Source organism: Lineus longissimus, chromosome 2, assembly GCF_910592395.1.
Source record: "Lineus longissimus chromosome 2, tnLinLong1.2, whole genome shotgun sequence".
Classification (NCBI taxonomy): Eukaryota; Metazoa; Nemertea; class Pilidiophora; order Heteronemertea; family Lineidae; genus Lineus; species Lineus longissimus.
This window is the reverse complement of record NC_088309.1, coordinates 9074027-9186496: the sequence shown is the minus strand read 5'-3', so window position 1 is coordinate 9186496 and position 112470 is coordinate 9074027. Positions and strand designations below refer to the sequence as shown.

The 112470-nt window shown below is 40.7% G+C and overlaps 3 protein-coding genes across 13 annotated transcripts; 1 reads left to right on the top strand and 2 right to left on the bottom strand.

Moving 5' to 3' along the window:
• The first annotated feature begins 5828 nt into the window (after positions 1-5828).
• On the top strand, positions 5829-31554 carry LOC135482538 (uncharacterized). Of its 6 annotated transcripts, none has more exons than XM_064762647.1 (8): positions 5829-5929; positions 10558-14571; positions 17416-18163; positions 18601-18728; positions 20953-21057; positions 24051-27040; positions 27211-27447; positions 28052-31554. In XM_064762647.1, the coding sequence occupies exons 2-8, from the start codon at positions 10608-10610 to the stop codon at positions 28103-28105; spliced, it is 8226 nt and encodes a 2741-aa protein (XP_064618717.1). In that variant the 5' UTR covers positions 5829-5929; positions 10558-10607; the 3' UTR covers positions 28106-31554. The 6 variants fall into 6 exon arrangements, with proteins under 6 accessions (XP_064618717.1, XP_064618718.1, XP_064618719.1 ...); XM_064762648.1 differs by lacking the exon at positions 5829-5929 and adding an exon at positions 6509-6558; XM_064762649.1 differs by lacking the exon at positions 5829-5929 and adding an exon at positions 7889-8123 and having other exon boundaries at positions 17419-18163.
• A 3894-nt stretch (positions 31555-35448) lies between these two features.
• LOC135482537 (LIM domain kinase 1-like) lies at positions 35449-54320 on the bottom strand. 2 transcript variants are annotated; one of them, XM_064762645.1, is made up of 14 exons: positions 54309-54320; positions 54121-54214; positions 48552-48687; positions 46736-46845; positions 46161-46352; positions 45736-45829; positions 45324-45511; positions 44784-44967; positions 44439-44613; positions 41408-41511; positions 41158-41223; positions 40637-40873; positions 40022-40176; positions 35449-39626 (listed from the first exon to the last, which is right to left on the bottom strand). In XM_064762645.1, the coding sequence occupies exons 3-14, from the start codon at positions 48672-48674 to the stop codon at positions 39392-39394; spliced, it is 1863 nt and encodes a 620-aa protein (XP_064618715.1). In that variant the 5' UTR covers positions 48675-48687; positions 54121-54214; positions 54309-54320; the 3' UTR covers positions 35449-39391. The 2 variants fall into 2 exon arrangements, with proteins under 2 accessions (XP_064618715.1, XP_064618714.1); XM_064762644.1 differs by lacking the exons at positions 54121-54214; positions 54309-54320 and adding an exon at positions 48805-48869.
• A 976-nt stretch (positions 54321-55296) lies between these two features.
• Positions 55297-112181, bottom strand: LOC135482533 (unconventional myosin-XVIIIa-like). Of its 5 annotated transcripts, XM_064762632.1 has the most exons (38): positions 112046-112181; positions 105528-106710; positions 96699-96896; positions 96279-96455; positions 93648-93858; positions 93231-93373; positions 92908-93008; positions 92463-92520; positions 91066-91210; positions 89409-89541; positions 87714-88035; positions 87476-87565; positions 87204-87218; positions 86585-86620; positions 85038-85173; positions 84137-84296; positions 83768-83954; positions 83243-83453; positions 80900-81066; positions 69922-70050; positions 68898-69041; positions 67881-67970; positions 67238-67357; positions 65287-65398; positions 64012-64139; positions 63422-63576; positions 62885-63209; positions 62565-62675; positions 62311-62434; positions 61913-62040; positions 61576-61689; positions 60470-60586; positions 59991-60074; positions 59625-59762; positions 59271-59456; positions 58966-59120; positions 58504-58658; positions 55297-58080 (listed from the first exon to the last, which is right to left on the bottom strand). In XM_064762632.1, the coding sequence occupies exons 2-38, from the start codon at positions 106689-106691 to the stop codon at positions 58073-58075; spliced, it is 6177 nt and encodes a 2058-aa protein (XP_064618702.1). In that variant the 5' UTR covers positions 106692-106710; positions 112046-112181; the 3' UTR covers positions 55297-58072. The 5 variants fall into 5 exon arrangements, with proteins under 5 accessions (XP_064618702.1, XP_064618704.1, XP_064618705.1 ...); XM_064762634.1 differs by lacking the exon at positions 86585-86620; XM_064762635.1 differs by lacking the exon at positions 86585-86620 and having other exon boundaries at positions 87204-87215.
• Between the last annotated feature and the right edge of the window lie 289 nt (positions 112182-112470).

Here is a 112470-nt window from a genome sequence, read left to right as displayed (position 1 = left end):
GTTGTGAACGACTGTTCACAAACGCCAAGGAACCAAGTTGTGAAAGACAGGGGCTATTCCTCCTGCTACACCAGCCCATGTTGTGAAAGACAGTGAACTCCCAGTAGTTCTCATGATACACCAGTCCGCGGGCCGTAGATGACATGGGACTAAACCTCCTGCTACACCATACCTGTTACACCAGTTGTGAACGACAGGGGACCAAATTGTGAAAGACAGTTGCTATTCCTCCTACTACACTAGCCCATGTTGTGAAAGACAAGGGACAATACCACAGGTTGTGAACGACAGGCCTCTATGTAACACCAGATCCACCAGCCAAAGGTTGTGAGGGAAAGAACTAAACTAGCCACAGGTTGTGAGAGACGAAGGAGTACAACATTACTATTGCTACAGGTTGTGAGAGACAATCGATTAATTAAGTTGTCAATGGTGCGGCAGTGAGAAATGAACCGGTAGTGAACTGGAATAGGGTCTCAGCTACCGATATTCAAGCGTATAAGACATGTCTAGATAATAAGTTGGGCGAAATACACCGATTGTGAACGACAGGGGACCAAGTTGTGAAAGACAGAGGCTATTCCCCCTGCTACACCAGCCCATGTTGTGAAAGACAGTGAACTCCCGGTAGTCCTCATGATACACCAGTCCGCGGGCCGTAGATGACATGGGACTTAACCTCCTGCTACACCATACCTGTTACACCAGTTGTGAACGACAGGGGACCAATTTGTGAAAGACAGGGGCTATTCCTCCTGCTACACCAGCCCAAGTTGTGAAAGACAGTGAACACCCGGTAGTCCTCGTGATACACCAGTCCGCGGGCCGTAGATGACATGTGACTAAACCTCCTGCTTCACCATACCTGTTACACCAGTTGTGAACGACAGGGGACCAAGTTGTGAAAGACAGAGGCTATTCCTCCTGCTACACCAGCCCATGTTGTGAAAGACAGTGAACTCCCGGTAGTCCTCATGATACACCAGTGCGCGGGCCGTGGATGACTTAAACAACTTAATCGGTCCCCTGTTTCTAAAAACCCGTAGTAAGAGACGCTGGAGTTATACTCCCTGCTCTTTCACCATCTGTGACAGGTGTAGCAGGAGGTATAGTCCCCTATCTCTCACAGCCTGTTGCTGATGAAGCTGATGGTATAAACCCCGGATTTTCAAAACCAGTGGTCTAGTCCCTTGTTCCACGACGAGCGGCTGTTGCTGCAGGAGGAGTATTGCCCATGTCTTTCACAATTTGGTCCCCGTCTCCCACGTTGGTGGAGAAGGAGGTATCCATCTTTACATCTGGGTGGAGTTAGGCAAATTACAAAGAGACCTGCCTAATGTCTCAGGCCGACTACTGCGTGTTCAAACCAGGGACCTTTTGACCGCTGGCCGCCAGCCCACAGCGGTTCCTTATGTCTCAGCTGGATGTGCCACCTCTCTGCAGGTCTACTGTGTGCCTACTGGGTTAGACCAATACTTCGTCCCCAATTCGTCTCCAAAAGGGACGAAATGCGAGGTGTGCCATGTCTCTACTGGATGTGTCATCTCTCTACAGGTTGTGCCATGTCTCTACTGGATATGCCATCCTTCTACAGGGTGTACCGTGTTTCCACAGGGTGTGCCATGTCTCTACTCGATGTGTCATCTCTCTACAGGGTGTGCCATGTCTCCACTAGATGAGCCATCTCTTAACAGGGTGTACCATGTCTCTTCTGGATGTGCCATCCTTCCACATGGAGTACCGTGTTTCCACAGGGTGTGCCATGTCGCTACTGGATGTGCCATCTCTCTACAGGGTGTGCCATGTCTCTACTGGATGTGCCATCTTTTAACAGCGTGTGCCATGTCTCTACTGGAAGTGCAATCCTTCTACAGGGTGTACCGTATTTCCACAGGGTGTGCCATGTCTCTACTCGATGTGTCATCTCTCTACAGGGTGTGTCATGTCTCCACTAGATGAGCCATCTCTTAACAGGGTGTGCCATGTCTCTACTGGATGTGCCATCCTTCTACAGGGTGTACCGTGTTTCAACAGGGTGTGCCATGTCGCTACTGTATGTACCATCTCTCTACAGGGTGTGCCATGTCTCTGCTAGCTGTGCCATCTCTTAACAGCGTGTACCATGTCTCTACCGGATGTGCCATCTCTCTACAGGGTGTGCCATGTCTCTACTGGATGTGCCATCTCTCTACAGGGTGTGTCATGTCTCCACTAGATGAGCCATCTCTTAACAGGGTGTGCCATGTCTCTACTGGATGTGCCATCCTTCTACAGGGTGTACCGTGTTTCCACAGGGTGTGCCATGTCGCTACTGGATGTACCATCTCTCTACAGGGTGTGCCATGTCTCTGCTAGATGTGCCATCTCTTAACAGGGTGTGCCATGTCTCTACTGGATGTGCCATCCTTCTACAGGGTGTACCGTGTTTCCACAGGGTGTGCCATCTCGCTACTGGATGTGCCATCTCTCTATAGGGTGTACCGTGGTTCTACAGGGTGTGCCATGTTTCTACCAGGATGTGCCATCTCTCTACAGGGTGTTACCTTTGAAACTGCATACCAGATTTCTATTTAACTCAACTCTGAATCTAGTGGCTAACCTTGCCTAAAGTGGTGACGTCGTTACATTTTTCCTGTCGTGGTTGGCCATTTGTGGTCTCCTGACTGAAGTTGTGACATTGTCCCGTCCTGGAAAAGACAACACAATGTTTTGCGAATGTCATTTGGTGTCCAACCCGGGGACCATTAGACGCGCGGTTAAAAGCATTTAAAGAACACTTAGTACGTAGCGCATCCAGTCGCTCCAACAGGTCATATAGTGGCTGACGTGTACACGGCTGACTTCGGAGATTTTTGCATGACTTATTTGATGAAATAGGACCAGACTTGCTACAAGTAGATAAACATAGACATTTGTACTGCTGACAGATATATCAACAAAAAAAAGAACGATTTCCGGCCATAATGTCAATATCCACCTATCGATCGCCCGACATGTCAGTCTTTAACGCTAGCATGTTTCAAACGTGCGAAGCGACACCCGACACTTCCGGTTCTCTCCATCATGCCCGCAGCATCCGAACACATTGATACACTGTTGCGGGTCTGAATTATGGACAAGGTGGTCTTTCCGATCACCAGTCGTTTAATTTTTAACAAATTTCGACAACATGTAATTACAATCAATAAATTATGGTAGCCAAACGTGTTGAGATAGAGCAGGACCTTTTGGAGTGAAAGTCGAACACGAGCGCAAGTATAAGTGCTCGAATGAAAAAAGCGCATCAGATACGTGATGGTCACAACGGTGTTTTGGAAGCATTGGATCCATCAGAGTGGAAAATGTTGACGCGCAGCCTTGCTTTTCCGATTCGTTGTTGGGCGTTTTCGATCACTACCTAGGTACTATGCGGTATAGAGTTGAATCTAGCACTGATGCTTATTTGTATGTAACTTCGTAGAAATTCTGAAACAAACACGTGGCATTCGAATCTGTGAAGAATTATACATCGCGATGTACCTATGGATGCAATTTTGTGTAGGCCTACCAGCATCTAGGACCTGTGGATAATTGGACCGACGTCGCGAAACACCTATGGATGCAATTTGGTGTACCTATTTCATCTAATTACTACACCCAGAATATTTGAGAGGATGTGCCTGTCATGAAATCTACAAAATGGAACAATCTGGTTTCATTATGCCTTTGGAATATCCACCAAAGTAAGTGAGTGAGTGTTGTTGTGTGTGTTGCTGCAAGCTAGTTTGTTTGATTGTACAGTGTGTTAATAAAAACATTGGGACAGTTGCAAGGTCGAATATCTTTTGTTTAAAATGAGTTGGGTCTACTAAATCAGTGCTGCTGTAAACTAATAGCTCTGAGAATTGTTATATCAACTATCGTAAAATCCATTCTGCGGGGGGGGGGGGGAAGGGAAGCACCCCAGACGGAGTGACATGCACACGATACTTCTGTCTACACTCGATACCTTCCTTTGAGTTGGGAGGAAATCAAATGTTTGGATTGTATTTAATTATCATAGTAGTTAGTGAGAGTAATTTCTAACATTATTGATATCCAGTTGTCGCTGCGGATCGCTATTCAGCGGTTCAAATAATGTTGTCGCTTTGTTTTATGTACATGTAACGCTGATATCGCAGCGACTACCGATTGTCATTGCAGGCACCTGCAACCGGGCGCAACGATCACTGCAAACGAAAAACCTTTCCAACATACAAAATTTATCGAAATCCCCAGCGCCAAAGCTGTCGCTTGACTACAAATATCCCGTTGTAAAATCAATTTTATTGCGGTTGACATACCGTTATCCTTCTTTTTGTTTGACAAAGGTAAAGTTTATTCAGTGTGACATCAGCCACTCATCCAAACTGACATGGCTTGATTGTGATTTAATAAAAAAATTACTGTACCATATGACATTTTCCCACGATATAATTCACCCGCTATAAAGGGAATCCAAAAAATGCCGTTCACCTCATGAAATGTTTCACTCGGCTGATTTGGGATGTTGATTTATCATTCAACCATTCCGGCAAATAATATTGACTGAGGTGATTGGCTAATTTTCATGGCTGCAGAATTCAGCACTGCTGATTGGTCGATGCCGCCGGAAGTCCCGCTAATTCTGCTTTGATGATCATGATTACAGTTATCGTAACTATATACAGTGTACATGTAGTGGCTCTAGAAAGTTCCTGTCGTCTCTGACGGACGTGTCGTAACTAATTCAGGTTACGAATCTGACATCAGGATGATTTCCACTGGCATACAGTGTACATGACATGCAAATGCGCTGCCTTTTGCAACAAGATACACACCGTTCACTTCACTTCAATTTTAAATTTAACTTCATATTTTGAAAACACATGGCTCTTTCAAAAAAACATAGTCAAATTTCAAAAGTTTAAACGCAGTTGAACATAATCCCATTGCTTTAAATAAAAGAAACTTTGTGTTTGAAATCGAACGCTTATTGTTCACACTTATTTCCGCAAAATTACGCGTGATTTGTTAGATATCTGCTTCGAAATAGAAGTCAGGAATATATCAGGGTTGACTTCAAGGCCGCTTGCTAATTTCTCTAACTGAATATATCGACCAATAACAATTTCTGGTGACTGAAACATGGAAAACACCCAAAGCCCCGAAGATATTGCCGTTACGATCTCATGGGGTGGGTGGGTAGGAGGGTTGGGTGGAGGGGGGAACTATCTTACGTTCGTTTCCCTGCAGCGTGAGGAAAGTGGTGAATGTACAGAAGCTTGGGTGTAGCTTGAGGAAAGTGGTGAATATGTAGAAGCTTGCGTGTGACTATCTTACGTTCCTTTCTCTGCTGCTTGAGGAAAGCGGTGAATGAATAGAAGCCTGCATGTATACCCTTCTTGACGTTTGCATCCCTTAAAAATGTTGCTTTATGATACCGGTGACAGTATCTTAAAGGACTGTGCGTACTTTCTGAAGTTTATTTTCCGTTGTGGCAGTATATTTGGCTAACCCCTATACCTCTCGACCAAAGACTTGTTAATTTACCAGCCAAAAACGTCCTCAGTGTTGGTTAAAACTCGATGATGATGATGGGTTACTTATTACAAACTGTCGATTTTCAAACAATTTGGTTAAATTATTATCATGGTACAGACGGTATATTATGTAAAATGTACTACGTAGCAGCCTTCTTTTATACGAGATACACCTTTTCTGCCTTCTGGCGTTTTTGGTGATGTGCCATAATTGTACTTGTTCCATCCAATGAACGCTGTGCGAAAGTGTTTCAGAGCATAAACATGAATGGGCGAAGCCAATAAAAGCCTGTGTACGCCTTCAGGTGCAGATGGGGGAGCGATATTTATATATAGGCCTTTAGAATGCAAGGCCTCCACCCAGGGGCAATGCTTGTGTAGGCTATACCGTGAGTATCAAATCATATTTTGTCGGAATTGAGTTTTGCATGTGCTTCTCTGGTTTAGGTAGACATATTATTTCTCATGAAGCACTGAAGAGGACTAAAACTTTCCTTAGCCACTTTGCGATCATGATCCTTATTCACGTCAACGAATTAAGAATTGACAATTTCGAAACCGAATTTCCGCTTGGCCGGCTGCTTATGTATGCTGTTATAATGAACCGCATTGTACATTATAAAAAAATATCTGTTATGCATGAATAAAATAATGACGTATCTGTTTGGACAACCAGTTTTAGAAAAAACGATGTGACATGTGGTGAGTTTTGTTTTTTATATTTTCTTTCAACCGTTTTCATGACTATTCACGCAGCAGGCAAAGCTGAATAAATCATGATCATGATATGTACGCTTGGATTGCCCACTAAACCTTGTGTCTATAATAGACAATTTCGTTGTGCCCAACTTGTTTTGGTTTACAAAATGTTTTGGAATTTGCTTGAATCTTGAGCTGATCGGGTCACCTGGGCGATCCGTCCAGCGGATGCTTAAAAGGGATACGATGTCGTTGTATCGATTAATCAAACAAACGTAGTCAATAAAATCTAAAGTTCACTGCTGCTCTATTTATCAACGTGAGTACCTCTTGGTACATTATAGAATTTTTTCTTTCGGCGATTTTTTTACATTTCCAACTATCACCAAATGCATGCAATTATTGTTTAATAACGAAACGAGCCAAATGAAACAAGCCAAACTAAACGAACACATTCTATACATCAAATTGAAGATCACGTTTAGATGTACATGTACATGTAATATGATTGCAAAGCGTTAGGTTGATAGTTGCATGAAATGAAAAAGCACTTTTATTCACTCGGGCGCACTTAATTTGGCACGTTTAAGTTTTAAACAAGCCAAAATAAACGAGTGAATGAAATGTGTAGTGTATTCAACAGGTATATTAACAGTAATGTACACAGTTTATTCATCAAGTTGATTAACTGCAACCGTGCAGTGTATTCAACAGGTAAATTAACTGTAGTGTAAATAGAGTGACTCAACCACTCTCGTAATTACATTAGAGCGGCCGCCTCAGCGCCACCACGCGGGACCTACTGGTATTAGGCTATAGCGTAAACATTTTAATAATACAATATATTCAACTACAAGACTTGCAGTGTATTCAACAGGTAAATTAACTGTAATGTAAACATTCTATTCATCCAGTTCTTTAACTGCTATATGCGCAGTGTATTCAACAGGTAACTTAACTGTATAATGTACCAGCTTATTAATCCAGTTATTTAACTGCAAAATGCGCATTGTATTCAATAGGTAACAGTATATAACGTAAACAGTTTATTCATCCAGTTAATTAACTGCAAGATGTGCAGTGTATGTATTCAACTGGTAAATTAACTTTGATGTAAACACCAACTGCAAGATATGCAGTGTATTTAACAGGTAACTTAACTGTATAAGGTACCAGCTTATTAATCCAGTTATTTAACTGCAAAATGCGCATTGTATTCAATAGGTAGCAGTATATAACGTAAACAGTTTATTCATCCAGTTAATTAACTGCAAGATGTGCAGTGTATTTATTCAACTGGTAAATTAACTTTAATGTAAACAGTAACTGCAAGATATGCAGTGTATTCAACAGGTAACTTAACTGTATAATGTACCAGCTTTATATTAATCCAGTTATTTAACTGCAAAATGCGCACGTCAGTTGACTCAACAGTTAAATCAACTGCATGATGATACGGCATGAAGTTCACATCAATATCATGTGCTACACTTAATGGTTCGCATTCGTGCATCATGTTGAGGTATACGCTTCAAATGAACAGGTGTTCACATAATGCGTCTCATCTCGTCTGCTCCTCTTGTGTATGTTGGCCTCCATTAGAGCCCATTCCTTCCAACACAACTGTTCGATCCATGTTGATGCATTGTATGGTATAGGCCATGTGGATTCAATAGCTTTTATTCACAATTGCATGCAGCAATGATATAGTCAATATACGTGTTTACGCGCATAGACACATCAGGGCAGAAGCGACATAATAGTATCTTGTCTATATCAACAAGTCCTGGACTTGGACTCGGTGTGTGATATCCAGAGGATTTGTGGAAAGTTATCCTATACGCTTTGTTAATAAATGGAATAAATAATGCAGCTACGCAAAAGGTAGGCTGTAGTTTTTAACGCTTTTTCTCATTCTTACTTGGATATATTCAGTATCCTGATATACAATGATAATATCAAATTTCTGTGACACTATCACATATTAATGTTCCCATCTCATATGTTGCATGTAGTGACGGACACTTACATGTACAATAATAAACGCGCGTGGTTAGGGTTGTATTATTTTACTGTTATGTATTAATGTACATGATATTATGATGATATTGGTCATTTCTCATGGTTTGGTGACATTTCTTTTTAGAACAGGTCCGGACGCTCCTATAAAAGACTATTTATTGTAGCTTGTTTGTACTAACATGTTCAAAGGCTACGTATATGACTGACGCAGTTTGTTAAATTCGGGTCTATCATACACTGGTCTTACCACCGGGGTTAAACTTTATCTTTGGAAAGTGTCTAATTCTTTGGTTGTCCCTTCATGTCTCTAGAGAAACGTGATATTACTTCAGTGGAGGTAGAGCTTTTTGAAATCTCATCATTGTTGAAATATTGATTCTGGGTGTGAGGAATGGAGCATAATCGGGGAAACATGGTGATATCTCACTTTTTCACCTTGTTTTTGAAATGGCCTGTCCTGAATCATGCCGATATCTCGGCGTTGCGCATCAATCCCTTTGAAGTAGGGATCCCGACATGCAGCGCCATTCAAATCTTGTATAAACCTCAAAAGAGATTTGATGCGTACAAAGGCCCGATCACTGACATCGTCGGGCGAACTCAATATCCAAAGTATGGAATATAATAGCAAATTCAAGTTTGGAGCGGAGCTGGGAAACTAGTTCTCGGCGAGTTTACCAGGGTAAGAGTTTGCACTTCACGACTGTATCTGATTGACGAACACCCAAATTCATTTCGAAGATAGGCCCTATATGATGGTAGGAGCATCCGACAAGTCGCTCTCGTATCTAAGGGTATACCTCTCGACACCCTTTGACACCCTTTGTCACGCACTCACCGGCGTTGTTGTGAAAGCACCTGTTCGCACATGCTGATGTGGATGCTTATGTGCTATCATGAATCTTAATCAAAATAAATCAATTTGATTGGCATAAATCTGCATAATTTCGCGATTGCTATGTACCGAAATATGAAAACAGAAATAGGCGTACTATTTGTGACTTTCTGACGTATGCAGGCTGCCATTGTATTATGAACAAGTATCGTGACCCTATACATGTATATGTCTGTGGGGTTTTGTGGACTTCGAATATGAAGAGATTGATATTTCCCAATTGCTAAACGAATCTAAAATGCATGGAAATTTACCTTGGAACGTACGCGAATGGATACAGCCCGCATGCGGTTACGAATTTTCGCTTACATATGGGCTATATGGTTTGTAAGGTGGCTGGGAAAGGACTTCACGTGTTTTTTAAGAGAGTTGTACATGTATAAAAAGATATCTAAAAAAAAACACGCCATTCGACTGTCCTGTCAGTTGATTTTTGGTAACACTCAGGCGTTGGCGATTACATGTAGATTGCATTGCATGAGTTGCAGCAAAAGGCATAAAGTCTTAAATTAGCGTTAAGTCTAAAGGACTTAACTGAAGAAGAGAACGCCAAATTAAGTTAACGCCAGCGTTGGTGACAAACTTGTTTTGAACAAACAGGCCCTGCTCCATTGGCCCTGCTCGTACTCTTATCGCATATTGCTCGTATTGATACGGTACTCCATGTACGGTCATACAGTGCTGATGCAACGCATATTCTGCACCAATTAAATCATAAATTAAGTGGCCCTCCACGTGCATCATTCATGTGCAAGATAATGCAATACCGCCATTCCAAAACTATCCATCAGTGTTATATCATTTTAAAGGATGCTTGACTAATTATTATCAATTTGCTAATTGCGCTCCACCATATGGTATTTTAAGTCACTCTCAATATTGGAAGTAGGTTCCTCTATTACATCTTTGACACTGAATATCATCGACTCGCGAGTTGGCCTCGTCGATTATCGGGGAATCACAGGTGCAGATGGAGACCCAGAATCAGTCGATCGCCCAATTACGTCAATTCAAAGCATGACTGACTGATTTTGGATTTTCATGCGCCTGTGGGAAAATCGGCGAAATACGATATGATGAAAGAAATTATCAACTGTTGCCCTGGTTTCTGTTATAGAATTTAATTGGCGGGGCATATTTTACCCTATTTCCTGTCTGAATTTCTGCACGTGAAGATGTTGACCTTGCACTATACCACTTGCAAGACTGATGTTGCTCATTTTGCCAGACCGCACTTCCATCAGGGTTACCTGTTTTCAGAGACATTCTGGATATTTGAAAGAATCATTCTGTTACAGACAGGTCAACACGTAACTTTCTTTTGACATTGCGCTGTATTTTCTGTTTTTCGTCAAACATCTGGCCAAAATGTTTCTGCATTGTATTATTTTATATTTCCAGATCGGCACCAGTGGTTTTGAAGCGGTGCAGCCAAGTCTGCACCTGTGGACATGGCTATGGTATTGCCTGACGAATCTCAAAATCACCATGAGCTCAGTAGAACAGCCACGAGTTTCACCTACAGATACGGCAAGTTTGGGAAAGACGGCAATGTCAAAAAGACTTGGCATCTGGCTGCAGTTAGTGAGCGCCCTGTTATGACACCAGGGCATCAGACAGCAGTAATACGCCAAGAAACGCCTTCTAAATTTGCCTTCTCAAAAAAGAAAGAAAAATTCGCTAAATCGCTTCGACATGCAAGTTATCCGCTCTTGAAGAATACTTGTGACTGTATTTATGACGTAGGAAAACAACGAGATCGTCCGTCTCTTTCAAGAGTGTCCGTAAAAAGGATTGGCCATAAATTGAAATATACGGCACAACGAAGGGAGTTTGGTAAACCTAAGTCATTCAGTAGCATTTCTGAAAAGATTGCGAAGTTTCCTCTTGCAAGAAAATATCGTGATTACTTGAATCAGAACTCTGAGGGTACATGCAACTCCGATACTTCTGAGAGTGAAGTTGGAACTGTGACATCGGATACTTTGAATTCGTATCGCAGCCCTTCGACTGGTCACAGGGAACGTAATAGAGCCAGGAAAGACGTCGATATTTTCACTGTTAATGCTGATGCAAATCCGTCTCCAAGACAGGTATTGAATAAATCCCCCCGTTGCAAACCGTTGTGCAAAAGGAAATCAGATTCTCGTGTTAGTAGAGTAGACAAAATTCGTGGATTAAAAAAAAATGGATACCGATATCTAGAAACTCTAAGGGTCCGTGACAATAAGACAAGCTTGCTGCATGTAGATAATAAGATTTCAACAGGATTTGCTCAAAATCAAACCACTCATGAAAACAAATATAGCCAGATTTATGGAAGGATAAAGAAGAGAAAACGTGTGAGAAAGATATTTGTTGATGGACTTTGGATCCCCGTGCGGAGTAAAAAGGACATACAACAGCTCTTCTGTACAGATCCCGTTGTGGTTCTTGAAAGGATTCCGGCAGCGGTGCTGCGCCGTTTGACGATACGGGGACGCCAACGCGTAACTATGAGCGTTCTGGATACCACAGAGCCACCAAAAGAAATGGAGGATGATATTGACGAATTGAAACAAAACATTGCGGAAAAGAATTTAGGAGGTTGCGAATATCCAATGGATTTGACAAATTACTCCTTGGGGGCTCCTGATAAACTTTTTGAAGTTGATCCGTCGATATCGTTTAACATCGACAAATTGAGGAAAGCCTGTGACGCTTTTCGGTCGAGAGAAACCAGCACTGGTCCGGACCCTGTCATCTCTGGGTACAGGCCTGAGGAGGAGGAAAGACCGCGTAGCGACGAACCGGAGTATGTCTATTTTGACGAACCGACAGAGGGTGATGAAGTGTTTCGTGATCCGTACGATATGAACGCTTTTGGCGACAGCAGCAAATTCTTCGAACTGCAAGATCCGACTCCAAAAGACGTAGGGTCTAGTGCAAAAGACGACGATAGTAAAAGGGACTTGCGTGTCCCAAACATTAGTGATAATGGCAAGAACGAAAATCCGGTTAAACTCAAAGATGCTGTTAAAACACCCCGAAATATTTTTGAGGCAAACAAATATTCACAAAGTACTTGTGACTCAAAGCTGGATCCGAAAGGCACAGGCTTCAAGGAGTCTGAGTTAGTTGGTAACCTAGACATCGATGAGAGGTTATCAAATATCTTTTACCGGAATAGAGACAGCACTGACCCCGGAGAGCCTTATTCACCGGAGTACATCGACCACACCCTGCATAAGTCCCCCACACCTCCGCTCCTTGATAACTGCGTGGACGAAGGCTCTGAAGAAGAGATCCCGCAATCGCCTCCTGGTATCATTATTATTGAGACTTCCTTTCCGTTCGAGCCGGTGTCCCCTCTCCGAGACGACCCAGGCCCATCTCCTGCTCAGAAAGTAGTTCCAATAGACTCCAAACCCGCATCAACAGGTGCGTCTTTGACGCTAAATGTGTCTTCTCCATCCCATGTCGTCTCATCGACGCCAGTGACTGCGGCTGGCGAGACGGTCATAATTGAAGAAATCAGCTCGCCACAGAACGCTGTGCTAGTGTCCGATAGTGTTCAGATACCAGAAATTGAGTCCGACACTCCAATCCCATTAAGACTTGATGGCAAGAAAATAGAGTCAAATTCCACTAACGCTCCTTTAGAAAAAGGGGCCTGTGACCTCGAAACCGTTATTGAATTATCGATTCCAAGATCTGATCAAGAAGCCGTCAGGCATGAAGCAACTAGAGACCAAAATGTAGCATCTCACGATAATCGAAAGGACGATGCCAAAAATAAGGGTTCAGGATTATGTGACGATTTCGAAATGGATATAGAAAGGGACGAGCCCTACCCGATAAGTATGGTGGTAGTGAACATGCAAGACGGTGCTGACCGAATTACACAATCTGTAGTCAGCATGGTTAACAATAGTTCTGACGGTCTTCAGGAGCAGGAAGCAGCGCATGATGATGCTCAGCAATACGACAAGGTCTATGATCTGTCCACGACGACTGTTCCTAAGGACGAATTTGAAATAGAGGACCGTGCATCGTCACTGACTGGCACCACTGTTTTTGGAGAATCGTTTCCATATGGTTTTGAGATAACCCCGTCTGGTACGAGTCGGCACGAACGGAACAGCCTCATCTCGTCTGCTGAGCTTGACGCCATTGAGCGGATGACAAATGGAAATCTCTCAGACGATGAAGTATTCCCTACACTCGTGATTAATGAAGATAATTCAAATCTTGGAAGTTCGGCCAATGAGTCGGCACCAGATTTGGTAATAGAGAATGTTGTTTCATTGAAAAATGTCGCCGGGAATTACCTTGATCAGGATTACCAGTTTAAAGATTTCAATATTGATGTCGCGGTAACGAAAAGCAATGAAAATACTGAAGGAGAACAGACATTTGGAGGACAGAACTTCATTTCTGAGCCTGATAATGACATAAGGGCAATGGGGTCCAATAACGACAGTCAAGAAAAGGAAGTTGCGGCGGGTTCGGTTAATGTAAATGTAACTGAGGCCATAGACATGACGTCATCACTTGGAAAAACGACCAGCCATGTCCCACGCGACTCGTCGCCCGAGTCAACCAAGAGCGAAGGCAGTCTCAAATGCATCTTGACTAAAAAGAAGGACAGTGGTGCTCAGGTCCGCTATGTTATAAAATCACTGAGTTCTGTCGACTCGGATGACCCGGCACCTTTCTTCACTCGTTCCAGAGACGAAAGGGGTGATCCGGCGGAACCTATTTCATTCGATGGTTCATACTCGCCCTACAATGCACGAGAAAATCACACGAGTATTAATGACAGCGAAATTAGCTATGTCACGCGGGAGCAAGCGATACGGTCATGCTCTGCTCTTGCTGACATACCTAGGCCTACGCTCTCAAAGACGACAGAAAATGAACATATGTCACCACAACTAAGGGGAGATATGCAGAGCTCGCGAAATGCTGACTGTGTGAAGCCGAAAACCCACAAAAAATCTAAGACGAAAATGGCTCGAGATTTGAAGCGACATATTGGTAAAAATCACCCTAACTTGGGTGTGGGTCAAACTAAATTCATCAAACGACCCCTAATTCGTAGGAGTAGAATCTCATCGACTCTAAAACAATTTTATACCCGCTCAAAATCTCATAAATTGACTGTAAAAATCTCATCACCCGAGCAAAATTTGATAAATTCGCGGCATGTTTCCAAAAAGGCCGAGAAGGGCCATGTCAAACGGACATGGCGTCCCGAAAAGTATGATACATGTATGCAGAGTGATATGAGCTCTGACCTCAGCGACCTTGGAGATTTGGTCGAGCCGGTTATTACTAGGAAGCGGAGGCCGCACAGAAAGAAAAAAAAGGGTCGGAATATACCAGAAGCAAATGATGAGAAGGCGTCAGGACAGAAACAAGACACAAGTACTGGTATGTACCATTTTATCGCAATAACAATTGAACCAATCTTTCACTCCCATGTTGCCATCTAGACCTGATTTTGAGAGCGACTTTTTACAATTTGCGTGGTTTTGTATCGGAGAGAATGAAAGGGAATAAGCACGGTGGATGGCCATGAATTACCCAATGACGTGGTATGTAATTAAATTGACTAAAGTATGTTGATTTACACCTGACACGTATACATATATTGTCCAATCAGGAGCACTCAGTCTTGCTTCCCCGTGGTAGTGATGAGAAACAAACCAATCACAGTCCATCATCTGACAGTCCATAAAGCATTTATTGTCCTATCAGCAGCCTTGGATTCTGCTTCAGCGTGGTAACGATATAAGTAATTGGCCAATCTCTGATTTTCTGTTTGGTCATGGTCGAATCTGTTGCAATAGCTTACGTACTAAGTCGGGAGTTTTCGCAAAGCCTCCGAAACGCTAACGCGAACGCCTAACCCATTGTTCGACACCCTGATCGCAATGCCAAACAGTGATGTCGGCATTGGCGTTGGCGTTTCGGGGGCTTCGCGAAAACTCCCTAATGACCCAATTCACATTCCCTGTCGCGTCGTTCAATCAGAAGCATTCAATTCTGCTTCACCGGCGTATTATTATGAAACGTGTCTTCATGTTACCTTTGATTATTACATTTTCCTTTAAATTTAAACGAAGGATTTGATGCTTGGCCAGAAACGATGCTGATAGGAAGTCACCACCGTTACTGAAATTGGGTTTCTTTTAGACAGTTGTATGAAACTGCTCTTTGCAATGAAAAGAACTTAAGAACTGCTCATAAACTTGTTTGTTTGCAGACGTGGCTTTTCATGAAATGACGCAATACGCTTTTTTGTGTCAGTGACACGTTTCTGTTCAACTAAGTTTTATCACATCGATAACAGATGGTGTACATGTATTAATTTGACATAATTTAAAACAGAAAATAAAGACATTCTCGATGACGTCACATATACCACAACCAATGAGATTGCAGTTTTTTTACTCGTCAAGATTTACGTGTCAGACATCCGTGCATGTTGGTGACAAAAGTCGATCTCATTCATGATTGATTTTTTTCTAGTGTTGGTTACATTTCGTTTGAATTCGTTTCGGGATATACATGTAGTTGGATTTTTTTGTATGATTCACCGATGTATAGCATCTGCTATGCATCCGTGTATGCTTGTATTGCGCGCGCTGCATACCCTAATTCGGTACACGGCGTTCTTTTTCCTTGTGTGACCTTTCCAACATGTCGACTTTTCACTAATTCGTGTTTCAATTAGAATAGACTCAAAAGTCCATAAGTTGAAATGATTAGGCTTAAATTGCAGTCAAAACTACACTTATGGATCCCTTGTCCGAATCAAGTCCGAATAGCCTCTCAATCCGTAGTTCGGAATTGAAGTTCCGATATTTTATTTCGAACTTATTGTCTGTCATCGAAATATCATTCAAAATCAGGACACGTGTTGTGAAGATCTCTTCAAACTCTTGTCCGCCCACTTCTCAAGTTTGAAAATCCACTGCAGCGACTCACCGAAACATGTGGCAGTCGCCACACAATAGTTGAGATGTACAGTGTATGGTATAGTCATAATTTGATATTAGGACCATACTCATTGATTAAATGTATGTACATGTACGCACGTATGTTTCACCATCTGGTTAATATCACTCTGAATCAACTAAGGCCTATTTTAACAGACCTCGCTTTTAGTGCGCTTAACGAGGAGGACCTACGTAGCTCAGAAAATTTTGCAGCGCGAAATCAAATTTTTAAAAGTGAGATCTGTTCCCAACGAATTCCAGTCTTAATTAATACCTCCAGACTGTGGCAAACCGTTTTAACAGTTGAGTACTGATCAAAACATATGTATCGACAATTTGTTTTCATCTTTTAGCCCCATGCGTTCGGGAGATAGACCAAAATAAATACAATGTACAAGTTATCATTTCTTTTAACCCAACCGCGACAACACCCTTCCTGCAGCAGGACTGAGTAAGACCAAAAACACATCACTTTGAAGTAATGCGCTTTTGGTACATGGAAGACCCATAATACGACAAGAATTTTCGAATTGAGTGCGCAGCTGTATGGTATACATGCAATTGCCGGTGTTTCGTTTTCGTCTGTTCCTCATATTGCAGTGTTTCTATACCATAGACAGCTAGGCCAGGACTTTTTGATAGGGGAAGAAGAGAGAAACATTTCAATCTGTCCCAATGCACAATTATGAGCAGAAAAACTCAAAAACGTAACTTTATACGGCCTTAATTGTTGTAATGTAATACGTTCATCCCTCGGCTATATTTTGCTCATATTCTAGTTTGGGCATTTTTTCTTCTTTTTTTGATTGCGACCGACAAAAGACCAATATGCCTCTAAGCATCGCCGCTGGGCATGTTTATCAGACACAAAGCCACATTGCGGCTTTAAAGGCGCGAAATCTTTGATAAAATATCGATTTTACTAATGCCTTTGCAAAACAATGTTCCACCCTACCCGATTATGATAATCTGCCGTAGGCAATTGATGATATTTTAATGTGGCGAAGGTGTAAACCCATTAAATTATATCAAACCCGCCGGCTTTCTTTATGATTTTTTTGTGTCAAGGTCACTTTTTGTGTGAATATAGACCACTGCTCCAAGTTCATCGAGATGTGTACATGTTATGTGAGTTGTGTGATAATACATTGCAAGCATGATAAAGCCCTTTACCTTGGGAATATCTTTATTTCAACCTCGGTCTACATGTACAGCGATTACCTGTTGAGAGTATTTTCCCCATTAATGTATCTCCCGTATTGTTTTCCTTCAGAAGGCGATGACCTCCCGGAGATCTTGCCACCAAAGCGGCGACGGGTGCGTCCTCCTCCGCCCGTCGCCCAGCTGATTGAAGAGAGCGAGGTCATAAGTCGGCTGTCGCGAGAATTCCCTAAGCATAACTGGTTGGAGAATAAAATCAAATTATTCGACCAAAATCAGGAGGACGGGCAAGAATTGGCACCGGACATGCCGGATGCGCAGTATTTTCAGCAACTGGTGGAAGATTTTAACAATGTTGACGAATCGGCACCGGACCTCGGGCTTGCTGTCAGAGACGAAAATAAGGACTCTGACTCTGTGCGACAAATTGCAAATTGCAGCAGTGGCCAAGAACCTGCTCAGCAGGTTGTAGAAACGGGGAGGCGAAGTGAAATTGATACATATAATTCGGCTCAGCAAGCAACGGACTTCAGCAAAACTGCTGACTCAGCAGAACTGCATGTTGACTTGAGCAACGCTACGGAGTCCCACCAACACGCTCCAAATTTGACGCCCGTCAGCGAGCTAGAGCAACGCATAGTTGACACTAATTATGATGTCCAAGATGATCAGATACCTCGCCATAATGCGCTTGAGCAGGAAAAACCACAGGAGCCGTGTTCTGAGCCAGGGAAATGTACCCCCGTCATGGAAGGCTCACATGGATCGAGCGACTTCATGATGTCAGAAAAGCCTGTCGGAGACAACTACAATGTGAATTCACCAAAGGTCGCTACTAGTATCAGTGTACGATTGGCTAGGTAGGTTGAAAGGGCGAAGGCCTGATTTTAAAGGGGCGCTTTAAACACTTCCACGTCGGTCCCAATGGTTATTTCAATGCAAAATTATCAGCTGCCGTGACGGGTGCCAGTGCGGTTGGCGTCTGGGTGATGGCCTTCTTCCGCTTCCCAGGCAGGCGGGTATTTCGCGTACCCAGACACTGGGGTCTAGAGCATGGATACAGGGAAACATTTCGCTTATTCGATTTAATTATTATCTGCCAGATGCCAATAATAAAAAAAAGACTGATAAGACTGATCATATCTAAACAAAACATCGTCTTGCTTTGTCGTGGGCTTGCCCTATTTGAAATGAATTAAAAGATCGAAAGTTCCCAATTTTGCTTTTTAGATTGAACGCTGTTCATGTACATGTAAGTGAGCTTACTTTCAACACATGTATTATATATTTCTTGCAGCTCTGGAGATCCGAAACGTCCCGGAGAACTAAGCATGAAGGACACCCTAGATGGCATGATTGAAGCCAGGTTGCTGGAGGATGTCAGGGAGGGTAGGGTGGTAGACCTTACTGTCCCTCAGACAGCTGGTACGTCTTATCAAGTATACATTTAATAGAATCTTTATCAATGATTTTTTTCATGAAAAACCTTAAGTAGGCATATATTTGTCAGTGTTGGCGGAAAAAGTGTTAAAGAAGTGACGGCAATCTTCCCTCTCTGAATTTCTTTTCGCCTTTCGTTAGTAAACTAAACCTGTATTTTTCGGAAAGTCTTTCAAAAGCTTAAAACCCTCATTAAAAATATTTGCTTTTGTTATCAATACAGGCCGATATGTGCTTTTTGGCTCACCGTTAGGGGAGTCTATACGATAGCCCTGTGTCCGTCGTCGTCGTCGTCCGCCGTCGTCCGTCGTCGTCCGTCGTCGTCCGTATCCTGTGTGGCACGTTTCTTAACCGCTTGTGCTATGAACTTGAAACTTTGTACACATGACCTCCTAGGTCAGAGGTACTCTGACACTGAAGTTCGGTTCGGTTTGATTCATGACTTGGCCACCAGGGGGCCAAAACTGAAAACATAAAAAGTGTGATATGTCTCCTATTAATGATTCGTTTTCAATAAAAATTTTATGGTAGGTACTCCTAGCAAGGATACATCACATATCATACGGGTTTTTGATTTGACCTACTTTTCAAGGTCACAGAGGTCAAATGGCGTAAATTGGCCGTTAGGATGTAACTATGGCACGTTTCTAAACTGCTATGACTATTGATCCCAAATTTGGTACACATGTACCCCTTAGTCAGGTGATCTCAGGGGCCGAAGTTCGGTCCAATATGATTTACCACTTGACCACCAGGGGGCAAAATCCAAAAACCTTAAAAATGTGATTATTCCTTAACTTCTTGCTCGATTGCCACCAATTTGATATCATGGGTACATCTAACCACCATACAGTATATGTCACACAGGTTTTTAATTTGACCTACTTTTCAAGGTCACAGAGGTCAAATGGCGTAAATTGGCCGTCAGGCCGTAACTATGGCACGTTTCTTAACCGCAATGACTATTGATCACAAATTAAGTACATATGTACCCATTGGTCAGGTGATCTCAGGTACCGAAGTTTGGTTCGATCTGATTTGCCGTTTGGCCTCCAGGGAGGGGGCCAAATCCAAAATTCTTCAAAATGCTATTATTCCTTAATTACTTGGCCGATTGGCACCAATTTTATATCATAGGTACATCTAATTCTAACAACCATTCAATGTGTCACCCGGGTCTTTTTTGATTTGACCTACTTTTCAAGGTCACAGAGGTCAAATGTACTGTAAATTGGCCATTTTGGGGAAATTGTAATTGGTTGGACCTACATCAAACCTAACACTACATGACACAATACCATGCTCTTCATCCATCTTTCCTCCACATAAGGTGAGCACAATGGCCGTGGTTTTTCTCGATGCACTGTCTGACGGACATGTTTATTATGACAGGTGCATTGTAGTTTTTCATCCCAGTCATAAAATAGTAAACTACCACTTCGCGACAGAAATCAATGGAATAAATTAAGCGGAAACCCTGGTGACTCTGAGTAACATATCATCTATCAATATCAATATACCACTGTCGCCATTGACGTAAATATAGATAACGCCCGGAGATTTTGAGAGGAGAATACCCTATGACCTAGAAGACAGTTCGTGTAAAAATAATTCTGTTACGGAAGTTAGTCAAAATAAATATTGTCGCCGTAATGTTACCTGACAGTATCAACGTGACAAATACATGTAACAATGTAATATAACTATACATGTAATCTACGTCTGGGTGAACACATCAGCAGATTTATATCCTCTGTGTATTCACTGTGTAAATTAGATATCAGAATGTATTTTTAAAAACGTGCCTGAATCTTTTGTGGACATCCACTTTTTATTAAGTAATTGATACCGAGCTTGAGGTATTGGTCGTCTCGCTGAACACCACGAGAGTGGAGCTAAAGGTAGTTCTAAACTGAGGTTGCAGCCATGGCGAAAAGAAAGCTCCAGCCGATATCAATTTGACTAGGAACTAAATTTTATTACACCTGATGAGAATGAAAGTAAGTTCACTCAACAGGTGCTTCCTCTGATAACATGATGCATAATATGTGTTCATTTGAACCAAGTGAATACAATATATTGGTCCGTATTCAAGAGTTTTTACGTGACTTACTATGTCAAGGGCAACCTTCGTATCCAAAACCCCTCCCATCAAGCAAGGGGAATGGACTCTGGAATTTTCAATGAAGGTGACCATTTTTCACTCCAGCCCAAGGAAAAGAACCTGCCCAGGCTGCGCCACAACAAGGAACAAACGATGCCGATAGAACTGGTAATTATTGGAGCGGAAGCGCCACAAACTTCAATATCAGAGGTGATTAGACTTCATCAGAATCCATAGCAGCACTTCAAGGATAATGACTATTATAGTCCATTTCACGAAAAAATGCCACTCTGACTTTTTGTGATTTCGCTCAGAAAATTCAGCAGTCGAACACACACTGTAGACCAGAAAATATCGGCGTGCAGGTTATTTCGCGAATTTCGCTACACGTTCGCGAAAGTATTCTGCAGCGAAAATCTCTTGCTTTTTGCCACACCCAGACGAATGACTATTTCATCCGTAGCAACAGGTAGAAACAAAATGGCTGTCATGATGATTTGATTTCTAAATAATTTCAATACAATGCCTTGGTATTTTTCCATCCTCGGATATTTCAACGTTTACACCAGTTTTGATAAACACATCCTTTTAGATCGTTCCTAAATAATCTTTTCGTTCATTTGAGGAATGGCTCTGTTGTCCTCGGGATAAGACAAGATGTCATTCCTGTGACCGATATATCAAGTCGGAGGAAAGATGATAATAGTGAGGTTTCGCAACGACCCGTTTAGGCCCTACGACGACGTTTATCTATTGTGTGAGTTTACCTGAACAATAGATAAACGTCGTCGAAGGGCCTAACCGGGTGGTTGCGAAACCTCACTATTATATCCCTTCGTGACTGGATATAATAGGAGGTACATGTATATAACATGTACATGTACATCGACCGGTTTTTTGTGGAGCCATAAACGATGAATACGTTTCGTGGTTAAACTCTTTGAAATACATGACTTGTATAAAGTTTATGATTTGCGAATGTGAACGCGGTGACTATTTATCTAAATGGTTACAATGAAGATGATTTAATGTCGGCACATGACCTGTCACGCATGGGGTGGAGCATTGATGTATGATGTCAAATATGTCAAAGAATGAGATATGATCTTTATAATCTGGAATGTTTATCGGACGACTACAAAAAGACTTAGAAGAGATATTCAGTATTTCAGTATTTGAATTTGTTTTCCTTAAAAACAGCGGGCCAAATTCATAGAGGGCGTTTAGCGCAAAACAGCGTTTAACTACTGAATAGACAGGTTCAGGTCCGTCATGTTAATCTTCACAGAATACAATATGCCCTGAAACTGATTAGAGAGAGGTTACCCACGTCTAACCCTTAAACGCCCTTTATGAATTTGGCCCAGCATGTCAAACGTCTGCATAATAAGTCACATCGAGGTATGAGGATATGTTTGAAACTAAGTTCGGGGTGTTTTCGCAACTTGACGCGAAACACCCGTATACACCCGTATAGCTTTACGCATACACGTAGGTAGTTGCTCTGTGTTGTGTACACGTGTACACCTCGCTCAAAAGTACACTCCACACCTCTTGAATGACTATCGCATAATTACCATTAATACATACCCATCTTTGTGTGCTAGATATTGGCCGAATCACCAGACACAGTGAGACCTGTTGACAGTGAATTTTAATAGCCATCCACACTCAGCGCCTATTCACTAAAGAGCTTTATGTCAAAGTAAACAATTTGAATTTCATTAGAAAAATTATCTTGATTCGTGAAAATATTCTACCGCGAATATATCCATCGTTCGGCATTCGCGACCATTTTATACCCCGAAAATTTTCCGTTCTACAGTATCAGATTACTGACAACTTTTCCCGCCATTTAGGCTTTTTGCGTGTAGTGACATTTTCTCGTGAAATGGGCTGAGTAAAGAAATGAAGCTCAACAACTAAGAATTTCAGAATAAGGAAGTTGAAGTCAAGATATATCCACTTGGAAACAAATTTCAAGATGGGAAATCTTTTCAACGAACCCTAATCAAAAAATTTGGTTTCGGAACAGTAATCATGAAGGGACTTCCTTCTTAATCCTTGAAAAGTTAGCTCCTCGGTATGCATGAGACGTCTTTTTCAATCAGCTAAGGCGATGATAAACAATGATAAAACATTGTTGTGTGCCATCGGTTTTTAACTGCATGGCTATACTGGTATTGTGCAAATTGAGCGAAGAATAAGCCGTTTATATCGACTCGAAAAGAAACGTCCGCGTACTCTGTGGCCGGCCCATTTCTTTCATGAACTTGATACAAAGTTGCGACTTTAGCATCAGTCATAATATGGTTATCAAATCTTTACCAAAAACCCGAGTAGAAAATGAGATTTGAGCGTATTTTTTGTAGATTGTCGGTAAGATGAATGTCGAAAATAAACTTCTTATTCTGCGCTCCTTGTGCAATCCAGTGTATACTGGTATTTTAAAATCGTTTTCTCGAGAGGTGTTTCGGCAACCGCTGTTTATAATTTGGTCTGCTAAACCTAATTTGTTTATTGCAAACTCGGCTATCTCCAACCCATCTCGTCATGTGGATTAATGTGTAAAAGACAGTGTACATCTAATACACCAAACGGTAAAATAGAAGACAATTTTGGTCGAACTTTTTCTGCATTGACCGTGAAAGATGCGACCGGAAGGAGTCGAGTTTGTAGTATTATTATATGTTATTATTGTTGGTCTGCATGATGTAAATCTGAATCAAAAGTCATATCTGGTTTGGGATATCAACTTTCCATCTTGGTTAAGATAACTTCCGGTTTTTATCTTTGGTGTTCACAGAAGAACATAGGATTTTAAACATCTTTCGGTATTTTAGAGAGGGAATTACTTAAGGGAAAAATGAACAGATGTCTGATCATTATCAATATTCGGTTGGGAACTGTGTGTCGATGGCAGAACAAAACGGCTCATTGCATGAGACCTATTTTAAGGAAAGGGAGGAAGGAAGCTGGTTCACCTGCATGCGCCCGGAGTGTATGTTGTACTGATATTTATTAGGTATAAGTGGTGATAAATGTTGAGGAACATCAGCCTTCAATTCAGTGCATAGCTCCAGTGAAGTACAAACTGAGCGATATACAATGTACGAAGAATAGGAAGACGTCTGTCGACCAGTAACAACTTTGATGAATGACGTCGTGGTAATTGCCGTGTTTTTTTCCTTTGTTGCTTTCAGGACCCCAGCAGAGACCGACGAAACATTCTACGCCTGTTCAAAGAGTGCAGCCTCAGATAAAATCAAACCATGAGCAACCAGAAGCTGCGCGAACCCAAGCAGAAGTTGTCACAGCAATCAAGAGGCAAATGTCCAAGATGGAAGAACCGAGCGCCTCTGCGGCTGGGCAGCGATCTTTTCCCGGTCGCGATAGTGACAAGGCAGCAAATACGGGGCCTAGCACCTCGAACGTGGGTGCCACAAGCTCGACAGTGTCAGCAGCTGCGAGCGGGCCGGTATCAGTCGTGCCACCTATCCAGACGATGCAGGCCAGTTCTGTGCCGGATCCGCACGTACATTCAAGGTCTGCTGCAACGATCCCCCAAACGATGAACGTTCATCGGTCAGCGCAAATTATGCTTCAGCAGGCTCAGTCAGCTGTGATAAATCAAGCTCACATTGCTCAGATCTCTCACCCATCGCAGATTAAAAATCCACCGAGAACCTGTCCTCAACACCGACCCACTGTGCCAAGACAACCTATGGCATATCATCAGCAAGGATCAACAGCGCTATCCCAACCACCGGCTCTATACAGTCAAACTCAAATCGTAAATTCTCACCAAAACCAAGTTGTCAGATTGGAAATTCCTATTCCAAAAACTCCAGTCACACCAGTCATGGCTAAAACGCCTGACTTTCCCTTTCCTCCAGTTTCTTCTGCACCAGGTCAAGCACCAGCAGTCACGATGCATACTTCTCCACACACATCAGCCTCTGCTGTGAATCGCCAAGGAAAGGTTGTTCGACCTATGACCGCGGGCACATTTGTCAGAGAATACCAAAAAATGAAACGAGAATTCCAGCGCATCGAGGCCATGCTTACAATTAAGGAGAGGGAACGTAAGCAACTTCTGTTTATGAAAAGTAGAATGAGCTTGCTGATTGACAAAATGGAAAATAAGCTTCGGAGCTTGCCAGGGAACTACTCTTCTCAATTAGTCCGAGTGTTGCCAGGAGTCAATGTTGAGCAGACGACGACCCCAAAGAAAACAGGCACTGAAACAGTTGTTCAACCTGGAAGTGGTTCAGGGCCTCCACCAGCGCATGTGAAAGAACCTTTCACTCCAACTGTTCCCCGGACGGATCTAAGAGCAGCGCATTCGAATAAGACGTCTACAGTCCCACGCCAGTTAATATTCATGGACAAAGAGATGAAATCAAGTGACAAACCTGCTGCAGTTGCTTGCGATTTGGTGCCCCAGCCTGCACATGCTCACCCAATTGTTACAGCTGATTCCCTTCTGACTCAGAGACCTGAATGCAAACAAAAAGAAGACGATTGCCTTCATCTATCTGCCTGGAAAAGATATGCCATCAATACAGGCCAAGAGGGATGTGCTGTACATACGAATCCACCTCGGGAACAAGAGCTGCAGAGGCAAGGACAAGAGTCGTCGGCAAAGAAAAATGTTGAGATTATTGACCTTACAACTGAAACGCCTATAGAGAACGTAGAAAACCAGAGCAGAAGCTGTAACGTACATGTAGGGGCAGATGATCCAACAAAGGTATCGCCAGAGAAGGATAAGGAAAAAAGAGTCCAGGAGCTTTTGCGCGTTGTGCAGGTGAAGCGTTCCACGGGAAATGTCGTGTTGCCTCACCAAGTTCAAAATTGGAATCAATGTAGTGCTCCACCAGCGCCAGTAGCTCCAAGACTCTATTCCCCTAATTCAGGCGGTCCACCAGCTTTGGTGCCTCTGAATGCATCAACTCCGAGCGTTACGGGGGCTGGAGAGCAGCACAGTGACCCTAGGGCAGCTCAAGTACAACGATCATTAGAATCAAGTAGAGGAACAGCGGTACATGACTCTGGTCGACCTGTCTACACCAGTGGTAACATTACTCAACCAGGGACACGACCACAATACACTTCAGGCAATGATATCTGCTCAGGACTACCTCTCTTGAGTGGATACAACCCACCCTATGCCAACCACACTATAGGGGAAACCGTAAAGACTGGGAATCCTGTGGGTCAGAGCCCTGGCCCGCAAATGAGTATTGCCCCAAATACGTATTTCAATTCAAAACCTGCCGCTACACCAAACAGACCACCTGATGGATATAACTGCCCCCCAGGACTGCCCAATACCACTATGTATGGACATACCAATATGGCTGGACCACCGGCTGCAAATGGAGTCTTAAGTAGCCCAAACTTGCCTACAGACCGCCCAAGCTCAATCCTCCAAAGTACTCCTCCGGCAAATGCTTTGGATAGGAGTAGGGGATTCTACTCCACTGGACCTAGTCCCACCACCCCAAATAATACTGCCCCTGTAGCATCCGCTTTTCGACAAATCGCAAACTGCCAATCAGCATCGCCAGTCCGAGATCCAACTCGACGCCCCAGCTTCCCAGGAACTCCAGTTCAGAGTATTGACATGGCACCTTCTAATAATGTACCAGTAGCAAACATCAAAGAGACAGAAATGGAGAGCAACAAAACGAAGTGTAAGAAAAAAGCTCCAAAGCGTGGCATGAGCGTGCTGATGTCACAACCACATCCAATGGCCATGCAACATGGACAGTACTACCGTGGACCGTCACCAATGATGACCATGGATCCAAGGGCTAAACTCTCAATGCAAGATCCACGACTAATGGGTTCAGATCGGAGATCGCCCCATGATATGTATATGGCTCATCAAGCTGAAATGATGCCTGGAATGATCCAAATGTCACCTAGGGGCCAAATGATGCACCAGGTCCGTCACCCTTCGCCAAACAAGCAAGCCATAGGGTTTGGAGAACAACCACCTGGTCACCCGATGATGCAGGACGCGCCTGCTTCCTATCGGCAGCGGGAGTTCGCCGCCCAGCACCAGCGGATGATGCAGACATCGATGGGTATGATGCCACCCCAGCAGACAGCACCGAGGATGCAGGCGGTACCGGGTGTGATGCCTGCACGACAGGCCATGATGATGCCTCCTCAGCCTTTGCAGGTATGCTCGCATAAATGAGGCCAGACAACCTTGCATCGTTCTTTTAGAGTTTGCTCACTTATGCGTGTCAGGACCTCGCCTGTCTCGAAATTTCATATTACAAAGATAAAAGACATTCAGACTCATTACATATTCGTGGTACTTCAACTGATTCCTTTTATAAATTGTAGGTTCCCCAGTATAATCCAATGCAGATGCCCAACATGGTAGCAATGGAGGCACCGAGAGGCGGTCGCGAGTTGCCGCACACTGTTGGCGGCCGAGAGGTGCCACAACCCATGGGCGGACTGCGGGAGATGCCTGCCGGACTCTACCAGGCTGACAGTCTGTGCGTGGTCTGCAACCTAAGAGCCGCCTTCCTTTGTTCTGGGTGTAAGCGGATGTGGTACTGCAGCGAAAGATGCCAGGTTTGTATAGACATAATCAATGAAATATTTTTTTAAATTGTTAATCATTGCTCATCGTCGCTCCATGTTCGGTGCCGCAGATTATGGTTAATAATACATCATGAACTAACCATCCATTTTAATTTTCCTGCACAGTCTGTTTTGTGATCAAACATCAGGAATTATTGATTAGTGATTGGGCTGGACATTGATCTCCAGGCGATTAAAAAAAGATGATAAAAGGATAGTGTTTTTTGTTTGAAAGGTCCCACATGTGTGCATCAAAATAAAGTCTTTTGAGGACCAAGGTGGCAGCTGCGTGGCTTGACTGAACTTTAGGTCACTGTTATCAATTTTTGATTTATAGAGCATACGCATAGAAAGGGTATATTGAATGACAATCAGAGTGACTGGACATTCACTGCCACTTGCCAAAAGGTCCTCAGCCTGGTTTTAATTGACGAAATAAGAGCAATACATCATGAGAACAAAACAGTGGCAATGAATCCTTAAACAGTGTAATTTATTGATGGCTTAATGAAGTGTTTTTGCAGAAAGCAGCATTCAGAATGTCCCTGAAGTGTTTTTTATCAGTTCTTTCATTCATGTGTTGTTTTCTCTTCAGGCAAAGTCGTGGCAAGAGAGGCACAGGATGGAATGTCCATCCGCTGTGCTGTAGGGGACAGCCTGTTGGATCAGTTTAGGTGATCACGATAGAGTATATAGGCCTATATAGCCTTGTGGTGCATGTAGCAGCAGAAAGACTCGCTTTTCATTAGTTGCTCTTAAAACCACTATCCCAGAAGAACCCATTTGATATGTTTGAGACCACAGACCTAGATTGGCCGACAACAATGATTGTTGAATGAAATGCCAGAATCTAAACGCTAGGAGATTAATTTCTCATTCTACGTGGTCGGATCCGTCCTCCAGACTTAATGGGGGCTCTCTCTCTTCCGTCTTCCTGGAGACTTGTTGATTAAGGTGTGATGGATATGGAGGTTTAAATCCGATGATAAGCCAGAATGAGGAACCATAACTCAAGATCTCGCCAATATAGGAGTTAAACATCAGAGTGGATTCCCAAGAATTTTTGCTAAAGAAAAGAGGGCATGAGTGTGTGCAGAAATTGTGATCGATCATATAATGTGTTGTTCTTTCGGACGTTCTTCTTGGTGACTTTAAGTTCCGTACATGGAAACTTTGCCAAATGCAAAAAGGACGCGTGTATGAATCCTAAAAAACATTATTCGACCAGTATTTGGGCTGTAAAACGTAATTGATAGGAACTTCCGATATTACCAAAACTCGAGACAAATGGCATTAAATACATTATGGAAATCTTCCAGAGATACCCAATTCTCCCGAAAAAGTGGCATTATAACATTGTTCGTGGAAATCTCGAGATCTATATCTTGTGGACGTGAAAGAAACCTGCGAAGAGGTGGCTCTATGATTGTTCCCGGAAATCTTCAGGAGAGGGATCTCTTGAAAAAGGCAATAATGTTTAAAATACACAGAATTAAAGTTGAATTAGAAATGTTTGTGGAAATCGTGTTGTGAAAGAGTAGCATTAAATTTTTCGTGGAAATCTTCCAGAGAGCAAAATAACGTTGTGAAAGAGTGGCATTCAAGTGTTTGTGGATATCCTCAAGAGTGGCATTCAAATGTTTGTGTATATCCTCAAGAGTGGCATTCAAATGTTTGTGGATATCCTCAAGAGTGGCATTCAAATGTTTGTGGAAATCTTCCAGAGTGGCATTTAAATGTTTGTGGATATCCTCAAGAGCGGCATTCAAATGTTTGTGGATATCCTCAAGAGTGGCATTCAAATGTTTGTGGAAATCTTCCAGAGTGCCAAACTCTCATGATAATGGCATTGCAAATGTTCGTGGAGTGGATTTATTAATCTGTGGAAATGTAGGCCTACTAAATTTTTGAACAAATGGCATTATAAATGTTCATGTTACGTTTAATTAAAGTTAATGTCGGTACGGAGTAATCCAGTTACGTGCGGTAGTCCATTAGAGAGTTCCATTAGAGTGTATCATTAGAGATAATGTCCAATGGAATTGTGGCATTGTCTGCATGCGCTGATGCACACTTAGCTGTCGTGCTAATCTGATGTCATGTCTGAATAATGTGGGGATGGAAAACTGGAACAGATACAGATGAATATATGAAAATAGTTTTCAAAATGCCAGGATAGTGAATAAATAAAGATTCTAGAACTGGAGAAGTCATGCGTTTTAGTATCATGCTATGTAGTGGTGAATCTTAATCAGCTTGAAAAGTCGTGCGAAATCATATCATAATAAACCATCATTGCATTGACTGATGCCCTGTCGAATGAGGACGAATCGAAGTGTGTCTTTTAGAAATTTAACATTCGTAGAGAATCGTCGGTGGATTTAGTACAACGACATTGCTGCCGTACTCAAAACTTTAAAACATGCTCATGGTTTGTGCATAGTAAGATTTTAGCAATTTTATAATGGTGATGATGATCACGGGGAGGGGCACGTACATGTGCTATATATTATCTGGAGAGTTTTATGCATCCATTCTGTGCTTGGAGTTAATGTGGTACGATGTTTTGTTTTTGTGCGTCTTTGAAATTAATTTGTTCTGGTGTGTGATTTGGTGAGTGGGTTGTGTAAAGTTGATTCACAGTGTTTTCTTTGGCTGTGCTTTAAATACATAGTATCCATGTTGCCACTTGTCACGACTGAAACATGACATGAAGCTGAAAGTGACATCGTCGTGAATCCTATGTAGCCGACTCTTTAGAAATTACTTGTTCGACACGATACAAATGACAACATGAATTCTATGTAAACCCAGCCTTAAGCGAAACACAAAATTGTTATGTGAATTGTAAATGTAGCTAATGTGTATGGAAGTATGTCACTGAGGAGGAGCATTGCTGACCCAGTCTAAATAAATATATGTTCAGGTTAATACTAAAATTAAGTTGCGACACAAACCTGCGATGAGCGATAAAACGATTGCTCGTCTGCGTAAGAAATCAATAATTGGCTTTGATATCAATTGAAGGTCACAGCAATGACAATTCTCACATGCACCTCCAATGAACCCGAAAACGAGGTGTTTTTTCTCATGCGATAATCATCACAGGTGACAGCAAGGAAAATATCTCGTTTGCGGGTCATAAGGCATCACTTAGTAACATGTTATTGCTGTTTACAGCACTTGTGCATTTTGAACCTTTGGAGCACCAGCTTTCGTTTTTATCTCGATATGGGATTTTGAATACTTTCAGATCACGGTATAGCCTAGCATTGGGCCATATTATGCGGAATAGATTTCGGGTAGCAGAAGACCGCCCGATCTTGTGACTCGTGAGATTGAGGGTCGTGAGGAGTTCATTTCACCCCTCTTAAATTCGTTTGAAAGTTAGGACGGGTTTTGCCGATATCTAATCCCAAGGCAATACGGTCGTACGATTGGACACCGTGCTTACCCCTGGGGCTCCCCAGCTTCCGTCTGCATGCAGTATCCAATATCTGACCGGTTTGCAATTACTCACTGTGATAAACTTGCAATAATACCTGTGTATTACAGATATTACAAATGATATTTTTAAGAGGCATAATATATACATTAATTTGTTAGTATTACAGAAGTAAACATATTTTACGAAGTATACGCGTTGGAGATCGTATAGTGTGTACATATTAGTATAAGATTAATTTATTCTCTGTCGAAGACATTATTATCATTGGAAGACATTTTGAATAATTCTCAAGCATGGACCAATTTGATATTCTACGCATCATATCCAGGCAAATAATGCAACAGTTAACAAAAGGATATGCATACAAGGCCTATCTCCACATTGGCATTTGGCGCTGTGTTGCCCACGAAAACAAAGCATTTTGCATGATAATGTATACTTTATTTCTTCTTGATAGCGCTTACTTTGACTATATATTGGAAAAGCACTGCCCCATCGGTAGGTTAGGTCCCGACAATTGCAAAGTTTGACAGAAAACAGTGGTTTTTATGGGGTCAAAGATACTCTGTGGATTTTTTTTAATATAGATATTACGGGCCTGAGGACAGGCTCGTGGGGAAAATAGCTCAATAGCCCCCATGCACACGACTGACACCCCCCCCCCCCCCCCCCCCCCCCCGACAACACACATAAAATACAAGTACACCTTCTGTTATTTTACGTGTTGTCGGGGGGGGGGGGGGGCGGTTCAGTCGAGTGTATGGGGGCTATTGAGCTCTTTTTTTTAGTATTTTAGAAATTGTAGACTTGTAACAATTGAGATACCGATAATCCTACAGAGGCCGACTTTGTCAAAATTTACCGCATGCCGATTTATTCTGGTAAGGTTAGTTACTTTTAACCTGATGGACCAAGCATGTTGGGGTTACAAGTTATATGTCCCTGGTGAACCACATTCCAATTTTACAGCTACATGTACGTTGTTTCGTTTCGTTGTGTAACTCTTTTTATATCGTTATCATAGAAGGACTGGATAAGCCTTGCCAGCAGTAGGCCTAACTGCTTTAATACTATATTTTCATAAGAAATGTTTGATACTCTTACACGTTTGCAAGATAAATTGTAAAATTATTTCCAAAAAATAACTAACTGTGTTTGTTTGGTAAGTTTGAATATCTCAAGTCTTTCATGTAAGATATCACGATACAATGTATGCATATATGATATACATACATGTATGTGTCCATAGAGAAAGATGCACAACCTAAGGCATTTAAAAAAGAACATTTCATCTCTTGTCGCATGCATGACGACTTGGGTTATTCAGATAGTGCCACCTTCAGTGCTCAGTGTGTCCCGTATGTTGCCACCAGCGTCCGGTTGTCTGGAGCATTTCGCTTTTTTTCCTTAATATATTCCGAACACCATTCATAAATAAATTGAGAGCTCATAAAATTATAACATTGGATTTGATAGTCAAAAGGTTTGCCATTTATATCCCGGTGTACGAAAATTGACATTTAAAGGCGAACTGCACCACCTTTTAGTTTTAGCTGGGTTGGATTACACTCCGGACGCAGTGGTCACCCGTACCTTCGAGGAAGGACGATCAGGATGACGAATGGACTGCACAGAAGTCTAGGTTGGGTATGCAGAGTTTTGTGCCTCGGAGGAACGGATGTCACTGAAGAGAATTTTTATTTTTATATGGAACTGTTCATTTGCTGATGCCAATGATATCTGAATTTGCATATTTACATTATTTTAAAACATCATTTCTGGGGCTGATAGTTTTCTCTTTTGTATAGGTAACGGGATTATGTGGTAAGGCTCACAGTACTGACGATTTCCTGTGCAACTGCACACTTCTGACTGCTGTTATGAGAATCAGTAGATTATAGCTGCACAATGTATTTGACTATGCAATAAACGCTGCTTCATTTCAACCTCAATGACTAGTTGTTTGAGATCAATTATTGCCCCTCCTTCCATTGTAGGCTCACATTCAGAACCCCATTCTCCTTTGTTTTACAGCATGATGTTCGGGAGACGAAGGGGTAGGCAAAAATATCAAACTATCTATTGGTCACTGAAAATACTTGTGTAATTTAAAGAAACGCGTCAGAACTTAGTACAAGCGAAAAAACAATACCAACGACAACACCAACAAACAGGGGTTTCATTATCAGTATCAACTAATAGGATGGTATCCAGGATTCAATATAAACTAACCAGAACAATAGGCCTACTATAGGCTATACAAGGTCAAAGAGTTCCATTATGGTGAGGATAATGTGCCTATTCGCCTCTTTCCTGTCCTTTATCAGAATGGCTGGACTAGTTTATCGAATTGATCTATAGCTCACTGTGATTTAGAGGGAGATTAAGGTGACTGCATGAGGAAAATGCCCCTCCTCGATGTAGCAAGAGACTAAATGCTGATCACTAATAACAGGTTCCATCATCAATATCAACAAGGACTATACCATCAACCAGGAGTTCCATTATCAATATCAACAAGGACAATACGATCAACCAGGAGTTCCATTATCAATATCAACAAGGACTATACCATCAACCAGGAGTTCCATTATCAATATCAACAAGGACTATACCATCAACCAGGAGTTCCATTATCAATATCAACAAGGACTATACCATCAACCAGGAGTTCCATTATCAATACCAATGAGTACAAAACTACACCAGAGGTTCCATTATCAATATCAACAAGAACAATACAGATGTTTCATTATCAACACCAACACAAGACAAAACTATATCACTAAACAGGAGTTCCATTTCTTTCTCACAAAGACAATGTGGTATTAAACTCTACCAATGTAGACATTTTCAAGAAATGTGGTTTATGGATGAGATGTTCGAATTATCATAGAGGAATTTTTTTTTTCTGCAATAGTGCTGACGGTGAAATTCGGTCGTCACATCATTACCAAATTCCTAGATTCGCAGTCATGTGTAATTATGGGGAAAGGGATTTTTGGTGCCAGGAATTGGGTCAAAAAGTCCAGTCGCAGGCTAAAAAGACCTCGCAACGGCAACAGTATCGGGACTCGTCATGCAACGCGGCCTCATTGTGCGAGACAGACATCGACCACGTGTTCTGATACAGTTGGATGGTTAGATCGGGCGGCTTAAAAAATTACATGTAGGCCTAGTTACAAAGTAAAGCCACGGGATCCAACCTTACCACAGAACCATTAACCACTTAGGAACATCAAAATCTATCGTAAGAGGTGCAAGGAATTGGGTCAAAAAGTCGAGTCGCAGTGCTAAAAAGACCTCGCAACGGCAACTGTATCGGGACTCGTCATGCAACGCGGCCTCATTGTACGAGACAGACATCGACCACGTGTTCTGATACAGTTGGATATTTAGATCAAGCGACTTAGAAATTACATGTAGGCCTAGTTACAAAATAAAGCCACGTGATCCAACCTTACCACAGAATCATCAACCACTTAGGAACATCAAAATCTATCGTAAGAGGTGCAAGGAATTGGGTCAAAAAGTCGAGTTGCAGTGCTAAAAAGACCTCGCAACGGCAACTGTATCGGGACTCGTCATGCAACGCGGCCTCATTGTACGAGACAGACATCGACCACGTGTTCTGATACAGTTGCATGTTTAGATCAAGCGACTTAGAAAATTACATGTAGGCCTAGTTACAAAATAAAGCCACGTGATCCAACCTTACCACAGAATCATCAAACACTTAGGAACATCAAAATCTATCGTAAGAAGAAATTACCGTTATAGAACCTCCTTGTATGCGTCTTTTATAAATTTTCAAAACGGTTTCACATACTTTTTCTGCAGACATTTCGGGTGTATATGTCAACTCATCCTGCAAAAGGGCCTACAAAACCAGGCACAGGAATGGGCCTAAGGTTCTAAGGAAATTTGAATGCCTGATATAATAGATGTCACAACCAACCTATTAATAATTTTGGATTTGTCATGGACGCTATTCAGCAGGGTTTGGTACGTCTGTTACACATAGGCCTATTGCACGTAATAAAGGCCCCTTCAAGCGGCTAAAAAGTGTCTACACCGTGTAAGCTTATGTATGATTGTGACATTGTCAGAGACATCATGCTGATGATGGCGACTTGTCACAACCCGAGTCAACCTGGTTATAATTGCATCCTCCAATTGCAAGTCGTAGAATAGGTCCCAGAATACACTTACAATACATTGTATATCCTTCCAAAGCCGAAGCTTTTGGAGGAATCCTAAAACACTCACCTGCTATGGGCGGATGTGTGACTGTGGCAGTGTCACAAACACTCCCACTGGGATGATGATAATGTCACAACCACCTTGAGTGTCAATGGCGAAGGTCTCTCACACTTTTGAAGGCTCAAGCCATCATGTTGAACAAAAGAAGAGAGACCCTAAGTGTCATGAGACTGTCACAACCAACCTGAGTGTCAGAAACATCTTCAATGTCGTCAGAACCACCTAATATCAGTGGTTCAGTCTCTGGGACAGTATTCAATAACAAAAAGGCAAGCTTTCTTCGAATGAAGTTTCATTTATTTACACTTTTCACTTATTTTCAGAACAGATGCAATCATTACCTTAAAGAGATCCAGTCGTGGCACAAGTCATTATTTAGACTAGCTAAACATGGTAAAATAACCAAATTGGTAATTACTTCTTCTGCAGCTCATTGGCTACATAAGGGGGAGGGGCACCTGAAACTGCTAACATTTATCAATTGAAGCTTATTCCCACCTTAGGTTTTAACCGGGCCGTTCAAAACTCCTCATTTTTATAAGTGTATCGCTATATGATTCAGATGCGACAAGCGCCTAGTTTTGGTAGAGCGGGTCACATTTAGCTCTAAGGATGTAGATCAGAAATTAAAGGAATAGATTTCACAAAAGGTCTACAATAGGGAAATGAACAATAAGTCCGTATCAACCTGTCAAGTTCAGATGCGACAAGCGCCTAGTTTTGGTAGAGCGGGTCACAAATGTCAAATGAGACAATAAGCTTTTCATCTGAAAATCTCCTGGTCTTGTCCAAGCTGCTGCAATGCCCTCCTTCAGTAACAGCTGGAGTACTACTGCAATGGCCTAGTCGAGTTCAAGCTGTTGCAATGGTCTCATTCAATCAAAAATCTGGTCCCAGCTGGCATATGCTATGAATTGTGGTAACTTTTTTGTCATTCTGTTCATAGACACTGAACGTACTTCCCAATGAAAAGCATCATCATATTTTTTACACCTAGTATATACAAGTCATGTAACATGTGTGAAAACTATACAATATTTATATGCATATACATAGGTCTTGCTCTGAATTGAAGGAGTGTTATTGTTATGCATGAATGCTGCAGACTTATCATTCAGTGCTATTAAAAATAAATTGAATTCGACACAGACAGACGTAATTATTTAGATTTTTAAGAACCCCCCAAATATCACCATAGCAGAAAAGTACAAATCAACGAGTTGGGAGGAAAGGGCTGGCCGCATGTTTGGGATACAAAAAGAAACCCACTATGTAACAAATTAACGGATGTTACGTGGCATATATCTATTTTATATCTAGTATATTTTTTTGGAACACATTTTCTACCTCGGTGTTCACTCTTAGGCAATTATGGATATCAATGCATTTTGTAATTTCTACCATGGTTTGATATAGGTCCCGACTTCCGCTGAAAAATTTCTTGGACACATATTCAGCCTTAATCAGAACAAGACCCGGGTACAATCAGTCATGATCAACAATACCAAATAACAACTCGATGCAAACTGCATCCTGTATGCCCCATCCATTGCTAAAATAGAATTCTCCCAAAAATTCAACGCTTAAAAATGCCAGTTGAAGCAAGACTCAAGTATAGGAAACACACACACAGTTTTATGCACAATGTGTAAAAACGGCTATATTGCATTATCCCAACCATGTACATTACATGTTTCTTTAATAACATATGTACTGGTTTTTTCAAGCACCTCTAAAAGTACATTTAAATTGTTTTTTAAAAAGAGAAAAACCTAAAGAATGTCCACATCATTACTACTGTTGATTACTGATAAATTACAAAACTGTATCTCAAGAACATCAAGGGTACAATAATTATTTATGTATGCTACTCCTGCAGAACCACTGGTCAAACTAACGACATTTTCTTTTATCTTATACCAGAGTGAGTGGTAATCTGAGATTGCCGAGATTATCTTATACCAGAGTGAGTGATAATCTGAGATTGCTGAGATCGTTGAACTAAACTGGCTAATTTTTACAGAAAAAAACACATCATAAGTCAGCTGACAATCTTAATCAATCGGTTTTCTCCTTATGAGTGATGGTGTCTGTTTCATTGTCAATCCCTGCCTCAGTATGGACAATAGCAAGCTCTAGCAACTTTCTGACTCCGACTTGAACTATGAGACTGAATTACACATTTTACAGCCGGGTATGGACATCCTTGATATTACTGGCACTGACAAACTTTACTGCATTACCATATAGAGGAGAATTTGAGATGCGAAAAGTGTCCCCTACATGGGGACTCCGTAACTATTCTGAAGTGGTGGCATGGTGTTATCTCAACAGTCTCTTTTTAACACCTCATCTAATGCAGTAAACTATAAAATATCTGCGCCTATTCCTTATCAAACAACCATTATTATAACATATTTTGGGATATGTGAAAATTTCCAGAAGCATACATGTTGTTTTCCGACTGAGTGAGGCCGTTGACAGAAATATCATAAATTTGTTGAAATTAATGAACACATTCGAAACTATAAGTACATAGATCTATAACACAGTTCAACACGGGTGCAACAATACACAATCTTCAGAATGCATTGTACGCTGCTGTACACTATACAACTAAAGACAAAGTATAATGTTTTCTAACACACATAAGCAAAAGATTTGGAATTTATTCTCATCAAAACCCAAAATAGAAAGAAACTCAAAACAATTCACCTTCAGGGTGTCCCGGTAAAAATGTTGTTAAATTTGGATAAACCATTACAGATGGAAAGCCTTTTTAGGCCTAGAACAATTTAGAAAGTAGATCAGTGTTTTTTAAACTAAACATATTGTACGAATTGTCATATTATTTATGGTAATTAATAATATGCTTTTACCACTCCCTGGAAAATTTGCATCATCATTGAGTTCAAAAAGGTATAGACATTAAAATTATTAAACAGGAAATAGTCAGATACTTAACATGTTTATAGATGTATAAATGTATAGATGTATAGATGAATAGATGTACCTCTGTACATAATATAGGAAATTCACAAACCTTACCCATCGAATGTGGTGTGGCGATAAAGCGTTTTGGCCAACAAGGAGTGCTAATCATGGTTAAAGTAGCGGGTCCATGTAGCCAGTCAAAAGGCCCTGCAAAAGCCCATGGAATTGCTAAACTAACTCACTGCTGCATTAATCTTTATCAAGAACACGTCACAGCATCCACAAAAAGCATTGTGAGCCCCGATCATGAAACAAAACTGACCAACTCGAAATTTCATTCAACATAGCACCCGCAAATACCCTGAAGTCCAATTCCCTGCTGAAAAGGGATGGATTGAAGCTTCTCAATGCAGGCACATGGTTGCCACAAGGGTTTTTAAAAATCTCTATGGACATAACCCTTCTTTGGGTAGTTATTCCACAGTGACATTGCCACAGTAACTATCTATGTCACCAAACATTGATTAAGTACCCAAGTGTCTTTAAGTGTCTTTAAGCCAAGTAAATCAAAATCTACAAAATACCTCAATGGAACCAAGAGAAGAAGACAATATCTTATAACAAATCATACCTATGGCCGAAGCTTGGAAAGTGTTACCTGAATTGGTCCCTATAATAAATCTAAACTAATACTGCTTTCAACAAAGAAGAAATTCATATACATACCAACGGCAAATGGCATTTTAAGGTCATAGCTGGGTCCCAAGACTTCATTGTTCCATATGCAGAGACTGCTCTTGAGCGATATAAATGCTGGGAAAGGCACTCTTGTTCAGCTTTTATTTTCTTTCCAAATACTGCCTGCTCAAATATATGAACTCTATGAGAATATAATTTTGGTCCAAGTGACAAATTAAGGAATGTCTATAGCAACAAAAGTTGTGAATACCAGAAAAAGAAATCACTGAAGAAACATTTAAAGGTGTACAAGAGTTCCTGCCAGTTGTGGCCCAGGATCGGCATCCTGACTTATCCAAGACCCAATACCCCCATGCCAGAGATTGGCCACTGGTCAAGTCCTTGGGGGATCTAAGCCAGTCCATGCCAGATCTAATCCCTACTTATTCAACTTGCCAGGTTTGAGCCAGAGCTAAACCAATCCAAGCCAGAGATGGTCCGGGCTTTCCCAGATCTGAATCTCAGCCACCTAGGGGCAAGTTCCTGCCAAATATGAGCTAGGGAGCTAGGGCAACAAGTTCTTAGTCACTTGATAAAATCAAAGAAGAAAGTCTAATCATTTTGATCATTATTTGAAGCAATTGCATTGAGAGGAGTTCGAGGCACCATCTGCGACGATGAATCTGCATTTTTATTTATCTTCTTCATTCTTAGGGAGGTTGAGAGACGTTCACTCCTCGCTATGCTGTCTATGGGATCTCCCGTGATTTCCTCAGCTAGAGGCGCACTGCTCTCCAAGTTCTCCAGGAGACTGTTCAACCAGATATTTGCTTCACTGCAATCAGGCCTGAAAAGAAATGGAAAGACTGAGACATCATGACAACTCCAAATCCTTTAATGGGATGTCCTGGACAGCCAGAATGAACAGCCCTTCACCTTCGATCTCAAACTCAAATGTGAAGAGAAAGAAGTGGTGAGAAGGGATATGAGCCCACTACACATTCAATGTCCAGCAAGCTTACCACTACCCCAAAGGCACTTCTAATTCCAACGTAGTGTGTGTCAAATAAGGTTCATGACCTTCTGAGTTCTCCAAATCCCAATGATGTACGCAGATTAAATAAAATTGTCAAATAATCCTAAAGGGAAAGCCATCTACATTAAAAAATAAGAGGCGCTGTTACACAAACGATCACAATTGTTAATGATGACAAGATACAAAGGGATATATAGTAACTGTACCTTATTTCTGGGTCTATTCTACAGCACATCACAGCTATTTTGAAGAAAGGAGGTGGGCAGCCGTCACAGAACTTTTGCTGGAAGACTTCCGCGTTCAGCCCGAAGTCTATCGTTCTGGGGAGGTAGTCAGGATCGGCTTGGGTACGTCCGATGATCTATAAACAAGAGGACGTGTTTTTTGACATGATTCTAAAACAATGACCAGAGATACACAAGCATATGTTATCAAGCAAGACCACAATCCCAATCCAAAAGCATATTACATCTGGGCCAATGCCATCCACCAAAATAACGTTGTAAGGTGGATGGATAGAAACAAACTTTCAAGACGTTTGTCGGCAGCGTCATCTCAGATGAACAAGACTGCTTGTGATCAAAACAGAGTTCATCTAGTTCAGCCGGATTCATCTCATCAATTTGAATGACTAAACCACTATTTAGCTAATCACAGAAAAGAATTTAAGGTTGATGACCAGCATCACAGATAAGTGATATGTGCAATTTATTCAAAAGGCACTATCATGAAGTTCAAACAAACCATTACAAAAACTGATAGGTTACCAATTGCAGGCCGAGGACCAGTGGTGCCATCTACATCTAAGATGCTATACTAACCTCACAGCAGACGATACCAAATGAGAAGACATCGACCTTTTCATCATAACTTTGTCCGCGCATCATCTCGGGAGCCATCCAAAATGGATTCCCTACAACGGTGTAACGCTTTCTTCGGGTGGGCTTCTTACTTTTACCGAGGAATAACACATCGTTCTCTGGAGATTTCATCGCCGATAATCGCTTCTCTACAATGAGTCTCGAGCACCCAAAGTCTGCCACAACGGCTGTCATATCCTAAGAGAGAGAAAATTCATACACTGTCACCTGGAAATGTCCGCATGCCCTTTAAACTAGCACTTTATTGTGCTTGTAGATAATCTCCAAGATACATGGCTTCAAGGGTAGACTAACATTGTTGCATTGTTTGCAGTGCCTTTCCTAGTGTCACTGCTTTGACATATTGAGAGGCATCCTGGTTACAGAGGTCAAATTGAATGGATACACCAAGGCAGTATCATCAATAGAGCAGTTGTCCTGCCAATAGAGGTGTCCACTAAGGAAGGTTCCACTGTACTTACATCTCTTAGGAGGCAGTTCTGTGAATTTAAGTCTCGGTGGATTATATTCATGGAATGGAGGTAGCTCTGAAAAGAAAGAAATCTTAACAGTTATTTTTCTTATTCATAAATCTTTTCAACTAAACAAAATTTTGAAAACGAAGTTGAAAATCGATCCTCTTTGAAAGTATTTAGCAAGGAGATATACTTTCTAACAGTTCTTTAAGTGTAACCTCCATTTTCTGAAATGACAGGACAATAATTCACCCACCATTCCCTCAGCGATGTCCCTAGCAAAGCCTATCCTCTCAGGCCACGTCAGTGTCTTATTGGGATTCTGAAGCATATCCTTTAACGTTCCGCCCGATATGTACTCTGAAATTCAAAGGAAAGGTTTTAAAGAAATACAATGATAAGCTTGACGCAAGGGCCCAACGCGCCGCGTAGCGGCAAAAAAGCGAAGCTGGCGAAACATTTATAACGGGTCACCGTCACTTATTATTGGACTTATAGCGCATTTACGGGGTTGCAACTATTTTGCTTTATAGTGTCGCCAGGAAAGAAAAGCATGCGACCTAACGCCGATCTATTTGTATAAAGTGATAATTGGAAGGTATATAGTAGGAAATATCAATAAAATAATCATTCCATGTCGTCTTTTGAGGGCATTTTTGATTGTAAAAAATATATGTGTACGTCACCGTAGTCTCTGCAATGATAATTTTATCAGAGCAGTCTCGCGCAAGTAGAAGTTCTTTACCTACTAGTTCTTCACTTATTAGTCTCAACGTCTGGCGCAAAGCCAGACGTTTTCCATTACGATTTCAGTACGATGTTTGACAATAAGGAGCAGTGCGCGAGATATGCTAATGAGCAGACTTCCCTCGCTTGAGTTTCTGAAGAATGTTCCATATCGCGCTAAGCGCATCACTGCTGATTATGACAGGCGTGCAGCGGTAGGTATCTGCTCCCCAACTTCCACCCTAATACGGTACAATAAGTTACCATTTGATGAGAATGGGACAATGCCCTCACTGTGTATGGAGTCATAGGGATAAGAAGACATTATTCATTAGTGTTGGTACAAGTGATTTTGCCCAAAAAGCATGCGCATTCAAAAAACAAAATATGCAAGGTATCACGTACATGACTAACATGTAACATGACCATGACGACGTGCAGAAAGTGCACTGGCCAGTGCATACCCTATGGCTATGTATAGTAAACATGATAAACATGAACAACATCATTATTCATCGGCAGTTCATTTTACTCCGAGCTTTTCCTGAAACATATTGCCATGATGATTAGGCCTACCATGTACCATGACCAATAACGGCACTAGATCATGTAGATGTCAACAAGTTCACATGAACCGTATAATCCCGCATAATCCCGCATGGCGCATGTGGGGCATGCGTCTAAACCAAAGCCCCAAAATCACTTGTTTTGGTCTATTTCACTTGTGTTTCCCCCGTCTCCCAGTCCATAATACATTTACAGTTTACAATCCCCGATCATGGCCCAACAAAAGGTCATCGGTTGACTAAAGCCAAGGAACACAACTGTTCAATGGATTTATAGTTGAATGCGATCAAACTACATCTTTTCAATCGTGGATTGTAAATTTAACCCCATGGGCCTAGGGAAGGCCCTATAACAATACTTTCGACACAGTTATTATCTCCGCTGCCTCCACCATGTTACACACAGTGCTCACTGCTGATTCTAAAATGCGCCACCTAGTCAATTGCACTATCGTCATCACCTCATCATACTTCATTGACATTACAGGCACACATTGACATAGACCACTGTTGCAATCAACGACACAGTTGCTATCCAAGTAGCATTATAGAGGTAATTATCATTATCATACCTCATTAGCATGTGAACCAATCGTGTCGCGTCCTTTGCGATCACGGCAAAGCCTCATGGAATAATGTCTTTCAACGTTGAATAATTTTTCATATTCCATGCCTACAACTTCAATTTCTTCATAATCCATGGCTAGAAGTTCAATACTAATATAATATCCAAGATAAAGTTACAAGAAGTAGTCAATAGGGGTCTCTCACCTCTCACTGTGTGTCCACACTATTCACGCTTGTACGAGGAATACATTCAATGCTGAATCTAACAACACCCAGTGCCCTTACTCTGTATATTAATCACTGGAAGATGGCCCATTTCACTCCTTGCTTCTACTTCACCTATAGTCTCATTGCAAACGCCTCAGTTCTATGATATCACATTCACTTTCAGCTCTCATGCAACGCAACAACTGTGCTATCTGCCATCGCACATCAACGAAGAAGTGCAGCCGCCCACATTCCACCTCACGTCTGTCCGACCAGCTGCAATCCTCGAGGACGCCCCACTGTACCACGATTTCACTACGATGTTTGACAAGAAGGAGCAGTGCGCGAGATAGGCTAATGAGCAGACTTCCCTCGCTTGAGTTTCGGAAGAATGTTCCATATCGCGCTAAGCTGACCACTGCTGACCATGACAGGCGTGCATTGGACTGGTACAGGTTGGAACTGAACATTGAATATGCTGGTGGTGACGCTTTCTGATGAGAAGTTGGTCGTGACTGATGCAGTATCCTTGGACTTGTCCACAGCATCGTTCAATCATTGCTCTCTGAGCTGCCTTGATTCTGTACCCAAATACTAAGACCAAATGCCTGTTGACTGTGCTTTAAGAGAGACTGGCGCCATGCCTAGAGATATGACTGACCCCTATTGGCAAATTTGTATGACTTTATCTTGCCTACCTAGCTGCTGCCTATAGTCTCCCTTTAACTGCGGAACACTTCAAAGTCGATAAAATGCCATGTTCCACCTTTTAATGTGTTCAGACTGCCATTTTCAAAATAATCAAGTCAGGACACTGCCTTCTAGTCTCATAATAAAGTTTGCTTTCCTCAATATATAATAACATTTCTTCTTCTTCAATGCTTTCATCATTCCAAACTTCTCCTCCTCTGACTTTTACAGGGGTACAGTCATGGCAATCAAAACCCAAATACTGAGACCAAATGCCTGTTGACTGTGCTTTAAGAGAGACTGGCGCCATGCCTAGTCTCTCTTAAAGCACAGTCAACAGACACCAACCCCCTCAGACTCAGAAACCACAAACGCCCAACCCTTCCTGCTACCCTAATACTTCTGGGTCACTGGTACAATAGAGGGAATCGGTGGAATAATGGTTAGGGCGCTAGGCTTACAAACCCTAAGAAAGGATTTTGGCACTTCTAACATAATCTGTACATAAACTGCTCCACAGGCAATACCAACCAGTGACAATATTCAGCCGCTTGTCCTTGTAGAGAACCCCAATAAACTTCAAGACCTTTGGGTGATCCAAACTTCTGAGCACAGAAACCTCTTTCATGAAACTATTGTGAGCATCTTCATCGAATCTGTACAGTTCTTTTAGCACCATAACTTCTCCACTAACTTTGTGGGTAACCTGGAAGAAAAGAGAAGCATAGCTTTAATTAGTCCATGAAATTAGTAGTACAGTACCAGAACTCAGCAAAGCTATGGATAAGCTACTCCATTGTTGGGCTGCGGCAGGTTTGCAGCAGTCTGCTTTGGTAACAAACCAAACTTTACTTTGACGGTTTCTGTTATGCTCACCTTAATAGCTTGCCCAAAGAATCCTCTGCCTAATACTTCGCCATTCACTAAATCACCCATTCGGAAGACGCGATGATTCGTTGAGGAATTGTGGAAGGAATGTGTTCGACTTAATTCAGAAAATCTCTTTTGTTTTGGCAGTGGGCTTGGGGAATGACTTCGGCCGGGACTCTTCCTCATGCCCCTTAAAGGAAAGGAGAATCATTTGAGAAACATTTCAAGCAACAATACCAAGGCTGAAAAGTCTCAAATCTTAAATTAGTTCACCCCGAAAGTGCCTTGTACACTGTGCATGTTTGCCAGATATTTAACTTCACAAGGGCCATGACAAGTTAGGCATTACTCACAACTCTTAACACAAACAATAAATTTACCCTCTGCATATCTCAACTTACCCTCTACACGCATCAACTTACCCTCTAGATGCTTCAAATTACCCTCCACATGTAGCAACATACCCTCTGCATGTATCAACATACCCTCTTTATGAAACAACTTACCCCTCATCTGTCAACTTACCTGCTACATCTGTCAACTTACCCTCTACATGTATCATTTAAACGAACGGGCAGGGCATCATCCCTCGTAGACCTTCGACGGTGGGTTTTAGCAAACTCTTCAGTAACCTGGCTCGGGAACAGTGATTGTGAGCGCTGACTCTTAAAAGGCGTCGCCTCGCGCTCAACAGTCAACCAAATTGACTCAGGCCCCTTCATCATGTCATTGAGCTGAAAAGGTAGAAACAGGTTTTAAGAATTTAGCATCCTCTCTCATTGTATAAGCAATACAAGTGAAAACCCAGGAGCGCTGAGCCGCATCGACTGGTCAGGCCGCTTCCCAAATACAAACTGGACAACTGGAGGGAAAGGGGCTTCACATGCGTTTAGGAAGTCATCACTTTGGATTTTTTTTTGAAAATGCCACATTTGTAAACTTGAAACAACTTGCTCACCTCAGTCACGCTGTAATCCCTGATAGGAGTGCCGTTGACTTCTAATATTTTGTCTCCAATGTGGAGAATGGAATCATCTGGTACATTATCATTGCTGTAAACAAAGAATAAACATTTGAAGATGTCGGAGATTCGAGGAGGGGTAGCAAGTGTGCTGCCGAGAAGCACTGATGTATATACCAGAACTTTCTGTCAATGTCCACCAGATGTCCTTGATGAGAACACTGTAGCATCAGCAGGCAGTGACATCCCGTGGTTAGATCAAATGACACTATTGGCCTTAGACTATATCCAAACAGTTGTGACTAGAGATTGGTGTATTAAAACCTTTTGAGCTCTATTTCAAAAGATTTCTAAATAAGTTTTTGAGGTAGATTCCATGAGCTACAGTGAAACCGAACATAATTAGTTTGTCTAATGCGTACTCTGAGACTTGGAGAAACTTTGGCCTGCCATCTCTGGGTCGAAGTGGAAGCTCTGTTCTCTCCCCAGATAATGTAATACAAGGCTGGCCCTCGGGAGTTGGAGGGATCTCAACCAATTGGATGGAATGTGGACGTCTTTTAGTCGGTGTTTCAACATCTAGCGGTTTTACTTCCTTATTATAGCAAGCACCACTGCAAGGATAAAGCAGATTCACTTGAAGATATACCGGTAATCTGATTTAATCATATCAAGAAGAAACTGTCTAATGCATAGCAAATGAAAGGTCAGAGCAAAAACTGGTGACTTGTTTTAGGTCACAAGTGATGTGTCAGTGCTTGGTCTTAAACCCATGATGTTCGAATCACAAGTCATAACCTAAGCTAATCACAAGACCGCTCTTGAGTATCTGACAATGACTGGCATCATGTGGTGTGGTCCTTTGCTGCCCCCCCCCCTGACGGCATACATGAAAGCCATATTTCTGCCTGTCCTCACTTGGCAGCCTGGGGTTTAGGTGCACTGGGAAATCATACCTGCATCAGTCATTGCCAAGTGCATACAACCATGTACATACCAGTAGAGTCGAGAACGCTCGACCAATGCATAGGTCTCCCCGTCACCAATAAACACGGAACATTTGGCACATTTGAAACACTCTGGATGGTACTTGTGCTCTCCTGCCACCTGGAATCAAAATTAGAAACAGAATTGAAAATACTTATGGAATAGTTTTCTCCAGCCGGACTAAAAAGTATTGTTGACTTTTGCCACAGTGACTTCTTGGCATAGCTTTTGTATGAAATCTTGACCCAATATGTCTCTCTTGCATCAGACAAGTCACACACCAAGCTCTTCTGTATTGGTGCCACATTGGTGCTCGAAAGAGCTACATCATTCATGCTTGATTCAATGTGAAATTCGTAAGCTGGCTTTTTCCCTCTTTGGTTCAAAGGAATAGTGTTACAAGATGAGCAAGTTCAAATCTTTGTTTTCATCATTCAATTTACCTTTGGGTGCATGCACATGGACACGCAGGCTAAGACTCCTCGCATCTTTATAAAGACTTAAGCATGAACCCTTGATATAAACATCACAACTTAGACCCTATCAAGATCATCAGATGTAGTTAATTCTTCTCAATATAGATTTTCAGCGAATTTGTCAACATAACCATTGAGCCTCCTACTTAGATTCAACCAGTCAATCGTATTGATTCTTAAACCAGTCAATCGTATTATTGATTCTTCTTGTACTGAACGTCTTGACATATCCAAGAACTATTCATCAACTGATCAATTTGACGTCTTATTATATTGAGAAATTAGAACCATATCTCTGTCTTCCCAGGCGGAATCAATAATATCCGAATAAACTCAACATAATCAAAGGAAAACACTCTCACAAAATGAAATCAATATCTTCATAGTATTCAAATTTTCTTATAGAAAGGCCAATCGGCCACTTTATACCAGTCGCATTCAACTCCAAAGTATCTGTTGGATAACTTTATCACAACAACCAGGAATAGAAAAGTGAAATTTGGTACTTGTGTGGCAAACATATTCCTTTTTTCAATATTTTAAAGAACAGACTCCATCATTTTTCATGTTCACACATTATACAAGAAAACTGACATATTCCATTTTCCACATTTTTAGAAGGATGCTTTCTAATGTTATCACAGAGGCACTTTTTCATGGTGCTCACATATCACTGTACAAAATGTATATATCCAGAATATGCACTGAACTATTCCATTCTACAAACACCATTAGCATCCTCGTCCGTCAATGGGCATCGAATGAGTTGCTTGCGTTTACTTGAAGTACCACTCATCAGAAGATAAAAGCCCAACTCATGTTTAACACACAAACATGCGTAATTGGCAACGTAATCCATAAAACATATGAAAATTGAGGATAATTTGCCAAGTTTGATTGATCTGCTATTGAGACGCTACTATACAACAGCACATTCACTGCCAATATTTCAAACTCCACTATGATTATCCAGATGGATCCCGTCCCATGGGACATTTGATACGCCTTGATATTCAATGCATGTATGTTAAAGGTTGGAGCAACATAAGGCTAAGTAGTGTCGATGGTGTTAGCTTACTTGAGTGGTGTTGGATCAAGCACATGTTTTATGTAGCATGAAGTAGCCCTGTAATCAGAACGTGGACTCAACCGTTTTAAAGACTGATTGCGACAGAAGGGACCAACACCATCCTCAATACCTAAGGTCATTTGCCTGTCCCTTCCATCACACACAAGGTTGGTAACTCTAAAGTGTGAAGGACACTCTGCTCTCTAAGTATGTCATTCGATCATAATGGCACCAAGGCTTCTTTTGGATATTTTCTCTGATGTTGTTGCTATGAAACTTACCATGACAGGGCCTGTTATGAGATGAGAACAGTTATTGCATGACTCTGCAAACTTGGACCAGTAGTCATCCTTACAGTACAGGAGGCCGAGCTTCTCAAAATACCAACTCGTCAATGTCTTCATACAAACAGAACACCTTGAAAAGAGAAAATGAAAGAGTTAAAATCGGAGTCAGGACTGGACTGAGCTTATATTGATAACTGGCTGAAATCAACAAAGTCAGCTGAAAATTTGAACACCACAAGAAACATACAAATGTGCCAATATCTCCATTCCTGACAGGGTCATCAATTGCCGTTTTTAGATGTTACATTCACAGTTTTATGTATCAACTGACTCTTCTCTAAGTAATGTCCTGTTTTTATAAGCACCGTGGCAGGCAAACCTACATTTTTAAATACCGGTAACGCATATTTTTGAATGACCCAAAACGGAACTATTGTAATCCGTTTCCAATTAAATCCAAAATGGGGTTATGACTTTGACATGTTTGATTGAAGTGACGTCAAACCATACCTTAATGTAACTCGTGATGTCCAGCATTCCAGAATGAATAAACAGAATTTTGCCAAAAATAGTAAGCATGACTAATTAGAAAACAGATGGTCTATACCCATTGATGAATATCATTCAAATCAAATTTTCTCTTGATGAGATGAATCAATCAAAGTGTCATTTGCAGAGGATAATGAGATCTGGCTTCATCTAGTCATAAAATTTAGCTGAGGTGAAAATGCCCATCCCCAAACCTTTTCCGACTTAATCAAGCACTACTAGAGTTGATTGGAATAATGAACTTTCTAATCTGATTAAACTAGGATCAGCATCTGATGATGCAATGGGGCAATGGTGCAATACTGGCCTAATTATTATGGATTCTTAGGACTTTTCAGTAGCAGATTCTACAGCAGTCCTATGATGAGCCCCTGAGCAGGATTTTTGCCTCCCCACGGCAATGCAATCTGGTTGGCAGAATCTAACTTCATCAAGCTTGGTGGAGTTGATTAGAATCGTGCGTGATTTCATGAATATTCGCTATCTGATGAAAGCCACTAGGTTCATTAAAAAAGATGCTTTAGATATAATTGTCAATATAGCAATGAAACATGGTAATTTTCATTGGGGTATGTTTTGCCATTGATCGTTAAGCTCATAAAACCAATGAATACAACATCACAGCGAAAATCGTCATTAGTACGATATTTATTGTGGTAAGCTTTTGGATGTAAGCTCACATTACAAAATCAGTGATGCTATTAATGCAGATGGGTCATAATTTGCACCAAATATCTAATGCAGTGATACACACTGCAGTCATTTATTCACACTATGACTCATGAATTCGAAGCAATTCTAGATGATGTGACTATGAGTTGAACAGCTATTCGTTACGGATCGGTTGGATAGTAATTTGTTATGGTTAGTTCATCTTTCAGCTTGAAGCTGCATGTTGCAGCCAGATCCGGCGTTGGATACATGCACTTGTTGCAGCAGCAGATCCCATAACATTGTGAGTCATCAGCACACATGGGTGTCTTGGGAGATCAAGAGGGGATGGACGAGAAGAAAATAGATCCTAAAGGTAGCGGAGCAGCAACATTACATGTAGTTAAATGGAAACTCTATATAATGACACAAACTGATTGAATACAACCAATTTTTCAATGATCAGAAAACTGACCTGCACAAAGAAATTTTTTGCAAGCGATTAAAAACCACAAGTATTCAATGTCATTGAAATATTGTCCCATTGGAATCAGTATCACCTGATGAACTGCAAGGATATTTCAACACATCATCATATCTGTGAAAAAAATCTCACTGATATTTTATCTTTTTTTGTATCCTATTCCTAAGGAGAACAGTGCCCCTGGTGACACATGTGAGTTCATCAGTACATCAGCTTGCCAACACCATGACAACCAGATGTGGGCAGTTTACCGGTATCTCGGCCCACAATACCACCATATATCCAAGATATATCTGATGGCATTAACAATGGATGACATTTTTAAAATTTGCACCAATCAAAGGGTTATTTAACATGTGATCATGATACTGAGGAGGTTTTGTGGGCAGGGATAACGATATGACGCAGTGAGTTATCTTGATTGTCACACACAACATTTGCTGACACTTAATTCTAGAAACGCATCTGTTGCATGACGGTACATGAATGGCAAAAAGAGAATGCTGCCAAATAAAGCATTGTACAGATTCTGTCATGCTGATACAGCAATTTAACCTTCTCATCAAGATGGTGGTCTCAATAAACCGTCCTCTAAGCTCGCAGAAGTCCAGGCCAGGATTGAGTACAGAAATACCAGGAAATAGAGTATGTAACCAGCAACAAAAAGAAGTTGTGAGCTTTTTTTTTTACAGAAAAGGAAAATAAACCATCGCCACAGACTACAGCCAATTATCTGTATCAATATAACATCAGAATCACCAAGCCATAAATCATGAACACCACCATTCACTCTAATTTTGTAAGCACATTACGCCCATTGCCAACAAAGAGCGAATTACTAAGTGCACTATTATCGGACGGGTATTCACAGGGAATCGGGACAGGGCCATTTTTATGATGGGACGTCAAGACATGGTGCACCATTCCTTCCTCACAAGAGAGAAATAACATGTGCTAAATGTAAATGGACAGATTACTGGTCCAACTGGTTCAGTTAAGTTCCCAGGCAAGCCTGGTAGGTCTACCCATTTATACTCCATGGAGTCGAAACAATTGTGACCCACCACAGCAAAATGGGTCGCATGTCGCAGAGAAGATGAGCCTAAAATGACACCAGGACATAGAAGAAATTGATACACCAAGATTTCACAAAAGGCAGACTCTAGTGAAATGAACAACCAGTCCGCCTCAACCTGTTAAGCTCGAAGCGACATGCGACTCATTTTGCTGTAGTGGGTCACAATTTTGGGTTGGTGTCTTGCTTAAGGACACACAGTTAATTCTTCAGAGAGTCCAACCCCAGACCTCCAGATTATGAGTCGGTACTCTAGCCATTGCGCCACTGATCTCACTAAAGGTGGAGCCACTCAACCACAAAATAAAACTGAGGTCTTAGCAAGCTCACAAGAGTAGTAGATGTAGAAGACGAGGATGAAGTCATTCTCATAACCCTCAACATCGAGCAGTGCTGCAGCACTCTGCGACTTAAAAGCCCAACCACAAATGCAGGCACAGACATCAATCTTGTAATAGCTTTAGCCTCAGTTAGCCTGATGGATTGGAGAAATGTCCTCAGTGGGTGATAAACAGCTTACAGAAATTCACGGGTAGAGATATTAGTAGGCTGATGTACATGGAATTATACCAGTGTAAAATCGGGCCCTGAATATGGCATAGCTGGCTTTCATTAGAGGAAAAGAAATGATTAAAGTACAAATGTTGTTATCAGGAGGATAAAGCTGAGATTTTGTTATCTTTTAAACAAAAATAACTTAAATTGACAAGATAAGTTCTCATACACTGATATGAGCTGGAGTAGTATGATGTCACTTGGCCATGGGCCTACTTGGACTGCCGATAGTCAGACCACCACTAAAGTTTTTTGGACAAATTGTTCCTTAACATGGCCGGGGATGTAACCCTGATTAACTTAATCGATTTATTCTGATATGTCCCAGCGCAAAAGGACACTTTCAACTCCAAGTATTTCGCCATCAGCATTGACTGTAGCTAAAAGTAGAATGAACCACACTGATAGCCTGGTCTATATTAGTCACCAATGTCAATAAGCAGAATTGATTCATAGACACGTTGTCCACCTGACTCTAAGAATCAAGATCTATGACAATATTGTGAGATCATGTGCAGCGGAAGTAATGAGGATCAAACACATTCTTGCTCAAACCCTAAACACCTTGAAAAAGTCAAGACTCCCCTTCCGACAAACTAAGAGCATTTCTGCCTTTGTGCCTATGTGATGACAACACTTTAATAAAAGGCAAATTGGCCGTTTCAAAGTACATGTAGCATTTGCCTTGCCCTCAAAATCCTGTGTGAAGCCTGCATCGTTTTGGGTTTTGTTGAGGTCTGGAGCCTTCCATGGTTCCTACAGAAGGGACTCTAGACACCATACTCAGTCAAGTGGACCAACGAGTGGAAAGCGGGCCCTAGAGAACGTCATATCAAGTGCATCTCCTAACTTTCTGTATAAAATGTGCCGTGTAATGTACAGCAAACACACAAACACCATTAGCACTTCATCAGACATCTGCCCACTTGATCCCAGGCAGAATTCATCACATATCATGAATCAAATAAATACGTAGGCAAAGTTATTCTCTCTTTGTCTTACACTGAATTAGGCCTACTCAACAAACATCATGACAACTTCTGAAGTTTTTTTGGCAGAATAGGTGATTTGCTTTCATAAACCCAATAAACCTAATACCGAACTAGAGCAATTTATCTGACTTGGGGGAGGGGGGGGGTGCTATTGCGGTCCAGTTGATGGGCTAGAATTCCAAACAATGAAGAGCCTTTTCAAGTAGACCTGCTGCAATACGCAAGTCAAATCATTGACCGCTGGTGTCAGAACTTTAGTTACCAATTCTTGAGACAAAGGCCCATTCCACGATATTCTGCCAACTATTATTGATCCATCACACCCATGCCCTGGGAATAAAACAGAATTTGACAGGTCCTCAGTAATCTAAAAATACATGCCACAGCTCTGTTGGGCTTAAATTAATGAGCAGTGATGTGTGCTTCCAAGTAAAAGTCCACAGGGATGCCATTAAAATGCGGAGAATTTCTGACAGGAATCTCACTCAGGCAACTCCCCCAAGCAGAACCACTCCATCTGTTGGCGAGAAATGTGTTGCATGATGAACTTTTGTCATGTCGCACCCTAATCCAGGCCACCCCATTTTTTCATTACATCACCCATATATTATCTGATTTAGCAGTTATTAGGTAGAAGATCAGAGTTAACCCTTTGTTGTTAATCTGATGTGTGGTTTGCCCAAGCTACAAAGTGCCAAAAAAGAAATCAAAATGTATACTCAGAAGGATAGCATAACATAACAATTTTAAATAATCTTGTAAAATCCATGTCACCCGTGTTACAAATGTCAGATGTAGTGTAATCTGTGAAGTAGGCCTTCATTGAAGAAAGATGTTATCACCTCAATGTCACCTAGATTTAGAAGTGCATGATTTTGATAATCAAAACAACCTGATCAAGTTAAGTTAGGCCGCCCCATGAAGTCATTGCTGTAAATCATGCAGATGGCATACTTCCAGGGCTCTTGATGACCAGGGGTCTCGACTCCAGTCAAATACACACAAAATCCATATCTGATCTGATGCACAAGAGTGGACGCATTTGGCTCCCATCCATTCCATGGCACCTACTTAAATTGCCAACTAGCGGGGATTTTGTGCAGGAGATAAGCGAATATCAATCCCCGATTTCTTCAGGATGTGGGGATACCTACATGTACACAGGCAACTATTCTAATGTCTTTGGCCAGTATGGACTGGATCTGGATCATAAAATCAGTGTGCATGAGCGATGAGGAGGTGAACTTGTTTACTCACTTGAAACATTTTGCATGCCAGGATCCGTCGAGAGCTTGCAAACAATGGTCCTCATAGATCGACTTGCAGCATCCAGCACACTGAACTAGGGAGACTGAAACAGAACAATATCATACGTAACCTTTGGCAAGGGTCTTTTGGGATAATTTTGCAAAAATCTGGTCGATAAATATGTATTTAGGACCCACCTTCAACGTCTTCCGCCATCCTTATGTCAATAAAAATAAGAATGACATTCTCGCCTCCTTCCAGCAGGTGCGCGGGAGAGGTTAATTGAGACAGTGCTGCTATCTATTGTTTAAAATTAGAACTGGCGAAGACAGATTTCCACCTGCGTGTTCCCTCCTGGTTCACAGTCCCAACTCCGGACCTAAGGAAGGAATAATCTGACTATAGACTAACAGATAATTCATGATGACTTGAAAAACAGCCATCGGAATGTACCAGGAAACTGTCAGCGTGTCTCTGGTTTAATGGTGGCAGCACTACCACAACCATGCAATCTGTCTTGGGGACAACATTACAACCATCAGATTATTGTCTCTTGATCACAACTTGTGTGAAAGAAGTGAAGGTCACAAAAGTCCTGTCATATCTTGATACAAAGCATGTCACAATTGTATTTGATAAATGATTGAATATCACATGATTGGTAGACTTCTGTATCTGGTCTGCAGACCCTGGCCTTAGCAAAAAAATGGGGGGGGGGGGGCTAGCAAGGCCTCAAGTAAGGACACATGCCACTTCACCTCAGCCACAGGTACAGGCAAGCTGAATGCAGGAAAGGAAGGTAGACTTCTGTCACAGTAATGTCTATCATTTTTCATTCAGACTATGAAGTATCTCCATGGCAGTCACACAATTTGCATTGAAGTCATCGAGTGGCAATTTCAGGAAATTTTTGCTCAATTCGATAGGCTGTCCTTTCCACCCTTCAAGCCGAATCTGTCAACTGAAGAACAGAGGTGTCCTTTGTTCAAGTATGTCTAGTTTTTTTTTATTTAACTTTCTGACGAGTTGAGAAGTCTGCAGTGGCAACAGCACAATCTGCAGAGATCTGACCTGGATTGTACCTGCAACCCAGAACCACTATAAATACTGGATTGACAGCCAGCTGTAGTTTGTGCTGTATTTCCCCTTTGAAACAGAAACAAGCAACACTACAATTACAATATATACATGTAAATGATATTTATTCATATCTTGCAATTACATTGTATCCATTAAATTACACATTTTAAAAGTGGTGAAGTGAATATTTATACAAAATGGCTCATTCAAACCCAGATAACATGTACAATACTGTGTGATAAAATGACCATTCTACGTTCCTTTTATGGTTAACCTACATACTACCCCGTATTATTCTAAATTCTGCAGTTACATCGGAAGGCATATTTATCTCAGCATCATCACATGATCACAAGTCAATTCTATCATTTTGGTTTGAATGAAAATGTTTGTATCACCCCGAGACAAATCATAATTTCTGTGACACAACCTATGGTTTTATATAAAGAACACCCTCTTTAAACTATCATGGAACTTGACTGATCAGTCTATTAGTATTACATGGCAGCTTCTATTGTGGTGGTACACATCCATTTAAATTTCAGTTGGTTTAACTACCTCAAATTGAACACACCAGCAGGCATATGTTCATCAATGATTGTCCTTTGAAGGTGTGCAATGCAGTTTTAAATGTGATCAACGCATTCAAGATACCAGCAAGTACAGGTTATCAGACTTGGCACTGATTTTAACACATTTATATCGGAAAATTAACATTCAAGCAAAGAGTTATTCTGATTAATGACTTCCCCAGGAAACACAACAGCCAAATCTGGAATAACTGGACATACTGCCAATAAATCTATCAGCAATTAATTAGCTTTATGTTTATAGTCATGATTATGTGCACTTTAAGTATAAGCCTTGCATTGGCTAGATATATCAACACTATTTTCTGGAACTTTCCCTGTTCTGATATTTCAAGAAAGACTGCTTAAGCCAAATAAAAACAATTGAAAGATAAATCTAAGAAAACATGTCTCAAAATCTTTCTGACCCACTTGCCTCATTTCAAGTAAGTCTTGGTTCGGAACACACTGGTCATACATGTATGCACTGTGGGAAGCCAGTGTTATCTGTTACTGTTTGTGTCCCTCATATATCTGTGCAAATATCTGGACAAAGGCCTTAAAATGTCAAATATCTGGTCGGCCATATGATCCGGCCAGTGTGGAGAAGATTGCAGTGAAAGACTAAATGGAAGTATCAAATAAAAAACTTTTTTCAACAGGGGACAAAAACTTAATAGATCAAAACAACCATATTCTAGTTTTGGACAGATTCAAGTTTTGATACTCAACAAGACTATTAACTTAATGAATTTAGACTGACACAACTGAAGTGTAACAGAGACAAAGGAAGAGTAGATATGAAACACATTACCTAGCCATGTGGAGAGCAAAAATGCACCGTTCAAAATAATGCAAATTGAATGGCTTTAGTCAAAGTAATAAAAAGAATGAACATTTGAATGCACCGTAAATCCACTGTGGAATCCCAGGCAAACCAGTCAATTTTACAAAGCATGGATACCATTTTTCTACATTAAACAGACCATGCTATAATCAACATAAAAAGCAACATATACATACTTATTAGAAGTTCAGAATGGCACTTATTGTGTGGACACTGGTTTTGTCATCACAACCTCAGTCTTCCACAGTAAGGACTGGGATCTTAGCGACCCAAGAAGAGCCACTAAGAAATCTCCATTGTTGGGTTGATGGCTGAATAGTCAGGAGGGGCGCTTGAGTAAGTTCTGTTTTAGTCACTGGGATAGTTTGAGGCATGCATACAATATAGAGCCTTGAAAGATTTCGAAGTGGCCCAACCTTCAGATGGATCAAAAGCTCTGGTACTATAGATTTAAACTTTTATCACATTATTTATGGTTCTATGCCAAACACTTCCCTCCCCTAAATAATGCCAACAGCATCAAACACAGTTAATTTGGATCCCTTGTTATTCCAGCGAAATGTGAAGTTAAGTTCATTGCACTTTTAGTCTTACCAAGCTTGCATTAAGCTCATTTGCAGTCAAGTACATCCTCTGACATATGAATATCAAACTTGTTTTAAGTACAATGTAGAAGATAATATACAATGCATGATATGCTAGCCACCAGGCACCTCATCATATGGACCTAGGTATGCTTGTTCTACTTGACCCGAAACACAGGAGACATTTATCTACTGCCATGCCCCGACAAGTAGCAATACCCTCCAAATATATCTTGGTTATAGTTCTATAAAAGAGCAATACAAATCTGAAGCTCTTATTCATGTATTCATTCACTCATGAATACAAAGGAAGCACACTAATTTAGAAAATCCTATTTTATAGTCAGAAGACCTAGCCTGACCTCTGACGATGTTGATTAAAGACAAGATTAGTCCCATATCTCTAGATGTGCAAGCACTGTTTTGCAGGCAATAATCAAATCCAGACACAAGCCAAACAAAGCAGAGCTTCGAAATGTCCGCCCAAAGACAGGACAGAATATTAGACGAGATGTTTTCCTGGTCTGTTTTGCGTGACACTCTCTGTGCAGTAATGTTAATAGACATTCGCTACAGTTATCGCTCCTCATGCACACCAATATGTAGGTGAATAGCCCAAGAGTATTGCTAATTGTACTCAGCTGCCCCAATTAGCAAAAGTACAAAAATAACCTCATGATTAGAAACAACGAAAGAGTATCTCTTTCAAATGTGCTTTTCCTAGTTAGGGGTGAGTTTACGATATGCTCCACAAGTCCGTATGCCAAGTAGACTGGAGCCTGTGGACGATCTGCGGCATATGGCCGATCTTTTCTTTGCTCCGACTGACAAGGACGAAGGACACCTTCGAACAGATTGTGATCTCTGTAATTTGGTTCCTGTTAGCAATCTGAAAAAGACAAGGGAATGAATAAATAGCTGTTACACTATTATATTCTTAAGACAGAACTTTTCCGGAATTCAGAATATTTTTTAGAACAACCGCCTCTCTTTAAATCAAAACCCTTAAATCAGGGCAGCTAAAGATAACATCAACTGAGCAATTTTTCTTCATTTTACACAAGTAAGGACATCAAAGACAGTTTGTATTCGCTAACATATTTCCGTGTAAGGTAACTAAACTAATAAGAAATAGTAGGTTCATGCAGGATGACTTGATTACATGGGAGTGCTGAAAAATAAGGGTTACAAGCAAAGAGTCCTAGGAGACCAGGTTTAGTTTATTAGGTGTACTAGGTGTTATGGGTACCATTGGGAATGTGTAGAGAGACTATGGAAACATAGGTGCAGTACCACACAACAACTATCATACCTGGTGAAAGACTCGTGTCCCTAGCACTAGAATACGACTTTGGAGAAGAAAAGTCGTCCAAACTGCCATGACTGCCTGTGGTACTAACAGAGTTGCGCATATGATTCATTAAGTTACTATGACTCGATGCAAATTCTACGTCTGTGTCTGAATCACTGTAAGAAAAACAGCACAAAAAGAAATGTGAAAAAATTGTCAAAATATAAATTTGTCGTAAAAAATTTAATGGTGTAGATAATTTGGATGCGACCTGCAATAACATGCATTGGTGATTTTTAAGGTAATAAAATCTATATATAATGTTGAAAGCTTAAGAACAAATTCATTCTTCATGTTAGGGACATATTACCACACTGCTGACTGTTGTATTTAATGTGCGCTTTTTGCAGATGGCCTCAACATGTGCTAGGACTGATATGATCGTTTCTTCGATGACCAATTTGTATATTTCCGCCATCTTACCTGTCCGAAAGATCAATTCCGATGCCATTTTCATCATCATCAGAATCCATGTCTTCTTCTAGAGCTGCCTGCAGGTCTGCTATTCGTTTAAATGCCAACTTTAAATCAGACTGACTCTGTTCAAAGTCTGATTCTAGCGTCTCTAGTCGCATCTCCTGCAAGCAAAATGTCACATTTTAAACTTGCAATCAACGATAAAAGAGCGTTCTTGTAATTTTGACATCCTCTCCAACTGACATTTATGGATGGACCAGTTCAGCCTCTTCCAACCATCCCCCGATTCCACAACTATAATTTTAACTTACTATTTCATGTTTCTTTTGACTAGTTTCTGCTTCCTTTCTCTGCGCATCATCGAACTCATCTCGAAGATCTCGAAGTTGTCGCTGAGTTCGTTTGTTCAGCTCCTGTGACCTTTGTTCCTTAGAGATTGCGTCGTCCCGCTCGGTATTTAACCGATCAGACTGGTCTTTTAACCTCTCGTGTTGAACCTGAAAAGTTATGAACATTTAGTGACTTTGAAGATAACAAATCAAATAGAAGCTCTGTTACTATTTTAGTTAATACAAATAGTTTATCATGAGAAGTCAATGATCCATTGCAGAGTATTAAAAGCAGTTAAATTTCTTAACAACTCAGACCACCACCCATCAGCTTACCTCTAACCGCTGTCTTACAGTCCTCTCCAAGTCAACCTTGGAGTCCAGCTCCCGAATTTTTGCTTCGTTCCTGAGTAATGCTTGTTTATCTGTGAACTCCTGTGTCATATAATCTACCCGCGTTTGTAATTGCATCACCTAGAAAATATAGCATTCAAAAACTTAACTATTAAACTTTGACCTGTATTTCATCATGGCTGTTGTTGACTGGCAGTATTATTCTTCATCCATGCGATTCTTCTACATAAGATACAAATCATTATAATCATGTACAAGGCAACAATGGAAGTCTATCACTATCAGACAAAATATGGTGTGACCCCCAGGGAATGCAACATCTATTTGCTGGAGTGAATTGGGGCTTACCTGTTCATGCAAGGTTTGTTTTTCACTATGGAGGTCCATGATCTGTTGGCACTGGTCAGATATAGTAATGTTGTCGGCAGATTGCTGGAAAATACAAATCACACAAGTGAAGATAACTGGATAAGTTCTGTCGGATTATCGGAAGAGCAACCATCTTAATCTCCAACAACAACCAGCAACATGAGACCTCTGTGATGGAGATTGGTTCGTTCGCCTGGTTATGAATATCACTCTCCCATTCCTACAGTTACGTACAGGCATTCTAGTTACGGTATCAAAGCCCCATCATGTCTTCCTCTCTTTCCCCACTTCAAGGTATGAACAAATCGCCAACAGAATAACCGATGTTTTCACACGATGATCAACATGCCAAGACTAGAGATAATACCTATCTAAACAGCTAGAGATAATACTTATCTAAACAGCTAGAGATAATACTTATCTAAACAGCTATCGCAATCATCAAGGAAATACTCTACCTGTTGTACAACCGCCTTGTATTTTTTCATGAGTTCTGCATATTCTTCATCGTGGTCTTCTAACCGACTTTCTATCTCGTTCTTTTCTCGTGCTAAAGCAGAGCCTTTTTCTTCAGCCTAGAAAAAGAAATGAGGAAAATACTTATCAGTCTGTATCATGGAGTGTCAATACAAGTACTGCTGAGACTCTGTATCCATGAATAGTGCTGAAATACATCTAAGTCTTAGAAAGAACCTGCGTGGTATTAGTTCTGACTAGAATTTACTGAACACCAAGTTGTTGAGGTTTGTTGCCATATCACTTCTCGTTCTATTCAAATACTTTTGTTGCAAGAGACAATACTCCAAATACCATTCCAAAATAAATGTTTTTGATGGTTGATTTCCATATTTGAGCCCAAATCAAGTTTGATGTGTTATCAATACAAACACTGTGGCATTGGCATTTTAAACCATCCATGCACCATCAGCAAAAGGGAAGAAAAGCAACAAATATATTCCATTTACATAATTTGGTATTCTCCATGCTTTGCAGAGGAGCACCTATTTCTATCAGAGGGTGTTTTCCTTCGTCAGTACAGGACCTAGCAGGATGATTTCTAATTTGATTTGCAAAGCTGACCATGCACAGGAGGAGGATTCGCTGTGCAAGCATGATTACTGATTTTAGGTGAAATATTTCATAATCTGAGCAATCAAGACTGCAGAACCAATAATTTCTTATCTCCAAACATCCATTTGGCCTGGGAAGAGCAATGACAATGGCCCAACTGTTGGGAGCAAACTCATGCTCATGCTTGGTATAGGATGTCCATGGTGACAGAATACCCAAACCCCAAATCTGTACACTCTACTAGTACCTCCTTCAATCCCTAGAGCAAAATAAGTGAAAACTCATGTTAATGTTCTGCTAAATAATTAACATCTCGGTCATATATCTCTTATCCGTTTTCAAAATGAGCTACCAAGTCTTGTACTTGACTTTACCGATCCGTGGCTGTTTTTCATCACAATCGTTATATTGTCGTAGCTATGTCACAGCAACAAAAGGCTTATTGGCATAGTATTTTTAAGCTCAGCAGTAACAGTAACAAGCAGGCACATACCTCCTGTTTGCTCCTGGAGATGACATCCAGTTGTTGCTGGATTTCCTGGACTTCGAGTTCCATAGACTTCCTGGCTTTGACGGCAGCGGCTGTGGCAAAGTTAGCATCCTCTAACTGTAAATGGAAGAAATGAAAATTGTTGAAGGAAACAGAGATATCACACTAAGTTGACGCAGGCCATCATGATCAACAAATGCCTAAGTCAACACTTCAAATTCTTTCATCCAAATGTTAGGACTGGTAAACTGCCAACCAAGTGCAGTCTCTGAATATGAAGGTCATGTCAGATTGCATCGGATCACCACTGTACTGTATGTCTGAAGGGTCTACCACATACCTGATTTCTGAGCTGTTTTATAGAATTCCTGGTACCAGCAGGATCCCTCTGTCTTTCCAACATTTTCTGAGCATCTCGCAATAACGCTTTTGTTCGCTTGAGATCTCGCCGCAAACCCTTCTCCGCATCTAGAAAAGACAACCACTGGGTAAAATTATTGAGTCTAAAATATGTAAACATGTTGCCTACTTCCTTTAAAGAAATGTCTCCGATTCCAAAAAGTTTTGAGATCCTGTGATTTAGTTTTGCAAGCAAAATTATTCTAGGATCTTGAGCAAATAGTTGGGCAAAAAAGACAACTCTTTGGCACTATCAGTATGCCCCTGTCCCTTGACAATTGTATTATCAAATACAGAATCAGAATCCAAACTTCATTCATTCAATAATTTGCTAATTACCTCTGTCCCTGATGGGTGTCCTCGTGTTGAAGTCGTTGAGTTGGCGTTCAAGTTCCCTCTTTTCTTTCAGCGCCCTCTGTTTTTCTTCATACTCATCCTCAATCTGCATTTCTAACTGTTTAACCTGAAATATGCAGAGACAGACATCCATGTATGCCCAAACAAAACAAAAAAATCTCGTTGACTTGTTACTTCCACAAGACATGCTGATCTTTTTCCTGATAACTAGCTACACCAACAACTTATCAACTCACTCTTTTTTGTGTACTATATCTCATATCCTCAATTTCTGTATCTTTGTCCTCGAGGTCCTTTTGGTGCTGCTGCCGCTGCTTTTCAGACGTCATTTCTAACCGAAGCTTTGCCTGCAAACATTGAGAATTTCGAGTTGAGGGAGATATCAGAAACAAGAAATCCTTCTGTTCAATCTGACAGACCCACTGGTCTTTTCAGAAAACATCAAAAAAAGTTAACATTTCTTTTTTAATAGTACATCTCTATAGACATTTCAGTATCAGTACCAAAATAATATGTTTCATTTCAAAGACAAATGTTCGTCTATTTCTATCCATACCTGTCCTAATTGCTGTATCTGTCCCGCCTGCTCATCCAATTCCTCCTCTTGGTCCGCACATTTTATTTCAAGGTCATATTTGGTACGTTTCAAGGCCATGACCTCCTTGTCGTCCTTGCTGCCAACGTCCTCAAGGTCGCGGAGTTCATTTTGTAGCCGATGCAGCTGATCTCCCTGCGAGTCTAACTCACTCTGTAAATGATCGATTTGTTGTTTTAATGAGAAGTTCTCGGCGATCAGCTGGTCCCGTTCACGTTCTAGCGACACCCGCTGGCTGTGTTCCGTACCAGCCTCGTCCCGTTGTCGCGCTAATTCAGCATCAAACCTGAAAAGAAGATTTTTCATTTATCAGATCTAAAAGAAAACACATTATGTGCCATGCAAAAAGGATAACTTGAAGCACAACTTAATACATTTCATCCAGAACCGCACTGTCGAATTAACTTTGAAATCCTGGTTTCTCCTCAACAATTAACGACACACAGCACCTCCCCAGTGCTCCAAACTGCCATTTTTATCAGTAAACACCCTACTCACTTCCTCTGTTTCTTTTCTAAGTCTGCATTCCGACTGATCTGTTCCTCAAGATGCAACCTCATGTCCTGCAGGTCAGCGTTTAACTTCAGCGACTTCCGCTTCTGACTGGCACCAATTCTTTTCTGTTCATCAGCTTCCTCTAACGCCTCCAGCAGCTGCAGGAAGAAATTGGCAATAATACAGAAATGGATAATACTGCTGTTATGTAATGATGCTTTACTGCTGTTACATAATCCGGCACTCCTGTCGTTAAAATGAAGAGGGAACAGCTCTACTTTCCGTTTCTCAGCAAGAAAAGTTGTAATCCCTTGGTGTTATTCCTAATATTTAGATTTTCAATAAATACAACTATAAAGCCTATATACATCTTAATATTATGTAAATAAATAAATGTCTTCAATAGCATTGACACTGCACGATTGCAACAGAATTCCAACTACAATACCAGCCCCTTCATCTGAAAGCACACATTTTACTTCCAAATGGCACCAGTTTTGTCATGATTGACTTGACTAATAGGCACATGTACACCTTTTTGGATACTTTTTTCAACAGCTCACATTCTTGAAGTGGAAAAAAAGTTATGTTACCTTTCGTTCAACTTGTTTTTTAATGGAATGCTCTTGTTCGATCTTCTCCTCATGTTCCTGCTGCATCTTCTTCTTGGTGAACTCCAGCTCTCGCTTGGCACGGTCATACCTCTGTTTGTAAACATCACCTGAAAATATAGGAATACATAAGATGAGTGTTGTCAGTATTTCTGACAGCAAATACTGTCTATCAGACCATGTATAGATAGGGTTCACGTTTTCACATGTTATGTGTCACTTTTCACTTGCCATTCATGACATTAAGAACGAACAGGTGATTTTCAAAGAACTTGCTACATATGATTGACAATGAATTTTTGACTTTTTGACTTTTTAAATCCTCGGCAGTGCCTATCACTTCTGTTCACAGTTGGTGCCAATTGAATCATCAAATTATTAGCCAAGTAATTCGTCTTCAAACAGGTAAATGCATAAAGTCAGTTTGTATCTATCTGAACACAAAATCTGATACAACTCTTTCAACAGAGGTTAACCACACACGGTGCCTGCACCACACACGCACCTAACACTGCAACCGTGAAGCCATGTTAAATATTGAAACAGGTAGGCCACCACCTGTGCCAGGAGTAAACAGTTGTGTCTCTTCAACGAAACAACCCTAATTACACCAGTAATAAGCTGCTGAAACAGGGAACGGAAATAGCAACATTTCTGCATCCCTCGGCAACATGATTTACTTCCCAGACGGAATGCACAGGCAGATGCAACAGTATGCTCAAAACTTCTAACAATATTAACCCAATGTGTGTAGCAGACAACGCCAACCAACGTAGCGTCGCTGGTTACAGGTTTCAGACCAAACAGTAGCAATGCAGAGAGATCAATTCGATATTAATTGAAATTTGAATAGACCCCTGGCAAAATGTTGCTGGTGTTAAACCTCAAGGGATTAAAATCAAGGGGTCATTAGTTGAAAATAGTGAAACAAGATTAGAAGAGCTTTCGATGAATTGGTAACTGTTGAGTTTAGTCAAAGCTTGTCATTCAACCCATTCTAATCCTAAGAGCCCTTCAATGGTCAAGCCTAGACAAATACAGAAGAAAATTGTACTTTCAAGTGTCCTTCTCTTTTGGATTGTCTGAGCAATATATTAAAGCAGCCAAGTGTGTCATCAAACTGAAACATTACCCCACCAGTACAATCAGTAATCTAAAACCTTCTCAGTTAAAACTTTGCAATCTGCAAGAGTACAAAGCCCACGACTATGTGTTCAGAACCCCGAGGAACAGTTTTCAATGAATGAAGTCACTTACTATCTCCGTCATCGTCGTCCACCTCCCCATCCATTGCACTTTGCCAGAGCCGAGCCTGCATCACCTCCATCTCAAGTTGTTCATTCTTCCGCTGTAGGCCTGCCTGCCGCGACTGAAACAAACATACACGGCTGTAGTCAAGAGGACCAAACTGTTGATTAAGCTGTATCTTATCTTGCTGAAAAAACACTTGTCATATGAGAACATGACACACTAATGCAACTCTCTCAGCTTCAAGGGCTTCAAATCAGTCACAAGGATGATCAATAAAATTTCCCTTCCTGTCAAACTGTTTTCTTCTGTGGTAGGTCTGCCTTTCCCTTTTTTATGCAACTCTTGGCTGGCTGCACCTTTTTGCAGGGCGGGGGAAAGCTAGCCCTATCTCTTGCTTGTTGCATTGCCATGCATTATTCTCTACAGAATGTATCAAAATGCATACATGTACAACAGTTGATGGAATTGTGCCCAGCTCCACAATAAGTTTCCAGGTCACCATCCTTTTACAATAGTTGACAACGGATTGAGTCTAAAAATGGTCCAACATAGCCTGGTTTAAAACAGGTAGATTTTAAAATGGATCCATTGGAGTGATATCCGAAGAATAACAGCACATCTACTGACAAAGTTGAGAAAATGAGAGTAGGTTTGTGTGTGTGCTGCAGACAAAATTAAAAGGAAACGAGGAATGCCAAGATCGGCAACACAGGGGTCCGAGAATGAGAAAGAAAAGATCCAAAACAGAGGCCCAGGACAGAAGGAACTGGCAGTGGTAGCACATCCAGCTGTGTAGAAGGAAGGAAAGGATATCGGCCAAGAGACTATCCGTCGAGACAACCTCGCACGTCTAAGAATGAGGTAGTTTAGCATGCAAACATGAACACACTGACAGCTTACACTATAGGAGACATCCAAACAATGCTAAAATAGTGTTGCATCCAGGTACTGGGAACGCACAGACAATAGGCCCAGGAGGAGAAATACTAGGCCTCATACCTAGCGGAGAAAAGCAAGTCAAAAAGATTACATAGCGCACAACCCAGGTATACACAAGTTGGGCTATCAGGTGTAAATGCTCCAGTAGCTAGCACCTTGTCATAAAATGGCAACAACAAGTTGGAAGAGTGTAGTTAGCTTGAGAGCAGGCCACAGGTAGAGAAACTCATAAACTCATTGCTGATAAATGATTTTTTGGTCTAGTTACACTCAAGGTTACCTGGGGTTGGAGAACAAACCCTATTTTCTTCAACCCTCTGGCTCTACATGCTATTCTAAAGAGAGCTTTTGATGACACGTTATCAGGCAGATGACATCAAGCGTCATAATGTTCTGGACTGCAAATGCATTCAGTCGTATGATGATAAACAAGTCACACAACTCCTGCAACGTCAGGCTTTTTTTTCCTCACAACTTACAAACACCAGATCCAGAAAATCATCTTTGTCAAAGAAAAACATTCAAGATATCCCATTTGATAAAATTCCTATTCCACAATAACTAGTAATACCCAGATAAAGATTCCAAGAATTGACATTTCAACATTATGCCAATTTTGAATCAGACACACTGATAATCCTAATAGAAGAAAATCTAACCCGTTGTATACACTGAACGTCTTTTATAGAAAAAGATCTCTCAACAACTGCGACAGAAATGTCAATAGGCCTGGAGCCCTAATGGTCATCAAATATACACTATGTCTACAGGAAATGACACATACATCGGAAACCTCCACATGTATCAAATGCATGAATTAGGTTTCACATACAACAATGTATGATATCTTGGTTCAGTCGTTTTCAAAATATGCTGTGAAGATGAGGTCATTTCACATTTACTTTAATAACCTCCTGATAAAATGCTTGCAAGAATTGATCATTGTTTTAACAACAAGTAAAATGCTTTGGGGGTCTACTCTATAAGCATCATGAGGAATTCTGAGATGCTCCCTTACCTGTACATCTCTCAATTCTTTCTCTAATCGCATCCTTTCTGCCTGTTCGACTTCTAACATCTCAGCAGCTTGGTGCGATGTCGTATTCTCCTCAAGGAAATCAGCTGAGATCTCCGCCAACTGCAAAAACAAACAGAACTTGAAAGCATTTCATTTTGGATGGTACTGTATCTTCATAGAACTTATACATTTACAGAAAACAGCCTATTTCAACTTTAGAGATTAACCAGTTACAGAATAGTGGCCCAGAGAAAAAAGAGACAAAAAGTGCATAAACCAAGCACTATAACCATGCTTATCGTGCAATATAAAAGAATAACGGGTTGCAGTGAGATAAACCAAAGTGATGTGTATCAATTCAGTTTTCTGGTTAGCGTAAAACTGGAGCCAGGATTGTTTGTTAATGTTAGAGCCCACAGCTGTCAACTCCGAGGGCCAGCTCAAATGGGCTACAGCTAGATTGGCCAAGATGGGCTAAGATTAGAAGTAGTCATTGGCTCCATGGGGAGAGGCGCCCTGAAAAATCATTTTCCTCCAACAATAAGGGGGGAGGGGCCATGCCTCATGCTTCCATTTTGTCAAACAGACCATACGATTCATCTTGCGTCTTAACAGGGTAAGGATGCTAATGATCTAGTCTCACCTTATCCTCTAGTTTATCACATGAGTGCTTATAATCATTCCTCTCTTTTTCAAGCTTCTCCAACTTCAGCATCAGCTGCTCCAGCTCCACCTGCAATGGACGAAGTGTACTAAACATGCCAGTCAAAACAAGAATGAATGCAGTGATGTGTTGTAAACAAGAGCTGAGAAGGAAAACTTCATTTCATGTCATGTTCATTCGGTCCTATCAACTATAGATTAAAACTCATGTTTGTTCCATCTAGGGTTCCAGATCCCCAACAAAATAACTTCAACAACTTTATTCATCTACATTTTTGCACCAGCATTCAAAATTATGCCAGTGACACTATGTGCATCGGGAAATCATTCTCTATCGGAGTGCTTGAGGTGATGTCTCATGCACTGATCAAATGCAAGCACCAAAACAAGAGCAACACAGTCTAAGGCCAAGGAGGAGGAACAAGTGAAGTGGTGAATTGACCATGAACTGCATTAAATTTTCAGATGCTATTTCCTTGAAGCACTTTTCAATGTAAAGGAATTTCATTGATCTGTTCAAAGCGTTCCCCTCGAAATGTTACAACTGATTTAAGTGTCTCCTTTCATCGTTCAAGGAGCACTAATTCACTTAATTATACCACACTATCGACAAGTGGTGTCGTTCCAAACAATTTGATCAAGTGCTTTTTACTGTTCAAGACATCAGGCTCAGACAGAGTGAGGTATGACATGGTTGAAGCGTTTCATTACATGATTATTCGTTGCCGTTTCAACATCAATAGGAGTTGTGATATCTTAACTGCAAGTTTAGCAAACCTTGCATGGTGGTTTTCAGAAAGTTTATCACAAAATTCACTGTCACAATTGTATTGACAGTCATCCCAACCTTTTCTTCCATCATCTTCATAGCATTTGGACATTCAGGGATTTGAGAACTGAAACCAGCATTTAGGCGCACTTTGACTACAAATTCCACTTGTCCTATTTTCAAGGTCCTGGATTCCTGAATCCCCGGGTATCCAGCTCAGATGCTTACCGCTCTGTCTTTGAGCTCCTCCTCTGTCCGATGCACATTCAGGATCGGCAATACTTTGGTATACAATCTCCACCAAGGCCACGACTGGATGTAGAGGAACTTGCGCACATTTCTTTGGATGCACTTGACGGCAAGATTCTGAACCTGCAAGAAGGAATTGAGCATGATGCGATGGTTAAGATCAGTGGTGTCATCTGGTGCCAGCTTGGTGACACCAACCATTTCATTCCTCCTGGTAAAGTTCTTGGGTACCTGGAGTTGGTCCCTGGGACACAACCATGGGTGAAGGTGTGTATCAGCCCACATGGTATAGCAATCACAATCTACCTTTAGGTTATATCTCATGAAATATGAAGTTATTTGAACATATGCCACCCCCCCCCCCCCCCCCGACCGTTTTATAAATAAAGTGGGTTAAAGTGCAAGCCATGGCATAGATTATAACTTACCCCAGCAGATCAGACAGCTAGCCTAATGTCATGTAGTGTCCCCTTGGTATAATCCCAATGCTCTCCGCTAGTGCTCAAAACCGGCATATGTCCACGTACAGATTTTCTCGTTTAATCAATTGTTCGACCTATTATGCAAGATTTTTGTAGGAAAACCCAGTCAATTAGTTGACCTAAAGGTCGTTATACAAGACTGGGGCCATACACACACCCCATGGCTAAGAGGGCAAACAGCCCTATCTAATCCTAGGTCTGCTAACTAAAAGGGATAGCTCTTGTCCAAGGGCACTAATGCAAAGTAAAGCTGGCCTAAAGAATTCTACTTGTGTACACAAAAAACATTTTCGAAAGGGTGTCTTCAAAGCCTTTGGCAACTTTGTTCAAAATGCAAATATTTGGGAAAGGCAAAACCAAAATGATTTAGGGAAATCTTGTCACTTTTTAGGTCAATACATGGGCTGTCTGATCGGCAGTGGACAATATTTGTAGGATACCGGTAGCAAGCTGTTGTCACGGGCACTGGATGGAGAGCACCACATTGATAACAAACATGATTATGATGACTGCATACTAACCTTGCGTTTCTTGAGGTTCTGTCTCTCGATGTACCCACGACAGTAGGCCTGGAACTTGAGGATGGTCCCAGATATCTTGTCTTCTCTTGCATCATCGAGTTGTGACAGCACACCCGATCTAAAGAATACCTACAATATACAAAATAAACAGATCTTGTATTATAATTCCAATGTACATATTTTACAGTACAAGAGGTACGACAGAGCAATTTCAAGCCTGGCTGTAATACGAGAAATCTGTCTGTACATGATCTGAATATCTGAAAATTACAGAAGAATGTTTCAATTCTTGATCACAGTTTTCTAAGGTTATCATCATCTGGTGAAGTATAAAGCAAGGAGTAAGGCCAAGGAGCAATTCATATATCCTACAGATATCTGTGCAGCAGGGCACAGTTTTTTGTAGGAATTGTCTTTTCTGTTCAAATATGAACCACTGAGACAATCTCTCAAAGATGTATAATGCGTCAATGAAATTCCTTTGGACCTAGAATAGTTGAAAGCATGCCAAAACAGCCATTGTACTGCTGTACCTGTTCAAGAATCGATCAACCAAGTTTTAATTAGACTTGGTGTCGGTTGCTTCAATCCCCTGAAGATATGGTCATATCACTTTCATGGCGTGAGTAAATGAGCATTTCAATAGCCTGGGGCGTGTTCATTGGGATAATGATACAGACACATGAATGCCAGCAATTGATTTTTAAAACAATACAATCTTTACTTGACATTCAATTATTGGGACCAGAAAATATCGCTGTGGCTTAACTTGAAAACGCATTTTGATAGAAGATGTCAATTTAGGATTAAGTTGAATCTAATCAGTAAAACCCACACTCATTGTCATAAGGATGACATTTGACCTCACAAATCACCTCCCATGGACAGACAATGGCAATTAGACAATGGGACAATGGCCATTAGAGCTCATCAACCAGATGACTTTCTGATTATCACAGCCTGGGAGTTGATCCAGAATTCAGGAGGGAGTGATTAGTCTCCTATTGTGGACTCATTTTCTGTTGTGTCTGCTGCAAACTGTACAGTGTGCTCTCAGTACTAATGGTTTCTCCATCTGGTTCATTCAGGAATTTCAGGCTAACTATACTCAGCCTCCTTTTTCCTCCTCCTTTTAAAAAGGCAACTTGATTCTGCATCGTATATACTTGGTAGTTCTTTAGGCTAGTTTCCAGCAGTATGACCTTTGAAATAGAAGCACATAGCAAGAGCGATGCTTTATAACTTAAAGCTGGCAATTAGTACTGGTACCTGCATCGTGGACTCAAGGATTTGAAATGCCAAGTAGACACTGAATGTTTGAAGAAGTACCTTACTGATTTAGAGGGTCTTCATATCAGAATTTTTCTTGTGAGCTGGTGCGATTATTTCAAAGGCCATATCTTCCTGCACTTTGTTACAGGTAGAGAATTTGGTATTTTTCAAAGAGGACAGCAAACAGGTGTTTTCCAGACCCATAAAAAGCTTAAAACTTCACAAGATCCCAGCAGTTGTCAGTGGTGTGATATGCTTGCCTCTGTGATAATATTTCTAAGAACGTACCCCGAGGAGTGGATGATAAGCCCAGCAGTATTCTCCCATACTGCTGAAGAAGAAGGAAGACGAAACCAGCTGAGATTATTGCCTCTCCTCATGTAAATGATAGAGGAAGCTCGCCAAAGACAACAAAGTGAAAGGTGATCTGAACTAATAGGTGCAATGAACTCTGGAATTATCCTTGTTAACAACCAACTGCATTGTAGGTCTAGTTTGAGGTATGTACGAGATGTTGAGTTTACATGATTAGCAGTTGGTTCGATCACCAAACTCTCAATAACAAGTTATACCATTTCCAGCACTTGTGTGATCCTCTGAAAGTTTGTTTCTGACATCATGCTACTCATCTCATAACAATACCATCACCCCCAATCAGCCATGTCCTTAAAATGGAACAACACTTCAAATTACAATCCTAAATAGGCCTAATGCAATTTACATACCAACCTATACTTGGAAGGTTTTCTAATTAAGGTGCAAGATTTTCATAAGTCTATTCAATATGTAAACCTGGAACGTTCTCAAGCGAGAGCCCACGTTATTTCAAAACATGTTGTTGAACAATCACAACTACTGCCTAAACAGTATTGTACACTTGTCACTTCATTTAGCCTTCAAGCACACCATTACCATAGGATTCGATTTTCAGATCAATTTAAGTTCAGTATACCACACTAGCAAACTGAACAGCCAAACAGGTCAGCAACAAAACAAGGCAATGCAAGTGTGGCAAGGAAATGCGGCCTGCATCAGCCCAAATACACGAGGCCGTCCATACAGTTAGTATATGCAACACTGAAAGATCCAATGATCTCTAGCTGGAAGACTTGGTGTCAAGTTTGCAGAAGGGGTTAAGTCAGCAGTTCAAGCATCTCAGGGGTGGAACATTCACACCCTATCAGGTGGCACACCAGCCAACTTCACCAGACACTTTTAACAGCAAGCTTTTCTCAACGGCTATGATTCTGTAGCACATCATCTGTTTTGAGAAACTTTTGAACTTATTACTATACACTCCAATATGAATATGATCTACAAGTATTTCAAATTGAACAGGACTCATTTGACGCACTCACCTGGACTTCTGACTTGAACTTCGGCCCGACTCGCGACCGACAGGTTGAATTCAGAGGCACAACTGTTTTCTTGATTGGTGGTATATATTGGATATGCTCAGACCTGTACGAGGCGACTGAGCCAACCGATGACTGTGACATCCCATCCCAGCTCATAGTCCGATCACCATCCCAGCTACTGATGGTGTCATTGTCACTATCCGTGGAATAATTCACCCACTGTATATCACCCATGTTGCTAGTCCTCATGCTAAAACCACATGTTCATGAAATACTGCTTGAAGTGGTTTTCAACTTCACAACACTGATGGTTATTTCACAAAGTTTGCTATCAATTGTCAATCTCTGAAAGCTATTCCACAGTCATTCTCCAAATAGTCCACTGTTGATACCTATTCCATAGTCACTCTCCAAATAGTCTATCCTCTTCCACAGTCACACTCAAACAGTTAATCCTTGATAACTATTCATCATCCCTACTAAAAGAACTTTGAAAGACTCAATTCAAGACATCAACCTCGCAGCCAAACTTCAGATCAACATACCAAAAGATTCAGCAACCAAGATCTGTCAAAACTAACTAGACAATTTTCAATTCTGGTCTGATGAAAATCATGCCACACACCACCAAAATTATCCAGGAGAATGCATACTTCATAATGAATACTCCCAAGGTGCTTCTGTTTCATACAATATGTGCAGAAGGTGGAAAAAGCTGCCATAAACATGATAAACCAGACAGACCTCTTCGCTCAGGTGCTTTGGTTACCTAAAAACACCACCAACCTGAAGAGCAGAGAGATTCACTTCCAGACTCTTCTGTCTGTTTTCACAGCTTTTTGTTCATTGATTTCTAATAATCCCATACATGCAGCTGAAGCAAAACTCTTCATTACTCGAATTCATCCTCACAGTAATGTACCAAAACAATCAGAACCAGTAGCTGTAACATCCTCATTTTGAATGTCGCACAAAAAACCACTCAATTCAAATTCAAGAAACCACTTCATTTCACACTTTTATAGACAGCCTAGCTTGAAAGAGAGCTGGCTTCAAGTGCTCAAACACGAAGTAGATGTTCAATCAAAATTTTCCACATACCCAAAACCAGAGTTCCATCTGTTGCCTCAAAGTTACAAACTGTTATGACTCAGACACCAGCACGTTTATCTAAAACATTCAGATAGGCAATGTGCTGCCCAGTTATCCATCTGACATCAAATACCAGTAGAGTAATAGCCGCCTTTGTGAACTGCCCCAAGCTTTGCTGAATTATCAACCACTTTTTTAACAACTGAGCCTGAACTACAACCTCTGGTAGGATAGCCCAACTGTTCGATATCACCTCTAAGTAATCCATTTCAAAATATATATTTCATTAAGTATCCATATTGATTTTCAAACATCACAAATGGTTCATCTCAATCGATTATAGGGCAAACCAGTCTGACATTCTGTATATATCGAACTGTTTATATCTTGAATGAATCTAGGATCCTGACATCAATACGCCCTCGTTACACTTTTTTGCACTGATCAATTTACAGAGAAAGCCAGGCTGCTATACGATGGAAAGAGGAAATGTTTTCAGAATGGATTCATCAAAGGATGACGAGGTTGCTAAATGTAAGATAATCATATGCCTGAAATATCCCTGCATGCTCTCTTAAATGGGACACAAAATTCACATCCGCCTGCCCTCAGCTATTGATCCCAGATCCACCAATTGAAGTAATCCATTTATACAAGTATAGTAATTTATCATTAAAGAGTATCCTGATTGATTTTCTAACATCACAAATGGTACTTCTCAATCAATTACAGAGCAAATCAGTCTGACATAGTGCCCAACTGTACAAGCCTGACTTTACATACAGGTATTAGCAAAGATATGTTACAGCAACCCTGCACCAGTGATGCTCGGAATGCCTGCTTAACTAAAACACTTTCAAGTTATTTTTCCAATAAATGCCTCTTGGTATTTAAATGTATCATAAACCTGTTTTAAACATGATAGATAAGAATGAAGTTGTGGAAGAATAAACACAACAGCTTGTTAGTGATATAATCTCAGCCTCACATTTCCAAAGACGAAATTATTTCTGTGAAAACTTGGGCCAAAGGCACATGAGACCTATATCGGTATTGAAATTGTGACATGAAAGGTTATATTGCAGCAGATGCCCAACAATATCCTTCCGGTAAATGATGAGAATGGCAACATGAAATGACACGCAGACAAACCACATGATATTTGAATGAAACTTTTAAACCTTTGAATGTTGAGTTCATCCAAAGTTGCTGGGAATTGTCAATACAGGAGGAGCCATACTGAAAGCTCAATGCACAGTGATATAATCAACTCTATATGAAATGCACTGACATCAAAAGATACACCATCCACATAGTATGATAAAATCACACAATAGAAAGTCTCACTTCAAAATTCTCTACCGGAAAGGTTATAGAGTAAATCCTTCTTTCTTTTCGGAGAAAACTCAGATAGCAGACAAATAGACAGATGGTTTGGAAATCAAGCCGTTTTATCCAAGTTGTCAGCATCAAGACTTAAAATATCTTCTGCTGCCAAATCTTGAATATCATCAAAACAGAAATCAGAAGAAAATCAAGAACCAACCAGATTTGACAATGATCAATTCACTCCGATGTCAACAGAGCAACAGTATAGAACCAACGTAACAGATGTCCATCGACTACCATTCCAGTGTTCTTCATTTACAAACCGTCATTTTTTCCTCCAACCAGTTGAATCAATATCAGACGGTAAACCAAATCCCTCCTCATCCTGCACCGACATGAAAACTGAATATGCCGCCAAAGGCTACACATGTTCTCCATTCGCTTGCCAGAATATTAAAGGGTTCTTCAACTGAACAATGCTTCCTACTCGACCCACTTCCGCTGACAATAATTGCGGACCGGCACATGAATTCACACAATGCATTCTGTTGTCAAGCTTGAACACGCCGTTAGATCTCTAGAATCACAAACGGAAAAGTATCATGATCATTGAGATCCTTCAATGTTATCACGAAATCTTCAAGGACAATATCAGACCTCGGAAGGGAAAAAAATTCATCTGAAGTAGTCAAACATGTACCATGAACAACCAACTCTAAATAAACTTCTGTTCTACATGACCTAGTTCAACTCCTGGACCAGAAAATCGGAAATAAGTATGACCTCTTCACTTAGTATTTTCCACTACCAATTCACAAGAACAAATAATCTAGAATCCACTGGAAGAAGTTTTGATCACTGGTATCAAAATCTAAGAAAGTATGATATCCATTTAAAGTTGTAGTAACCTATATATCCACCAGAAGATGAGTGACCTTCAATCACCTAGTATCAACTGAGAGAAAGTGTGACCTAAAAACCTAGTATCCATCCATTAGAAGAGAGTGTGATCTAATCACTCAGAACACGCAGTCCTTTGAACTCATTCCAGCTAAATTGGCAATATGGAAACATCCCTCGCTGGTAACAATTGTTATGAATTCTCAGTACATACTGTTTGGATGCCCGAGAAATATCATGCCTCATGATCGTAAGCACCTATCAAAGCATATTTCAAATTTCATTGTTCGGTCCGAGGAATATGGACTAAACATTCATACGCTACTTCATTCCAAGCATCCAACTGAATGGTAAGATGAATTCGAACGGTAAATGTTCCAAGCATATCAGATTTCACTGTCTCCCCATAACTTCTCCATTCCGAACATGATGCAACGATGATGGTTATTTACTTGGATAGGGTATAACCATGCATCAATAACACCTCATTAGCCGACTTAATAATCATTACTGAATGAGGCAATTAGGATCTTTGCATAATTGGCAAGATCTGTGTAGTATTGATATATCCAACACTGCAATGTTTGTTATCTGTATAAAACACTCAGTACGGAGATGAGAATAGGTAATTAGACGTAAGATGCATAAGATCTAAAGCGGCAAGGCTGAGGTCTTTTGGTTAAATTACAAGTGGTGTAGTTAAAACACAAGCAGTCAGAGAATATTTACTCCAATTCTAAGTTCTCATGTGGTGCCCCATTTCCCACTGCATCCAATAGTCCACTTCTCCCTTTTCAAATTTCACTCTCATTCTTTTCCCATTACACTTTCCCAAATCACCGATCTGCATCGCAAGATTTTCATATTCATGATCATAACCTTTCAATCATACTCCCTTGATATGGTATAAAATTCCTCAGCAATGGCACATGAATGCAAAGTAACAGAGTCATGAGCAGTTGTCTCCTTTGGTGGTCAACAGAAATTCCACTTTCACATTCTCAAAAATCAACATGACAAGATGATTGAGATTCCAACTGAATACCAAGAACACCACATCTTGACAATGTCAACCAATCCTGACCTTTCCAAACCTAACAATTGATTTGAAGCCTTCATGCTTATGAATCACATTTTGGCACATGTTGGATGCATAAACTCACAACAACCGATATCAGAAAACCAGGCAACTTCAAACAAAAGAGTCTGTAAGTAAGTTGGCAAGTTAGAAGACACAATGACCAACCTAGTTCCTATCAAAAGAGCCTGTTGCAAACTTGATCAAAACAGGACAATACCTCAGACTTGTGATAGCTCGAATTCCATCAAACCATCAACTGTCATACAGCTCATGCCTTTGCCATTGTGTCCCCATAAAGTAAATATCAAGTCAATCCTGTGATCTGTCGTGAACAAAGTACAATCAAACAAGAGCCGGGCATGTCAGAGCATCCCTTTGCCATCCACAATTGAAAGCCTGTCTCATCTGATCATTCCATTTGACTTTGAGTACCACCGAGCATGATCAAGATAGATCCAATCCACATCAATGTCCTTTGATGATAGATGATCGGGGAAAAAATACTGACAAGCATTCACGTATTGAAGTCATGAGAAAGGTTTTTATATTGATTATAAAACATACCAAGATATTTCTCCCTGAATTAATACATTTTCCAGCGAAGTGAACAAAGATAAATTTCATCAATGCCGAAGAAGAAATCCGATCATCACTTTGAAGCTGATGTTCCTGAGGGTGTCAAGAAACACTGATACATATCACGCACATCATAAAATGCAAGAGGATTCTGTGTTCTGCTCGAAATCATAGCAGTAGGCTCGATGAAGCATGCTAAATCCAGGATCCTTAAGAATAATACCACACCAGACTGACCAACATGTAATGGCAATTCCTCCTTACGAAACAATCATTATACCCTATACCCTGTACTGTTCGTGTCAGGTTGTAATCGTACTAATGGAATATATCCTGCGGTCTTGAATTATCCAATAGAAGACATCACATTAATATGCATGTACGCCGTCAAGATCCATAGTCAACAGAGACACTCTCCTTTGTTTTACCGCAAAACGATATCTCAACATTTCACTTCGAGTGGCTTGTAAGATAAGAGAAATTCCATTAGCGCTGATTAGGAGCTTGTAACAATAGACACTACATCAGCCAGAAGTGATAAATTCTAATCGACTCTACCGTGAGAATTCTAACGGCGATATATGAAGAGCCATTGGTTGAGTACAGTGATTATCATGACTGCATGGGTTACTGAATAGCTAGACACGCAAGCCCCATTAAACCCAGATTTACTTGCCAATTACGCAATGGATTTTACACGCTTTTTTTTCACTTGTTTCAGAGCACTCAACCTCAAAATTATGCTCGGAACAGAGTGACATCATCATGAACAAAACTCCAAAATGCAAATCTGCAAGATCCAGATGTGAGGACACAACATCATCAAAAGACACGATTCCAAGCAAGCTGAAGGGACACAAATCACCGCCACCAGACTCTATGAGATAATCAGGGTGGAATGTCATATTCCGGGTCGTGACCATGTTTGATATGTCAAATTCTAAATCCGAGGCTGAGGACAGTATATCCGAAATCAGGACTATGGTACACAGAATGAAATATTTAACACAAAACTGACATACATGCTATTGTTTCGAATCGGTGGATTTATTTGCATAAATGAAGACAGACAATTATCCTCATTGATACCGTCATAAGCACAGATCACGCAGGCTTGCATGTTTAAATACAATCCTTCCATATGTAAATCTCGGAATCTCACTCCACGAACCTACATTCCAGATAACATTAATTACAGTATTCACAGCAAAGAAAAGCCCCCTGACGAGATATTTTATGTGCATTCTGCTCTAAACGTCACCTACATTGGGATAATAAAAACTCGCTAAATGAGACACCCAGGAGGGTCCTGGCCACAATCCAAGATTCTTTTCTCTACAGAAGGTTCAACACTATTGCACTAATTAAGCTTTGAACACTTTGAAAAGAACTGCACGCTTCATTTCCAAAGCATTCTTCTAATCCTAAACCTTTTTATGCCATAGATCAAAAACCAATACAAAATTGAAACCTGTAAATTAAACGAAAACTTCATTTGCATTGGGTTTAACCTGACTCAAGATTCCAGCATGCATGGCAAACTTAGCATAGCACTAGCATAGCAAGCTATACTGCTCCTTAAACAAGGCTCGACTCCACACGATTCATTTTAATAGAAGGCCACATAACACTTCTTTTCATTTCTTGGCCAGTTAATGCAACATAAAAACCTCCACTCTTGTCTGAAGCCAATACAATTATATCAAATCGTCTTTTTTAATTACATATGATCACAGTGACAAATGTCACGTCTTATTCGCAGCATCCGACAACAGGGAGATGTAAGAAGACAATATGATCCTTCCCCAGAGAGTCGTCCTTCTAAGTCCAATGACTCATCCAGAACAACTTGATTAAGATTGGCTTTATCTCGAGTTTGCAGCTAAATCTGACACATCGTGTAAAACCGTGTTGTACAAAATGTTAAGCTAATATATTCCATCACCGCATGAAATGGACCTGCAGAATGTTTCACTTGCAGATTTCCCTCAAATCTCAGAACAGCTCTGCACATAGTCTTGTGTAGCATGTAGAGCTCCTACAGGCAAGTGATGTTGAAACTGTTTCTCTTGGACTTCAAACCATCTGCGCTGACTGGAGTGATAATCTTACTTGATGACTTGCGGGTGCTAGGTCAATATGATTCAAAGAGATGGATTAGCAGATTTCAATGACATCACAAGGTGATTTCTTCTTCTTGCTCTAACTGGTATGTCCTCTGGCTCTTGTCATAAACACGGCAGCGAATCAAAATAACATTCACTAAAGGGTTAAACTGAAACAACACGCTGAATAACTATAGAATTGTTCTCCATTCAAAAGAACCAGGTTATCCAAATTGCCACAGAAAAAATAATTTCTTATCAAAATATTATTATTCAATACGAATTGTTACCATTTCAAAGACGTTGCTATTACTTTTCTCAAGTTACTTGCATTCAAAGTGTTACTATTACTTGCATTCAAAGTGTTACTATTACTTTATCAAAGTACTACATATGACTATCACATATCAAAGTGAATCGATATTCTAGAACTAGCACATGTACCAGTAATGGCAATGTCTCTGTTATAACCCTCATGGAAAGAGATATTGCCATAAGCACAGCTGCAAGGTGAACCCTTCTCCTCATTCACCACTAAAATGGCTATGTTCGTTTGAATGCAATCCTCACCAAAAACATTTTAGAACTTGACAGTATTCTCATCATGTACATGTAGTCAAACCATCAATAGAGCAACATGCAGGCAATTATGTGATAATATGAGTAAAGCTCAACTAACATGTCCCACTAATCAGGAGCACTCGAATCATGACAGCATGTCAGTGGTGGAGTGTCAATTAAACAACACATTATATTGACAGCGATAACCTCTGAGGTACTGCCATTGGCATCACTCGAGGCATGTTGTGAATGCAACAGTCCGTTTATCAGGACGTGACGCATTGAATCTGCTCGGAGCCGCAGTCCCTGGACTCATCCTTTAAAGATCTAATATGCGATGCCACCTATTTACTGGGTTAAGAACCGATTCGTTTCATATTCCTATAAAACTGTACAAAAACATCAGACTAACATCAACACCACAAACCGCCACAAGAATATCAGTTCCACAATTTATCAATGGATGGCAGCACTGGTATCTCTGACAATAACGGTGAACTAATGGGAAGTAATGGAGATCAATAAATCTCACATTGACTGCTAATGGTACATCAGCTGGTGCTTTGTCACCCATGAAATCAGTCAAAGCTGCGCAGCTCTCAACGTTCAACAAAGAAGGACTCTTGAAGGCCATAACTCTTTTTTTTTATCACTGCTAGTTGTACGTAATGAAGTTTTGCATAAAAAAGACGTCATACACCTACCTGACTTAAGCCTATTCTAAAGGAACTCGTCTCAACCTCAAGGATGTTCAGTAACTGTTCTACAGCATGTCTCTCATCAAGGACCTGACCAGCATGTTTCAAGGGCGTCGAGGACAGCATCTCGTATCGGCGATGGAACTCAAGGAACAACATGTAATCAGGATAACCTGAAGGTATAAAGTGTTAGGGTTATCTGTTACTCAAGCATAACATATAAGATTGAATTTAACTGAAGCCTTTTTTGTTTCAGAGCATCAGAAGATGAAGAAGAAAAGTGAATGTGAAGTTGATCATATTGACCAACAATGACCTAATGCAAATGACAAAGTGGTTTTCACAAGGGCACACGCAAGAAGTAAATGTGCTACTTGGAGTGTGGAGACACAGACTCAAAGCTATAAGCAAGTAGCCCCAACCAATACAAAGAGGAGCCAATCCCTCTTTGTAATCTCTCACTCGCCTTGCAAAATATCCTCATCCTAAAGCATTACTCTTATCTGCCTCATCCGTTACTCTAGAATACCAATTGGCGATATAAAGAGCTAATGGTAGGCGAGGAACTCTCGTTACAGACAAACTGGTCTATCCTGTAATCCAGTCACAGCCATGGTCAGCCCGGAGCAATTTCCTTACAATTCATCATCATCCACATTAGGCGACACAGACTCACCGACTCAGGTATCTATCATAAACAGATTGCTGGGAAGAATTGACAGCCCGTTTGATATTTTATCGACAGTTCTGTAATCCAAAAATATTTTTGCACTTTCAAGATTTCAATCCTTTCGTGTTTTGATTTTGTGACCTAAAGATTGTGTAACCTTTTAATCTTTGTCTTTTTACTCAATTATAAGACACATGCAAAAGCTTGGGTATGCTGGATTTTTTAATCCCCATTGGAAAATGAACTCGAAATATTATTCTGAAGGCTTTTTAACATCCCAGATAACTCTCACAAGACAAATTTGCATGTTCTGTACCTCAATATCTTGGTGGAACACCTAACTAAATACCAACAATAAGCAACAAATCTTCGAGCTGACTTTTCAAATGCAGGCTCTGCATATCAACCATTAGATATAAATTATTAAACCAGTTGATGTGGTGACCCAACGGGTTATAAGCAGGCAATCTGTACTCTATTTTCACCGACATAAAAAGAATTGCATCTTTTTTTAAGGAGCGCTTATTTCACGGTACTGTTTGCTCCAACATTTGCTCAATCGCATTTTGTTTTTACTATTGCATACTTTATGGTATCATTAGTGCTAACATTTGCCCATCTTTCCCCAAGAGCTCTACAAATAAACAGTTACCCGGCTCGCCTAACCAAACAGTCAATACTAAATTCATCTGGACGCTGATCAGGTCATACCAGCAATCTATAAAATCGCAGAAATTACGGCCCATGTGTCAATTTGGTGAATAGATCACACGCAGTATTTGCAATTGGTATTGAGAGGAAAAGCCTGAGGCTAGGTGGGATTTCCTTTCTATCTTACTCAAAGGTGCAGTAAGAATTTTTATTGCGAAGGAAGGAGCATTGAAGAGTGGGATATATCTGATTTCCTTAAACAGGTCACGCACGTTGGCATCATGCACATTTGCTCTATCATTTTCATACAAAATATTTTAAGAGGGGGAGGGTAGAAAATGCTTTCATGAGGGGTACTCCTCCCTTCTTTCGATGGGTCAAACACAGCTGGGGTGGAGCTGTCGCACTTCACCCTCGCGATGTTTGGGGAGACCACCATACCTCCTGCTCAGTATCAATTCCTTAAAACAGCCTGTCACCTTCCCGCAATGATGGACAGACCAATCAGCGTAATTCATAATTTCCTTTTAGCACCTATATCTCCTCAAAGACACATCCCCTCCATTTTCATGTTATTATATGAAATGACCCGCCAGCCATTCGCTAATAGCACTTAGCATTCACATCAGATGCAACGACTTCCTGTTGCGAGCAACGCTATCTGGCCCAGAATCTAATGAGGGCATACTCAATATATCAGTCTGCGATACGACACATCCCCCGGCTATCAATGAGATCATATTTGATCTGTGATAAGATGTATCTCGCGGCTGTCATAGATGTCATCTACAGCAACATATCGGAATGTGGATGTCTCCGAGTGGGGATAAATTCATTTTTTACCTAATCCCATCAATAAAGACCAACCGAAATGCAGAAAGCTAAAGTTGGGATATGCAATATTGTAGCTGCAAACTTCCTACAGCTACATAAGTAGAATTTGACTTTCTTTAAAGATGAATACCAGTGCGACCTTTCCAATAACCTCGCTTGAAGATCTTTAAAACTCCTGCAAACTGAATGCTTACCTTGTCTATGCATCCTGACAGCATCAAGTATTTGCGCACCCCTCAGCTGAAGACGGACAAGAGGAACATTGATCATCAGATCCTCCATAGGCTGAGCTTTGCCTGGAGACAGGATGGAACCCTTTAGATCACAGAGTCCAGCGTTTGGTTGTGGAAGGATACACTGAATGAAGTGCACTTTGGTTCGGCGAAGTTGGTCCATGATCGAATCCTGAAATAGGCAACATTAAAATTTTGTAGGTATTAATTTAAAACATATGACACATCAGACAGGTATATTCCATTAGGCTATTAAGAGTCTATAGCAGGTTATTATCCCAAAACTGGGATCTTTGGCTTGCCTAAGGTACAAGGAATGACGCAAATGGGGTAGGGTGTCTTGCCAAAGATCACAAACAAGGCCGTCTGTGTTGGGCAAAAACCTCTGATGTTTAGATCACAACTTTGGCACATCATCCGCAAGATTATCCACCCCCTTTTGGGATTCTACTTTGAATAAGGTGGTAGCATTGATTTCTAACTTACCAGAGTATATTTTACTTGAACACCGACGGATCGTCGTTTAAGACTGGCAGCACCACTGACGAACGAGCGACGAAGACTTGACGTCCTCTTGAGCGAGGATGACCCATCTATCATACCAGCGATGGAACCGCTAAACGTTGAAGTCATCGGACCACGGAGAGTACTGTACAGCTCGCTGACATATGGCCTGTAAGTATTATAGTTTGCTCAAGTTGTTTTCAAGCACTACATGCACTACGAAGAGCTCTTTACCCTCCAGACCTTAACACTACATGCTGGAGCTAAAGCCTCCATCTCAAAACTCAAGATTAAAATCACCACTGGATACAAAACACTAAACATCGCAGATATCAAGGACTTGTGACTTACATGGGTGACTCTTGGAGAAAAGCCAATACGTTACGACTGACAGGGTTCTCCCGACAGGCCTTCAACCAGCCCTTGGCACTGTACTTGATCGGACATGTTCCTTGCAGGTGATTCAAGGTAAACATGTGTGGATCGGCATTCCTGCGGATCAGGCTGCTCTCTGGAAGTAAAATTACAGCAAAATGCTAGTTTTATCTTTTGAGAAAGGAAACCTTTTTTTTTTGAAAATGTTCAGCTCTCTAACACCTAACATCAAAAATCTTCGACAACATGTAATCCTAAATGCTAAGTAAATTTAAGAGAACTCTAACAAATGCTATGCTATCAGTCACCCCTACTGGGTTAAATTTCTCACAGCAATCTATACTAATGAGATTTCTATCAAATTATAAAGACAAACTTGAGCCGCGAGATAAAAAAAATCTGTTGTGAAGAGAATTCCAATATGTCACAAAACACGTCTGCGTTCACATCAGTATTGATTTTCTGTCAGTAGCTAGTGTCACTTTCAACAAATCTTGACAGAAAGAAGCACGGTGAGTATGCAAGTTCAACAAGACTACAAAAAAATCTGCTTCAAAATATCTTAGTCAATCACAGTTCATTAAACTGATGTTTCATCTTTGTGTATAAAAATTAGGGATCCATTTAGGTTTGAATTATTTGTCCTCAGAAAGAAATGAAATAGAAATGTGAAGTGAACATATTCAGGGACAGAATACGTGACTTTTTTTCCCTGTCATCAGCAAGGGGACAGGGCATAGAGGAGCGTTCCACAGAAGTGTTTTTTAGGAGAATTCAGGACGTAATTGCTCACTCTCAAAGCAAAGTTTACAATCACCAAATATTTAAAATGTTTTGAAGATCTCAGTATTAAAACTATTCAAAAATCCAAACTTACTTCTCTCGTGGCTGGCCCCATGGTTGAGGAAGAGCCTCTCGACAAACGATTCATCGCTAGCACCAGGGAAGATGGCCTCCTCATCCAGCAACCACAACAGACCCTTCTCCTCCTTTGTATCAGCATTAGCTCGCACCTGAAAAAGCAATGAGAAAGCCTTGTAGATGCCTTTATCAAGCTGATACAGTGTATCACTGTGTCTCTTTATTGTATCGAACTTGAAAACCATGACAAATGACAGTAAAGAATTAGTCTATTATAGGTCTTTTAACATTTATCGTATCAACTGTGGTGACTCCACAGACATATTGTATTCCCCCATTCCAATATCACTGCACCATAAAGATGAAACAGAAATGAATCACAATCTCCTTTTAAACTGTCTGTGAATAAAAGCAAGATTAAAGGAACATGCGGGGAATGTTAACCTCCATTACACTTCAAATTGTTTATTCAAGCTTTACTCTAATTTTAAAGCTATGCTGTTAAAATGGAAGGAATTTCACCCTTGGATCGCCTCCAGGGTCAAGGAGTTCGAAGACGGAGAAACGCATTTGTTGTTAGATGTTATCTGCATTGCTCAAAGCAACCGAATCACACATCCGTTGTTACAACCGCACTACCACCGATGCCATAAAACAAAGGACATACTGGCTCAGCGAGGGTTGGCTGTAACAGATACAGTCTGACCTCATTAAGCGAATACCTCTCTATTACGGACACTCTCTCTATTTAGGATTCTGCATTTGCTCCTTAATTGGCTTTTTCCATTGAATTTGACCCCGGTCATCAGGTCAACTCATAAATTAAGGACATCATTCGTCCATCCCAAGGGCATCCTCAATAGAGAGGTTATACTGTAGATATAGCAGATTTTTTGGAGTTGCATACAACCAAATTTGACGTCACTATGGTTTCAAGCCATCTTCTATTCAAGAATACATCAGTTCAAAGATTGATATTGGGAATTTGGAGATATGAGGGCCATTTGGTTGGGTTGGGACAGCCGAGTGAATAGGAGGGTCGTTATTTTAACTGAACTGGCAGACTGATATGGGTCAGAGGAGAAATGGTTTTATTGGATAAGGTTCTGCAAAAGTTAGAATGGTACAGAGAGGACAGAAAATTTGAAGACTTAATTTGTGTAAGGTTTTGGATTTGGACCCAAACCTAAGCACAAATATTTCATTATTAGATTTTATCTTGATCTAAAGATAATGATGGAGGTTTTAATATAGTGCTTTTTTACTGACCACCCTGGTCAGACCCTCCGCACCAAAGCACTTTACAACAACTGTCACTATTATAGGTCTTCACACAGGCATTCTGGGGTATCAGTGGCAGCCGTCCATTTAGTGCACACCTAAGCTCAATCTGTGAAGGACAAAGAGGCGACCAGGCAGGAGTTTGAACCAACGACCCTTGGATAGAGGGTCAGACAAGTTACCCAGTAGGGCACTGAAGCAGAATAGCCATTCATCTACAAGGGAAGGTAATTAGTAGAACAACAAATCAAGGTGGGTTATTTATTAATCAACTACTGTTACCTTTGAAAGATTGGTGCTGCTTTCTGTTATTCGTTCCTGTGGATAACACAAATCACATCGAGATTGAAGGTGGAAAATGTAGACTGTTCTTATTTTATCACAGTCCACACTTATTTCACAAAGTTTCCAAAATGATTTAAGTATTTATTTGATTGAACCTCGGTTTTAATGTTTGGGGCACTACATGTATATAATTTTAATTTGTCAAAATGGACTTTACAGTTTACCAAATTAGCTAAGACTAAATAAGCTCAGAATATATAAATAAGCCAGGATCCAGGAGGTACACTGGCATAACAAGGGATTTTCTCAAGTAAGGAAGACTAAATTTGGCATTTGAAAATCTCAATTAAACAATACAAAGCGATTTATTTATTCCCTTAAGCAGATTGGGTCAGAAGCAGGCTATATCTACTATCTACCTATGAAACACTAACAAATATATAGGTGAAAGGCCAGAATAACAGGCTAAAATTTCCTGTCCCACCTGTCCCCAGCAGGACAATGAAATAGCAAACCAGCTGAATAAGTAGTGGGTGTTAGGCTGTCAAACTACTTCTGAGAAAGTGAACCTGTTCTAAAACAGGGGGACCAGGGATCAAGACATAGGTCGAGTTACCTTTTCTTTGCCCTGCTGGAAATGATTAAGAACACATTAACAACACGGTCTCAGAACATATTCCAGGGCCCTAATGATTAAAAAGAAATACATGGTTGCAGAGAAGGGGCTATTTATTTGTTGTCTAGATCATATTTCCCACAGAATTCAATGCCCGTGAAGTCTAAACTTTCCCCCATCAAAATTACGGTAACTTAATTTCAGTTAAACACACTGAACAGGCCATGCAAGATTATTCTTCAATGCAGGATATCTCACACAACTCAACCTACCAGCGTAGATGAAGTACCCTGCCTGTCAATCAAGGCAACCATGGGGGCTGGAGTGGGAGTTGATGGCTCCACATCACATTCTATGTTTTCCTGCAAGAAAATAACAGGCCAGTTAGATAATTTCATCTAAAACTGGAGAAAATTTGCAAAACTTCAGCACCGAGTTACCGGTTAAACACCATTGGGAAGGGAAAGCTTCCAGAGGCCAGTGTCTCTCAGATGGTTATCTTGACCATACCTGTGCATATCTGTCCTGCGGCAGCCTGATGGTGGAATCACTAAATAACAGCTGCATCCTCTCCTGAGTATAGTTATGGCAGAGATCTTCGAATGTTGCACCCGTCTCTCGTCCACACATTGAAGGAGTCTGGAGCCCAGGGGTGTCGACGACATATATTGTGCGTGTTGCGTGGATATTGGAAGAGGTGCTACGATTCATCAATGACACGACGGCATTGAAGGTTTCGGTGTAGAGACCGGAGAGGAAGCCCTCGAGCATCTCGTGTGGGGAGAGGCTACTGTCTGCAGCGTCAGGCTTGTTTGGTGATGCTGCACTTGGCCTGGAAATAGATTTATTAACAGTTAACAAAGATTACCTTGAAATTGAAGCTAAACCGAACAGGACTCTCAATATCAATCTGGATACAATACAACATATGCAGTCGAACTGGTTATGCCCAAAATGAGCCAAGTAAGAATTTGCCTTTGGTTTGTTTGTAAAATTTCAATTTCTTACTCAAAACAAGTTTTAGAATCTATATCTTCTCATAAGATATATTTTGTGGAATGTTTACAAATTTTTTCACACTTTATGCATTCGTTTTTTACCCACCACGGCAACAGTATAAATTCATCCAACAGTCACAAGTCTGAAGATATAAGAAGTCGCCAACTAATCAAATAGTCTCTGAAGTGTACTCGGTACACCATTTTAATCCTGTCAACAGTTCATTGCTTCACCAGTGATTGCTACTTAAGTGATTGAATCACACCAGCTGCAGGTTGATTGGCAGATCAATCACTATCAGATAGTCCAGAAAATATAGCTTCACTGTCAAAATGATGACAGCTTGTCAAAAAGGAAGCAAAGAAAGGTCTGATTCGTTAACATCAGTCTTGAATAAGCTACCCGGTAGTGTAGAAGTTTGGCTAAATTGGCTAACTTTTATTCCAAAGCAAATTCAAAAGTTCGAACATTGCACAAAAATGTAAGCTTACCACAAACCCATCAAAATGTGCAAGCTTCAACAACAACATATCTTACCGAATCAAAAGGAAATCCGGCACTGCTATTCTTATCCTCTCATTGAAAAACCTGGTTTACAACAACGGCAACAAATGCAAGAGTTGCAAGGGGAAAAAGTGGAAGCAACACAATGGCAATCTAATGTTTCCTCACAATGTGTATACATCCTGCCATGCACCAATACATTTTACAGGGACTCAATGTGATACGATTTTCCACACTGTTACAAAGTCACAAGCTAACATAAGACTTCCAGCGCTACGGACTATGACAATTTACAACTTAACAAGGACGAGGTCACAGACTAAAGCTTCGGCTCGATGGACACTCATCCTCACCTCCCGTCCAAGCTTGAGTGTCCATGCATCAAGTGCAAGATGAGTGACGGACCCTCTTTACTGAAAGTGTTCAGCAAAACATTGCAATTTTGTTAGAGGCCGCTGTAGTGTTTCACCAGGATAATGATACAGCTACTGCTATCAAGGAGGGAGAGAAATGCAAACACTCCATTTTCAAATTTGCTAATCGTTCTCTTTCTGACACAAATCATGACCATACCACCCTTTTCAACTTTCCAAAACAAAATGGAGTCGATTCACATAAAATGACATAGCAGAACATCTTTAGGAGTTTCCAGCTGTAGCTTGATTTTGAATATTTTAATTGCCTTAGATATTTTTGTCTCACCTTAATGTTCTTGAAGACTTGGTCACATCCAGATTGAAGATAGATCTTGCCAGCTCCGCAACCTCCACTCCAAGAAGTGTTGCAGCTCTCTGGGCAGCTTGAGGGTTCTTGAACTGACCCTTCATATTTGTGCCTAAATATAACAAACCAAGGTGTGAGTGGAATACTGATCTAATGAAATGGCCAGGGCCATTGTGCTCACCTCATGTGGAGGAAAGATGGATAAAGAGCATGGTCTTGTGTCATGTAGTGTTAGGTTTGATGTAGGTCCAAGCAATTACAATTTCCCCAAAATGGCCAATTTACAGTACATTCGACCTCTGTGACCTTGAAAAGTAGGTCAAATCAAAGAAGACCCGGGTGACACATTGAATGGTTGTTAGAATTAGATGTACCTATGATATAAAATTGGTGCCAATCGGGCAAGTCATTACTAGGAATAATGGCATTTTGAAGAATTTAGGATTTGGCCCCCTCCCTGGAGGCCAAATGGCAAATCAGATCGCACCAAACTTCGGTACCTGAGATCACCTGACCAAGGGGTACATGTGTACCTAATTTGTGATCAATAGTCATTGCAGTTAAGAAACGTGCCATAGTTACGGCCTGACGGCGAATTTACGCCATTTGACCTCTGTGACCTTGACAAGAAGGTCAAATTAAAAACCTGTGTGACATATACTGTATGGTGGTTAGATGTACCCATGATATCAAATTGGTGGCAATCGGGCAAGAAGTTAAGGAATAATCACATTTTTAAGGTTTTTGGATTTTGCCCCCTGGTGGTCAAGTGGTGAATCATATTGGACCAAACTTCGGTCCCTGAGATCACCTGACTAAGGGGTAAATGTGTATTAAATTTGGTATCAATAGTCATTGCAGTTTAGAAACGTGCCATCGTTACATCCTAACGGCCAATTTACACCATTTGACCTCTGTGACCTTGAAAAGGAGGTCAAATCAAAAACCCGGAGGATATATGATGCACCTTTGCTAGAAGTACCTACCATATTTTTTTCAAAATTTCCCGACTACTATTAAGGGAGATATTGCATATTTTCACTTTTAACGTTTGGCCCCCTGGTGGCCAAACCATGAAACGAATCGGACCGAAACTTGGTCTCCCAGGTGTCATTACATAAGGGTACATGTGTACCAAGTTTCAACTCAATAGCTCTAACAGTTACGAAACGTGCCCTGCTAACGGACGACGGACGACGACGACGACGACGACGACGACGACGACGACGACGACGACGACGACGACGGACGACGGACGCCACGGTATGGGATAAGCTCACCTCTGCTAAGAGGTGAGCTAAAAATCCCTGTCAGATCAGTGCAAAGGTTGATCCAAGTAATTAAGTGGGTCAAAATTAACTTTAACACTGCCAACAGGTCATCTTAGGTACAGGTAATAGATCTAATCTATCTTCGGTAACGGCAATGAGGACGTTACCCTTGAATATCCATCCTTATTTTGAGTGTTATCAAATTTCCATACTGTTTTTTTGCACTCTAACTACATGTACTTCTTACACGTACTGGCAACCATATTAAGTTGTCAAGTGTTTATGATGATTCAATTGCTTGGCAAATGTCCACAACCAATCAAGCATCAAAAGTTAAAATGAGATCCAACAACTTGTAAACAAACCTGTGGTTGCTCCAGCTACTCCAAGGTGATAGATGACAGCAAGAACAGAAAAGATGGCCCGAATTTCATTACTGGTCGCCCCAATAGCCTGGAAAGATGCGTGGATCTTCGCCCAGTTAAGTGCTGCTTTTGTTTTATCCTCAGGCTAGAAAGGAATTTTCGAAAGTTTGAACGAATCCGTTTTTGAAACCTAGAGGATTTACTTTTAATATCAGTAGGCCTGTTAATATGACTCTTTGGAGTAGTACTTAAGAATAGTGATATGACTGGCTGAACACATCCCTTGTACCGTAGGGAGAAATTAATCCACCCACGAATTGACGGTATGGCTCAACCAAACAGGAGAATATCACACACCCACTGCGGCATATTTCATCTCTTCAATCCTTCAAATGACAAATGGTCAAACCCCCAAGGAAGACATGCAATACAATTACACATACACAGCAACAAACATTAGCTAATGATAATCTCAGTGCTATCTGGAGGCAAGTGAGCCAGTCATCCCGATAGGTTTTATGCAGACAATCTTGGTAATACAGCCATCCAGCGTTATATTGGGCAAGAAAATCAATACCAGTGATAAAGTGCTTCTTGATCTTTTGAGACATGAAGCTTTGAAGTGTCATCGTGGGGCTTTGCGGTGTCGGTAACATTTCTCATTTCTAGTTCTTTATTCAGCGTCTAATTTTGCACCTGGGGAAAATTGGAATGTCGATTTTGGAGACGTGATTCGTTTTGAATATATGAGAGTTATTCTGGGCATACTGATGAATGACTAAATGTTTTACCATGAGTCATCCAGACAAAAACATTACATGCTGTAACATTTCTTGTCAGTAGCTCACTACTTTAGAGCTAAGGGAATTAAGACAAAGATGTGTGTGTAATTTGATTTACTTGTCCTAGACATCTGTCAACTCCAGGCCAAGACAGTGGTAACCTTTCCATTCTAAAAGTTCCGTCGATCAGAAAGAATCACCTCATACAGCCTCCTTAGCTTCCAGCATTTCAATCCAAATATCAAAACTGGTGTCATAACCCTCAGTATTCAATGCAATATGATGACAATACCACGAGATGCAATCGCACTTCAAAGCTTTATGCCTGCCGGAGATGAAAACTCACTTTATCCGAATATTGATTTTTAAACCCGATACAATACCCAGTGGCTTAGTCAGATTGACTGAAAAATTGTTATTATTTCCTTTTTTTTCTTCTAAAACTCGATATTCTCAAAGCTTTAACTCTGCTCTTGAGGCAATATTTTCAGACTTAATGCTTTTAAAGCTGGCTTATGAGAACCTGGCGCACCGTACAAGAATCCTTTTAAAATATAATGCCTTGAAAACTGGCTTTACAAGATACGAGATTTTCTTGTTAGGAGAGTGTCTTACCCTTTGAAGAGCAGTCATGAAGAGGTTCTCTTCATTCTGTTGCAGCTGAAGCTCCTTCCTGTAAAAGTTCAAATGAAGTTCGCTATCACACAACAGGGGTTTGTCAGATTACCTTGTTGCCTTAAGCAACAAATGTCTTGCAGAGACATACCAAACCTTTGATTTCAAATCGATACCTTTTTCAGCCTCGGTGCGATTTATAATGTGAGGGGCCTCCAAAATATTTGAGGAACAACCCATCAAAATCAAATTGGTGTTGATGGATTTTAAAACAAAGATCAACAGTGTCAGAAAACCAGGTTTCAGCACAAAGACTTCATGGGTCAAAATGAAATAACAGAGAGAATAGAACAGAAATAGATTCATGGTTCAGTAACTAAGTTAACTCCTTTATTTTATCGGTAATTTGATAAAACGAGAAAGAAATTAAGAACCAATGTCTCACCTCAGTTGTGGATCTAGGCCAGCCAGCATCTGGTAAAACACATGGAATGATGGTTCACCCTCTGGTCGTCTTACAATACGTGTTTTCTCTAACATTAGCACCTGTGGGTATAAAAGATCACATTATCAAAATGATTCAACACATAAAAATAATATCAGATAGAATAATCCGCAAAGCTATTTTGAAGAGGTATGTCATTCATGTTCATTTTTTTCACTAGCGGCTCAGGAAAATAGAAATACACAATGCCTAAGTGTATTTATAGTACAGTAGAAGTAGAACCTAGTGACTACACAAGTTGTGAATTCCAAAATATCACATACCTGAAGACTCATGCTGGCAATGTTGCCACCATTGTCAAATTCAACATTATAGATCTGAGTGAACCTTGACGCATTTGTGTTCATGACTGTCCTCGAGTGACCAAACGCTTCTAGAAGAATGAAGGATGCGTGAAGCTTCTCCACTGAAAAATAACATTAATAAAATCTTACACACAACGAGTGAAGAAAACTGCTCCAAAATGAAGTAGTTTGACCCTTGAAATATATAGGTGCACGAGCAAAGCAGACACCCAGCCCTTGACATTTACCAAACCCTTTCTTTATCCACAGGCAACTGTTACTGTAGTAATGCAGTGGATAAGAGTGCCAAAAGTTAAGGTCAAATTTTTGATAACGTTCATTTAGCCAAGAAGTCCCCAACAGTATCAGTGTTAATCGTGATGGAGAAAAACTTACAAGTGACAACTTTATGGGCACTCCCAGCTGCAGCAACCAAGAAGTTGAGAACATGGCGAGCGTTGGTCGTCTTGCCAGCTCCACTTCGTCCCATGAACACAATGGATTGGTCGTATCTTTGTGTGAGCATGGACCGGTAGGTCGTCTGAGCCGTGGCGTAGATGTGTGGTGGCATGTCCTCCTGCTTGCAGCCTCGGAACATCTGCACAACCTGTCAAATATATAATTTTGTTGTGTGATCAAAACATCAAACCAGTATCCTTAACAGATAGGCTGTCCTTAGGGCTTGATAGAGAGGTGTCTGCTAAGGGAGGTTCAACTGTAATTTCCTACAGTGAAAGGCTGAAATCACTACTGCGAGTACTAATGCTTCACCTAAAGCAACTTTTTAAGATTCTATTAAACTTAGCAGGTGTAAAAGCTTGGCTGTTTCTACACTCTTTCAACACCAAAGCTCTGGGTTTACAATAGCATTTCCCAAGCACAGATTCATAGATCAACTCGAACAAAAATAAAGCAACACCAGGTAGATAAATATATGTGCAGAATCAGTACAGTCCATAACATTGTGCCAACAGAGAAACCACTTTGTGTAAGATTTAGTGCAAAGTTCCCAAAAATGTCATTTTTAACACCACGAAATTGTGATGATGTGCAATAGAGGAATGACGAAGGGAAGGAAGGACTGAATTCAGCAAACAGATTTCAAAATGTAGCACTCAATGCATTCTAGTCTATAGTAAAACTGATATTTTTGCGATTGTCACAGTCACAAACTTAAGGGTGGAAAACATTTTAACGAATGGTTTTATCCTTTGAAAAAACCCACTCTTGAAATGAATAGAAGCAAAATCTGAAATGGATGTTTTTGCAAAGTTGTGAACAAGACCCAAAATGTCATGTAAAGAATTTGTATCACTGTGATATTGATTTGCACCAGTGAGCATCTAATAACATGCACAAACGGTAATACACAGAGTGATATGTGCTGATTTCAAGACGGACAAAAAGCAACCCTTTCATCCTTGCAAGCTATTGGAATAGGTGAAAAAGACTTCGATGGACCAAAAGATTTACATACATTTAGGAAAATTGCAAGTCTTTGCTGTCACAGAAAATATGCAAATCATCACCAAAATGAGATTTAAAATTGTTCTTTGATTCCCTCTTAGTGCTGATTTTCAAAGACTTCCAATTAGGTTTTTTTTATTGTTATTAGAAATCCATACCAGTTTGCATGAGATGAAAGGGTTACATTCCAGCCTAAAGGCTGATCAACAAATTGTACCTGTTCATCATAACTATCCTGAGGAAATTAATTAGAGTGGAAAAAAATTCCCATTTAATGAATTGCCTATCGAGTGTGAAACAACACACTATGTGATCCATCACAGCGGCGTTCCATCAAATATCAAAACGACCCCCTTCCAGATATCCTGGCTACACCTATGAACTCGGATATGACACACTTCCCCTGACAGCGACTGTCATCAGATAAGAACACAGACCCAACACCAGCGAGGTCTAGGAAAAGGGCAAGTTATTTTGTGCTATAAGTTTTCTCGAAATGCTTTGAGGGATGTGTGTGCAGTGTATAACAAATAGTTGGTGACATAACATGTACCTTGAGACAGGTCAGGGAGAACAAAGCCAATAGTTTGTTTATGCAGGGATAAATTACAGTTTAGAATGTGGAGCCTGCTGCCTGAATGGACACTTTTCAGATGAGGACTTTAATATTTCATAATGTTTTCACCTGTAAGCTGATACATTGTCAGAAGTTATCTCCATTGAAGTTCTACACCGCCTCGGAATGGCAAGGGAAGGTCAGTGAAACACTCTCTATCTCATGTGAGGATGTAGGTTATAAACTAGGAATCAAAACTTTAATCTTTAAAGATAAGTCATTCTTGAACACTAGCCTTGCATCAAATCCATTGAACAACACACAAAAGTGAGATCTTTGAAGCCTAGGCGCATCCTGTGGCTCAAGCTACATGTAACTCTTTTCAGGGTAGACAAATTAGGAAATGGTCTGGCTGTGGGTTGGATAAATGGATATGGAGAGGAATGTACTCACATGTTTAGTGGGAGAAGTAAGACCAAGGCAACCCTACATCACAAAAAATTCAAGAAAAAAATTGAGGGAATTCCATCCTTTATAAACCTAACCGAGAGTTTACAGGCTCCAGGCATATTTCGACCAGGAAACTTTGTGTTTAATGTGTGTCAACTCTAAATCCAGTATAAGATTCGGCATCATGTAAAAACCTGCCCAATCATCAAATCACCAGATTAATCATAAGTTATTCATACTTTTGTTGAAGACTCGAGGACAACATTGAAGTGCAGCACTATCGTTTCTATATAAAGCTTAGGAAGGGTCAGGGGTAAGAATTCAAAGCAGATATGCTACTGCCCTAGCCACAACAGGATTACAACTACAAGGTAAAACAAAACATCCAAGTTTAAGTATTTGAAGAAAAAAAATATGGCTGTTGGTTTTGATCTGATCAGCAGATATCTGTCACCACGAGACCAAATGAGCTTGCAAATGGATATCATTTGTACTGGAGTATTTTTTGATTACCTGTGGTGTTATAATCATGACAACACCGATTGAACCCTTACCTTTTCAGAGTAAATGGACATAGAGTGCATCGGGTTGACGATGATGATGGCGGGTCCCGCGTTAGTGTGGATAAGGTTACTCCGGTACCGCTGTCGCAGGGTGTGCAGAGAGCTGCACTCATTCACATTACGCAGGGCAGCGAGGTCTTCTGAGCTGTCAAACTGGGGAGGGTTACGCTGAAATATAATGCAGAATATGTCAAAAGATCATGGATTCTGGGGAAATTGAAACATCCTTGTGTTTTAGGGAACATAACATTATTATCTGTCATAAATTTTGCCAGCTATCGTAACCACTCTCCTTCCAATTACTAAATATATATTGCCAGGTCCAATGACGCATTGTAAACTGAACCAGAACAAAGTAGGATCTTCCGGCAGGCAGAACTACTTTCTCAGTGACCTGTTTCCTCCTCTTACCCTCTCCACATCCTCCTCATCCACCTCAAGGACCTCGCCTCCATGGTCAAGCCGAACCTTACACCGCCCCTCGGCCAACGATGCAATGTCTGTCGACTTGAGGACACGTGCCGCTGCATAACCACCCTTATGGACGAGCCAGACTTGTTCAGCATCCAGCCAAGCTTTCTCGCTTTCAAGCTCATCTTCTGTCTTTGCCTGTGGAAGAAAGCAAACAAAAAGATTGTGAATTTTCAATAACCACAAGAAGAGATAGTTACAAAACAAATCTTAGAAAATATAATCAATTTCAAGTTCTTCCTTTGTGAAATCTGCAATTAAGAAAAAATGAAGTTCTTTTTTTTATTTCTCAAAAAGATAAAGACTTCATTCATAAATATCACGAGTGAAAACCTCTCTTTTCTTCAAGCACAATATCATTAAGTTCAACCTGATCAACGAGTATTGATTTTTAACCACCAAATCACCATTACATGATTATGATTCAGCAAAGATAAACAAAGGCAAAAATCCCAGTCACAAGTGAAATTAAAATGCCCTGATGGATGTAAAATGTAGCGTAACCTCCAGCCCTCATCTCCGGTGTTATGTTATGATAACAAAAAGAGAAAATTCTTGAAAGTGAAATCATGGCCATGAAATTAAAGTAACATTCAATCAAGAAAACCCATACGAGCTGCACTTAGCCACAAACCACTCATCAGCAATAAGCAAGAAAGGTAGAGTAGAAAGCATCTCACAGAATCTACTTTTGTGTGTGGCCAAAACCGCTCGAACTTTAGATCAGCCAGTTCACCCTCCCATTCGTAACCATATTCATAGATATCATAACATCCTGGAGGACATCCTTTAGATTCCGACAAAGAATCAGACCTTTGGCGGCCAAGCTGGTCCAGATTCAAGGTATGTCCAGTGATGCTGAGGCTCCGCTCAAGTTTGGAAACACTACTCGGCTTACTAGGGTAATCCACTGTCTTTTCGTCAACACCACTCATTTGCATTTTAAGGCTCAGTTTCCTCTCACATTTGTTGGGTGCGGAGCTATCCGAAAGGCATTCCAGATCCAGGTTTTCCTGAGAGGGGAGAACCGCATCCTGCATAGCTGCAACCTCGAAGTTATCATAAAAAATCTCGTCCTCATAACCTCCAGTATCATTCTCCGGAATATTGCCACTTACTTCATCACCATCCAGCCAAGCGGCGTTATATTTTGGAACATACTGACTCCATGAATCTCTCCGGAATACTTTCCCTAGAGTCTTAATCGGCGTCGAGGAACATCCGGTGATAACATCTTGGCCAGCATCTTGTGTTCCATCGACCTCCTTTTCATCTGATTCTTCCACATCATATAACCGCTCAGAACATCGTCGAGATGCCGGGCTACTAGTATGACTGGATGCTTTATCCCCAACTGTTGTGGAGATGAAATCGACAAAATTTTGAGGTGAAGAGGGGGAGTTCAACACTATCATCTGTGGCTTGGCCTGTTCTCCTTTGTGGGTGTTCTTCAGAAGGAGTGCCAAAGGATCTCTTTCCGATGCACCGACTGAATTAATCTCTCCAGGAGGAGTAAGATTCCAGGTACCTACATCAGACATATCTGAACTTGACACAATGCTAACTCTACGCTCCCCTGTTGGGTATTCTTCTCTAGCAGAAAAACTGCTTTGGTTAGGGAGAGGCATCTTGTTTTCCAATCAAATTCAATCACTTAGCTTCCATTGAACTACTGTACCCTGGTTACCTGCAGACTGTCTGACTGGGAGGTTTCATGGCCTATTTCACCTCTTCTATACTGACAAAGGACAATATGCTGTCTTTATCAAGTTCCTTTAATTTTTTGTACCGCTGGAGAATCAGAAGACTGTAGATGGGGACAGCACCTCGGATACTTAACAGCAAGTCTAGCTCCATGCATCACTATTTCTTTCAAGGGTAAGTCCTCCTGAAAACCTGGAGATTGAAACCTGCTCAATGGAAAGTATCACAGGATGACTGCAACTTCTCTCTCGTCAGTGTATCGCATGGATTGAAACTTGAACCCATTCTGCTCACATGCTCTCATGATTGAACAAACACAAGCATTGATGCATACCGATGCAACACATAGAATTGTAAAAAAATCCTCTCATCAATCCAATTTAACTTGAGTGTGCCGCAAGTGCTGGAATTATAACTGGGTAGATCAATCAATCCAATCAATCAGGTATTTATCAATAGTTTATGTATAGCGCAGAGGTATTGACTTAACAGTTTAAGCGCTTGTGTACACTGTGGCAGGATTTTGTCGATCCTTTCCCAGTACAAAATTGTGAACAAGAACTAGCAAACCATATGTGATCACAGGGCACACAGAGCTTTCCCAAGTCTGGCACAGTAGCTGATTTTGACCCCACGCCCGAAGCATGCCTAAACATCAATAGGCTGACCCAATAAGTCGAGCATTTCATTGCCCCACAATAGAGCAGTACCACTTAAGGCGCTGATCAGGTAAGAGGCAAGTTATAAATGCTGACAAAGAGAGGGCATCTCAATAAGATTGCTTTCTTCCATCACTTTGCCACAGAACGCAAGTACATGTATTCTGAATTAATCAGAGATATTCACAAAAATGTCATTCCATTGTACATGTATATGCTCCAAGATGACAGCTTGGTGGAACACCTCACAGATGCAAAGGATGAACCAGAAACATTTGAAATACTCACCAATCCTGCATAATCATAATAAATGTAAGTTTTAGTCCGCACTTTCCTCTCGTGGCCACCTGTCATGTTTAAGGCACCTTTGTGGTTCAACTGATTGGCTCTTTGCATCCCTAATTACAGCCCATCTCATTGGCAATCGATGGTTGTTAATGGCCACTCCATCACACTTTGTGGTATTCAGGATGTCATCCGTTGCTATCAACAGCAATACTGCTGGTACAGGTAATTTGTACAAATCCAATGATTACAAAGCTGAAGAGATGTCACCCACACCAGCACTTGGCTCCTGCTTTGCTTACAAAGAAATGTAAACAGTGAAATATCTAGCAATCCTACTACAAGTATTTTGCTTCTTTTTTCTAGATTACTTGTCCTGTAGAGAAGCATGAAATGTGTACTCCATTTAACATGGCACAAAGTTTAGAATTGAACAAGTCACTCTCGCGCTACTCTGTGTTTTGCCACTAGATCACAGTCGACAATATCCGTAGCCTACCAGCATTAACCAAAATAGCTATCAATCATTGACTGGCACTATTCTTAGCATTTCATTATTGATCTTAATTGACTATTGTGTTGATCTATATTGAACATGCCCATGGTAAATGTTTCATATCACATCAGAGATTTCAAGCCGTCAGTGTGTGATGACAATTGTTTTCCACAATCAGGTTTGCTGCTTGTGTTACATCCTGTGTAAAGAGTCCTCTCCCGGTTCTCTTCAGTAGCAGTTGTATTGGCTATTGTGTTGTTCTATATCAAACATGCCCAGGGTAAATATTTCATATCACACTGGCGATTTAAACCCCCCTAGTGTACCGTGACAATTGTTTCTCTCAATCTTTCACACTTGGCTCCATGCAGTTTTGGTTCTGGTGTTCCATCCTCCAAAATTCATCAGCAGCTATTGTGCTGACCTATAACGAACACAACCAAGGTATTTCTTATCACGCTCAAGATTTTACATGTAAACCCTCAGCGATTTACACTGTTCACACTATGTTTTAGTGTCAGTGCTCTTGGTCCATCTGAAGTTGGCTCCTCAGTGGGCCACGGCATTGATCAGAGTTCCGATGATCAATCACATCTCCCTTCCAATAATCCACACACTTGGCAGTATATCCATAAGGATGATCATACCAACTTTGGTTGCTCACACTCACAGGGTGCTTACGGGTAAACTGGTAAGGCGGGGATCAAATTTGATGACACAGCCATCCATACGGATTAGAGTATCTTGTGTGTTGAACCAGTCCAATCTTGATGAGCTTTATAAAAGCATATCTCCCAGTGATTAAAACCTGCTCCAATACTCCAAATTGTCTGACTCCGAAGAGAATTTGCTATCCAGATCAAAAATCACAATCTTTTTTCGACACAACAATCCTTTGCACTGCAGTCCAGCCTACATGTATGTAGTCTCAACTCTTCAACATGTGCCACGAAATGTCAACCAATACGACCTTTCATACTATTTCACAAGGTTCAAAAGAAAGGAGAGCCAATTACGATACTGAATGGTATTGAACACACCTGAACAACTGCTACAATATGTATCACACATCCAATGAAACATGCTATAAGCTAACATATTCCAGCATTTGCTTTCCATGATATGGTTTTTGAACACATGCAAGGTGTACTGTTGTAGCTTATATTACAAATGGAGTCGGAAACAAGTTGTATTATGATAGAAAATATGCAAAAAAACTTGGCTTTTTATTTATTTATGAAGCATGCACATGGCAAGTAAATACAGTTCGCATCCGATAAAAACATTTTCATATTGAGGAAAGCCTCATTTTGTGGCAAGCAAACCAAGAAAGTTGGCGTCCTGCTAAAACCCAAGTGTCAGATTGTTCAAATATCCCGAAAAGCCCACTGGAACAGTCAGCAATGAGGCTGACCGAGGACTATTGTTGGTGAGCCGATGACTGTAGGACTGGCGCTACAACGTAATGCGACATTGAGCAACAGCTACCCAAAACAGAATTCCAGCTCTAGAAGGATGGTTCAAAATGATGCTCAGGTGGAGAGACAGACCCCATCGACATATGCATATATTATCGAAACGTCTCTCCCACCACCTCCTGATAATTTGTCGACCTGACTTTAACCAAGCACTGGCTGAAGCCTTTCTTTCAAAGGTATTGATTTTCAAGCTCTTTGACTCGAGATGCGAGTCCTTAGCATACTCAGTCACACTTGCTGTTTTACCTCATTCACAATGGTGTGGCAAACACATCACAGCAAACGTGATGGGCAGTGAATAAGATACTCGTGTCATCAAGTCAAACATGCAATCACTACACAATGGCATAGAAACCAGGGAAGGGGAATGGCATGGACAGATGAAAAATATAGACCTGGCCATTAGGTAATTGAGTATCAGGTGTCAGGTAAAATATCAATGTAATCATAGTTAGTGCTTATCAGTGCGATGTAGTTTCACAATTAAAGAAGGCTTTTCATCAAGAAGTGCTCTTATTTAAATCATGGCAGGAAGTTCTGTCCAAACTTAGTCAAAGACCTTGTTCTTTATTCAGCATCAATCATGGAGAACAGTACAACCCACCCCCAGAAGGAACCCCACCCTTCAACCATGATGCTTAAGTTGCTATTCTGAAAGCCGTCTTGTGTCAGAATAATTTCAAAGGGAATATCAATGAACAAGTAATATCATTGAAACTCCCAGGGTTAGGACACAGGAGATGATTCTTCCGTGTGAAGCTGGCTATTGGAATGAGCCTGGTGATATTAGATCTCCTTTGCTTTTTAACCACAAGTTGCCTTATCGTCTCCATCAAAGGATGAGGAAATTGAAATGAAATAGCCTACCAAAGGTCACAACTAAAGTTGATCGTATGCAAGGGGCGTCAGACTCATGACAAACATTACAGTACTTGTACTCTGTACAGTGTAATTGGCTGCAGTTTATACTAGTCATGAGCTGCTGCAAGACATCACATTTGATCCCAAACGGAACTGCCACCTGGATAATTTGACCAAAACTACCTTCTAATCAATGTTAGAACCAAAGTAAAACATAACTGCTGTAGTAGCAAAATTGTCTGATGAGTCAGTATAACCCTGGTTGCAATGACTACAGGCAACTTTATAGTGGAGTAATTATCACATGCAAAGATGCGGGTAGTTGAGCAGTCATGGTAATTGCATTGAAATGTATAATTGATTGTGTTTAGTGTGATCAGGGTTGGTTATGCGATTGTCAGACATGTTTGTCATTTTGTAAGACCAGAATAATTCAACCTAATTCAACCTAAAAGACAAGAAGACAACTGAAAAGTACAATCAGCATCACATTATGCAAATGAATTGCCAATTGCATTAAACCGTCAGCAATGCTGCATTCCATAACCGAACGGCTCGCCAGGGCAGAGATCTCATTTACTTGGCATCAAATATGCGCAAATTGTACAGTGAAAAGTACAGAATAAAGCTATTTTTGTACAAGGACATGGATTACACTCCACAGTTGGGCTGGACAAACAGTGCATTAAAATAGCAGGGGTGAATAATAATCATTCAAAACATCATAAGATCAAGAATAATTTACAAAAGCATACCAGATATACGTGTTTGTTAATACGAGATTAACATATCTTACTAATATCATAGTATTAAAGTGTTCTTAATGAATTTTGCCTAAGGCATGTATGGGGTTGGAGGTGTTTAAGTGCATAACCATAACATGACCCTACCCCATTTAGAGAGGTGGCCGATTTCTTACATCAAAGTATGCAATGCATAGTCAAGTTTGTTTACAGTTGCTTTTATGACATGTATGATGTGATTACGATAAAATGATGTTATGAATCTAAAGAGTACTCCCAGCCATCTATTTTGAAGTAAATATTTGAGATCCCCAAATATGCTCAGATAAATTAGAGGTACTTTTAAGGCAAGGCATGTGGTTGTAGATCAGAATGAGAAATTAAACCTTAGAGCACCAAGGTTGTTTAAAACTTTTCATTTGAAGGAACCTGGTCCTCTACTGTTTTTGCGCCCTTGGGCAAGGTACCAAACCAAGGCCAGCTGAACCATTTGACAGGTCACTTCAGGTCACTTGAAATCTGAACTTTAGGGCACAACTTTTCATCAGTCTCTTCAGCGTTCCGCCATTCCAATTGAGTACAACCTGAAACAGAATCATGTGCACAGTAATAAGTCCTCCTGAATGTACAAGAGGAATTCCATTGCAATTATCTTCCTCATTGAACTCAATATCTCTCTTCAGAAATCAGGTGAGTTTAGGTCATCCAGTAGTTGCCAGGATTTCAGAAGGTCTATGGGTGGTTTATTCATACACCTGGGTAAGCACAGTAATACATGTAGATGAAGGAGACTTTAAATGATTTTAAAGGCTACAGTTATCTTTGGCATTTATGTAGTTTCAGAATCTCAAGCGATGGTACACTTGTACAAAAGTCAACAACTGAATAGACACATGGCTACAGTGGAAAAAAGGTCTGTAGAACAGACCATCTATATGAAAGATAATGAATGTTATGAATAGAAAGATCAATCAATCATTTCAGCCTACAGCATGATCTAGCAATCCGGCTATCCTGAATCAATATTGGTAACCTTGGATCAAACCTGCATTTACTCAGGTAAATGAATCATCAATAACAGGTCATCACCGATGAGCACTATATTATCATATCAGTGTCTGTCCAACCTCCATTTGATCTGAGATTCGAAACCTATCACTTGAGCAAGGTATCAAACTGAGTACTGAATTATCAATTTATCATCAAGGGAAATATTAAACTGTCATCAGTGCATCACGTATGATTTTTTAAGCAAACATATTTTAGTACTCCACGATCTGCTACACCGATTCCCCATCTCAACATTGCTCTTTGTATAAACATTTAACTATTGAACATTTCACTTTTTGCCATGTCAGCTTTGCATGTGAAATTTTCCATATCATTCACCAAATAAAAACCTGGTATGTAGAACCAAGTATACGATGGAGCACCACGATGACTATCAAGCGTACAAAACTAGACAAGTTGTGAGTAAATAGCCGGGAACTATCAGGATACAATTCTAAAAGGTTTTTCTAACTGGCAACGTCTCGACTGCTATGTACAGCACTAGCACTAGCAGAACACAGGTATTCAGATCAGAGACGGAATCTTTGGCATGATGTTGTATGCCAATGGTTGATCTCTGGGAATGCCAAGATCCCATTTCAAGATACCATGCAGGCATAATGAATGAAATTTTCTTCACAGCAAGTGGTTACTCAGGTTATTATGTACTTATTATTGTAAACATGCAATCTTGCAGGTAAATTGGTGGTATATGTGTAAGTTTTTACAGATGATTAGTTCGAAGTCATCAATATTCTGTCACTGTTGAACTGGCAGACACCTAAAAATTAGTCTTGGTAGACGCAGCACCTAAATTTTCTGGACTAGCACAGCACCTAACTCTAGTGGAATGAATGTCTGGAGCTTGAATAGCGAAGCACCTGATATTTGTCTTGGATGACACATCACTTGACATTTATTTTGCCTTGAACGGCACAGCACCTGAAACTGGCCTCGAATAACACATCAGCTGAATCTTTAAGCAGCTGAAACTCGTCTTGAACGATACATCACCTGAAACTTGTTAAAACAGCACCATGAAACTTGTCTTGTCTTAACCGCTCAGCACCTATAACTTGTCTTGAACGACAAATCACTTTAAACTTGTCTTGATGGCACAGCACCAGAAACTTGCCTTGATGGCACAGCATCTGAAACTTGTCTTGAATGACACAGCATCTGAAAAGGTTGGGAACTTGGGAAACATTGAGTTGAGATAAGCAGGTAAAGAAATCCTATGGATTTTATGCAATGACTACACATTGTATGTTCCCCTCAGTGCTAATTCCCATGAATGTGTTTTACTGGAAAAGGCAGAGCAAAATCAAACACAACTCACTGTTTCTGCCTAATACTGTTAAATACAACACACATCAAGCGAGAGAAAATCAAGTATTTACACCAACAAATTGGCTGCATTACGCAAGTCATTTAACAAGAGAAGAATCCCCCCCCAACCACCAACACCACTTTTCACTACGACAAGTACTCACATCTTTCTTCTTATAACGCATACTTCCACTCCTCCGTAAGCTCCCAGCCTGAAGGTGCTCTTCATCTAGTGGAACATCAGCGCCATCTACTCCCGAACGCATACTTAACTCGCTTAGCTCCGGAATTGGCTGTACGACAAGTATCACCTGGTCACCCGATGCACGAATATATTCAATAATCTCTTCTCGTGATTTATCCTCGACGTTCACACCATTGACCTGTATCAAACGGTCACCAGGCAGAAGAGGTGTTTGTGCCGACCGAGGCCCACTACCAGGCTCAGCAAAGATCACTGTCCGCTTTCTTTCTACAGCATCTGTGATGCTACGCTCTAACACTGTACCACGGCGTAAAGTAAACCCAAAGTCACCAGTCGGCTGTCGTTTCAGGAAAAGTTCACGTGCTCGGAGTGCCCTCGGTGGTGCAAGTGGAGGCAGTTCTAGATCATAGTCAAGGCCGTAAGTTTTGTCTATCGAGCTGAGACCCTCATAATCACCCCCAAGGAGCTTGCTGTGTTGTATTGGTGTCTCGTAAACATTTTCCTCTAACGATGGAGATATTGTGATGGAAATACCAGGTTTCATCGCGTCTGCTTCAGCCTGAGCAGCAGCAGCCGCTTGCTCCTCCGCAGTCATCATTTCATTGGCCAATGTGTTTAACTGCAGCGCTTCAGTGTCATCCAAGTTACCAGTGACACCCTGATTAGGAACAGGAGGGCCATAATTCGACATCCCTTTCAAGATACCCTTCTTCGGTCGAGAGCGCCTATCCTTGGACTCCTTTCGAGTCAACTGCATCTGTTGCTTACTGGAAAACTGTGACTCACCATCCGGAACGCTAGACTTGCTTCCAATAGAAGCTAAACTCGCCTCACTGCTATCACTAGCACTATGCATCAATGCAGCCCCATCCCTTTGCTTTAGCTTCGGACTACTATTACTATTATTCCCAATAAACTTAGGATCCTTATGTTTATCCTTCTCCCCAAAGGACCATTTCCGCCCAAACAACCCTTTCTTTGCCTCCTCTAATCGATTTAATTCATCCTCTGTAATCGGGTCCCTCCTTTTCTCCTTTTTCTCTTTCTTTTCTTTCTTTTTGCGTTCCTTCTCCTCCCGATCAGCTTTGTCTCGCTCTTTGTCCTTTTTCTTGAAATTAAACATCTTCAATCTTTATTTTAATCTGCAAAGAGAAGAGGAAAACCAGGTTAGGAATATCAAGAGTAGACTTCTCATAATCATAAAACTGGCATAACCACTGAAATCCTCTAACTCAACTCTTTATTTGAACTTATCTAATGTACATGTACTTTCAAGAATATGCTAGTGCTACTGCTACGTGCACCCAATTGACGAAAATAACACTTTTTTGGTGTCTACCTGAAAAAAACAACAGGATGACAACAGGACAAGCACAGCCGTGAGGAACTTCTCGGATATATGCATGTCTCAAAAGCCAACACAATCTCAATACCGCCAAGACCATAATGAACTAAACGCTAAAATGACTTTTATAACACAGATAGCACTCAAACCAGTCAATCAATACGTTTTGTCAGAGAATTGAAAAGAAGACATAGATATGAACATCTGGAATGCTTAATAGTGTGGAACCATAAGGTAGATCAACCCCTGGAAATGTTCATGTATATGAGCACCAGGCTACTATGCGATACTAACAATGCTCAGGTCTCACATTTTCAGACTATCTTTACATTGGTTTCAATCCCAAGATCTACTGGCCCCAGAGTACACACAACCAAGTGACATGAGTAGCTGGATTTGTCACTTATGGTTGGCTGGCGGTACACTTGAAATAACTAAAAACATACCAACGTAAATACCATTGGCAAAAGTTTATATTTTGTTGTTTATTTATGCCCAATTCAAAAAAACCATCCATATTTATATTTCTCTTTAAAACCTAAACTAATATTTACACCTAAAACATGCCATACGTGTATTTTTGAATCAATTCCTGATATAATACAAATTCATATCCAATTGAGAATTATGAATGCCCACAAATAAAAGCCTAAAGCAATGTACCGGTCGGCCTGCATTATGACAGAAACAAGTCATAGGCCGTGTCCTTTCGAGGCCTGGGGGTCATACATGAATGTTATAAGAAAATCTATGAAATTTCTGTACATGAAGAGTGCCCCATCCCAATATAGTCTTGAGCATATCGAAAAGATCACAAAATTCCCAAGCCATGTGTAAATCCAGAAAAGTGTATTTGATGAGCATACACTAGTGACGAACTAACCAATTTGAACAAACGTAACATCAAATATAGGCCCCTATTGAGAGGCTAATATGATAGCCAGTATTGCCACCTAATTATTCTATGATTTCTGTATTGGTAATCAGAGTGCAAATGTTTGTCTGGTCATTTCCTGGAGGAAAGACAGCAACTTGGGTTAGTAATGCTATTCATTTCCTCTTGGTAATTCACATCTTGAAATGATCGTCATACCTTGTAAAATATCGCACAGGGTAGTTTTTTACTAATTAGTAACTCCACAAAAGTTCACCCATTAGCATGGATGATGTTAATAATATGATATTACAAGCACAATAGACAGCGACCAACAGCTGTGGAATCTGCAGCTCAACTAAACTTCATGGCGATGATGAAACTGAGTTTTCTGAAGGACTTTGCCAGCATCACATCTGAACTGAATCAAACAGTTTGCTGAACTTGACAAAGCAAAAACTGCCAGAGAGATTAAGGATAATATTCATCAGCTTCACCCAGTCAACCAATCAAGGAGGCACGACCATATTGCACTGATATACATAGCAGTGCAAGCATAGAAAAATAAAGGCAGTCCTTACAAAAAGAAAGGGTGCAGGAAAGTGTACTACAAATAAACCACAAGAATTTAAAGGCTACTACAACTCCCAAAGGAATGCACTAAGCCAGAAAACAAGGCCTTGGGTACATAAGAACATTTTCGTGACAAACAGACTAGACACAGCACAAGGGTGGTTGTCCTAAGCCAATGTGATCAAGCCCATGACAAACATTAAGTGAAACGAAGGCATCAACACCAACAGATCACCGCACATGAACCAAGTATGTCTCTAAAGGAATATCCCCAAGAGAAGGTCCAGTGAGGTGAAAATCCACAACTGATTAATAGAAATGTGCATACGGATGAGCAGGCCTGACCAGGTGAAAATGAAATCAAACCTTTCTGAACAACCTAGTGGTTATTTCCACACTGAAAGGTAAAAAAACTAAAGTGATGCACCCTTGACGATATCCTCAAGATGACTGGAACTGGAACGAAAATACCAAACCTTATCAGGACCCTTAAGCAACAAAACCATGAGTTTCAACCATTTCTTTCTTTCTAATGAATCGAGACAAAGCTTGTGCCTCATCATGATCACAGGCATCATATGAATGTTTCCCAGTGCCAAGTCAGCAGTTTCAATGAGTTGGACACAATTTGCCACAATGCCTCATGACCACGCCTGACTCTGCAATTACCGTACAACTAGACAAATTGCAAGTGGGGCACAGGATGTCACATCAGGAAACACAGATTTACATGAAATATGTTTCAAAGTCTATTTCCTGATTGGTTTTTATGAAAACATTTAGAAGAAGAGGCAATGCTCTGCACTTCACCCATTCATGTTGTGATCATACTGTAGTCCTTTGTCTTCCAGCTTGGACACCTAACTTGACCTCGTATTTCAAAACCTTGAGTTTCTATCAATAAGAGAGGGCTCACAAAAAGGGACTCTCCTGGTATCGGATTTTCAATATGAGTTCCAATGAATTCATTATAAAAATATGCCACAAACATCTGCATCTTTCACAGCATAGATGATCGACCATCGATTATGACAACAGCTGATACACACACAACGACCTCCTACCCGAGTAACAAATTGAAAAGTAATGCACTGACACAACCACTGTGCCAAGGATATAATCATGAATAACACAAGCAGCTTTTTCTCCATTGATTTCCATTTAAAGTGTGCCCTTTTTCTCAAAAACTGGCAAAAGTGCCCTTTTTTCGAAGGAAATAGCTGTCGTGAGCCTTCCAAGTGCATACAGTCCTTGTAAGCAAGTGGGCAGTGGCTGCATCACCGCCTCACATTGGGGATTAAGATTTTGTAACCAGAAACCTACCCTGAGGGTTGTCTCATTGACTACCTGAGTATTTATTATGACCTTGGAAGAAACACTTCACTGAACTTGTTACATTGACGATTTAAAAGAGAGTGAACTGAAAATTACCTGTAATATGAAATAATTTTTTTACGCTACAGAATGAAAGACAATGTGAAAACTTAAAAGATGGTCTAATAGAATTATGTTGGCTTCACTGTTCCTGTACTCAGTGGCATTGTAATGTAACTGATAAATCAAACATCATTCTTCCAATTTGTCTGCACAATCTGTAGGCTTGATTGCTTTATCACTGAATAATGATGGACAAACACTCACTGAGGGAAATCCCCAGGGTCCAAAATGTGGCGGGTTCACTTGGCACAATGACTTTGACCTGACACAGCAGAACTACATACAAATCATTTGCTGTCAGGGTGACCATTTAATTAAATCACAATGAAAATGGAACAATGGGCATGATGGGGACCTAAAAGGAAGAGAAAATGTGTAGGCAATTAAAAAGTTTAAGTTAATGACCTTCATTGATCTTGATACATGTACTGGAATGATACTAGCAATAGCATATTCAGGCCCCAATTTAAAGATTCCAACCCGATGACGATATCAACTGTCAATTACTCAATTTGGGTAAAAATAACCAATATAGACCATCGATTACCTCGGACCAAGTGGGTCACATTGTACATTGATCATCACAAGACATGCCAGATATGACGAGTTCACAGATAGCACATACAATGTCCTGGTTCATCCATATGCATGTTTCTAACGAATTCCAATAGGCTGTGACAGTGGGGGCCCAGTGGAATTCAACTTTGACCACAGACAAATCAACAAGTTCATACATTGTAGTTGTACTAGCCTGTAGTTCATGCAGATGTAGAAAGCTAACACAACAAAATGATTGATTATTCTATCACCCAGCTTCAGGCTGTTATTCTATTAACCCAGCATCAGGCTGTTACATATAAATTTCGTCCGTGAAACACTTTAACACCCATTAAAGGAGCTTTTTTTCAACTGAATAAATTGCGAGATAGGACTACACCCATACTTTGGGCAATTTGTGAAAAAAACAAGTGACCATACCCAAAGGTGAAACAGAGACCAACATGTGTATTGAATTTGGCCTGTTGTAAAATTTGAGGAAGCGAGTTCCAACACTCACATCATTGGCATCCTCGAAAATCAGATTCTACATTTGTAGTTTGCTGACCAGTCACCCAGACTAACTTGTAATATATAATGAACTGTCACTGAGTGTACACCTAGAATGTTACACAGTGTTTTTCAATGGTCTGGTGGAGCCAGCCTGCCATGGTATTGATCGACTCTGCTACTGTGTGAATCATTCATTGGGAGTCACCACAACACAGCAGATGAGGCAATAACCCGGATAACAGGACTAATTCTGAGAATGATGCACGGACAGGAATCTACATACATGATGTACTCATACATGGGGGGGGGTCATCCTAAACAACGTCCACTAGCATCCACCAGGTCTGAAGTTAAATTTCAAGTCTAGACTCTAATGGTCATAAACAAAATAAGCAGGACATTTCCAACATTTCCTGGCATTTGTAGTTGTACGTTAGTGAACGGCAGTGAGATGAGAAAGTCATTCCATTCATTCATTGAACCTGGTGGACGCCGTTTTCAGTGACCGATTCTGACTGGTGGTATCGTCATTATTCAATTTATTGAATGTGAATGTTTTTTGAGTATCAGCTCTGGCATTTCTAAGCAACACCGTCCTCTTCTTGTGTATCAATATTAAGGTAAAGTGTTCTTCATTCAGTCAAACTAAAATTGCGTTACAACGAGACAAAATTGCCAGGGCTTAGGTACGAAATTGGAAGCCTGTGGTCATCTGCCACGCTGCCCCCCCCCCCCCCCCATTCATCTGCAGTCTCCAAGTCTGTTACAGTCCACATCACACAGATTTTCAATTCATCATGGGCCATCTGCAATGCATAGTTAATGTCGGCAACAGTCAATTCAATGCTGCTGGCACTGCGTGATGTGTGACCGTGCTCAGCAACTGACCGACTGAACAACTCTACCTAGGCCTGCTATTACTATAAAGACTAAAGTACACAGGTCCGACTGGATACAGCACACTGACAGAGATCACGAGATAGAAAAACACACCAACTTACCAAGTGAAAGTCACCATAAACTCCCTCTGTTGTGTGACTGTCTCAGCATTCCGCTGTACAAATGTACACAAAATGTAAAGAATGTGTACAGAATGTACACAGCCACAGTGCAGTGGTAGAAAAGCAAGTGAAAAAAACAACACCAAAACCGACTGTATTTCGGTACTTCCTACGCCCGATCGTCGTTTTGATCTTACCCGTAATATGTGTCTATATATGGTGTATCATTGTTCGGTGAATCCTTTCAAAGACATTGCCTATGAAGCTCAAAATATGGCTGCAATCAATGAATGACCCAGACTTCAGATTCTAAAGCCGCCTTTCTGCTTCAAAATGGCGCAGGGTCATACTACGCGCAGTGACCTTGACCTCTATATGTTGTCTGCATCTTTAGAGGCTAGATCAGGAAAACAATCGGTAATGCAATAAATACATCATCACTTTTATGCTCAAAACCAATTAATAAGAAAACACATAAATATCGTTATTACCCAAATAATTAAAAAAAAGAGCAATGCAAGTGACTAAAATTGCAGTTTAGTTACCAAAACAAACCAAAAATTAAAAAATCACCAACCATGAAAGTAAGACGTGAATTGAGGTTTAATAACTTTTTCATGAC

Bases quoted from the DNA above. Each gene is read 5' to 3' on its own strand.
- LOC135482533 (XM_064762632.1), bottom strand. From the start codon at position 106,691: ATGTTTAATTTCAAGAAAAAGGACAAAGAGCGAGACAAAGCTGATCGG. The intron at 67,971-68,897 runs GTAAGCATCTGA...CGTCCATTGCAG, and splicing joins AGGAGCTCAAAGACAGAGCG to GTGGAGCTGGAGCAGCTGAT. The intron at 67,358-67,880 runs GTGAGACTAGAT...TTGTTTTTGCAG, and splicing joins GTGATAAACTAGAGGATAAG to TTGGCGGAGATCTCAGCTGA.
- LOC135482537 (XM_064762644.1), bottom strand. From the start codon at position 48,839: ATGACCCTGTCAGGAATGGAGATATTGGCACATTT. The intron at 48,688-48,804 runs GTATGTTTCTTG...TCTCTTTTCAAG, and splicing joins ATGGAGATATTGGCACATTT to GTGTTCTGTTTGTATGAAGA. The intron at 44,614-44,783 runs GTGAGCATAACA...CTTTTCTTCCAG, and splicing joins TCTTTGGGCAAGCTATTAAG to GTTACCCACAAAGTTAGTGG.
- LOC135482538 (XM_064762647.1), top strand. From the start codon at position 10,608: ATGGCTATGGTATTGCCTGACGAATCTCAAAATCACCATGAGCTCAGT. The intron at 18,164-18,600 runs GTAGGTTGAAAG...TATTTCTTGCAG, and splicing joins ATCAGTGTACGATTGGCTAG to CTCTGGAGATCCGAAACGTC. The intron at 18,729-20,952 runs GTACGTCTTATC...TTTTCACTCCAG, and splicing joins TACTGTCCCTCAGACAGCTG to CCCAAGGAAAAGAACCTGCC.